This window comes from Salvia splendens, chromosome 3, assembly GCF_004379255.2.
Source record: "Salvia splendens isolate huo1 chromosome 3, SspV2, whole genome shotgun sequence".
Lineage (NCBI taxonomy): Eukaryota > Viridiplantae > Streptophyta > Magnoliopsida > Lamiales > Lamiaceae > Salvia > Salvia splendens.
The window spans coordinates 5,832,153-5,976,331 of NC_056034.1; the positions used below are offsets into that span (position 1 = coordinate 5,832,153).

At 37.8% G+C, this 144,179-nt stretch overlaps 10 protein-coding genes across 16 annotated transcripts; 4 read left to right on the forward strand and 6 right to left on the reverse strand.

Annotated features, from left to right (window-relative positions):
• Window positions 1-25,567: 25,567 nt before the first annotated feature.
• LOC121794041 (glutaredoxin-C5-like) lies at window positions 25,568-26,278 on the forward strand. Its single transcript, XM_042192050.1, has one exon. It carries the CDS (start codon window positions 25,658-25,660, stop codon window positions 26,012-26,014), a length of 357 nt encoding a protein of 118 aa, XP_042047984.1. The 5' UTR covers window positions 25,568-25,657; the 3' UTR covers window positions 26,015-26,278.
• Window positions 26,279-32,930: 6,652 nt separating this feature from the next.
• LOC121796471 (auxin-responsive protein SAUR50-like) lies at window positions 32,931-33,332 on the forward strand. Its single transcript, XM_042195315.1, has one exon. The coding sequence runs from the start codon at window positions 32,931-32,933 to the stop codon at window positions 33,330-33,332; it is 402 nt and encodes a 133-aa protein (XP_042051249.1).
• Window positions 33,333-41,466: 8,134 nt separating this feature from the next.
• LOC121794569 (protein ESSENTIAL FOR POTEXVIRUS ACCUMULATION 1-like) lies at window positions 41,467-49,625 on the forward strand. Of its 7 annotated transcripts, none has more exons than XM_042192782.1 (13): window positions 41,467-41,833; window positions 42,306-42,362; window positions 42,473-42,543; window positions 43,151-43,984; window positions 44,101-44,194; window positions 44,350-44,499; window positions 44,595-44,720; window positions 44,832-45,341; window positions 45,431-47,409; window positions 47,509-47,623; window positions 47,720-47,780; window positions 48,572-48,720; window positions 49,084-49,625. In XM_042192782.1, exons 1-13 carry the CDS (start codon window positions 41,758-41,760, stop codon window positions 49,407-49,409), a joined length of 4,548 nt encoding a protein of 1,515 aa, XP_042048716.1. In that variant the 5' UTR covers window positions 41,467-41,757; the 3' UTR covers window positions 49,410-49,625. The 7 variants fall into 7 exon arrangements, with proteins under 7 accessions (XP_042048716.1, XP_042048717.1, XP_042048718.1 ...); XM_042192783.1 differs by having other exon boundaries at window positions 44,607-44,720; XM_042192784.1 differs by having other exon boundaries at window positions 44,634-44,720.
• Window positions 49,626-61,338: 11,713 nt separating this feature from the next.
• Window positions 61,339-64,033, reverse strand: LOC121793702 (ACT domain-containing protein ACR4-like). The gene is made up of 7 exons (XM_042191744.1): window positions 63,783-64,033; window positions 63,627-63,672; window positions 63,448-63,562; window positions 63,288-63,355; window positions 62,278-62,874; window positions 62,036-62,140; window positions 61,339-61,945 (listed from the first exon to the last, which is right to left on the reverse strand). Exons 1-7 carry the CDS (start codon window positions 63,854-63,856, stop codon window positions 61,601-61,603), a joined length of 1,350 nt encoding a protein of 449 aa, XP_042047678.1. The 5' UTR covers window positions 63,857-64,033; the 3' UTR covers window positions 61,339-61,600.
• Window positions 64,034-77,256: 13,223 nt separating this feature from the next.
• On the reverse strand, window positions 77,257-78,528 carry LOC121793529 (transcription factor TCP20-like). The gene is made up of 2 exons (XM_042191553.1): window positions 77,596-78,528; window positions 77,257-77,517 (listed from the first exon to the last, which is right to left on the reverse strand). Exon 1 carries the CDS (start codon window positions 78,417-78,419, stop codon window positions 77,730-77,732), a length of 690 nt encoding a protein of 229 aa, XP_042047487.1. The 5' UTR covers window positions 78,420-78,528; the 3' UTR covers window positions 77,257-77,517; window positions 77,596-77,729.
• A 19,908-nt stretch (window positions 78,529-98,436) lies between these two features.
• LOC121796473 (golgin subfamily A member 6-like protein 1) lies at window positions 98,437-99,591 on the reverse strand. The gene has a single exon (XM_042195316.1). The coding sequence runs from the start codon at window positions 99,589-99,591 to the stop codon at window positions 98,437-98,439; it is 1,155 nt and encodes a 384-aa protein (XP_042051250.1).
• Window positions 99,592-102,917: 3,326 nt separating this feature from the next.
• On the reverse strand, window positions 102,918-104,645 carry LOC121793542. The gene is made up of 3 exons (XM_042191566.1): window positions 103,965-104,645; window positions 103,262-103,502; window positions 102,918-103,200 (listed from the first exon to the last, which is right to left on the reverse strand). Exons 1-3 carry the CDS (start codon window positions 104,504-104,506, stop codon window positions 102,991-102,993), a joined length of 993 nt encoding a protein of 330 aa, XP_042047500.1. The 5' UTR covers window positions 104,507-104,645; the 3' UTR covers window positions 102,918-102,990.
• A 7,332-nt stretch (window positions 104,646-111,977) lies between these two features.
• Window positions 111,978-112,652, reverse strand: LOC121796431 (heavy metal-associated isoprenylated plant protein 8-like). The gene is made up of 3 exons (XM_042195296.1): window positions 112,599-112,652; window positions 112,432-112,522; window positions 111,978-112,367 (listed from the first exon to the last, which is right to left on the reverse strand). Exons 1-3 carry the CDS (start codon window positions 112,605-112,607, stop codon window positions 112,120-112,122), a joined length of 348 nt encoding a protein of 115 aa, XP_042051230.1. The 5' UTR covers window positions 112,608-112,652; the 3' UTR covers window positions 111,978-112,119.
• A 9,934-nt stretch (window positions 112,653-122,586) lies between these two features.
• On the reverse strand, window positions 122,587-125,553 carry LOC121796474. The gene has a single exon (XM_042195318.1). It carries the CDS (start codon window positions 125,551-125,553, stop codon window positions 122,587-122,589), a length of 2,967 nt encoding a protein of 988 aa, XP_042051252.1.
• A 4,536-nt stretch (window positions 125,554-130,089) lies between these two features.
• On the forward strand, window positions 130,090-130,614 carry LOC121796475. The gene has a single exon (XM_042195319.1). The coding sequence runs from the start codon at window positions 130,090-130,092 to the stop codon at window positions 130,612-130,614; it is 525 nt and encodes a 174-aa protein (XP_042051253.1).
• Window positions 130,615-144,179: the final 13,565 nt, after the last annotated feature.

The following is a 144,179-nucleotide window of genomic DNA, read 5'->3' on the forward strand; positions in this document are numbered from 1 at the left end:
TTTTATGAAAACAGATAAGTGGACAAGTCTAAGTTTTTGCATTATACACTGGGTAGTGAAATAGGTCATCATAGTAGATGATTCAAGTAAAATATTGGCTACCAATCGCGAAAGATTGCAATGTTAGTTTGAAAGTTTTCTTGCCTAATGAGGCACTGGTGTAGTATATCACTGAATGGATCCAACAAATAGACAAGCCTTCAATGCTATCTACTGAAATATGTTCTCTCGACTATTTACATTTCTTAATATTTGTATATAACCTTGAACATACAATATTAATTACACACTACTTTGACTTCTTAATATCTTTATATAACCTTGAGCATAAGGTATTAGTTATAATACTATGACTCATGAATAGATGGAAGTTTTTCGCATTCCAAATTAATTATGAATAATAATTAATACTCCATGTGTCTACCAATCTGTGCTCCACTTTGGCCGGCACAAATTTAAGAAATATAATGAAATGTGAGTTGAAAAGGTTAGTGATATATAAGATAGTGGTACACTATCAGAAATAGTAAAAAAGAAGTGGGACAAATAATAATAGATGGACCAAAATGAAAAGTTGGGACACATAATGGAGAACAGAGGGGAATATCCGGCAGTGCTAGTGTTGTTATTGCATTAAATTGTGTGCCAAAGGGCGGCCGATTTGAAATATCCTCAAGGGTGTTTGGATAAATATTTTATTATTCAGAAAATTGGGCCGATGAAATGAATAAAAATTTACTAATATTTTTAAACTATACCACTTTTTGGATAATATATTGATTAATTATCAGTTGATGAATGACTGAACTTAATTAATAAATGTTTATATCTTAAATGATTATTTTAAAAAAATGAAAAATATTTGTAGGGTAATTGACTCATTTACTGAGTTTTAATTTATTTTCTCTTATTCTCCGTGTAAATATGCAACACACTGTTCCTATTTTCGCAATATAATGCCACTTTTTTCTTCTTGCGCAATTTATCAATTACACCATGTCCAATTATCCCTAAAAGTATGAGCTCGTAAGCTGTTCAATTATGTAATTGCAATTTGTATGAAGTAACAAAGAATTTAAAAATAAAAAATAAAAATAAAAATTTGAAAGGGAATCTAAGGCTCGGCCTCTGTTGTAGATCTGCAACGCTGTCTCTTATCCGTCTCTTAACCGTCTCATCTCTTCACTATTCATGAGCCCCACTGTACTTTTCATCTCATCTCTTAACTAAGAGACAACACCCGCAACCCTCCATCTCATCCCTTAACTATTCATTCAATTTCATTTTTTATTTTTATTTCCAACAAATTCAATTAATAAAAACACACTTCATTAAATAACATAAAATTACAACTTAAAATTAAAAAAAACACATAATAAAAATCCTAAAAAAATAAAAATTACATAATTTAAAATACAATTTTATAGAAATTATAAAAACTATTCCGCCGGCGAATCATCCCCCGAAGGCGGTGGCAGTGCACTCAAGCTACCTAGAGGCGGGATACCAATTTGTCTTGTCATAAACTCAATTCCGGCAAGATGGGCTTGATATTGGGGAGACATCATGCGGGAAGTGTCAGCCATCGTGGCGATCAAGTACATGGACAATAGGGTGTTCGAGCCCGAGACCGAGCCCAAGCCCGCTTGGCTTGATTCGCCTCGGGCCCTCCTCCCTCTAGCCGCCTTCGCCGCCTTGGTCCCTTGCGGTCGACGGCGCCCACGGGAGGACCCCCTGCATCGGTGGCCGTGCCCTCAACCTCTTGTGAGGAAAACTCTTGTGAGGCGTTGCCTGACCCGCCCTCACTAGACGAGTATTGGCCACCCGCCGTGTGCTTCGTTCGTTTCGAGCTCGAGCTCGAGCCCGTGCTGGACTGGACACCGCCAGCCCACCTTTCAACGTCTCTGACCGCATCCCAAACATCGACATGTTTGAATTCTTTGCAGTTGTCGTCAAAAAAGACTCGCAAAGCCGCTCTCAGAATGTCGACTCCACTGGCTCTGCTTTGGTAATTCGTCACTTCATTCTTGTAGATTCCGCAAAATTTTTTGACATCTCTGTCAACTCGGTCAAAATGACTGCGGAGCATCTTCATGGTGCGGCAGCAGGCCCCCTTCGGCTTGTTCTCGTCAGTGACCTTTTCTTTGCAGTTGTCTGTCAACTCGGTCAAAATGACTGAATTCTTTGCAGTTGTCGTCAGTGACCTTTTCCCAAAAACACTTGCGGGTTTGTTGATTCCCGACGATGGGATCGTACGAGACGCTGACCCAAGCGTTAAACAAAGTCATCGTCTCCTTGCGGCTGTATGGATGACTGCCGATATCCTCCTCCTCCGCGTTCTCCTCCTCCTCTTCCTCTACGACGTCGAATGCGCGACCCCCGGAGCTTCCACCGCCTCGTGCTCCTTTCGGAGTGGGTTCATCCAGAAAATTCTCCCTAATTTGGGATAATCCCTGCGAATACCTCGGGGCGGAGGGACGAGCGTATGCATCCACATCAAAATGGGGTGGTTGGTACGCCGCCGGCGTCGACGAACCGGAACCACCCAAGACATTGTACATGCCCCCAGTCGTCAAACGTGTTCAAGTCATAGCCGCCGGAGCTGCCAGAGTTTCCGTCGCCGGAAATTTTTAGATGAAAATTGGAGAGGAAAGAGAGATGATTTAAGAAGAATAAATGTGTGTTTGTGTGTATAATTAGGATGAAAGAGGAGTATTTATAGAGTAAAAAAATTAAAAATTTTAAAAATTTAAAAAAATACCGTTGAACGGTAAAAAGCTGTAACTTTACCGTTTTAATTTTTTTATTAAAATCGATTTTTTTTAAAAAAATTATTGCGTCAGCGTGACGACGCCCACTCGCCGGCCCGCGAGTGGGCGTCACGCCTAGCGCCAGCGCGCGCCTCGTGGGGCATGGCGAGACGTCTCGCCAGCCATCCTTCGGGACGAGACGCCCGCCGAGACGAGACCGAGATGGAGGGCTGCAACGCCGTCTCGCTGTCGTCTCTTCTCTCCGAGACGAGATAGAGACAGCAACGAGACGCGTTGCGGATGGGCTAAAATTTTTAAGGGATAAGTTGATATGACCTCCCGTTGATATTTGATAGTATTTCGGGAAAAATAGGGACTGATCTAATAATAATTGGATCAAGATTCCAGTGAGCGATAATCCAAGTTAAGAAAATTAGCTGTAAATAAACAAGACATGGAGTATTAGTGTGCACGTCATGATTAAGCAAATTAGAACATTTTCTTGTTTGATAAAACTAATTTTAGTACACAAGCAATTCTTGTTTTTTCGTACAAAATAATACTGGAAAAGGCAATTAGCTTTACCAAGTGGATCCTCTTGATTTGATAATGACAATGAGTTTTAGATTATTCACAAATGGTCTACCAGTATATCTGATCTTTATTTGAATGAAAAGGAAAGAATAGGGGGGTGGTCCTTTATCTTTTTCATATTTTTCTATATTTGTAATTATTGACAATTTGAGTGCACAATTAAATCCAAAAATTAAACATTTATTGATCAATACATTAATTAGAAGCACAAAACACAGTTGGAATTTGGTTGAAGGCAAACACTAAGGCTATATTTGGTTGATGGGAAAGAAAAACTGGCAAGAAAAATGATTCTTGGGAATATGATTCCTAATAACTTTACTTTCCTATGTTTGGAAAATATCATGATTTTAAATTTTATAGTATTTGATTTATAAACCAAACTAAAATATACTTATTATTTTTATTTTATAAAAAAGAATAATAATATAATTTTTTTAATAAATAACAATTAATTATAAAAGATCATAATAATTATATTATTATATTTATTACTACGATGGATAGTTTAAATATGGATTATTTATCATAATTTATAATAATATAATTTTAATTATAGTTACATGGAGTATTATAATTATAAATGATTATACTAATAAAGATAATAATAATAATAATAATAATAATAATAATAATAATAGAAATAATAATAATAATAATAATAATTAGTATTATATTATTTACAGATATTATAATTAATAATTTAAAATTTCACTATGATTTATTAATTAATTCTAAATTTATAAAATAATTATTATTTATTATTATATAATTATATTTTAATTATTTAATAAATTATTAAATATTATTATGATAATAACAATTATATATAAATATTATAATAATATTGTTATAATTATGATAATTTTAATTATAGTTATTTATTATATTGAAATTAAGTATGATTTATAATTTTAAATTATTATTAAAACATAGTAACTAATAATAATAATAATATATTGCATTAAATATGTAAGAATCCTAAAACTAGGAAGAAGAATACCTTAAAATGTTACTCCCTCCGTCCCACTTTAGGAGCCCCGGTTGATCAATTTCGTGTGTCCCGTTTTAGGAGTCCCGGTTGAGGTAAACTAATAAAAAATGCTTACAATTCAATTTAAAAAGTGTTAAAAGTGAGTCCTAATATCCACTACAGCATTTATTTATTACACACTCAAAACTTTCTTAAAACATGTGTCCGACTCAACCGGGACTCCTAAAGCGGGACGGAGGGAGTAATTTGTATTTCTAGATATGCTACTAATGATTTAAAAAGCGTCATCATTCTTAGTGTTCCAATAAAAATTAGGAGGCGTAAATGGAAGTATTCTAAAAATAAAAAAAATTAAAATAATTTATCTTCAACTTAAAATCTTTTTTGAGTCCTAAATTATGATTATTTTTAAAAAATTATTTGAAAAGATAAGTTTTTTATAATAATTAAACTATATAAAAATATTCGTAAAAGTCAATTATATTTCAAAAGGCTATACCCATATATTTAAAATTCTTTTACAGAAAAACTAATCATTTGAAAGAGTTACTGAAAGAGCACTTGACTTTCTCAAGAGTGTTCATAAGATTCAATAAAATATTTATAAATATGTAACAATAAAATATCTAGAAAGAAGTTTTATTTACTTAAGTTAAATTTCATTCGATCTCAACATTTAATTACTAATTAACTAGTGATTACCATTTACCGCAATGAATAATTCAAGAATTAAACTTGCATCATATATAGTACTACCACATTTTTTGTGGACACCAAAAATAAGAAATTTATACTTAGGCATTGATCATGAGTCATGACCACCTAAGTTTTTAAAAGAAAAGTAATTTAAAAGCGATTACAAGATTTATTACATCACCTTAGTCCTTAGACTAGACTAAGCCATGAACATATTTGAGATGGAAGGTTCTTTTAGAATTGTCTGCTTAGAATTGCACTACTACACGCACAAACAGAAGATAAGAGAATAATAATGTAGTCGATTGAGTGAAAGAAAGCAAGATTTTATTTAACAACAATCCACGAGCTACGCCCCATATATATAAACAAAGACGCACAAATTCTTGCTTTTTTCGAAAAAATTGTCCATGTATAGTTCAAACAAAAGAATCAATGATGTCAGAAGAGAGAACTCTCGACGCTCGTCTTATTTTTTCTTTGGAAACTTATCAACATGAATGTTTAAATATTTTTAAAAAAATCATTACTAATTTAAGGGATTACCACTATCTATCTAGTGTGCCAATATTCTTAAAACTGTGCTAGTATTTAAGACACAAACTAACAAAAGTGGCAAAAAATCTTTCGTGTACTAGCAAAGAAATAATAAAATCTGGAGAGACTAAATTAATATAATTGGAGTAACAATTAAGAACTTAAATTGGACCATAAGTTTAGCGTTAGATTTAGTATTAATTAACCGAACTAAGAGACTATATATTCCGGCGCTAATGATGTAATTTGAAGGAATATGTGAACTTATTGATAGCAACCGAATCTATTTGTGTGTAATAAGTTATTGACTCAGTAAATTTAGTAGGTTTTTTAAATATTTTTTGAGAAGTGGTATTGTGTTGAATATTAGGAATTTATAGGGATAATTTTAGAATGGGGAATAATTAATGAGGTTGAATGTAACGTGGGACAGGTTGTCATGTATTCTCAAACATTGACAATTGGAAATTCTTGGTTGCGTAGGAATGAGGGAAATTAATCCTCCGTATTGGAGTAATATTTTCCGGTTATTTATTTTCTTTCGTCGAAAAATAATTTGAATAAAGTTAGCTAAAAAAGGCTTTGATTTTAGTACCACTAAGAGCACCAGCAACACGGGCCGCTGGCGTTCTGCGTGCCGTTCCTCCGGAACGAAAGCGCAGCGGAACGCGTTGCGGCGCATGGTTTTGTCGCGGTGCCGTTCCCATGCCGTGCCGGGTGCCGGCGGCACGACTCGCGGCACGGTCTGTGCCGCCACGCGCTTCGGCGACGTGGCTCTCCCCGCGTCGTGCGTGACGCCCACTCGCCGGCCCGCGAGTGGGCGACGTCACGTGCTGACGCAATAATTATTTTTTTAAAAAAAATCGATTTTATATAAAAAAAAAAATTTAACGGTAATATTACAGTTTTTTAATTTTTTTAAATTTTTATTTTTATTTTCTTATTCTATAAATACTCATAATTCATTCTCATTTCACACACAACTAAACATCTATTCTTCCTAAATCAACTTCATTTCTTCTCCAATTTTCATATTCAATCTCTTCACAAAATATCCGGCGACGGCAACTACGGCGGTGGCGGCTCCGGTGGGTGGGATCTCAACGCGTTCGGCGATTGGGAGACCATGTACAACACACTTGGTGGTTCCGGTTCGTCGACGCCGGGCACCCAGGGGTCGGCGACGCCGGGTGGGTACCAACCACCCACTTTCGATGTGGATGCATACTCTCGACCCTCCGCCTCGCGGCCTTCTCAGGGATTGTCCCAGATTCGGGAGGATATCCCCGTTGAACCCACCCAGGGAGGAGGCCGAGGCGGTGGAAGCTCCAGGGCTGCGTCTGAGGCGGCCGAGGAGGAGGAGGAGGAACCGGAGGATCTGGGCCGGCATCCGTACAGCAACGAAGAAACAAAGGCGGTGTACAACGCCTGGCTCACCGTCTTGTACGATCCCATCGTCGGGAATCAACAAGCCGCTAAGTGCTTCTGGGAAAAGGTCCGTGATGTCTACCACCAGACTAAGCCGAAAGGGGCCCGGAAGCACAAATATACAATGCTCCGTTCTCACTTTGGCCGAGTCGACGTACAGGTCAAAAAATTCTGCGGCATCTACTCGGCCGAAGCGGCGCACTACCAAAGCGGAGCTTCGGGCGCCTTCCACTAGGACACCGGTCTACAGTTCAAATTTGTTGATATTTGGCAGATCGTCAAGGACGAGGAAAGGTGGGCCGGCGGTGTCCGCTCCAGCTCGGGCTCAACCTCAAAGCGCACGAAGCACACGACGAGCGGCAACTACTCGTCTGGTGACACCGGTGAGGCCAGCGAGGGTGAACCGCAGGTGTTTAGGGGTACGGCCGGCGAATACGGGGGATCCAGCCGTGGGCGCCGTCGGCCGCAAGGGACGAAGGCGGCGAAGGCGGCTAGAGCGAGGAAGGGCCGAGACGAATCAAGCCAGCCGGCCTCGGGATCGGGCTCGCGGGGAGGCTCGGACACACTTATGGTGGCGTACATTACCGCCATAATGGCGGACACTTCCCGCTTCTCGCACTCCCAATACGTGGCCTGGTGGAACGGAATTGTGCATATGGCGGCACAACTTGGCCTTCCAACTTCCCCTCCACCTCGACCGCCTTCGGGGGGTGATTCGCCGGCGGAGTAGTTTTTTTATTTTCTCACGTTTAATTGTGTGTTTTTTATTTTTTTAGGATTTTAATTGTGTGTTTTTTATTTTTTTTAAGTTTAAGTTGTAATTTTTTTAATGTTGTGTGTTTTTTAATAAAGTGTGTTTGTTTTAATTAAATTGGGTTGGAAATAAAAATAAGAAATGAAATTGAATGAATAGTAATTTAAGGAACGGATAAGAAACAGAGGGTTACAGGTTCCGTTCCTTAGTTAAGGAATGGAGTAAAAAATTATAGTGGGCCCGTAAATAATAGTTTAAGGAACGGTTTAGGAACGGTATAAGAACAGCGTTGTGGATGGCCTAAAAGCGAGAATCCCACAAGCAACGAGCAGAAAGACAAAAAAGCCCCCACTTGCAAATCGGGAGAGAGAGAATATTGCGGCTGAGGTTGCCCTTTGTCGTAAGTTGTGTCGGATTTCATATATATTTGTTGGTTAGGAGTCAAATGAGTTTGCGTGTAGGAAAAGAGGAACAATTAAACGTCAAATTTCTCTCATTTTTGTCTTTTCAATCTCTCTCCATCATATTAATTACCCCAAAAATTAAATGTATTAATACAAGTTTTGGTGCAGAAATTAATAATCAATCTCTCTCTCTCTCCTATGTATAGGTAGAGGTTCATATTGTGGATACTAGTACATCTTATTTGTTGGATGAATTTTGATTTTTTATTGTGACATTTATGTAGTGCATATATATGTATGTTCTGTTCCATTGTTTTTAGTTAAAGTTATCGCATGCTGCCCCTCATTTTTCAAAGCTTACATGTGTGGCACTCAACTTATTATAATTCCATCTCCTTTCCATTTGTTATGATTACATGGCTGACCTTACCAAGAAAACTGAAACAAGATAAAAATGTCCTCTTCATATGTACTGTCATATTTAAATTGTGATTGTAATACATTTTCACCAGGCTCGAGTACTAGTAAAAACAAACTCTACGTCTCATATGCTCATTCTTTACAGGCATGAGTTTTAATAAAAGTTAGGTATTAAAAATGGAATCGAGAGATGATCTAAGGAGTATGTAGATAAGTGTAAAATTGAGCACCATCTTATGTTGTTAAAGGATAAAGGGTGAGTTATTGTTATTCTAAATTTTAAAAATGTGGTAAAAATAAAACGGTTAGTTTTTAAAAGAGAAATGGATACGCTCTCAATAGATAGATGAGAATAAAAATTGAGCCAACTCGCAAAAACGATGGAAGTATATGATCACAACCAAAATAACTTTAAAACAAGTAATCGATATAGACTGCAATACAGAAGAAAATAGTACTCCGTCTTTACCTAATAGTGGAATCATTGTTCTTTGATCTAACCTAAGTTAGGAACCATTATCCATAAACTCAAGGATGGTTTTAGGTCATGCATATTCGTGTTTATATGACTATGGGTGAGATTTATACTATATTAACTAGAGTATATAATATCTTGGGCGATAGGAGATCGTATATAACTTTGAATTCTTTATTAGATACCAAATTCAGTTTAATTAGGCTAATGATATCTCTATGAGGATAGAGCTCAAAAAAGTCTATCCGCTCTAAATTTTGCAGATTGGTTAAGTTTAACAAAAAATTTAGACGCTTTATTCTTTAGGAGAATGTATATAAAAGCTTTATTAGGTAATTCGTGCTTACTTTGATTCAACTGTTACAATAGTGTAGTTTCAATAAGTTACATTTACATTTTAAACTTCCATTTGTTTCACATCCTTGCTTTCTTATATAATATCCGAAATTGTATGTGTATAGCAATATTAGAACTACTTTATAACCAAATTAATGAGATATTAATGGTGGTCGAATTTAGATGATTATTTTGTAATTAGTGAAAATATAATAACGATAAGTACAAAAATCACAATAAATTTTATTAAAATTTTAGTTGTATGGGAAAGTTAATAAATATAAAAAAATTGTAATTTGATTAGCTACTTTAAAAAATTATGGAGTATGAGATTGACCAAAAATTTGTGTTTTAAATAACAATTTTCTCTTAAAAAGTTCCAATTGCAAGATCGCATAGAATAAATGGGGATATTTTCTTATCAAAGTTCATGTTGACCAACTCACTTTCAAGAATGTTAGTGCTTTAATGGCTTTGTCTTTTTTGCTTACAACTAAATTAATGCGTCATTAATTATTAATCAACAAACCGCGAATCAACTTTCACTAATAAACACGACCTATCAGCATATATTTAATTGAATTACTATAAGTTAAAGTAGAATAGCTCCTAACATAATTTAACTTTCAAATTCATTTGTTCTATAAATTAGTAGAAATAGCTAGTGGGCAACATTCCCGCTCCATGCGCCAAAAATTCTTATTATCTTAATGATGCATTATTTCTAGTAACTATAAACACAAACTGTTGTAGTTCTATCAATCGATGACGACGCTACTAAAAATTCAAAAAATACCAATTATATTATACTGACTTCAATTTTGCACAATACTTATAAAAGGGGTTGTCGAGTCACACTCAACTCATCGCTCTGCGATGATATACAATAGATTTTAGCTACCTAACATCATTTAAGACATCATCATTTACTGTTTTTTAAAGCTTTTTTTTTAAAATTTCATAAATTACTAAGATTTTCAAATCACTTATAATTAGTGTTTTTATTGTTTTGCATTTAGTTTTGATATTATTAAAAAAATTTCAAAATTCACTAATTAGATAGAGTTTCTGAGTTTTCTCCTTCATAGTTGGTCATTCTTATACACATTTAATTTGCATCACAACCCGAATTGAATATAGCTTTTACTTGCATATACTGAAGAGTATTAATCGAAACTGAAACATTGTAGACTCGTAACCATACCTTTCCACCAAGTAAAAGGAAATTTTGCTATGATTAAATAGGACAGCTAAAGCAACGTGAGGTCTCACTTTAATTAATATATTATTATTGCGTGAAATTAAACAAGTAAAAGAGAAAATGATGTCCAACGAATGTCAATCATTCAGGCATAATGCCCTTTTCTTTTGTGTTATGATTACTTGGATTCCAACTTTAATTTGATAATACTCTCTGTCTAGAAAATTGTCCCCGAAAAATATAAATTATTTCTTTATTAGTACATCATAAAAAATACGAAGTATGAATTTTCTAATTTTGAAAAAGTATAATTACTTTATCTCACTCTTCCTTACTTTTGGATGGGAGAGTAATAAAAGTCTAACTTAAAATTGAAATTGAAAATGAGAATGACAATATTTGTTGGTTGTAGTTGTAGCTTAAAAATGCTCTAAGAATGGGCAAACAAAAATATGAAATGCATGCAGAAAAAGAAGGCTCGTGTCCAAGGGCAGTGATCTAACTTTCCACGGTTAAAATAAGTAATAATATAATGATGATGCTATTTTAGAAGTAAGCTCTATTTGGAATAGAAAATCAATTTCACTAGCTTATATTCATTGATCATCATCTAAAGTTGAATACTACTATAAAATAAAGAAAATAACTAAAAGGGATAAGTGGAGGAACAAGCCAAAATAATTATAAACAAGAACAAGTGCTCCACTAAAAAAATGAAATATCTAGAAAGAGGAAACAATGAAATTCAGAAGTCATAATGATGTCTTTATTTGACCAATGGCACCTCGATTTTCTATAGTATTTTTTTAGCATTATGCCATGATAACAATATAATGGCTCGATTATATTTACACTTTTATATATTAATTGTTTGTTGAAACTTTCGTTATTTAAGATAATTAAATTGTTATCATTTAGATTGAGCAACTAATTAGGAATCTAACTAAGACATCTGAGTTGATTATAAGATAGGCTGCTGGTATTTCAATTAGATAAATTATATTTAGAGAAAAGAAAGCACCAAATTGCAAGAAAGTCTCAACAATTAATGTACTTCAGTTGTACTGCTAACATCATAGTGTACCTAAATAATTCATCTGAAGCAACACATTTCTTCTGATTTCAGAAATTCGATTGAAAGAGATTTTGATGCATTCATAAAAGTTGGCTGCTGAAGCAACACATTTCTCTCAACTGCCTTATTATCACAAAAAAGGAAAGAAAAAAAAAGGTTTTGTGGCTAATTTACTGCTGTACATTAGAAAATACTACTACTAATCATTGGTGTTCTGTGATAATAATTCATTTTCACAAGTTTTATTTTGATTGACAATATCTGCTTGTCCAACTACTAAGCAAAAGTTTTGTTAAGTAAATTGTGACATAGCATAACTGTGTATTGAAAGTTGAAATTTAGTTTTAACAATGATTAACAATTACAATTAGGCCTTAATGATACAAAAGGTTTTTAAATTTATGCCAAGGAAGATGTAAAATTTATTGAAAGAACATTCTTTTGTAGGAGTACATTAAATCTTGCAAATTTCGACTAGAATTTGATCGATCAAAAAGTTGATTTTGTGGCAAATTTAACTTGCTGAGCAGTTTACTGAATCCAAAATAAAGCAGTTAACAGAAAAGTTCATTGGGCCTGTAGCTTCCCTTATTGGGCCAACATTGCTCATCCCTCTCAGCCTATCTCACCTTGCCTACTACATACCAAACCACAATTTATCCACTCGAGGGCCCAGAAACAATTCAGCCCATCACTACAGGTCTACAACAAACCAAATAAGCATAATAATCACTACAAATCGTAATAAATCACCATAATACGATATGATATACTATGATGATCAAAATTGAGCTCTATGTCCTTTTATAGTTGAGACTTTCAGAGAGCTCGGGATTGAAAAGGCAACAAATTTGGTATATTTGTTTTTCTAGCGGGTCGTTGGACGTGTTCTAGAGTGACTGCTTCAATTCCAGTGGACCACGGGGTTGGTAGATGCCGGCTCAGCTGACCTAAGAGTGGGTTATGGCAATTGGTGTTCAAATTCGGTGAACCAATTGTTCATTACCCAATTTTTTACATCAAACCAAACTACCTCACTCTCGTACTTCTTCATACTATTTGGGCGAAATTCGGAAACAAGTAGTCGGTTCCACTAAATTTGAATTTATTGGCTTGTATTTAAATTTTTAGGATCCAAATCATTTTTAATTACCTGATTCATTACCCAATTTTTTACATCAAATCAAACTACCTCACTCTCATAGTGAAGAGTATACTTGTGCATATGCTCTAACAACCAACACGTCAAGCTTATTGAGATATATTTTACTTTCAAACAAACTCATGATCGACATACAAGAATGGAAAATATTGTACTTTCAAACTTCATGTTTGTCATTCGAAATTTGAAATGTGGGAAATGGACAAAAATTTGATCAAATTTTATAATTTTAGCAGCAATTTTACTTTTTTCAATGATCCCTAGTTAAAGAATTAGGAGAAATACACTAAAATGTGTATTTTCAAATCGTTAGTACTCAATTAGGAGTATAATTATACACAGTCGTTTATTAGGTTGCTAGGGTTGTTTCTTTCTGATGATGTACTACTATAAAGCATTTAACAGTAAAGTCGAATGAAATATAAAAGGATTAGTGGCAGAGCACATGCATGAAGTGCATGAACAGTGAAAAATAGTACTACTAGAATTACTAATTAGTAAGAGCATCCGCAACGGCGGGCGTTCCGGTGGATGCCAGACTGGCGTGCCGGACGTCCGCCAATAGGCGTAATCCCGGCGGACGCGGACGTCGCTTGCGGACACCGGAGTTCCGCGGCTTTCCAACGACGTCCGCCATTGCAGTGCCACGACGGACGTCCCGGCGGAAGTCTCGATTTTTAATTTTTTAATTTTTTAACGAGTTTCTCTCTCTCTACTTTCATTTCTTTTGAAAATAAATGGAGCACCACGATAGTGATTCCGCCATGAGCGAGTCACAAACGCCGATTTTTCCGTTAGAGTTGGGGGAAATGCCGGCAGAAGTGCACCGATGTCCGGGATGATGCCCGGAATGGCGCCGATGATGCCCCAACCCCAAATGGCGGGGATGATGCCCGAGTACTACAATATGTACCCCGTTGGTGTGCAGGGATGGGTGGGATGATGCCCCAAATGCTCGGGATGAGTGTCGCGATGACGGGGATGATGCCCCAAATGCCCGGGATGATGCAAGGCATGCCTGCCGCTGGGGGGAGTAGGCAAGGGGTCCCCCAATCACCTGGGGACAATGTCTATCGGCCGTACATGGATTTATTGTCTAGTGATTCCCCCCAGATTACTCCTCTGGAGACTCAGTTCACCGGCATTGAGACTTTCTCTTTTGAGGAGTTGGGGCTATCTCCAGTCAGGGAGTCTCCCACTGAGATGCCACCGGCGGCAGGGAGGACGCGGAAGCAAGGAAGAGGGAAGGGCAAGGGCACTACCTCGTCCTCGCTTGCGGGGAACGAGGGTGAGGCGGTGGCCGAGGAGGAAGGGGAGAAAGCCGGCCGGAGAAAGAGGACCATCTGGAACATAGGGGAGTGCGTCGCGCTGGCGAAGGCCTGGATTAGTCGAGGATCTCTACTTGGGGCTAACCAGCATATCGGCAGAATGTGGTGGCGCATTAGCCAAAGCTACCTCTAATTCAAACCTCCAGGTGGGAAGCCTCATGATGGAGAGCAATGCCGGAAACAGTGGGAGCGACTGAGGAGGCAGCTCAGCCGATTTACCGGCATCTACCAAAACAACTTCCGCACGGCAACCAGCGGCATGTCCGCCGATGATGTGAAGCTTCTGTCTCACTAGCAGTTCCCCGACAGTGAATTGGGTTTCGAGGAATTCAAATATGGGGAGGTCTATCTTGTGGTGCAGACTTCCGCCAAGTTTAGTTCGGGTGTTGAAGCTGGCTGGCCGAAGCGGACGAAGATCAACGCCTCCGGGGAGTACAGCAGCAGTGTCGGTTCCTACGAACTCCCTGACGCCGATGTAGAGTTCCCGACCCCTCAATAGTCTTCCCGCCGCCGCCGTCGCCCGGTTGGACAATAGAACACGATGCGGATGGCTAGGGGAAGCGCTAGCGGGTCCCCCGAAGTCCAATCGGCAGCTCCTTCCCAGATCGATCCCGAGCTCCCCTCACTTGCCGCATACATCAGCATGAGAATGAGACCCTGATACACACCATGGAGAAGTGGTATGCAGCGACTGACCCCTTATACAAGTTGATGCTGAAGGATGTCATCGACAGTATGCGGTGCGATTTGGGGATGCCATCCCTGCCCGTGAGTGACGCCGGGACCGGCCATGGGCACAACGGGACTGGCGGTGGGGACGACGAGGAGTGAGACGGGGGCCGCATTTGTCGAAACTTAAGGTTGTTTTTTTTAACTATGTATTTTTTTAATAATTATGTATGTTTTTTGTTTTAAATAAAGTGGTTGCATTTTCTCTGCATTTGTGTCGAAATTTTAATTTCGTAATTTTTTTAATTCCGTAAATTGTTTAATTTGGTGAATTTATGAATTTTTATTATTGTGGATATCCGTCGGGATGTCCTTGAGGATGTCCGCCATTGTGCAGTGGAATGTCCTTATTACGTGGCAGTGCAGTGGGATGTCCTTGTGACGTGGCAGGAGATGTTTTTGGAAAGTCCGTCAAGATATCCATCCCACCGTGGATGCTCTAAGAGCATGAATAACGCGGAGGGCCGGGCCGCAAATCGCGAGTCCCGGCCCGTCCCACGCGTTTATCGGAGGAGAGGCACGGCCTGGGCCGGTCCCAGGGCCGCGTTCCCGGCCTGGTGACCGTCCCGCGGCCTGGCCCAGTGGCGCGATGGAGGGAGAGGGGCCGTGACGGAGGGGGAATTTTTGGCAAAAATTGGAAGAGGAAGAAGAGGGAGGAAGAGGAAGAAGAGGGAGAGGGGTGAGGAAGAAGGGGGAGAAAGATGAAGATCCGGGAGGAAGATGAAGAAGAGGGGGGACGATCCCATTTTCCAATTTTTAAATTTTTTTGCATTTATTTTGCAATTTTTTATGTTATAATAAAAAAGAGGGAGGAAGAGGGAGAGGGGCGAGAACGTTGTTGCATATTTTTAATTTTTTTTTGCAGATTTTTAATATTTTATTTTTTATGTTTTTTAGTTTATAATTTATTATTTTTATATTAAAAATGAATTTCTCGTGTTATAATTTGCGTTGTCTAGGAATTGTAATTTTAATCTCTACTGAACAATGTATTTTCCTGGTTTCAATTGTTCAACGTATTGCATTTACGAGCAAAATAGTCTGAAGTTGTGAATAGTGTCATTTATTAGTTACGGCTCGGGTTGTGGCCTGCAGGGTTAGAGCAGTTGGGGCCTGGGCAACAACTGTAGAGGAATGATGACGTGGAGGGGACTTGGTGCCGGAACTAGGGACGGGGTTATTCATGCCCTAAAGCAACCCCCAAATGTATGCATGCCTCATTACAGTCACACATCTCAAAAGAGGTAAAAAAAAGCGATAAAGTAAAAAATTTGGGGAGACAACAAAGTTAGTTTGATGTCGGCACCACCGCTGCCTGGCCGTCTCCGTACTGACTCCGCCGCCTCGCCTCGCCGACTCAGTGCACGCGCGCCTTGGAATTGCCCCTTTTGTCCTCCCTTTAAGAGGGCAAAATGCAGCAACTCATATCTTTTCTACTCAACTGAATTTTTCATATTTTTTTTCTGGACCCCTTTTTAAAACTCTCACCTGCAAAAGGGTGGGATTTTTCATCTTTTGCCTTTTCTGCTCACCAACATTTTTCCACGTGCCCACTATTATATTTTAGGCAAATACTTCAAAATCATGACGTCATGCAGAGCCACGAGCCTGCATCATTTCCAATGCCTCTTTATGTTTCTTTTCCAATATTTAACTCTTAGTCAAAATTTGACCTCACGAGAATATCAAAGCATCCCAACAAGGAGTGATGATCATCTATGTCATTTCATACTTTATCTCCTACTACGTACATACAAATATGAGTGACGAGACTGGTTGCGAGCCTCCCCTCTCGGTGGATTTCACGCGAAGTGGGGAGGGAGCGCACGGCTTGCCGGGTTAGATCATGACTTTTTTTTGTAGCCGTTTGACTTTTTCTAAATCAAATCATTTCCTTTTTTTTCTTGAGTAACTGCGATAGCGAGAGGAATACTTCCTACCCATGTATGTGCTAAGAGTTACTTTGGCGGATCGCAAATGAGTGAGCGGTCCGTAATGAATACTTTCAATTATGTAAATTTTCGATTTTCAATAAATGTCATTTCTACGATTTTAATACTGTCATGTTTAATTCAAACTAAATTGAATAGGAAAAATAAGATACAAAGTATTCATGAATACTTAGTGGACTGTGGGTCTATATTATAAGAAATATTTATTTATGTAAGGTTAGTGGAGTAGAGTTCAAAGAATTGTAAATTAGGATATATTAATTTTAATGATAAGTATAAATTATGAATATAATAGTGTTTAGGATAATATATTGTTAAAAAAATTCTAAATTAGTGTTGCATAATTTCTAAAGCACTATTTTGAAATGAATGAGAGGTTACATATTATTATATCTCTTTTTCCGTGATGATATGGGAAAAATATTGCTTTGTGGACCAATTCAGTATTTATAACTTTAACTATGTGCTGTGCAAAATTTATTGAATAACAGTTTAAATTGATGCCATGTGGGGCATTTTAATTGCACAGTTTTATTTATTAATTTGCTGACGACTAGTTACTATATGGACTATGTGGCACATTAAATTCTTATATGGGCGATGAATATTATTACTGGGAGGTCAGAAGTGATGAGGAACAACGGTGTTGTATCTATATATTGCATCAACATTTAATTTGTTATGGAAAACTATTGTCCATATCTAGCTTTTCTTTATATCCGCAATTAATACATGAGCCCAAACATTGATCCAATATCCACCCCAATTATGTGAAGGGTCGTAGAACTTATCTTTTTCTCTTTATGATGCTCAAATTCCAATACACATAATAAAATAAGAGTGATGCTAAATAGCCATAATGTGGCCGACCATAAAGAGTTAATTTAGTCCATTTACATGTATAAAAAAATTAGAATTACTGATATAAACTTATATGTGTGTAAATGGACTTGTGAGTTGATACTTATCTTTGAATTCTATTACGTAAAACACATTAATATTACGAATTACTGTATACGTTGAGCAACAATCAAGAAATGACAGTAGTAATAAGTTGAGCAAAAACTACGAAAGAACAACACTAACATGTTGAGCAACATATAATGAAGATGATATAAAAGTAAAATCAAGTAGTATTAAACCAAAAATTTGAAAACAAATCAATTTTTTTTGTTATTTAATTAATTTATGGCTGGCCATAATGTGGCCGCCTGGCATTATTCATAAAATAAATACTCGTTAAATATTTTTTAGATTTACTAGTCTCATGACATGTACCCTATTTAGATCTAAAGGAATTTTTATATCCAGAAAATATCAGCATTGAGTACAGTGCACATACTACACACAACCAAAGGGGATCATAATATTTAGATGACAATCCATGATTAATCTAATTTTGTTTTATTTTTTTAATTTCTCCATATTTTTCTGAAATGCTTAATTCGTTCTCATACTTGAGTAACTATGATCTCATCTAACTGGAGGACGTTCCATTAAAATAATATCTATTTGAAAAAAGAATTTAATTTTGATATACCTTCATTTAATTTGACCATATTTGGTTGCCTAGTTATGACAAAGTGCATTAACATTTAAGATTTGATATGCAAAACATTATTGATGGTAAGCTATGACGACAAAAGCTCTCCGGCATTAAAGTTGCTATAGCAAAATAAGTCAGTACGTTTGTTCCGTTTTAATAATAGCAATTAATAAAGAGGACCGCGATTTATTACGTCATATATATTGCTTGTCTAGCTCAGTTTAATTACTACTAAAAACTAATTTAAAATTTTAGGCTTCACAATAAATGTCAAAACTATTTAATAGCTCACATGCGCCTCAAAATGATAAAAGATTCATCTACGGTTAAGTGACTTAGGTTGACATGACTCGGGTTTAAAGAATTGTAATGAAATATGTGTAGAAAAAGTGACTTAGGTTGACCTGACTCGGGTTTAAAGATTTGTAATGAAATATATGTAGAAAAAGTGAGTGGAAGTGAGGTCAATTACCAAAAATATTAAAAAGTAGTAAACGAGACTGACGAAAATTAAAACTTGAGAAAATTAATAATTGATGGAGGGAGTAAAATATACCTAGCCTATATCTGGTGTTGGGTCAAAATAGTTAGGTCGACAAATCGTGATGATTGAGTTGTTATCGGGTTGATATGATATCGACTCAACCCTTAAGATCAAACTTGGACAAGATTTGTTAAGTAAACCTTCAACACAAACATGAAATTGATATGTCACATTCAAACCCAAACACAATTCGCACAAAACATGAATTCATTAACAACACGATCATATTCGTGTTGACACAACATGAACTCGACTAGACATGAAAATCGCACGATAACGAAACAAAACTATTTATAGGCATGTTGCAAAGATGATATGACCTTCATGGTAACGGTGGTCGTGGAGGTGAAGACAAGGAATGGAAGCGACATATGAAAAGTGAAAAAATTAAAATATAATTCCAATTCGTATGAAGTACTCCCTCCGTCCGCGAATAGGAGTCCCGTTTTTCCATTTTAGTCCGTCTGCAAATAAGAGTCCCGATTCACTTTTACCATATGGTCTCACCTTCTACTAACTCATTCCACTCACATTTCATTTAAAAATAATATATACAAGTGGGACCCCTATTCCACTAACTTTTTTTTAACATTTCTTAAAACATGTGCCGCCCATAAATGAGACTCCTAATGGCAGACGGATGTAGTATAAATAACAAAATAAATTCTAATAATAGAGTTATATGACTCTGACTCAAATCCAACCAGAAATTATCCTTTATAAGAATATAAACATGATAAATCATGAATGATCTAATTTAATAATCCCTCCGTCCGCAAATAGGAGTCCCATTTTTCCATTTTTGTCCATTCGTGAATAGGAGTCCCGGTTCACTTTTGCCATAAATGGTAATAGGGTCCCCACCTTCCACTAACTTATTTCACTCACATTTCATTTAAAACTATTATATACAAGTGAGATCCCTATTGGGCTATTACATTAACTTTTCCCACCCACTTTTCTTAATATTTCTTAAAACCCGTGCCGCCAAGAAATGAGACTCTTAGTGGCGGACGGAGGGAGTACATGTGATGTATTCTTGAGTCGTATTGAAAATTGTCGTCATAGAGACAAATAATCTAGAGTATTTTAAATTGAAATCATGTCAATAATATCAGTAACGTTCATCACTAGCGAACTAAATAATGGATCACTACAAAATCCTAAAATAAATCTATATTCACTAGCGAACTAAATAATGTAACTTAGCACTACTAGTACTAATTTAAACGAATATATACAAGTACTATTTTAAACGAATCTATATTCACTAGCGAACTAAATAATGTAACTTAGTACTACTAGTACTATTTTAAACGAATCTACACGGATGACACTTTTTTATGTACTTTATTCCCTTTATCGTACTTTATTCTTTCCACTTAACACACAAAATAAAGATGCATAAAATTTCGTGCCGTCCAAGGAATGAGTCATCTTACTTGAGACGGAGGGAGTATTATTTGATTGTCTATGACATATTTGGTGTTTATAGCTCTCGCTATAACTGTATGTCTTGGTAAAAAAACCTTCATTTCTCATCACAAACTAGACATACCCAAGATTCTGGAATTGCCGATTACGATTCAATACCGCCGGTTTCAGTTCCGGAAAATCTTGAACAAGAACCGAACCTTGAGCGTATTTCGAGGTTCGGTTTCGGTTTGGTTTCACGATTTTCTAGTTATTTTTCACGATTTCAGTTCGGAACTGCCCGGAACCGGTGGTTTCGTCACGGTTTTGGTTCCGGATTTTTTGAACCTGAACTGGCCCGCTGTTCAATATGTCAAGATTCTTGTTCCATTTTAATTTCACTCTTCTGGTTCAGAACCGTAACTGGCAGTTCCAATTTCACGGTTAATCGCCGGTTCACTAAACCGTGGGCATCTCTATCAGAGGCGAACTGTCATAAAATTTTACAAGTAAAAAATGGAAAGTCACAAATCTAGTCTCCTAACTTTGCTTAGTGGAAATGGATTCGGATCGCGAAAATTGTGGTTTAATCCATCTTCATACGTTGGATGGGGGTGGAGGGGCTCAAATGAAGTGTTGGATCGCCCTAATGATGCGACTCCGGGCTTGAGGTGCGTTCCGGCTCCAGACGCGGGGCTCAAAACCGCACCGCAAATTTACATTTATCTAAATGGATAAAATTTTTATTAAAATATTAATATACTAAAATTTCACAATAGCACATATTTAAAATTAAGCATATGAAATGGTCAAGAGTGTATTTTAAAATAGTGAACATAAAAAATGGTCAGTGGACTATTGCATTCTCACTACCACATTCACGGGAAATAAATAATATCGTTAGACATCCCTGAACTATAATATAAACATGTGGGTATAGTTTTGTTGCACTATTTCGGGATAAAAATACCATTTTACATCACACAATGATCCATGAGTATTATGTACTGAAAAAATGACATGTCGTATTAATTAACTGTTATACTATTAAAATTAACTTGTCATAGTTATTATTCAACTATATATATTTTCCCACTGTATCTGTGGCACACAAAAATAATCGTAAGAACTTGTACACACACTTGATCTTGGTCCCAAGCCGTAAAAAGGAAAATTGTAGTTACTCTCTCAGTCTCTCTCTCACACACATACTGTCATACTCTATAAGTTGGAAGTCTGAACAATCTCTGGATCTAAGGTCCCAAGCTGGAAAAGTGAAAACAGTTTATCCGATTCAATTACTAAAATAAAGCAATAATAATAAAGTAAAAAAAAGAAATTAAAGATTCGATGAATAATGGAGGAGTGGCCACATCATAAACAATAGTAATTAATTATTTAGTCCAATATGCATCGTCTCCCAGGTGAAGATTTAAAGCAGTTGGGAAAGTGAGCATTAACTAACACACTAAAAGACCGTTTGAAAAGAAATGTGGGTGTGCCATAGTTAAGAGTGAGCACCAACACATGCACCATTATTCATTAAACACTATACTCACATTCATAAATCCCCGACATCCCACTACCACCTCAGCCGTCTACACATAATTATCTTTCTCTCTCGTTTTCTATTTCTCTTAATAATTATTTACTATTATTATTTTCACCCACTCACCCACGGGAGGAGATCCTCTGCTGTTCCACAAACACAGCATATAATGCTGTGCTATTAAACGCACATCACACTTAATGAAACGCAAGATTAGTTCTTTTCCTTTTCTTTGTATAATATTCTTATTTTGTTTTATAACTATGATTTTTTATTTAAATACTACTAAAATACTCTAAGAAAAGAAAACAAACTCATGATTAACACAGTTCCAATTTATAAATATTCAATGAAAAGCAAATACATTCATGATTAGCATATCAATAATTTCTTGTGCATGTATGTTTATATCTTTTAAGTATTTTGTTTAATATTTAATATTATTAGTTTCTTGTCTATAACAAAATAAAATTACGAAAAAAAATAAAAAATTGGATTGTGTTAATCATGAGTGTGTTTTCTTTTCTTAGAGTATTTTAGTAATATTTAAATAAAAAATCATAGTTATAAAACAAAATAAGAATATTATAAAAAGAAAAGGAAAAGAACTAATCTTGCGTTTCATTAAGTGTGATGTGCGTTTAATAGCACAGCATGATATGCTGTGTTTGTGAAACAGCAGAGGATCTCCTCCCCTCACCCACACTCATTCCATTCATGCCAATAATACAACCCTATTTAATTATTGGCACCCCAATAAATTATAAATCTATCCATTCTTTTATAACAGACGTGCCCAAAAAATTTGGTAGGAAAGGAAACACATTAAATTTTTTAAAGAATTATATTAATAATATAGTAGTATCTAAAGGAGTAAATGTTAAGGTGACTCGCCATCTCACGGAGTACTTAGTTTTGTTAAAAGTCACTATATCCGCAGACATATTAGGCCACCCGCGACGCGTTACGCTGGTGGCCCGAATTTGGTTCCTCTGTGACGAAACGGTGGCGGGACACGTTGCAGCGCCCCGTCCCGTCACCATCCCGCCGGAACGCCCGTCACGCTGAGACGCAGTGCAAGACGTCTCGCCACGCGCTCCCAGGCCATGCGTGACGTCCACTCGCCGGCCCGCGTGTGGGTTTTGTCACGCTGACGCAATAATTCATTTAAAAAAAAAAATCAAATTAAATAAAAAAAATCGAAAAAGGTAATATTACCCTTTTCGACCGTTTTCTTTTTGTTTTTTTACTCTATAAATACTCATATTTCATCCTCATTTCACACACAAACACACATCTAAACCTCTCAAATCCTCTCTCTTTCCTCTCCAATTTTCATCTCAAATCATCTCTTTTATTCCTCCCCCAAATTTAATCGATCTAATGGATCCATATGAGCAAATGCGTCAAATAATGGAAGAATCACTTGAAGAAGATCGATGCCGGGAGGCGGAGGAAGCCGCGCCGCCCCAAAGACGCTCTCGGACTTATATCCATCGTAACCGAGAGGAAGCCGCCGCAAGGTTAGTCTGCGACTACTTCAGTGATAACCCGATGTGGGGAGATACCTACTTCCGTCGTCGTTTCCGCATGCGGCGACCGTTATTTCTCCACATCGCAAATACATTGGCTGCCCGGGAAGAGTTCTTCCAAGAAAGGTTCGACGCCGTCGGCCGTCCCAGCCACACGACGTTGTAAAAATGTACTGCAGCAATCCGTCAGCTTGCGACTGGACAAACGGCGGATGTGTTCGACGAATACCTCCACATTGGAGAAAGCACTGGGAGAATGTGCTTGCTCCAATTCTGCAAAGGCGTCCAGGCAGCCTTCACCGACGAATTTCTCCGGAAGCCAAGCACGACAAATTGCCAGTTCCTGCTCCGCCTTCACGAAGAAGTGCAAGGATTCCTCGGAATGCTTGGCAACGTCGATTGCATGCACTGGCAATGGAAGAATTGCCCGGTGACGTGGAGGGGGTCGTACACGAGCGGCCACAAAGGCACACACCCCACCGTTATACTCGAGGCCGTTGCCGACTACCGGCTATGGATCTGGCATTCGTACTTTGGGGTCCCCGGCTCGAACAACGACATAAACGTGCTCCACCAATCCGACCTCTTCGCCGAAGTTTTGGATGGTAAAGCGTCGGCCATCAACTCCACCACTAACAACCGGCGCTATAAAATGGGGTACTATCTTGCCGACGACATCTACCCGAAGTGGCCAACCTTCGTGAAGACGTGCACCAGGCCTGTGAACACAAAGCAGACGCTTTTTGCGCAGAAGCAGGAGGCTGCTCGGAAGGATGTGGAGCGAGCGTTCGGGGTTCTCCAAGCGCCCTTCAACATTATCAAAGCCCCTGCTCGTACGTGGTTCATGGAGAGCATGGTCGACATCATGTATACGTGCATAATCTTGCACAACATGATTGTCCAAGACGAAGGACCCGAGGCGGGAAATTGGTTCGACCCTGAAGCCCCCGGAAGCTCTACCGCAAGTAGTCTGCCACGCAGTGGAGTGCATCCGTCTATACAAGAACGGTTGTCTATTCGGGCAAGGACACGTGACTCTTCAGCCCACGCCCAACTCTAAGATGATCTAATGGAGCACATTTGGGTAAAATTTGGCGGAGGAGATTATTAAATTATGTATTTTTAATTTTTTAGGAAATTATTAAATTATGTTTTTTTATGAATTTTATGTTGTAAGTTTATTTTATTTAATGAAGTGTGTTTTTATTAATTTAATTTGGTTGGAAATAAAAATAAAAAATGAAATTGAATGAATAGTAATTTAAGGGACGGAGGGTTGCAGGTTCCGTCCTTTAGTTAATGGATGGAGTAAAAAAGTGCAGTGGGGCCCATGAATAGTACTCCCTCCGTCCCGGACTACTCGCACATTTCCTTTTCGGCACGGAGATTAAGGAATGAGTGTATAGCAAAGTCAACAATTGCGGCTGTAGGTGATAATTTTTACTAAAAATGGAAAGAGTGCAAATAACTTGGGACGCCCAGAAAGGAAATAAGTGCAAGTAGTCCGGGACGGAGGGAGTAATTTAAGGGACGGTTAAGAGACGGATAAGTGACAGCGTTGCGGATGGCCTTAACTTGAGACTTAGACTAGAGGTGGCCAAAAATAGTTGTAATCCAATGATCATACCAAATCAAATTTCGGATTGATTTTTTAAACTGAAAATCAAATTTTCCGAATTATTACTACTATATTTTATTCAATTATTTCTATATGGAGTAGTATGATAATCAGAATGTGATTTTGGAAATTTTCGGATATTTCGTTTCATTTCTACCGATCAGTTACAAAAATACCGTAAGTATTAAGAATAAGTAAATTAATAATTAAAATTTTGTGATACTAGTATTTTGTGTATATATGATATGTATAGTAATGCTAGTAAAAATTTAAAATAACTGATGGAGTATTTTTGAAGATATTAGTTTATAGATGAAAATAGAAATAATATTAAATAAAAAATGACATTAATTAGGTGAATTTTGAATACTAAAACGGAAGCCGCCTTAGCGCGCCTTTAGAAGCAATAAAAAAATAGAGAGAGTCCTCGCACGCGTTGCGACAAGAAGAGACAAAGCTATCCACCTCTCCCATCTATATATAACCCCCCTTTGCTTCTCATCATTTTATAACTCACTCACTCACTCACTCGCACATCATCCTCGGACTAGCTAGCACTCTTTCTTTCTAGAAATTGAGTTGGACCAGTCTCATTAATTTAAATTTAAGTCAGCATAAAAATGCAGTACCACCAATCAGAGTCACGCATGTACTACTCGGAGTCTGTGGAGAGGGTGGTGCGGCTGGCCTCCGGCAGCGCGGTGGTGATATTCAGCTTGAGCACGTGCTGCATGTGCCATGCAGTGAAGCGCCTTTTCTGTGGGATGGGAGTCAACCCTACTGTCTATGAGCTTGACCAAGATCCCCGTGGCCAGGACATCGAGATGGCCTTGTCCCACCTTCTTGGCGGCGACTCTGCCGTGCCTGTCGTTTTCATCGGCGGCAAACTCGTCGGTGCCATGGACAGAGTTATGGCCTCACATATCGGAGGCACTTTGGTTCCTCTGCTTAAGGAAGCTGGCGCCCTCTGGCTTTGAGTTCAATATTCTTCGCCGTTCACCATGCTCTCTTTTTTTCTTTTTCTTTTTGGGGTTTTGTGTGTTAATGGTAAACTAAAAAAGGAATTAGTTTTCTTGTGTTAGAAAATTAGTTTGTGGGTGCAAAGGAAAAGAGGCTAATCAATTCGCCCCATTTTCGGATTGGTGACATTAATGCTGCAATTATGTGCGGGGTGTCCTTTGTACAGCTAAATTATTGTACTGTTACTATGTCTTCATATGGACTACATTTTTCTCTCTTCATTTCTTTACTTATTCATTGCGCATCCCATGCATGCAAGTTGAATATGGAGGGACAGTCAAATCAGAATTGGATTACTAAATCTCGTTTTTTAATCCTTAACTACTTTATTTAATAAGAATGCCTAATGTGATTAAAACATAGTTACTCCATTATTAATAACAATAATACTGTAATAATTTGACAAGGGCGGGCGTCTGTGAATTTGAAGATGTGCTGTTTATGACATTACCCACTTCCATGAATGTGTGTAGAGAGAACACAATTGGTTTGGACTTTAATGAGAAGGATAGATTGGAGATCCAATATTAATTCCTCCCGACTCGGCATTCAATGATAAATTCTTATGTTTTTTCACCCAACTGCAAGAAACTCTTCACACTTATCACTTTTTTCGAAATTATTTCTGCATTATTAGTATACTTACATAATGAAATAATGATAGCAATGCCAACACATACTAATTGAGGATTTTGCATTCACTATAAGGGTGGCGCTTGTTTCAAATTCAAATAATCAGAATATCTATAATTGAGATTTATAGAGGCGGTACATGGAATTTCACAAATTGGTACTTTTGATTTACAGAAGTTTGTGTGTTTAGAATTCATTTTTGATGTAGAATTCATCTTCAAGCATACATCAAATTAAACCTTTTTTTGGATTTGTCTACCGATTAACGTCAAATATGGTGTTGTTGCAAAAATTTAAGAGATATTGCAAATCAGTCCATTATTATTTAATTAATTTGAATTAAAACACGACAACAACTTACAATAACAAATGAAGATGCTCGATTTCAAGAATATTTGACTGATATGACGCAATAAGAAATAAAATGCTAATTTAGAACATCGAAATACGCTAGTTGATCATTTATGAGAACAATACACAAATTCCGAGTTTTGAATTTTTGCTATTTTATATGCGTATTGTGGTTTTTTTTTGTAATAGTGAGATTTTGTTATACTATGTTTCGATTTATATTTCAATTTTATTAAAGCATGTGAAGTGTAATTTTTTTGAATATAAAGTATATTTAAGACATATATACAGTATATTAATACTTTAATTGAATATAAAGTTTTATATTTAGATAACAAGCTTTTGAGCCACCAATTCCATCAAGACTTTAATTTGCAATTACTTACATACCCTGAAACTTCTCAATCCTCTTAATAATTTGAAGAGAACTTTTTCTCTTAATCACCTAAGAACTCCACTTTGAGGGACAAGTCACAAATTAATCCCAATCAACATACGATACTTAAATAATTTGAAGGCTAATCAATTCTTTACTGCTGCATTTGGAACATGGAATTAAAGCCTTCAATTTCAAATTCAATATTTGTTACCAAAATATATTTAAATTTAGAATTAAATTGCAATTTCAATATTTCAATTTCACAATTTGAATTTAATATTAAAAGTAGAAAATTGAAATTCCAAATAGTAGTAAAATTAGATAGTTTCACTATATATCCACAACACACATTTCACGCACTACATGCACTACACACATTTCACACGCACTACCGACACTACATAGATTTCACACACACTACACACACATTTCACACACTTTCCACACTACACACATTTCACACACTCCATACACTTCCCACACTTCCCACACTACACATATTTCACACACTAACCCACTTCATACATTTCACACACTACACACATTTCATACACATCACTCACTACACTCACTACACTCGCTAAACACACTACACACTCTAACGCAGTCCACACATTTCACACACTTCACACATTACACACACTTCAAACACTTTCACACACTACACACACCACTCACGTACACTACACACATTTCATACATTTCAAGCATCCAATTTTTGTTTTGTTTTTTTTTCTTCAGTTTTTAGATTTTTTTCCGATCCGAACTGAAATTTGCAAAAAGTTTAAATTGAACCAAGTCGAAAAACTGAAAACCAAACCAAATTTGAAATTTCAGTTTGTGAATAGTGTGTGTATTTTGTGTAGTGTGTATGCACAAATTCTTCAAATTCAATTTCATATCAATTACTCCAATTTACCAAACATAGGGTTTGGAATTGAATTGAAATTCTTTCTAATTCATTTCCTTCCAATTCAATTCCATAGAATTCCAATTCCAATTCGATTCCATTTCCGTGTATCAAACGGAGCATAATCAGTATCTTCAATTTTCTTAAGAAACTGTTGAATAAGAGTTTCAGAATTAAGCATCCTACATCATGACTTTGAAACATATTACTACTACAGAAATATTGAAATAGTAGTACTCCATTAGAAGAAATTAAAAAGTGGATTAGTTATTTAAAGAAGACTGCATCCTTTGAATGGTGACAGTAAAGGACTCACCTGATTTTTGCAGTGACTTATAATAGTCAGACCAATAAGTCTTCGGAAAGCGGACTAGTCTCTGTTTTCAAGCCCTGAGAGTGCGCTCAAATCATGCGATGAAATTAGCTTCCTAATTCATATCATCAACAAACAAATACTATTACTATAATTTAAATCTATGATAAACAGTTGCAACAATGAAGTCATCACTCCCACAGTACCATTGCCGGCATCTAATATAATGTAAATAAAGGTGAAGTAATGAAGCAGCGTTTGCTCTACATTAGGACCTTTTGATGGGTCTGGTATATACACGTGGCATTCTCTGATGTGAAGAAGTGGCTAGAGCTTGAGTATTTGTTTTCCATCTTTTATTTCTCTTCATTTCTTTCATCGCGCCTGCGTTGAATGTCCTGAAGTAGGTATCAATCCAGCAATTCAAATTCAACATACTTGAGCATCCGCAATGGCGGACTTCCGCACGGATGTCAGACCGGCGTGCGTGACGTCCGCGCGGGAAGTCCGCCATTGTGCAACTGTTCAACGGATACGGACGTCCGATACGGACACCGCATGTCCGCGCCTTTTTGCTGACGTCCGTCGGGACGTCCGCCATTGCGTTGACTCCCACGGACGTCGGCGCGGAATTCCCGATTTTTACATTATTTTTTTTAAAAAAAAAATCTATAAATACGTCTCGTTGCACTTCATTTCAATCGCACCACTTGTTTTAATAAATTTCTCTCTCTCTAACACACTTTTCTTTCGAAGAACAATGAAGCACCACGATAGCGATTCCCCCGCTTCGAGCGACTCACCGTCGCCTTTTTTTTCCCATCGGCGGAACGGCGCCGATGCTTGTCGCGATGCCCCAACTGCCTGGGATGATGCCCCAACCTCAAATGCCGGCGGGGATGATGCCCGGGTACTACAACATGTACCCGCAATGGTATGGGATAATGAGCAAAATGTCCCAGATGCCCGGGGGGAGTTCCAAAATGTCCCAGATGCCCGGTATGATGATGCCGGGGATGATGCCGGCCGGTGCGAGGGGGAGTAGGCAGGGGGTCCCCCAATCACCGGTGGGCAACGTCTACCGGCCCTACGTGGATTTACTGTCGCCGGACAACCCGACGAGTACTCCTGTCGAGACCCAGTTTACTGGCCTCGACACGTTATCGCTGGAGGAGTTGGGGCTGTCTCCGATCCGAGATTTTCCCACCGACGCGCCGACGCCCACGGGGAGAAGGGGGAGGGAAAGGGAAGGGGAAAGGGGAGGGGAAGGGGACAGACACTACATCGTCTGCGGCGGTGTACGATGGTGGGTCGGGGGCCGCTGAGGTGGGGGAGGGGTCCAGCGGGAACAAGAGGACCATTTGGAGCATGGAGGAGTGCATTGCGCTGGCGAAGGCGTGGATCAGTGTAGTGGAGGATCCATACGTCGGGGCGAACCAACACATCGACAAGATGTGGTGGCGCATTAGCCAAAGCTACCTCCAGTTCAAACCAGAAGGGGGGAAGCCTCACAACGGCGAACAATGCCGGAAACAATGGGAGCGGCTGAGGAGGCAGCTCAGCCGCTTTGTCGGCCTTTACACGAACTGTCTCCGCATGGCGTCCAGCGGCATGTCCGCCGAGGAAGTGAAGCTTGCCGCGCACCAGCAGTACATCGATCCTTCAAAGGGGTTCGGGGTATTCAAGTATTGGGATGTCTATCTCGTGGTGCAGGATTCGGCCAAGTTCATTGCGGGCGTTGAATCTGGCTAGCCGAAGCGAACGAGGATCAGCGCCTCCGGGGAGTATAGTAGCAGTGCTGGTTCCTACGAGCTCCCCCCGCCGAGGTAGAGTTCCCCACACCCACATCGTCGAACCGCCGCCGTCTCCCGGTTGGGCAAAAGGCCGCAGCGGGGACTCCGGGGGGAAGCGGCAGTGGATCCGCCGAGGCCCAATCGGCAGCACCCACCCAAAACGATCCCAAGAACCCCTCATTCGCCCGCATCGCGGCACATGAAACCTTGTTACGTGCGATGGTTGAATGTAGCCAAGCAACCGACCCCCATTACAAGTGGAAGCTTAAACCCCTCTTCAACAGTATGCGGCGCGATTTGGGGTTCGACGAGATGTCGGATAGCGACGGCGAGGGGGGTGGCGGCGGCGGCGGCAACGACGACGACGAGGGTACTGGCGGTGGGGAATCCGAGGAGTGAGAAGAGGGTTTTTTTTATATTTATGTAATTTTTTATGTATTTTTTTAATTAAGTATGTTTTTTTAAATAAAGTGTTCTCATTTTCTCCATATTTGTGTTGAAATTTTACTTCCGTAAATTGCATAATTTCGTAAATTGTTAAATTGGTGAATTTGAGAATTTTTTTAATATGGAAAGTCCGTCGGGATGTCCTTGGAGATGTCCGCCACTGTGCAGTGGGATGTCCGTATGACGTGACATCCGCAGTGGGAAGTCCGTATGACGTGGCAGGAAGTGTTTTTGGGATGTCCGCCGGGACATCCGCACCACTGCGGATGCCCTTAACATACAAGAAAGGGAGAAAAAGGGCAAGACCTTGTACATATTGATTGGTGTCAAAATCCAACTCCGGTCGTCCTCCCAATCCCTTGCTCACTCATGAAATCAAACCAGACAAGAAACAGTTAACCAAAATTTAGGAAATTCATAGCCAAAATCAAAAGAAAATGAACAGTAACAGTTTCATATGCAGACCACTCAACAATACTCACCATTCTCCTCCCTTCCCCTCCTAATCCATCTTTGCATTCAGTATATAAATTGGCTATTAGAATCTCGTAATTATGTCAAGATGAAGAAAATTGAGTGTGATCGGAGTTCTATTATGTTCTCCACCATATCCACATTGAGATAGGTAGAACCATTGCAACTCTCCCACTATATATCATTTTTCCAATGGCGTAAAAAGAGATAAACACGTTAATTTAAATTGCATGCTCTATTTATTTTGAGGTGTTATTTTTTTTTTTTTTGGAATACACCTATGTTAATGGCACATTTCCTTTAAAAATTCCAATGTGATTGGCCTTTCTGTCAGAAAATAAAAGAAGACTCCCTTTCATGGAATATTTTTTCCATATTCCCCCTAAAATCGAATATATTTGCCTCTTAATTTTGCAGAGGAAATGGATCATGTGAGGGTTAATAAAAAAATTCTTGCATTCCAATAAGCATTGCCTTTGGGTGGAAAAACTACCTTTTCAATCAATATTCGCAATGACTATGCATGGTTGATCTAATAATATAATAGGAGTATATTTTAAATTACATTTACCATCTTTAGCGGTGCTTGTAGACAATGCCTTAAGACGGGGTAGCTGCATGCTTTCAATCTATTAGTAGTACTCCTACAAAACTATTTTTGGAAGTTTTCACCACACGCACTACTATTTCATAAGGGGAGTTTCACTATCTACTCCACACACACTACTATTCATAGGGCAGTTTCACTATCACTAACACTACTTCAATTATTTTTCTCTCTTTCTCTCTCATATTTTATCAATTTTCGTACTCCCTCCGTCACATGTTAATTGCACTTTTCATTTTAGGTCGTAAATTTGAGATTGATTTTTTAGTGCAATTAAACTAGTACTTTAAATGTAATGAGAGATCACTTAATAAGGGAATACATATTAATTAAATACTCTAATTCTTACTTAAAATAGAAACATGTGAGTAGTTTGGGACGAGCCGAAACAGAAATATGCGAGTAACATGAGACAGAGAGACTGTTAAAATTCTTGTCGTCCTAAAAGTTCATATTTTTAGTGAATGGAAAGACTATAGTTCTTACAAATTAATCACTATAAAATCAGGCCATTAATCACAATTAACATTTAATTTTACGCTGACTCGGGTGGCTTTGGATGAATAAGTAATGTGTTACTAATTCTCATCATAAACTGACACACATGATGTAGTTGGAGTAGTAATTAGTGGTGTCAAATCAAAATTTGTATCAATCCCCATTTTCATTTCATGACTTTTAAAGCATTGATAGCTTGTAAAAAGAACCTGGTGGAACAAAACTATAATTTGCATTTATGAGAATCTGACCAATCCAAATTGGCCTAGGCATGACTTAGAATAACATTACCACTTTATCATTATTTATTTGGATAAGTTGGACTTTGTTAGTAACATATATCCTAGAATCCTTCTATAAATAGAGGTCAAGATTTCAGAAAAAAAATAAAACTAAATTTTATCTGAAGAAAAAGTAAAGAAAAGGTTCCTCCCAGCTCTTCTTCTTCTTTTGTATTTAGTTGAAAGCATGGATTCACCAAAGGGAAGAAACAGGAAAGGAGCAATCTCCAAGATGTGGGAGAGGTGCAAATCCTTTAAAAAAGGCGGTGGTATAAAATCATTGCCTCTCAATGTTGAGGTGGCTCCGGTGGGGTGTTTCCCGATCTACGTGGGCCCGGGAAAAGAAAGGTTCGTGATCAAAACCGAGCATGTTAATCACCGGCTATTCAAGATTCTACTAGATGAAGCTGAATCTGAGTACGGATATTGTCACAAGGGCGTCTTGATGCTGCCATGCGAAGTCGATCACTTCGTCGATGTGTTGATGGAGATGGATTGTTACTTTGATCAACAAATCGGCTGCAATTTTGCTGCTAGGAATAATTCCTCTTACCATTTTCTTACCCCACAAAGAGTTATCGCCGTTTAATTAACCTATGTTAATGTATCGTCTGTTACTATCCAATAATCTAGAGTCTTAACTATGTATATATTATATATATATATATGTAATGGTTGTTGAAATCTACATGCGATATGGTTATTAACACAGCTTTCCCTTTTTTATTGTCAATCGCCACACCATGAAAAATGTGAGCCTATAAATGAATTGTGCTTTAGTTCCGTTTAAGAAGGTGCCAAAAATAATCTTACAACTACAACTTTTTGTTTTGTTTTTTTGATATTGTAGGGATCAGACTTATCCGGATTCACTAATTACCGAGACCCCTTTTTCTTGTACAAGATAGCTCAGTCAAACTATCACCCGCGCGACTGATTTTATACAAATGAACTAGCTATTACAACAGATTAGCTAACTAACTCGGACCGCACACTCCTTGACCGGATGCGCTTCTGAGCCTCCGAGAACCTGCACACTTCAAGACCCTAGTTAGTACAATAGGTAGGATCCTCTCGGATCAAGTGCAGTAAGATCAAATAAATAGAGAAGAAGCAACTGGAAACACAATAGATCACAAATATGGCTCAGCCACCCGCCAATATGGCAGATCTATTCTTCCAGAACCAAGATCCAAGGGAGCACCGAAGGTTCCTCAAGTGAATCACCTCACACACCGGAAACCAACCCCAAAACACTCCTCAACACTGGATCTAACCTCTCACCGAACAAACCTCACAGAAAACTCTCAAGATAAGAAACCCTAGTTTCTCCGGAACTCAGGCAAACGAAGCAGTTGCCTTCACCATCACTCACACAAGATCAATCACTCTAAAACCATGAAAGATCACCGTGAAAACCAACTGGAGATCATCACAAAGATGAGAGAGAAGAGAGAATCACAATCGACACACAGAGAGCAGAGAGAGAGTGAGAGAATAAGAATCAAGAGGCGGTGAGAGTGAGGAGAGGGGTGTATATCACCTTGGAAGTGGGCTAGGGCAAGTCACAAGCCCACAGTCATCTAGGTCATTTAATTTCCCAGGCCCGAATAATTGTCCACCATTTAACAGCCCAATACAATCAACACATATTATATAGAAAAAACGGTAATTCCTATCCATGTTTTGCCGTAATAGCCAAATACAAGTTTTGTAATGACTTAATTACGTAAATTAGTACAGCACTACATCAAATCCTTTGAGCTTCTAGGAATCTCTATTACATTATATTATATTATATGTATCCATGTCTTGCATTCAAAATGAATTTCGTTCAACCTTTACTGCTAAGCTATTTTCTTAATTCATGTGAACTGGGCATAAATTTCATATTCTATCCAAATGTAGTTACAATTAACTTGTCTCGAATAAAATTAGGGCGAAGAATAAAGTCTTGAAAAGAGAGACGATTAATTTGTTTTTCGCGTATTTTATTTATGAAACTTGAAATGTTTTTTTTAACTTCTTAAATTTCCACAAATACTATTTCAGTAGAATTTAATACTACTCGGATATTCAAATTTGGCACAACACTTTAAATTGTATCAGCGGATGCGTGAACACTTTACTTGCAACAATATATAGCATTATTTACGTGACAAAAGATCGAAAATATATTCCATAAATTAAATGACAAAAAACATTTTGAGTAATTTGTTACTGATTGCAATCATTCAATCATTTTCGTGGTATACTTTTGTTTTTTTTTTTTTGTGAAATTATTGGTGATTCACTTTTGTTGAGCTATGTACGTCATTGTTTACGCATGATCAATTTGGACAGATAATGAATATCGTTGACATTCATATCGTATGGGTTGGAGTTGGATATTGTGAAACCCCTTTTTCAAGAACATCATTTTCTGATTATTAATCGAGTCGGCTTTAATTTCTAGAATTGTAGATAAGTTGTGATTAGCTTGATGTTCATTGGTGTTTGACTGTTTGTATTTTTATGATTATTATAGCATGCATAGAATGCAAGTCTACGGCAGTTGATTTTGCTTTGCTTTAGTTGCTGGCTGCGCAATAGACAACTCTTTATGTTTATGTTCATGTTCATATTATTGAGCTGATGCTTTCACCAATAAACGTAAGTTTGAAAACATACTATGTTCATATTTATTGCTTTAGCAAAATAAACACAACTAGAACTAGAACATGAATTGTATTATTATTTTTGTTAAACTTGTGTTGGATTAATTTTATATATTAGATATTTATGCATTTTTATAATTTTTACTCCATCCGTCTCAAAGTAGTCGGGGTATTTTTTTGGGCACATGATTTAAGAAATTGATGTGTTAAAGGTAAGTGGAGATAGTAAAGTAAGTGATGAAATAAAGTAAGATAGATGAAGAGAGTAAAGTTTGAGAGATGATGACACAAAAAAATAGTCTTACTTGTGGACAACACGGGTTTTAATGAGAAATTAATAAAGTAAGAGAGAGAAAAAAAAAAGATAAAGTAAAAGAGATAGAAAGAAAAGTAGATAAAAATATGAAAAAGAAACTTTCCATTTTTAGAAATGAGACTAGTGGATATTCCAAAATGATAATATGAGACTAGTTTTCGTGGACGAAAGGGAGTTTGAAAATTTTTAGTGAAGCCTCTGCCAAACTTTATTCCTGCGTCCGCCACTATACCAAAGTCAGATTTCCACGTTCTTTAAGGGCATCTGCAATGGGAGGTCTCCTAGGACTCCTGCTACATCACCATTCTTCTCCTTCGTCTCTGTATCACGCCACAACTCCACACAATGTACTCCCTTTCCTTACGCCTCGGCTAGAATACTCAACTTACGATATTCATGGTTTTTCCTTCTAAAGTTGAAAAACAGGACAATATGTAACACAAAGATACTTCATTAAAACATTAAAAAATAGAAATACTTACAGATAAAATTTAATTACTCCATTTATGCATTAAATAATCATTAATAAAGAAATTCCACCAATTTTTATTGAAATTAATTAAAGAAGTACTATTAATCAAGGAAATCAATTTTCATTAATTAAAGAAACCGTTAACTAAGGAAACCAATTTACATTAATCAAAGAAATTATTAATTAAGGTATACAACTTTTAAAATTAAAAAATTAATTAAAGAAACCCTAAAAATAAAAGATCCCAATTCACGCTACTTTTCTTCTTATTCTTCCACAGAATACTAAAAAAAAAAAATTAAAATCCTACCTTCTAACGCGGTGTCGCGACCCGGACCCACAATGGGAGTCGCTGGGGGGCAGCGCCTCTCCCGGCGCCCCTTGTGCGGCCCAAGACCTGTCGCCGCCCCTCCCCAAGCCTGACCTACAAACTCCCAATGGGGGAGCGGCGCGGCTCCCCCTCCTCTCCATTGTACATGTTCTAATGGATCTTTTTAAGAGTTCAATTGAATGGTTTGTTATTACCTTCCTAGGCCAGAGTAACTAATTAATCCATGCATCCTCGTGTTATTTAACAAAAGTAATCTACTATTGAATGCAACTATGCAAATCAGCAAATGGAATTGACAAGTGTTTCTCAAGAAGTATTACTACTATTTTGTAATGTTATAAATATATTTGAGGTTAATCAAGAAAAAAGTATAAAAAGGTGATAGTGTTGTTTCCTTCCTAAAACGATTCTAGCACTATTTTCTAGTGTTCTTCGGTTCTTCTCATTTGAGCTCAGCGAAAGGTTATTAATTCCCTTATTTTGGTCATACGAATAATTTAAAAAGGTGGGAAATCCAAAAATTAACTAAATCTATATCTATACATATTTAAAAATGGAGTTTTGGAGATAATAATAATAAAAATGTCATTTGAATATTTTATTAAAGTTATAAATTGAAGAGGTTTTTATTGTTTTTATAATAATTGAGCGAAATTGAAGTGGAATTAAAAGTTTTTAGAAAGTAAATTAAATACACATCTCCATATATTTTAGATGAAGGTAATAAACTTGGGAAAATGAAAAGATTATTTTTGTTTTTATGATTAATGAGAGAAGCGAAAAGATTTTAGAAGGGAAGGAAGTGAAAAGTTTTGGAAATACTATAAATATATTATTGCGTAGTTGCTTTAGTTTCAAGTGGAAATTCACTGTTTCCAAGTTTTTTGCATATTCACTCTGTTGTTGTTGTTGATTTCAATCTAGTGTATGACTATCTCTTGATACCACCATACACCGTTAAATAATACTCCCACCGTCCCATAAAAATATATGCACTTTCCATTTTCATCCGTTCCACAAAAATATGTGTAATTTTTGAAAAGTTATACTCCCTCCGTCCGCAAATAGGAGTCTCATTCACTTCCGGCCTTAACCCACTGGCTGCCAGAAGCCCATCTCCCAAGGCCTCACACTTGTGCCTGAGAGATGGAAGCAACTACACGACAACATTGTGATTCGAGCTCAGGCTCATTGCAGCTATATCCATTGCTTATATTTTTATGGAACAGAGGGAATATAGTACTATAAATTAGTTGTTAAACAATGAGAAGTATTATTTCACATAATTGAATAAAGTAAATTAAGTACTCCATTGATTATAAAAAATAATAATAAATTAAATTTAAAGAATTATTCTCAAATATCTAAAATTTCATATGGGCCTTATATTGGCCCATTTAATAAAATTGGGGTATTAGTATGGACAATTTACTTACTTGGGCTTCTGGTAAACCGTGGGCTTTATATTGGTCCATTTCCCACATCTGAAGGTAACTTTTTAAAGTTTATTTAGTGATACTCGGCTAACCAAATAATGAATCGATTATTTGATAAATTGATTTATAAATGCCAAGGGCGTAATTATTTTAAATTTTTGATTCAATTGACTGACATTTTTGTTCGATTATATCCTAACTAACCGAATATCTAGTCATAAACCAAACAATAAATAAAATCCATAAAATTTGCAATCAGCCTGTTCTATTAATAAAATGAGTTTGGATACGAAAATTAAGGCATATACTTATCGTATAAATCAAAGAGACCTCATTCTTAAGACAATTTTTAGGCACTTGTGGATTTATGATAATATAAATAGAACAATTGAAAAGTAATTATTGGGAGATTAATTTTTAGTGACATTTGTGATTTCAAGCGGCAAAGAGACGGATTTCTGGCATAGATGCGGCACCAATTCAAAGTCACAGGCAACCACATCCAATTTTGGAAATTGATTTTGATTAATTTCACATTTAATCTTAATGAACTTTTTTGATTAGTCCAATTTTTGTTATTGTTTTTTATAATATATAACCATTTCTGTTTTGAAGACATTATTATAACTCCTACAAATTGCATCTACGAAATGGTCAAATGGAAACAAAAGAAGGCAAAATTTTGAATATTTAGGCCATCCACACCGTTTTTCCTATACCGTTCCTATACCGTTGCTTAAACCACTATTTGAGGGCCCCACTATACTTTTTTACTTCATTCCTTAACTAAGGAACAAAACCTGCAACCCTTCGTTCCTTAACCGTTCCTTAAATTACTATTCATTCAATTTCATTTTTTTTTATTTCCAACCCAATTCAATTTAAATAAACACACTTTATTAAAAAACAAACACACTTTATTAAAAAACACACAACATTAAAAAAAATTTAAACTTTTAGAAAAATAAAAAGCACACAATTAAAATCCTAAAAAAATAAAAAGTACACAATTAAAATCCTAAAAAAATAAAAGTACACAATTTTAATAATTTCATCCGCCAAAATTTGCCCAAATGTGCTCAGTTAGATCCTGTTGGAGTTGGGTGTGTGCACTAGAGTCGCGTGTCCTTGCACGAATAGATAACCGTTCTTGTATAGACGGATGCGCTCCACTTCGAGGCGGACTACTTGCGGTTGAGCTTCCGGGGGATTCGTCGTCGAACCAATTTCCCGCCTCGGGTCCTTCGTCTTGGACAATCATGTTGTGCAAGATTATGCACGTATACATGATGTCGACCATGTTATCCATGAACCACGTACGAGCCGGGGCTTTGATGATGTTGAAGCGCGCTTGGAGAACCCCGAACGCCCTCTCCACATCCTTGCGAGCAGCCTCCTGCTTCTGCGCAAAAAGAGTCTGCTTTGGGTTCGCAGACCCACTGCACGTCTTCACGAAGGTAGGCCACTTCGGGTAGATGCCATCGGCGAGATAGTACCCCATTTTATAAAGCCGGTTGTTGGCGACGAAGTTGATGGCTGGCGCTTTACCATCTAAAACTTCGGTCAAGAGGTCGGACTGGTGGAGCACGTTTACGTCGTTGTTCGACCCGGGGACCCCGAAGTACGCGTGCCAGATCCAAAGGCGGTAGTCGGCAACGGCCTCAAGTATAACGGTTGGGTGGGTGCCTTTGTGGCCGCTCGTGTAGGACCCCTTCCACGCCACCTGGCAATTCTTCTATTGCCAGTGCATGCAATCGACGCTGCCGAGCATCCCGGGGAATCCGTGCACTGTTTCGTGAAGGTCGAGCAGGAACTGACAATCGGTCGTGCTTGGCCTCCGGAGAAATTCGACGGTGAAGGCTGCCCGGACGCCTTTGCAGAATTTGAGCAAGCACATTCGCCCAGTGCTGTCTCCGATGTGGAGGTATTCGTCGAACATGTCGGCCGTTTGTCCAGTCGCAAGCTGGCGGAATGCTGCAGTACATTTCTGCAGCGTCGTGTGGCTGGGACGGCCGACCGCGTTGTACCCTTCCTGGAAGAACTCTTCCCGGGCTGCCAAAGTATTCGCGATGTGGAGAAATAAAGGTTTCCCCATGCGGAAACGGCGACGGAAGTACGTATCTCCCCAAACCGGGTTATCGCAGAAGTAGTCGCGGCTTTCTCCCGGTTACGATGGATGTACGTACGGGAGCGTCGTTGGGGCGGCGCGGCTTCTTCGGCCTCCCGTCGTCGATCTTCTTCAAGTGATTGTTGCAATATTTGACGCATTTGTTCAAAAGGATCCATTAGTTTGATTAAATTTGGGAGAAAGAAAGCAGAGTTGATTTGAGATGAAAATTGGGGTGGAAATAGAGAGGAATAGATGTGTGTTTGTGATTGAAATGAGTATGAAATAGGAGTATTTATAGAGTAAATAAATAAAAAATAAATAAAAAAAATACAAAACGGATATAAAAAAACGGTCACATTACCGTTGCAATTTTTTTTTTTTTATTATATTCGAATTTTTTTTAAAAAAATTAAATTATTGCGTCACCGGGACGAAGCCCACTCGCGGGGCAGCGAGTGGGCTTCACGCGTCGAATGGGAGGCCGCCACGTCGCCTCGGCGCGTGGCGGAACGTTTCGTTCCGCGTTCCTCCGGAACGCAACGCGGCACGGTATGGGAACGGCATGGGAACTGAATGGCGACGGAACGAGGCCTGCAACGCGTGCCGCCGCGGAACCGTTCCGCCGGAACGGCATAGGAACCGCAACGGCACAGCGTTGCGGGTGCCCTTAGCCTCTATGATCAAATAGTTTGGCAATTTTCAAAAAGCTTCGAGAATATATCGTACTCCATAAGGCTATCCACAGTGGTGATAGCCCAGCAATAGCCAGCCATAGCCTAGCCACAAACTCCTCCTGCCACATCATCAATACTAAAAATCCTCCTGCCACATCAGAAATAGCCTAGCCATAGCCTAGCCATATCATAAATAGCTCAGACACATCAATAGCCACATCACTAATAACACAATATACGGAATTTAATTTACGAGACATATACGGGAAACATTAATAATACTATTTTAATTTTAAAAAAAGTATAATAAATTTAAAAGTACAATAAATTTTAAAAAGTACTAAAATTTTAAAAAAGTACATTAATAATAAAAATGAAGTGCAAATTGCGTATATGTAGTGTCTCGAAAATTTAAAAAAAAAAACAAAAAAACCGCTGGGCGATGCGCTGGGCGATCCCGACGCTGCAATGGCGCCTAGCGGATCGCCCAGCGCCAGTCGACCGCCTAGCGCTAGGCGATTTTTAATTCCGAAAAACCGCTCGGCGGTTTTCGGAAGCTGCAATGGTTCGCCTAGCGACCGCCTAGCGCCGGCGCTCGGCTAGGCAGTGCGCTAGGCGCCATTGTGGATAGCCTAAGGGATCATTTTACAATAGTATTAACGTTTTTTCGATATTATAAAATAAAATAAAATAAAATAATTCCCGATCAGTTGATTTGGCTCTTCTGACCACCCAAACCCTCACCGTCTCTCTCTCTCTGTTTTTCCTCTTCGATCACATTCTCTCTCTAGATTTCCAATTGCTCTCACAAACCCTAATTCTCGCTCTACCTATACATAACACATATGTATTCACCCCTCGATTTGCATCTGGAATTTGTCTCACTCTGATATTTCTGTATCGCCAGTCGCCGGTTCACTTATCTCTCGATCTTGCTCTCACTATTTTTGTGTTTGATTCTCCGTTCGAGGTCTTTTTTATTGTTACCTGAAGCTCTCTTTAATATCATTCTGTTGTGATGGCGGAAAGTAAGCTAGATCTTCCAGAGGATCTCATCGGTTCAAGGCCGTCCGATCAATCGTGGATTTCGAAAGGTAATCTGCGGTTATTTTGAATTCTTATTGATTATTGCCTGTATTGATTTACTTTATTTGTTTGGACATGACTGTATTATGCGGCAACCCCTACTTTGTTATATCGATCCGTTTTTACAATGTAGCTTCCAATCTATATCCTAGGGTTTCAAATCAGATTCTTCACTTCTGTTTAGGTATCAACTTATCGAGTGAGTTCTGAAGATTGATTGGTTCTGTTGGAATTGAGTTTAGTTTAGTCCATGTTGTGGTTGCTTTTAAAAAAAAATATTTTTTTAATTCTGAACTCCGATTGATGTGGATAGATTTCATTGCAATTTCTCTTTGGACTGTGGTTTCGAGTCCTTTTTCTCACTCCCTTCATGTATTAAATGGATGCGTAAGGTTTTAGCTTCTCAGATATGCACCTTTTTTCATGCTTAATTTCCCCCCTATGTAACTGATATTATGGTATTATTTTTGGGCACTGAAGCCTCCACTGGAAATGATGAGGACAAAGGGTTGGTGGGATTACTGGATGAGTCGAAGGGTAACAATTGTTTTCCTTGCTAATTTATTCTATCTGGCGCCTTCTGCTTCAATTTTTTTATCTTCTGCATCCTTAAAACTTATTGCCTTTACTCTATGTGTTTTCTGCAGACCAAGCAGCTTCTGAGAGCATTCCGCTGTCTCCACAGTGGTTGTATGCAAAGCCAAATGAACTAAAAATGGTATATCTACTACACTATACCTGCACGCCAGCCTGATAGCATTTGTCACTTAGATTTCTGAAGTTAACTCATTGATGAACTGTGTTAGAGGATTTAGTTGAATGGTTCATAACTTTTCCTAGTTTTCAGCCTTGATTCATGACTAAATCAATAGATACATTATATATATATATATATATATACATATATATATATATATATTTGTTTGATAAGCTGGATATATATGATTTCACATAATATTCCATCTCTTGATTGTTGAAGGCATTCATGCACTGTATCAATGCTAATGGCTTAGGACTTTGGAGTGACAACCACACACTGATACTCAACATCCTTCAATAATTTTATGTGCATATATATGTAAATCTTGCCATTTGTCTTTTTTGATACCTTTCTTAATGCTTCTGTCTAGTTATTTGTATATTCTTGGTCTGGTCTTCTATTGAGATACTGTTAATTTTTTAACATACACTATGGCTTTGCAAAGTCTGCAAAAAGAAAAGACAACTTAAGTTACTGGTTTCGATCGTGAAGAACTTTACACTGGCTTCTTAGCTACATTTGTAGTTTTTCTGTTGCATTCAAATAATCACATATTTCTTCTCAGCAGGAAGCCCGTGGCCCAAGTTCTCTGTCTCTTGGCAGCTCTGCTGATTTGAACCAAAAAGAGGTTTGGCGCTCAGATACTCCTGAGGACAAAAAAGATTGGAGAAGGATTGCTCCTGAACCCGACAGTGGTCGCCGCTGGCGCGAAGAAGAAAGGGAAACTGGACTGCTTGGGGTTGGGCGAAGGGAGCGCAGGAAGATAGATAGAAGGGCTGACATTGCTCCGGGAAGAGAACCTACTGATAACAGATCTTTGCCTGCAACTGACAGGTGGCATGATGCTAATAATCGCAGTGCTGGCCATGAAACAAGGCGTGATAGCAAATGGTCTTTGAGGTGGGGTCCTGATGACAAAGAAAAGGATTCTCGAGTGGAGAAAAGGATAGATATGGATAAATTAGAGTCCCAGAATGAAAATCAATCATTTGTCTCAAATAGTCGTTCTGGTCCTGAGCGTGAAACAGATTCTCGTGATAAGTGGAGACCTCGGCACAGGATGGAGGGGAATCCTGCTGGATCTGGTCAACGGTCTGCGCCTGGATTTGGACCTGAAAGGGGAAGAGTTGATGGTTCAAATGTGGGCTTTACTGTAGGGCGCGGTAGATCCTCTGCTTCCACTGGAAGACCATCGCCTGCTTCTCCAATTGGTGCTGCTCAGTATGACAAAAATGGAAAATTTGTATACCCTAGAGGCAAACTACTTGACATATATCGTAGGCAAAACCTGGAGACATCTCTTGCCCTTGTGCCGGACAATTTTGAGGAAGTACCCCCAATATCTCAACCAGAGGCTGTGGAACCTTTAGCTTTTGTTGCTCCGGATGCTGAGGAGGAGGTGAGGCATACAATTCCTGATATATTTCTTCATAAGTTTTCTACTGTAACTGAAATGGTTGATACTCTTAGACTGGATGTCTACAGAAATTTGACGAACTATTCTTTTTGTTACAGGCTATATTGAGTGACATATGGAAGGGTAAAATAACTAGCAGTGGAGCCTCATACAGCGCATTTAAGAAAGGCAGCTCTGGTGATATCGTTTCAGGTATTTTAAACATAATCGATGTGCATTCCCTTTTACTATACCTTTTTCACATCCACTTATTTATTTTGGTCATATCACTAATATTTCTAACCTTGTGAGTTTAGTTATCTATTTCTTTTGGTTATATTACTAATATTTCTTCCTGTTTCTTATAGAAGTGGCAGACATTGAATTCTCCAATGGAAGACAGGCTTCCTTCTCTGCTGATGTCACTGAAGATGTACCAGATAACTTTGAGAAAAAATCATCTGACATTCATGAAGCTAGTGCTGACAGCATATTCTTCAGCTCTTCATTGAAAGCAGGTCTGTCAAATGATGAGAACTAGACTGCAGTTTGAATATTATATGAAAGAATCTCCAGTTTTTACTCAGTTAATATTTTTTTAACCTTTATACAGCGAAAACTGCAGATCATGAAAAACAATATATTTTTTCAGAGACTATGAATGGGAAAAAGCTGGATATTGGCCACGTGCAAGCTCAAAATAGTGCTCAATTTGGTGAATTGCAGCTAAAGGTTGCAGGTCAGGCTGTCAACCAGCATCCTTTGTTTGACATTATCCAATCTGCCTCACCGTTTGATGTAAACGATAAACTCCGTGAATCAAACTCCCTTTTGCATGTTCAAACACCAGAGCAGTTCTGGGAGGGCGGGCCGCACCAGACTGGTAGCAGGCCCAATGAGTATCAGCTTGATAGAGGAATCCCTCCAGAGGAATTGAGTTTGTATTACCGGGATCCGCAAGGGGAAATACAGGGACCTTTTCTTGGGGTGGACATAATTTCATGGTATGAGCAAGGGTTTTTTGGGGCTGATTTACCTGTTCGTTTTGAAGATGCACCTGATGAATTGCCCTTCCTGGAATTGGGAGATGTTATGCCTCATTTAAAATTTGGACATGAGTATGGTAGTGGAACTGAATTGGGCTCCAATTTAGAAAAGTCAGCTGTAATGGAGGGTGCATCTGAAACATATGTACAATCTGGTGTTCCAGTTCCTGAATCTATTTCTTCCACTGTATTGGATGCATCCAGCTGGCAGTTACATGATGGACCGTCAAATGTACATGAGAGTCATCGTCATCTGTCACAACACATGTACTCTCAGGGCAAAGATTTCAGTGATTTTTGTGCCCAAGATGAAGGTGGCTTCATTGATACTGTTTCTTATTAGTCTTTCTTAACCAACTAAATTGAATATAGTTCTAATTCTTTTATCCGTGTTTTCAAACAGAAATTGTGTTTCCTGGGAGACCTGGTAGTGGTGGTGGTGCTATAGGGAAGATATCAAGAGGATATGGTGAATCCATGACAAATAGTGGGAACCAGTCTTATCTTCTTAATGAAATGACAGGCTCTGGTGTGTCAAATCAGAATGACAATAAGATGAATCAGTTTAGTTTGTTATGGTCTGAACTTGAAAGTACACAGACAAGGAGTGAACAAGCACCTCCGTTCAGTGGAGGTGTGCAGGAGAAACTTGCAAGTGCAGGACCTGGTAGACTTTCTCCTTTCAGTAGCATAGTTAATCATGCCCCAGAAGCATGGAATGATGCTCATGGCAGCAGCTCACAGTCTAATTTCAACTTGTATCAAGATGTCATGGATGGTCTCCATTCTTCTAGAACGGAGAAAGAATTTAATCAGTTTGATTTAGCAGAGAAGCTATTGCCACAGCATCTTCAGCCACATGGCGTGATGCCTTCACATAATACGCACATGAATGATTTAATGCTAGAAGGGGGCCCAGCTTCTAAGTTGATGCACCAAAAACAGATTGCTAATCAAATGGGTCATGATTTGGAACACATATTGGCCCTTCAGCAGCAGCAGAGGCAGCTCCAACTTCAACAACAGCAGCAGATGCAGCAACAGGAGCACTACCATCAACAGCAAATGTTGTTGAAAGAGCAACAGCAGTCTCAAGCCAGACAGGCTCTTCTTGAACAGTTGCTGCAGAGTCAAATGCGTGAGTCAGGTCGTGGGCAGCCACGTATTGATTCTCTTCGACCCAATGCTGCTCTTGAACAGGCTTTGATGAAGCAGCAGATTCTTAATGATCGGCAACGCTCCCAATTTCCTTCAAGGCATTCAGATCCATCCCTTGAGCAGCTTATTCAAGCAAAATTTGGTCAAGTGTCTCATCAAGGGAATCAAAATGATTTAATGGAGCTTTTGTTACTCGGAAGGCATGGGCAGATTCACCCCCTGGATCAACATATCATTCAGCAAGATCAGCTTCATGGGAGGCAGTTGCCTTTGGGGCTAAGGCAGCGATTGGAAATGGAGGAAAGGACAATCAACCCTGGATGGTCGCTTGATGAAGCTAGTCAGTTCCACAGAATTCCTGCTGCCTCTAATAGAGCTATCACTGCTGGGTTTGGCCCATTGGACTTTTTTTCCCAACAAATTTCTCCTCCCGAGGAGCATCTCAACCTTCTTGACAGGAACCTCTCCGTACAGGAGCGACTCCAACATGGTCTTTATGAACCTGGAATGTTGCCTTTTGAGCGGTCAATGTCATTGCCTCTAGGTCCTGCTGGGGTAAATCGTGATATTGTGAATTCATTGGCTCGTGCCCAAGGCCAAGAAATGCAGGAACAGATTTTACGGATGCAGTCTAATGGTCAAGATGGAGGATTCTCATCTGGCATGTTTTCTCATCATACAAACCACCCATTGCATCCCAATCAATGTCATGATTCACGAATGGATGCAACCGAGGGCCATTGGTCTGAGAATAATGGTCAGTTACCAAATGATTGGATAGAGTCGAGAGTTCAACAACACCTTCATAATGAAAGACAGAGGAGAGAATTAGATGCCAAGAGAAATGCTGATGACCCTAGTTTGTGGATGTCAGCTGGAACAAATGATGACAGTTCAAAGCGATTGCTTATGGAGCTACTACAGCAGAAAACTGGTCAAACATCAAGTGAACACGTTGATATGATTAATGGATTACCAAATGAGCGAAAGCCACCTTCAGATCATCATTCTGGGAGCATGCCAAACCAGTCATTCGTCGCTATTTCAGAACAAGAATCTGGTATTGGTAACTCATTCCCTATTGGTTCTTATGGTTCTGATTCAGGCGTGCCACCCCAGAGTCGACCATCGGAAGGGATAAGCAATGTCCTGGAAATTAATGGATTACCTTATAGATCTAAAGGTGGAGGAATGGTTGCTGCTGCCATTGATGAGAACTCTCAGGTAAGCAGTGAAAATTTTAGTTAAAACATTGTGGCAGTTATATTAGCATTTTCCAATGTAGAAAGAACAAAAGTGCTCATTAATTAAGGCAATGTTCAGGGAATAATTTCCGATGTTCAAGAAGGCATAAGTGAGCAGGCTGGTTTGACATCTGCTGACAGAGTGGAAATGCCAGTCAATTTCCTAAGCAGAAATAAATCACTTGGCTCTGCTGGTAATGTTAGAAGTTATTTTAGTTTTCTGTGTATAGTTTATGTTTCCAACCTCATAACCTTCCATTCAAAAAACTTGATATGGATAAAATGGTCAGGTTTTCAGAACATCAAGATTGGATCAGATGATTCGGTTTCAGAGGATGCTGCTAAGGATAGGTAAGATTGGCTGCTTGCTTTTTTGGGCTGCATTCATAAAGGTTATATTGGTTAATTGGCTTTGCTGCTTTATAGAAATATGCTAGCCTTTCATTTGTTACTCATATTTTAGCTACTATATGTGAGTCAAAAGATTTTATGATGTATGGAAATGTTGCGGAAGCCGGAAGGCTCAAGTGAAGCTGGAGGGATAGGTTAAAGAATATTCTAATCATATTATAGAAGAGGTGTGATTTGAGGTATAGTTGAGTTTAGAGTTGCTTGGTGGGCCTGTAATCATAATTCTTTGAGGCATTTTGGGATAGATGTTGCTAGGGATTAAAGTTGCATTTTTAGTTAGGTTGAAAGGTGATTCGGGGATTTTTTATTCCATTGTGGTAATATCCTTTTGAATTTCCAATGAAGTTAGGAGTAATTTGTTTAAAAGAGCTGAAGGGTTAGGCTAGAAAATCGTCTCCATTGAAGTGGATATTTGCAATTGCATTGATGCTCTCTGGAAATATAACTTCTATTTTATCATTCATATACTTGTATAAAGTAGCCAAGTTTTATATGATATGTAAGTATGGTTTATGTTGGGTTGACAGGCGAAATAGAATTAAGTGATCTCAACTTTATGTAGCTTTTCTTTTCCGGAGATGAGTACTATATCTTGCTTAATGTACATAAGCTTTTAAGTCTTACTGTATTGCTAGAAAATATACGTGCCTATATTTTATGCTATGACTTGCCTGACTTTGCTGCAGGAAACTTTTTAGATCTTCCTTTCTCACGTGTGTAGTTGTGACTAGGTTGCGATCATCCAGTTCTAAAGGACCAGAGAATGTATTGCTGAGGCGTCCACCTGTATCACGAGCTGTATCTTCTCAGGAATCACTGTCAGACCTGAATGTTGACACAGTTAGAGGGAAAAGTCTCTCAAGTACTCTAACTTTGGATGGTAAGATTAAGAGCAACTTTATAGAATTTTTGTGCAAACATTGAGGTGGCTATTTGTGTGATAGTTTAGATAACAATAATGATGGCTAAATCACCACATGCTTTGATTGATAGAAGGATTTAGAGCTTGGTTATCATGTATGCTATCAACTATGCAATCACATGTATTATCAGTCTAATCTATCACTAAAAATGGACGCCCTTTGATGGAACTAATCTCTATGATCTCATCAATTATTGCATCAACTGGTACCTGACTTTTCTGTTCTGCATTTCCCCTTGTTCCTGTTATTGGCCATGAGGAGCATGAATGTGAGTGTTATGGGCCGCCTACTTACTAGTTTCCTTGTCTACTTGGTTGCAGGAGTGAGACGGGAGGCAGGACCTACTACTGTAGGAAATGTAGAGGCGGTTAGCAGAGGAGATGTACAGTTCCGACGAACATCATCCTGTAATGATGCTGATGTATTGGAAACATCATTCAGTGATATGCTTAAAAGCAGTGCTAAGAAGCCAACACCTCATGAAACTCATGCTTCTGCAGCAACTCCAGAGCCCCTAGATGGGGCGTCGGGGGCTCGGAACAAAAAGAAGGGTAAGAAAGGTAGACAGATTGATCCTGCACTCCTTGGTTTCAAAGTCACTAGTAATCGGATCATGATGGGTGAAATTCAGCGGGTAGAAGATTAAATAGAAAATGTGTTGTAATGATCTTGTTCACAATCATTGTACATGATTAGGGTTTGTATAGAGTTTTTATAGAGGTTAATTCTTTATTTTATTTCGGCGGCCTCTTGTAGGTTTGTGTGAAGCTCTTTGCCCTTTTGAGGCCAATTGGAATAGTCGATGATTACACATTTTTCATAATAATGGCAATAATCCATGGATGTATAAAACATTAACAAATGCAGTTTTGTCACCTTATATTCAAATTAGTACTTTTAGCTTACATGTTAATGCATGAATAACATTAATAAGCTAGTAATAAACATATCAAAACATTTCGTTTATAAAAATACAGATAAGTATATTGTATTTTATTCTAATAAACCTTTCATTGACAGATAAAAGTAGGAGTATCTACTACTACTCCATGTATAAAAAGACAATACGATTCCTGGATTGAATACTTAATGTAGGGACAAGAAATTAAAATGTTAAGGAATTTGAGAGTGGGTTGGGAACTTGTGGTGCCGCGACGTGGATAGGGCGGAGCACGATTGTGGTGGCCGGCACCGGGTGGGGGACGGAGGGACGCCGAGGGTGTGGAGGGGTGATGGGCGCCCGTGCGGCGTTGCGTGCGCGGCACGGGTTGTGAGTGCCTAGGATGCGCAGTACCTTTTTTTTTCTTTTAATTCCAATAATTTGTTATAAATATATCTCTTATCACCATTTTTCTTTTATACAACTCCAAACTCTAAATTAATTCCTCTTCAATGGATTTCTTCAACCACGATGAGAGGAGATGGACGAGTTCGTGAGCATGCAAAAATTGCAAATGTCGGCCAACCCAGTTGCTCCTTGCTCCTTGCTCCTAGTCCAGCTACATGTTCTAACACCGGTGAGCAGAACGATTTGTCGCCAGGTGATTATGACATCAGCGAGATGGAGACCACTGACCCTCAGAAGGGCAAGGACAAGAAGGCGGTGACTGATGGCACTAGGTCTCGAATGTATTGTATCGAGGAGACGTTGTTCTTGGCGATGGTCGATATCGATATCTCCGAGAACTAAAAATGGCAGCGTCATATGCATCTCTGGTATGGCAGTGGAGAATTTACATCTGTTGAAGGAACATGAACTGTTAGAATTTCATCGGCCCTGACATTATCCAATTGTTTATATGTTCCTTCTATGTCACATAAACTGTTATCAATCAGCCATATGACGAAAGAATTAAATTGTACTCTGCTGATGCAACCAAACTTCTGTCTTTTGTAGGATATCAGGACAGGGGAAATTATTGGACGTGGCACTGAACGGGACGGGCTGTATTATGTAGAAGAAATAGCACAACAAGGAACCGTTTTGCTGACTCATGGGTCTACTGATAGAGAAGCTTGGCTCTGGCATAGACGTTTGGGACATCGTTCCACGGGTTATCTAAAAATCCTCTTTCCTAAATTTAGTCAAGATATGTATTGCGAAACCTGTGTGTTAGCCAAGAGCCATAGACAGTCTTATAAATCAAATAATACACGTGTTGATTCATGTTTTTCACCGGTCCATTCTGATGTGTTGGGCCCATCTCCAACTGTGGGGGGACAAGGGTTAGAATACTTTCTTCTATTTATAGATGATTGTACTCGTATGACCTGGGTCTACTTTATGAAACACAAAAATGAGATTTTTGAACATTTTAGTCACTTTCACACACTAGTTCAAACCCAATTTCAGAAAAACATAAAGATCCTTCGTTCCGACAATGGGGGAGGGGAATTTGTCAACTCAAAAATGAAAACTTTCTATCACGATAAAGGTCTTGTCCATCAAACTACATGCCCATACACACAGGAACAAAATGAGACATCAGAAAGGAAGAACCGTACTCTCCTAGAAATGGCTCGAGCCATGCTTATTGAATCTAACACCCCTAGACACTTCTGGCCCGAAGCTATCGCCGCGTCTGTCTATTTGTCAAACCGCTTACCCTCTAGGACCCTTGACCTTCAAACACCCCTGGAAGTCCTCTCGACACTAGCCCACATACCATTACCGTTGACTCTACTGCCTCGAGTATTCGGATGCTCAGTTTTTGTCCATATCCCGAAACATGAGCGAACCAAACTCTCTCCATGTGCTACAAAGTGTGTCTTCGTGGGTTATGGGAACTCACAAAAGGGATATAGGTGCTTTGACCCAAAGACCAATCGCATGTTCACTACCATGAACTGCGACTTCCTTGAAACAGAATATTTCTTCAATCACCTTAGTGGTCAGGGGGAGAGTTATAGTGACCCACTAAGCCGGTTACCAGCCACATGCCCTCCAGCAGGCCTCCCAATGCACGGCCCGCCTGAACAAGAGTTTGAAGAAATACAGCCCGCACCAAACAGTGACACCATCCAAGAAGATCCCCTACTGGTATCTGCTGTAAGTGCTCCTGATATGCCTCCTGATAGCCTTATTGATCTGCCTATATTGGGTGAGACTGACTTTGAGACAGATATTGAGCCCGATTCGGACTCGCATAATGAATCAGAAGTTTGTGAGCTATTGGAAGAACAGATTAATGAGGGACTTGGAGGATATAAACTACCACCAAGACCTAATAGAGTGGTCCCACCAAAGAGATATAGTCCTGAGATCATCGTTAGAAAAGCCAAGTACTCCGTTGTGAACCTGGCCAAAGGTCACCTCTCAGAAATGGCGCACGCATTTGAGGCCGCCTTATATGAAGAAGAGAAAATCCCTTGTACTGTGGAAGAAGCTCTGAAACACAAACACTGACGAGAGGCAATGTTGAAAGAAATGAGAGCCTTAGAAAGAAACGGTACATGGGAGAAATGCAAAATACCAGACGGAAAAAGGGCAGTTGGATGCAAGTGGGTGTTCACCATCAAACGAAGGCCAGATGGATCTATAGAGAGGTACAAAGCACGACTAGTTGCCAAAGTCTACACACAGACTTACGGAGTTGATTACGATGAGACTTTCTCATCCGTAGCGAAAATTAACACAATTCGAGTATTACTCTCAGTTGCTACAAACAGGAACTGGCAACTTCACCAATTTGACGTAACAAACACATTTCTGCATGGGGAACTAAAAAGAGAAGTATACATGGAAGCACCCCCTGGATTCTCCAAGGGATTTGAAAAAGGAGAAGGGTGTCGGTTGAAGAAGACTCTCTATGGACTCAAACAGTCACCGAGGGTTTGGTTTGGGAGGTTCAAAGAAGCCATGACCAAGTATGGATTCCGGCAGAGTAACTCAGATCATACGCTGTTCTTGAAAAAGAGAGACGAAAAAATCACATGTATAATCATCTATGTAGATGATATGATCATCACTGGAGACGATACAGAAGAAATAGAGAGGCTAAAAGAGAGCTTATTCCAGGAGTTCGAGATGAAAGACTTGGGGAACCTTAAGTATTTCTTGGGAATAGAAGTGTTACGCTCTGAAGGAGGAATCTTCTTGAGACAGAAGAAGTATACCTTGGACATTCTGGCAGAGACGGGTTTAATTAATTGCAAACCCACCGATACACCAATCCTAGTGAACCACGGGCTGCAGATCTCTGATGGAGCTGAGTTAGAAGATCAAGGCAAGTACCAACGCCTAGTGGGGAAACTCATTTATCTTTCTCACACTAGACCAGACATTGCTTATGCAGTAGGAATAGTAAGTCAATTCATGCATCGACCACAAAAAGATCACTATGAAGCTGCATTGAGGATCGTGCGGTATCTCAAAGAAACGGCCGGACATGGGATAATGTTCAGAAAGAATGAACAATGAGGAATTTATGGGTTCACCGATGCTGATTGGGCAAGTAATCCAGTCGATCGAAAATCAACAGCCGGATACTTCACATTTGTCGAAGGCAATCTGGTAACATGGAGGAGTAAGAAACAAAATGTGGTGGCATTATCAAGTGCTGAAGCTGAATTCCGAGGGATAAGAAGTGGATTAATGGAAATCTTATGGCTTAGAAGGTTGATGGATGAAATCGGGATCACACAAGACAAGATTCAACTATACTGTGACAACAAGGCAACAATCTGTATATCCGAGAATCCGGTCCAACATGATAGAACAAAACATGTTGAAGTCGACAGATACTTCATTAAGGAGAAGTTGGAAAATGGAGTGGTGGAGCTACCGTTTGTCCGTTCCGAAGATCAATTAGCCGATATCCTCACCAAAGCAGTCAACTCAAGAAGTCTCATGAACGTACTTAGCAAGTTGAGCTTTGGAGATCCCACCACTCAACTTGAGGGGGAATGTTAAAAAAGGAAAAGATACCAAAGAATAACTCCAATTATGTTCCACAATTATACTCCAAGAATAGAATAACAAGATTGATATTTGATTGATTATACCATAATTACACATGTATCAACCCTATATAAAGGGATAGTCTCTGCAGTAATGAAATATCATCAAAGTATCAATTTCACAATTCCTCTCATTGTTCTTCTATCCCTAAATTATGCCTAATACACCATTTAAGATTTTCTTAGTGTTTGAATTTGGTTATTGAGGCATTTTTCCAGAGAAGTTCGGGTTTACCTCTACTTCAATATTGTGCTACATTTATTGCACACATACATATTACTTTCTTACTAGTAATCAGGTCAAGTAATGAAACTATAATGCTTTCTAAGTTCTTTTTGACCCTACATACAAGCAATAGGCAACAACCTCCAATCCTTTATGCTGATCACATTCGTTGTCTTATCCCATATGACATTTTGTCATAGCTATTAAGGTTTCATTCTTCATTCATGAAGCTACATTGCAAGCAAAAGTGACAAACAAAGTTTTCCTCGATATAGGCATTGGAAATCCAGTAGGAAAGTCTGTAAGAAGGGTTGTTATAGGCTTGTACGGTGATGATGTGCCACAAACTGCAGAAAATTTCCGTGCTCTATGCACAAGTACCTATGCTAACTCACACTCTAGAGTCTATAACATTTTATTATCTAACTAAATTGATTTTTGCTGTATGCTCTGTGGATTTTTTATTGAATAGGGGAGAAGGGATTTGGTTACAAAGGTTCGTCATTCCACTGTGTTATCAAGGATTTCATGATTTAAGGACAAAGGAAATGTAAGCTGTTATTTATCTGGAACATTTCCTTTTCAGATGTTGCATTCTTTTTGCTACTGTTCTAGAGCCTTCAAAGTTAGAATGCGGTTACATTATATTTGGGATTGGAAGGAAAGTTTAAACACATGTCTAGTGTTTGAAGTAGTCGCAACAAGATATTAGTTCCTAAGCATGCCTTATTTTCTCAATTTTAAATGTCAGAAGTATCTCAAGATATTATGTGAATATGGCATTATGGCAATACTGTAAGGAACTTATGTCTTAACCAGTAGGGTAGGCTTTAATTTCATAACTGGTGCTTCCTGAAATCATCAAACATCGTCCAGTTTTTTCCAATCTTATCGAAGCTAGCTTGTTTCTTCCTCCATATCCTGCTAGCTTTGGCTCTGTTTTCAGTGTTTATTTTTGTTTCTCCTTTCATGTTGAAATAAATTTGTAAGATGCGAAGTCTGGAGTGTTGTATTAATAATGACTGTGTGGTTTATTTATGTATTATGTTCTTAGGGCACTGGTGGAAAGAGCATTTATGGAAAATACTAATATTTGAGATATCTTTACTTTTCAAGCAGACAAGAAAATATACAAGTCCACAAATATATGTGGACGCAAACTACTCTTAACTTAAAATGATATCCCTTACCCGGTTTTTTTAGTCTGATGAAATTTTCTGATCATTTAGTATAAATTCATTAGAGTAGAATCTGCTGAGGATGCTTTACTGTTCCATGACCACATGTGAGATTGTGCCCCTAAACCGTGAGAAATATCATGTAAAACACATTTCCGACCAAAATTATTCCATAATACTCTAATAAATACTGACATACCGGTTCAGTTGATAACAATCTGGTTGTACTTTGTATTTCATCACAGACAGCATGGCTGGACAATAAGCACGTCGTATTTGGACAAGTGTTGGAGGGTATGGATGTTGTTAGGGTGATCGCCCGAGGCTCAGAGTTGTGATAAGTGACTGTGGTAAACTGCCAGTGGCATAAGGTGGAGTAAAGCAATCAAGAGGCTTTTTTACGATAATTGTACTTGCTTTGAGATGGTTGCATGCTGACTTTTACATATAATAAATGAAATTAACAGAATCCATATGCTGCTCTCCTATTTTTTTCGCCTTTATTTGTTACCTTATCTTACTCCACATTTCCCATTAGTGTATAATTTCTCATTTCTTTGATCGTTCCACACTTGATTCAAACTTGGGAAGGTGACGAAACAAGTAGTTGTAAGGGCACCCACAGTGGGGCGGACGATAGGCCGCTCGATACCTCGGGCGCGCCATCGTCCGCCACTGTGGGTGCGCGGACGATGGACGATGCGCCATCCTCGCCCGACAGATAGTCCGCGGAGGAAGCGCGGGCGATAGGGCATCGTCCGCCCACTGTGGGCGCGGACGATGCAACACGTTTTTTTTTAATTCGAAAAATTCATTTATATAAATACCCCCCTACCCCACCTTCATTTGTAACATTTTCATTCGCATTTTCACTCTCAATTTACACTAGAAAATGGATTCCGGTGATTACTCAAGTCCCAATTGTCCGATGTTTAGAGGTGGTGCACGTTGGCCGAGTACACAACCTGACGAATATCGGCCGTTCGACCCCGACATGCAGTACGATCCCAAATTCAGTACGGATTCGTACGGTCTGTCTAACATGGAGTCGTCTCCAACTCGCCACGCCACGCCGCCGCCTCGGCCCCCGCCCCCGCCAGAAAGAAGCGGATCAAGTACCGGGCGTACAAGTTGCCACCTCTGGCAACGAATGAAGGGTACGCCCCCGAGAGGACGAACTACCAACCGGATGAAACCCTCGTCTTGGCGAACGCTATAATGAGGGAAAGCCGCCGAGCGCGTATAAGCGACATAGGGAGCAGCTCCGCAAGCACCGGGATCAGATTAAGAAGCAAGTCAACCTGTTCGCGGCGGAGTACGAGAAGTGCTCGAGGGAACAGGGAAGCGGCGGGAGCTTGAGCGATGTGCGTGATAGAGCGTTGTTGTCGTACCAATCCATGTACGACGACTTCAAGCATTTCAATGTCTGGGCGCTCTTGAAGGACAAGCAGAAGTTCCAAGGCGGGATTCTGCACACCGGTGCGACAAAGAGGACAAAGACCACCGACACTGGTGGTTACACGAGCAACGAAAGTGGCGCATATCCGGCGGACCTCAACTGGACGTACACGGGGGATGAGAGTTCTGGCACACCGATGTCCTCCCAGCGTTCCGTAGGCGTCAAGGCTGTGAAGAACAAGGGGGAGGCGAATGCGACATTCTCCTCGCAAGCCGCCCTCCATCGCCGATCCCGACCCCGACGGCAGTTGACTACGCGAAGTTGGCAACGACCTCGATGGCGCAGACGTTGTTGGACACGCATAACGCCCTCATGAAGTGTACGGACCCGGCCAGAGCAGAATACCTCCAGGGGACAGGGGTTGATCGATGAGCTGCACCGGAAGTTGGGACTTTTGTAGAGTAGTCAACTTTTTTTTATATCTAACTCGTGTAACTTTTTTTTAATCAATGTAGTATTTGTCATTTTTTAGTTAATCGTTGTGTTTTTTAATTAGTTTGTATTTATATATTTGAAAGCATTTAAACTAATTAACAAAACAATAGTAAAAAGGGTGCCCTTAGGGCGCCCCACTGCAGGTGGTAGAGTAGGAGGATAAAATGCTGACGTGGCGGTGCATATGGTGGGCTTTAGGGCACCCCTTAGGGCGCCCCACTGCTGATGCCCTAACTTGCAATGTTTTTGGGTATTGGAATTTGTCGTCTATATTTTCAATATTTTAACAACTAAGAAAGTAATGGTATTATTGCAGCGTATTAAATACCATGTTAAAGAGTACTCCATCCGTCCCTAAAGAGTAAAGTACTCCATCCATCCTCAAAGAGTATGAACATTTGGTTCGGTACGGATTTTAATGCATAACTGGAAAAGTAAGAGAGAGATAAGAAGAAATAGTTTTTAAAGTATTGTTAGTGGAGAATCAGTTTATTTTATTAGAGAGAAAAGGTTTCTAAAATTAGAAAGTTCATATTTTCAGAAACGGACTAAAAAAGAAATAGTTCATACTTAACGGGGATGGAGGGAGTATAAAATTACAAAAACTACTTAATTAATTGACCATCTATACTTTATTTTACTTAAATTATTCATGTTTAGCACTTTATAATTCCTTATTGTAAGATGATTAACCGGAGTGGATGTAGGTATGCATTGTTTTCGTCGTAGTCTACTACTCACTCGTCCTATTTAAACAAAAGAAAATTGCCCATAAGATTTTATATAGTTTTAGTTAATAAGTATGTTATGAAGAAAAAATAAATTACAAGAAATAATAAATTACAGAAATTATTTTTAGAAAAGTATATAAGAAATCTCAAAAGAGATACGTGTCCACTGAGTGGAAAAGACGAAGTATAACTAGTTGTTAAATGGGCTGGGCCTGACATGGGCCATGTGACTTGGGGCCTAGCCTAGTGTAGGCTCATCGGCGAAGTGGGCTTGGCTAGACTGAGTTTCTTTTTATGAAGGACCACCAACGAAGTGGGTTGGGCTGGATTGCGTAAAAAAAATTGTTGTATGTTTTTACGTATTTTTAAGTTTTTTATATTAGATATTATATATAAAAACATTTAGTGTATCAAACTATTTATAAGATTTTTATAGTTACCCTTCCAACATCTCCTCTCAGTTGATGTTCCGATATCTTATTGTCCCCTCCATTTTTAAGAAAAGAGATGCGAAACCCCGAACTGAATTATAATTCACATATATTCATTGGATGATTTTATAAGTACATGAAATATTACATTAATATTTAGTACTCCCTCCGTCCCAAATAATTTATCTCACTTTGACCGGGCACGAGTTTTAAGAAAATGTAATAAAAGGTGAGTTGAAAAAGTTAGTGGAACGTGAGTCCTACTTTTATATTTTAGTTTTATAATAAAATGAGAGTAGGAATGAGTTAGAGCATCCACAATGAGACTGGACTTCACACAGCCTTCACACTGCCACATCATCAGCACTAAAATTCTCCTGCCACATCAGCTTGCCACATCAACTGGACATCAAATAACCCTCACATAACATTCCCACTACCTATCCACATCACTAATAACAATAATATAATTTAATTTACAATTGTATCAACATACGGAATTTAATTTACGAGACAAATACGGGAAATTCGAATAATGCTATTAAAATTTAAAAAGTACATTAATTTTAAAAAAAAAGTACAATAATTTTAAAAAAAGTATAAAAATTAAAAAGTACAATTAAAACAAGTGGCAAGCCACCTCCCCCAGGAGCCGGGGAATTAAAAAGTACAATTAAAAAAAGTACAATAATTTTAAAAAAGGCCAACCACCTCCCCCTAGAGCCGGGGAAGTCTGGGACCATCCCCCGGGAGTCACTGGAGTACCTTCGTAGTTGTTCTTCATTCCTCGTTATTGATCTTGTACAGAAAGAAAGATAGAGAGAGTACTCGTTAAAACAAGTGGTGCTAATGAAAATGACGTTCAAAGCGCGTATATATAGTGTTTTCGAAAAAAAAAATTAAAAATTAAAATCTGACGCCGATCCGGGGCCTACAATGGCGCCGTGAGGATCGGCGTTAGAACCGGTGTCATCACACGAATCGGCATGGCCACGCCGAAGTTGATGCCGATTTCGCCGACGCCGGTCGCAATGGTTTAGCGTCAGAACCGGCGTCGGCGAAAAAATCGGCGTCGCGGTTTTGACGCCTCCATTGCTGATGCTCTTAGTGGAATATGAGGTCCACTACAAAAAATGGTAAAAAGTGAAATGAGACAAATTATGTGGGACAGACCGAAATGGAAAAATGAGACAAATTATCTGGGACGGAGGGAGTATTAAATAAATAGTTAAGATGTAGTCTTTTCTACATTATTCTCTTTCTTATTTTACCATTTCTCCATTTTAACTATTTATTATTCCTAATGGCGGACGGAGAGAGTATATATTATTTACCATTGTTTATTTTTGCTCTAATTAATTAAAACAACCTTCAACTATGTGGGCATGTGGCATAAATAGTGCATGAGATTTGAATTGTGGCACTTACAATACTCGTACATACGTGTAGCTACATTAGAATAACATTGTTCACTTATTATATTATTTTAATGCTAATAGTAAGTGCATTAGAAAACATCATATGTAAATCCTCACAAAGACATTGTTCACTTGTGCATATAGACATGGCGGGAATCCTCATTCAATTTTTGGTCGTTTTATTTGCCTAAACCAAGCTTAAGGGAAACAAAGTCTTTTTTGCATTTTCTACTGCTCAAGGTAAAATTAGAAAATAAGGATCTATTTTGTACTTGTACCGATACTTTTATTATTTTAAAGACCTAAGAGGATCCACATCCATACTCTTCCACAAGAGCTCGGATGTGGACCCGGACCCATCTTTATTCATTTTTAATTTTCTACTATTCTGCAAGAGTAAAACACTCACATCCATGCTCGTTCCCAAGAGCACGGATGTGGACCCGGACCCACCGTTATTCATTTTTAATTCCATACTCTTCTGCAAGAGCACAACACTCACATCCATGCTCTTCCGCAAGAGTATGCTCTTACACTATTCAAGGGTCCCACCATTCTATTATTCAATTTAAATACTTGAATTACTAAAAACATTTTCACAATATTAAAATGCATTCAAAATACCCGAAATATTATTACAAATTACCAAAAAATAAAAAATTACATAATTAAAATCCTAAAAATAAAAAATTACAGAATTAAATTCATAAAATTAGAAAAACCTACTACTCGTGACCGAATTTAGAGAGAGTGTTTGAGTGTGAAAGGAAGATGAAGGTGACTTGTATGAAAAAATATGAGAGAAATATGAATGAGAGATAATTTGATGTAAAAAATGGATGATGAATTTGGTCACGTGGGTATTTATACATGATTTTGGGATAAATGTTTTTTTTAAAAAATCAAAAATTTTGAAAAAAATGGTTGAAAAACGGCTATATTCTTGGGAATCTGAAAATATATATATTTTTTTTATTTTTTGGATAATTTTTTATTTTTTATGAATTAAAAAAAATTAACGAAATAAAAACGAGCTCAATCGCGTATGGGGCGATTGGGCGTCACCGCCCAACCAGAAGCCGCCATGTCGCCTGCTCTTCCGCAAGAGCATGTCCGTGCCGTCGGCAAGAGCATGCTCTTCGGAAAGAGTGCAGTGGTGAGCATGACTCTTGTCGTGCCGTAGGCACAACACCTGCTCTTGCGGAAGAGCACCACTGCAGATGCTCTAAGAAGTTCCAAAGCATTTTCCAATGACTAATTTCGAAGTTCACTTTTAAAAATAGTATTATATTTAAAATATATTTAACTAGTTTAAAAAAATGTTCAGAGAGAGCAATAAATTCCACACTCTTTAGAGACAATTTATTATGACTACACTTTTCAGAATTTGTCTGCGGGACCAGCGCAAGTAGATTACACATTTCCACAAGGCCAAGAAAATAACAAGTGACTGCTCTAAGTTATAAAGCACCATACCTATATGTATACTAAATATACACACACACACATATAATATGGCAATAGTAAATAGGGGTATTTGTATTCCATATTTATGCACAAGTCATCATTTTCAGCATGGTTGGCCTATTTGCATCACATTCCCTGTGGCAACAACAATTCCATACCATCATTCATCCAAATTCAGTGCCTCTTGTTTCTTTATATAGGGATCTAAATCTACATTCATTGATTATCTGTCCAAACATAATAAGTAGTAGTACTTATTATCAGGCAAACATAAATCTTGAACCCCTTTTAAGCTATTTTGCTAAATTTGCAAAATAGGACAAGAATATTAATGTAATTTACAACAAATAAAGGACAAAAACACTGAATTGAAATATACAGTTATAAGCTTTACAGGGTTAGTAATATACTACTGCCACTGCCTTTAGCCCTAACCGAACCGTTTTTTTAGAAGACAACAACCTTGCTAACTCTTCGAGCTGCACTAAGGTATATGTTTAAGCCACCTAATATTTACCACAATGGCTAACTTTTCAGGAGCATGATTTTAGAAGGCCTAAGTTGTAAAGGAATTTTTCAGATCTTGAGCGAAAGATGCTACCTAGAGAGAATCCGCCACCTTGCTGAGGCGGTGAGATGGAGTACGCATCCTCCTTCACGTGCAGTATCGTCAGCCCGATTTCTTTCCTTACTGCCTCAATGGTCTCACTTTTGACAGTGTTTCCGGATGCATCAGTCACGTAGAAAATGTTCACTGCCTGTGTGCCCCTCGTTGTGACCTCAGCTCGGATGACTGAGAGACCATTTTCCCTGAATATACGGGTGCAATCCGACAAAAGGCCAACCCTGTCATCACTGCATAGTTCCAGTTTTATTCCCTGCATTAAACATATGTTAAGTCATGTGGGGCACTTTTACAAAGAGAGCAAGTGAAAATTTTGATGCAAAATTAATTTTTTTAATTGCACCTCAGATGATCTCCTCTTAATTGCTGCTTCGAGGCAATTAATTACGTGCTGTCTTTCCGCTTCTGAATTAATGGGGTATCCGTCTGTATGCCGAATGAAATATTCCTAGCGAAGTGAAGCATATGACAGTAAGACCGACAAGGATGAAAGCCAAGAACCAAATAAAGCTTTGCTGGAGTATTAATTGCATATTCACAAAATTAAATGCATTTGGCTGCTCTGCATATACAGCAAATTGTTACCTGTTGAGCCTCCGGCCCTTCAGCATTTATAGTTCCATGGAAAATCACGTATTGCATATCGGTTATGGTGCATACTGTATCAAAGAGCAACTTAGGTCGATCCGGACAGCTCATGTTCACCACGGTGTACCCCTTTTCTACAAAGTTTTCAACAGCCACGAGGGGCCTGATCCGTTCATCAGTCACGCTACTGACATTTAGATTGTCATAATCACGGTCAGCATACATTATATGATGCAGCCTTCTCTGAGTTTGAGTAGAACCAACGGAGACAGCTGTATTGGCACTTTGCCATTCTTTGCTGCCTTTTAAAACATAGAGAAGAAGCTGCTTGATGTTATTAAGCCGATCAGGATCATCTATTGGCAATCCATTTGCTTCGTCGGTGATGTAAACAACAGAAGCCATTCTCGAGTTGTGTGTCCATACTTCTGCAGCAACTATATTACACTTGCGATCAGCAAGAACAGCAAAGATCTCTGATAGCAATCCTGGCCTGTCTGGACCAGATAACTCAATCATTGTATGCTCTGTAGCGGACTGCACACCAACAGACCTCTCCAGCGCTCGGAAGCTGCACCCTCTTGGTCCCAGGGACTGTAATATAGTAAAACAGTTGTTTCATCATACAATTGAAAATAATCAAGCAGCAAACACGAGTTGCTCAGATCTAATTATGCCACTATCTGTATTGCATCACAGAATCATGTGTTAACTGTTCAGATATAATCATGATTCCATTTTCCTGTGCCATTCATCTTGTGCACGATCTTACTTTTCACCAAATTCTGAACTGATGTACTACTAATTATAAGAACTAACAAGAAAAAACTGTGTTTCTTAAGCATTCAAGAACATACTCTCACTATTGAACAAAAAACTGAATTTAAAGAATAACTGGTTTTCAGCATTCCCTAAAGTCTCACCAACTTAACAATCTATAGTAATTATACAAATGAACGATTTACTTATTTTTTTCAGGAAAAAAGTGGTTATATATATGAGTATACCTGTTGAACTTTCTCAGAAATGTTATCATCATAGACCTTATTTCCAAATTCGTCCGTGACATGAAAAACTGCATTTCAGAATAGTAAAACAAGAAAAATAATCAGATTCCCAATCAACACAAATTGCAAAAAAAAAAAAAGAGGATTGAGGAATAATGACCATCCATAAACCATCCCCCATCAGAAGAAATGTAAGCCCTCTTGATTTGCAGATTCAGATCAGTAAGAACTTGCACCACCTCCAACAGACACCCCCTCTTATTAGCACTGTCAACCTGCAAAATTTCAGCCACAAATCACATCCTAATAAACCTAATTCCTCTCAAATCAAAGAGTTACCTTTATCAGCGTCGCCTTGTCATCAAATGCATTGTCAATAGTTACCCTACACAAGAAAAAGATTCTCGAATCAAGACCCTCCAAATCGAATTTTGATCGAAGCACAAACAGAGAACGCACTCTCCAGCATGCATAATTGCGAATTGTTTATGCTACCTCGGTGGGTTAATTCTAGAAGCAAGCTTCTGGAACTCGTCATCAACTCTGACTGATGAAGACCAGTGATACATTTCTCGAAAAAAGATCAAACTTTTTCTCTGGGGTCAGAATTCACAAGTAAAAAAAATGAAAAGGGTCCTCTCTTTCTTCTTTCCGCGCGAATGAAATCTTGCAGAGAGGAGAAAAAAAGGGTGTCTCTAGGCGTTGGTTGAGAAATGGGGCAGTGGGCTTGTGAGCTGTAATCAAGAGATTTTGGAGGGATTCTCTTTCAACACACTTGTATAATAAATGTAGGTGTCTCTGCTCTTAAACGACATTCCTTCTCGGAGAGTACGGTCACACACAAATTACTGTCAAAATTCTAGGTAATTACTTATTTTTACTTTCATCTAATTTTGCTTATGAGATTGGATTCTACCAAAATAAAATGAGCATGTAGTTAGCTTGGCATAGTTGGATCCAGTGGCATATCCAAGATTTTGAATTTAGAAATACTCATAAATAATTATATCGATTTGAAGTCTAGAAGTCCGAGCAATCGATAGTAGAAAAAGTATAGGATGAAGTTTATGAATAGATACGTAAAGCAAGAGTCGAATGCTCATGCAAAAGAGCGGTTCAAGTCCTCTTCAAGGCATGGTATTAACGATGCTCATTAAAAGGCAATTGACGTGAAACTGTTTAGTACTCCAATATTTAATGATGAGAATATTGTTTATAGTATGCTCTTTTGTGTGAATAGGAAGCTCATAAAATTTAAAATTGTATTCCACTCGTTCCATAAAAGAATATTTATGTAATGACATAAATTTTAATGCATAATTGATAATGTATGAGATGTACAGAAAGAAAAAGTGATTTGAATATTATAGTGGACAATAATACTTATCTTACTATTAGAAAGAGGAAAATTACTATAAATGAAAATAGACTGTTTTTATAAAACATAGTAACAAATTTGAAAAGAGTGTCTACTTTTATTAGAGGGAAGAAGTATAAATTATATAATACAAATTCAGAACTCTACATATTTTATTCATTGGATGATGAAAAAATGACGGTATATTAGACTATGTTTTCACGACATTCCGGACTCAACATGTGAAAAACTCACATGTTGATGGAAGAATGAATGAAACGAAGAAGAGTCCATGCATGCTTTATTTTTTCACTTCTCTGCATTCACCCATTAATAATAGTTTTGGTTGTAATGGGAAGTTGTTGTGCAAATCAACACCATTGGATTAAAAGATCTAACGACCTCCGTTTGGCATTTGTTCTACGTTTAAGAATGGTTCTACGTTTAAGAATGGTTCTATCTTGATCACAATCCTATATATATATATATATATATATATATATATATATATATATAGGGTTTTGATCTATGCAAAACTATATTTAAATACAGAAACGCAGAACAATATCATACGTAGGGCACTTTTAGGTCATAGTTAGTTAATTTTTAGGTCATGCTAATAAAGCATGACCTAAAATGATCTTAGCATGACATTAAACCCAAATATTATAATATGACCTAAAATTGCTTAATTATGACCTTCCGTGTTTTTGGTTAATTATTGACCATTAGATCATCTAATCCTAGGGCCAAGATTTGGGCTGCATTTCTGGATTTAAATGCATTTTTATTTTGATCATCTTCCTATATATATATATATATATATATATATAGGGGAGCGTTATTCTCCTTTTCACATCTTAGATCATTTTTCCTTCTTAATATTACGCGTTAGATCTAAGGCATCAACGGATCAGATTGATTCTATAAAACTGGTTCCGTGTTGCATTATAGAAGGTGGTTGTATGCATTACAGGGTTATTATTGACATTTGACGGAAAAGTAACTGCCACATTTTGGTATCTGCGATGCACCACATGGTCACGAGTAATGCATATAATTGACTATATAATGCACAATATGTGAACTGCAATGCATACGAATAAGATGTACCATGTTATGATGTTTGGACACACGTTTCTTGTTTCCCCTAAGGGTTTAATAAGCTTAGGGGCTAGGGTATAGTACGTAGACACGTATGAAATCTTCACATGGTAACGAGTAATGGATATAATTGACTATATAATGCACAATTTGTGAACTGCAATGCATACGAACAAGATGTGCTGTGTTATGATGTTTGACACACGTTTCTTGTTTCCCCTAAGGGTTTAATAAGCTTAGGGGCTAGGGTATAGTACGTACGCATTAATAACAAATTATAAAACGATACGAATAATTCACCAAATTGTCACGAGTAATGGATGTTATTAACTATATAATGCACAATATGTGAACTGCAATGCATACGAATAAGATGTACCATGTTATGATGTTTGACACACGTTTCTTGTTTCCCCTAAGGGTTTAATAAGCTTAGGGGCTAGGGTATAGTACGTAGACATTACTAACAAATTGTTGTTATTGGAATATACGTATGTGCATTATTTGGTTTAGGTAGTGCATTATGTAGCTGTTAATTGTCATTATCTCAGTATATTATGCATTATTAGAGGTATTGTGTATATGGGTTAATCAACGGATTGAAGATTACATACGTGCATTTAGTAATGTCTACGTACTATACCCTAGCCCCTAAGCTTATTAAACCCTTAGGGGAAACAAGAAACGTGTGTCAAACATCATAACACAGCACATCTTGTTCGTATGCATTGCAGTTCACAAATTGTGTATTATATAGTCAATTATATCTATTACTCGTTACCATGTGAAGATTACATACGTGTCTACGTACTATACCCTAGCCCCTAAGCTTATTAAACCCTTAGGGGAAACAAGAAACGTGTGTCCAAACATCATAACATGGTACATCTTATTCGTATGCATTGCAGTTCACATATTGTGCATTATATAGTCAATTATATGCATTACTCATGACCATGTGGTGCATTATTCGTAGCGGTTTCCAGCCATTATTAGATTACTATTGTACCCTCATAATGCACAAAATAGGACAAATAATGCAACACGGGATTAATTACCCAATGTTGATCTTGACCGTCCATTTCTCTAATCTAATGGCTGATATTAAGAAGGAAAAATGAGGAAATATAGGAAAAGGAAATGAATACATCCATATATATATATATATATATATATATATATATATATATATATATATATATATATATATTCAATAGAGTGGTGTTTAAGAAGTTAAATTGACTGCCAATTATATATATATGTCACTTTAGCTTGGCATGTCGCAATAAAAAAATATACTACGAGAGTATTTGATTTTGCAGTTGCACATTAACTTAAAGTGGCCAAAATTTGGTCAAAGTCCAGCAATTACCATATGTATATTGATATTTTTCATATGCGGTGTGATTGAAAAAAATCCTTCTCCTTTTATTTAAGCTCGCCTGAATAGTACGTGCCTCAATAAAATAAACTTCAGTCAAACAAAAATAAATAAATATACAACAAAGATGTGAAGGTTGGAAGATTTTGATTTTGTAATTAACGACGATAATAGTAGTTATGATTCTAATATTTTTGTGAGAATATGACAATCATTTTTCTAATTATATATAGTACCATCAATAGTGCTGTGTAACACGTAATAAAAGTAAAGTAATATATTTTGTGGGTGAAAAATAGTTTTCTTTTGTAATTTTTTATGTTAGTTAATGCTGGATCATGTTTGGTTTTTCATAAATAGTTGTGCAAAATGAAGCTAAAGTATAGAAGAAAATTAACTAAAAGTGAAAGTTAAGTGTGCACTATTTAGTGGATAGAGTAAAAGGGTAGAGAAAATGCTTCGAAACGATGTTCATACACAATGTATTACGACGCTAAAGTAACCTACCCCGTATTCCCAGGAATGCTCAAACAAACAAAAGGACAATTGTACGAGAAATTGTAAAATGATAAAGCATACACTATTTTATGTCATAGATGGAATATGAATATCATAATTAATGTTTAATTACTTACAAATAAAGTAGAAAAAAAAGAATAATAAAGTATACTTATTCTTGTTGCAAATATTCTAGTGATTTATGGTATTATTGTTATAGTCAATGAAAAATTTCGATGTACAGTATCTTCATAGAGAAACCAGAGATATGCTTCCTAGCATGAAAAGGAACCTCATTCCAACGATTTGATAAGAAATTTTGAATCTCTATGTTTTATGTCGTTACGTGGACCATATAGAACATCCAAAATAAAGCGTTCTTCCAAGAGTTTGAAGCTGATTGGGATATCGAGAGAAACCGTGTTTTTTGGCGACTTGAAACTTGGATTAGAGGATGGTGTCTGAATTTCCATTCACTATGGAGAAAATTGATGACTAGTGGAGTGACATTAGAGCTTGGGCAGATACAAGGAATAAAGAACACAACTAAACTGTTAATTACATGTAGTATCTCTTTTGGTGGTGAGCCCGGACACAACTTTTTGTTGGATCTTGTGTTATTTACCAATTTTTTGGTATTGTTATCTTCTTGTTATACTGTTTGTGGCTACTGACTTGATGTGGTAATGTTTTTCTTCAGTCTGTTTATGTGAATTTCTGCTAAGCATCTTTGGCTTTGAGATTATTGTATTGGCATAAAAACATAGTATACTTATTCTATCGTATGTTTTGCTAATTGAAACTACAACACGTGAATCTGATTTGAACAAAGGTATGTGGAAAATGGTATGTAATATAAAAGATTTACTAATTACTATGCTCACTTTTTTGAATGCATGTCTTCACACATAATTAATTAGTCATTTTTCCCCGTACATTCTTTTCTAATTTCTATTAATATTTTTAATTAGGTGTCATGTCTCATAGTTACCGAAAATGATTGCATATATTCACCGATAGAGTTGATTCATACAAGGAAACTCTTTTGTCTGCTCATTCTGGGTAATGTTTGCATATATTTAATCCAGTTTGCTTTTTTACTAATTTTCTTGTCCCCCAAGAGTTTGCATATATTTAATTCAGTTTCCCTTTTACTAATTTTCTTGTCCCATCTTTGAGCCTGCATAAGTTTGTATCCCCAATTCTAGAAATTAGAGATAAAGTTACACAAACATTTTATCCCTATTCTAATTTTGTGCTCAATATTATAAGGATTTGAACTCTATTATTTCTATGAATCATAGTCGAATATGGTAACTCGTTATAATCGTGAATCTTTTCAGTCTAAAATCATTTTTTGTTGGGTTACAAACCCATCCCACATCGGATGAGGGAAGGAAGTTAGAAGGTGTATATAATTCCTGTCCAACCCCAATTAGTTTGAGGCCTTTTGGGAGTGACCCAAAAACAAATCCGTGCGGGCTTGACCCAAAGCGGACAATATCAAACTAATGTTGCAGTCGACGATCCTAACAAGTGGTATCAGAGCCCAGGTGGCTATGGGTTGTGCCTGGATGAGCCCCTGTTAGGGTCGGGCCCTGAAGGACTCAGAGTTAGAGTCGGGCCCAGGATGACCCAGGGGCCAGGGCTGGAACGACCCATGTTCGTGTCGACTGCGTTCCCGATGTGGTCTCGGTTTGAGGGGAGGTTTGTTGGATTACAAACCCATCCCACATCGGATGAGGGAAGGAAGTTAGAAGGTGTATATAATTCCTGTTCAACCCCAATTAGTTTGAGGCCTTTTGGGAGTGACCCAAAAATAAATCCGTGCGGGCTTGACCCAAAGCGGACAATATCAAACTAATGTTTCAGTCGACGATCCTAACTATTTTGACAAATGATAAAGAGAAAGAAAAACACTACCTTAAAAGGAGAATCTCGTTTGTCGATTTCTTGTCAAGTTGGGCAAACAATGTCTTTTAGTGCATTATTATGAAATTTGATTATTCATCTTAAATATTTTATTGAGGTGGAGAATGTACAATTATGCGATTATGTGACATTACAACTAATTTGGATTGCAACTTCAAGTGTATTGTGTGGGCAAGCAATTGGTAAATAAACAGGATATATATATTTATCATATATGTAAACAAAACTGGAAATATTATTATTGTCTCTGGAAATTACTGTGACATATTTGTAAAAAATCTGTTATAGTCATAAAGCTAACATTCATATATATATATATATAGGGAGATGATCAAAATAAGTATGTGTTTAAATCCAGAAATGCAGACCAAATCTTGGCCCTAGGATTAGATGATCTAATGGTCAATAATTAACCAAAAACACGGAAGGTCATAATTAAGCAATTTTATGTCATATTATAATATTTGGGTTTAATGTCATGCTAAGATCGTTTTAGGTCATGCTTTGTTAGCATGACCTAAAAATTACCTAATTATGACCTAAAAGTGACCTAATTATGATATTGTTCTGCGTTTCTGTATTTAAATCTAGTTTTACATAGATCAAAACCCTATATATATATATATATATATATATATATATATATATATATATATATATATATAATAGAAACTATTTTGGGTGATATGATTCAAATAGGATCCTCCAGAAGCCCACGCCTTAGTGTTGGATTCTGAATAGATACACACATCTATTATATTATCGGATAATAATTCAAAAAGTAGCCAATTATATAGTAGTAATAATTTTGCAAAAGAGACAAATAAGTTACGGTTGGTGCATAAAAAATATACTCTCTTCATCCAAAAAATATATATAGGCATAGAGTATACAATAATAGGTTAAAATGGTGGGTCATTGACAATTATTTTGCAATAAAGAATATTATGTGAATAAGTTACAAGTAAATGTGTCAAAAAAAGAAAATTTGCACTCTTTAACTTGTAATTGTTTAATATAGTAGTATGACACTTGTTGCGTACTTTTTACTAGTGCTATAATTCGTTTCTTCTTCATCTTCAATTTTTTTTTTGTTTACGTACGATAAATAGGAACATGCAAAATTACTTTATGCAAATCTTATCCTAATTTACACAAAAATTTGTTTTTGGTTGTCCACCATATAAAATCAAGCATTTGTATCAAATTTAAAATGGCAAAGCTCAATAGTGACATTGCAAATAGAGCCAACTAACCACTGTCAGGCTAAGTAGCAACACACAAATGGGCTAGCTGTTGAGATAACAAAGGAATTGCCTTTTTATATCCTCTCCATTATTTATATCTACTCATATATATTAGCGGCCAAATATTTGTGTTCGTTGTGGATATGCTTAATATTAAGTAGACAATCCAAATCTTAAGCTACAAAGATTATTAGTTTTGAATTTTAACATTGGATAAATGTCTAATTAAATTCCCATGCAAATTTCGACTGCGATACATATTATTATATGGAATCTAGAACTTTCACATCACACAGTTAGATTAATAGTGTTAGATTTGATCATCATATTCATATTCATGTCATTTATGAATGTGTGGGGGCGGCCCCAACGATAAGAAAGAGGAATGAATATTCTAATTGTATGGGGTCAAAATATAAAATGACAGAATGATTATATCTACCTACCCCCTCATCATCATTGATACTACATTAAATCAATATTCTTAGTGCTAATTAATTAAAGATGGGACAACACATTATTTTTATTCTTTAATTCTTACTCCGTTTTTACATGTGTGCATTTAATAATGTCATAATGTTGCTTATATCGTTCAAATAATTTTCAATCGGTTACTTATGTTTTTAAATAAAGCATATGTAGTAGTATTATAAATTCATTAGTTAACATATTAACAAGTTTAATTTGGAGGATTATGTTAAGATGACAACCCTTTTTAAAGTGACAACGCACCACCAATCTCGTGCTGCCACGTGACACGTTATCCAGCAATATTATGGCATATCCAGCAATATTCATTTAGTATGCGTTTACAGATTGCATGATAGTAATGGGTGGATTGTTGTGTAGATTGTTAAGTATTGTTGTATAGGCATATAATGTTTCAGTTGCAGTATATATATAGACAGATTGTTTTTTATACCGTTATTTTGTTGTATAGCTAATACATCAATACTCAGCACTCCAGACAGCAATCCAAGCAGTACTATCATGCAATTTGTAGAAATCCATCTAAAACACTTACTATGATATTGCTGGATACTTCCCTAATATTGCTACATAACGTGCCACGTGGCAGCACGAGGTTGGTGGTACGTTATCACTCTAACTACGGTGGCACCATAATGCTCCCCTAATTTGCATACACATATTACATATATATTTATTGAGGTTGATCTAATAGGAACAATATTAGTGTAGAAAAATAGATACATATTTATATAAAATGATAATATTTTATCTATAGACATTAATTTTTTCAATAATGGTCAATCTTTAATAATAATAATAAATATAATGATTCTTCTTTTAATGTCAATTGTTGGTCAAACAAATATAATGGTCTAGATCGGTTCACAATTTCTACATCAATGGTCTAGTGGATATTTAAATCGAGTGTAAAAGTGAAATTGAGAATAAAGAAGATAGCAGTAGTAAATAATAGTAGTAAAATAAAGTGGAAATGGACGGATAAGCAGATCAACCACTAATTGACCCATAAAACTACTAGCCACTTGGAGCAAAGTGAATTTCCACATGGTGCCCATACGTTTGTGTGAACAAAAAGTGTTTGAGCTCTGCTGCTTTATATGGAAATATGTGATTTTCCTTTAAGTAGTTTTTTTTTAATTTTTATGCAAAAAAAACACAAAAAAAGGTAACAACAGATGATCAACTATTTTATTTGGAAATGTATTTCCTTTAGAGGTTAAAGTAGGAAGTTTAGCAATATATCCTGACGCCATGTCATGCGCAATGCATGCGAAATCAGCCCAAAGCACTCAACAACTTTTCTTGCACAAAACACTCAACAACTTTTCTTCTAACTCTCTTCACAAAAAAAAATCTTACTTTTCTATTTTCTATTTTGGGAGTACCCATCAAAAATAATCTCATCTAAAAAAATAAAGATCATATTTTACACATTTTTTTATTTTCTTTTAAATCTTTATCATTTTTTCATTAAAACTCATATTGTCCATCTATGAGTTTATTTTTAATTGACTAAGAGAGTATATTATAGCTACTTGAAATAAATTTGCTACTACTACTATTTGTTTTGGAGCAATTCTTTTATGTAAAAGGAAAGCTAGTACTCCTCATTATACTTTCGGTGAAAGCCACTGGCGGATTTAGGGGGTCGAGAAGGGCAGACACCCCCTCCCGACTATCCGAAGACCCTAAAATGTCTCCTAGAGTTGAGCCAAAAATTGCATATCTACTTCCTCCGTGCGTAGAAATTCTGTAGTTCAATGGTTTAATTATTAGTCTTTCAACTTAGAGGTCTATGGTTTGAACATCAATGAGAACATATATTTGTTCCTTTTTTTTGCCCGTTCTTTATTTTATCAATTCATATTTTTTCTTATTATCAATGTAAACCCAAATATTTACAACTACTTATTCCGTTCCATAAAAATATGTGCTCTTTTTTCATTTTTTTCCGTCCCGTAAAAATATGGGTATTTATATTTATGGAAAGTTGTCCCCTACTCATTACCCATATATATATATATATATCAATTTATTTACAACTTATACCACTATGACCCACCATTTCTCACAAAACACTAGTATTTTAATAAATACCCTTCTCCTCCTCCTCTCTCTTACTTTTACTAGTTGTGCATTAATTCTCGTATTATTTCAATTGCACATTTTTTATGGGACGAAGGAAGTATTACTTTTGAATTTTTATAAATTAAAATCAGTTCTATTGATATTTTATGTTTTATTTATTTAAAAATCCTAATTATTTATGTAAGTAAATATAGTTGTTTAAGTTAAAATGTTTCTCTTACTTGTGTCTTTTACGAAACTCAATAATGAAGTAAAAATCTGACTTAGTTTACAATTGTAAAATCTTTAATTTTTTTAATGTAATGATGAGTGATAATTGATTATGTATTTACATATTTTTTAAAATCAGTTAATTATAACAAAATAAATAAATCAATTCATATATACTCCAGTTTTTAGATGAATAAACGTATGTACAAAATAATGTAGTTCATTAAAAATAGAGCAAAATCTTATTTTGTTGAATATATTTTATTTTGAATTGAAATTTAAAAAATATAGTGTGATTTTCATTTTTTTATAGTGTGATTTTCATTTTTTTTACGTGAAATTTTAATATTCTTGTAAACATACTACAAAATTGATTGATTCAACTTTTAAGGGGAAAAGGAAAAAATATACTCCAGTAGATGTTGAAAGCTATGATGAAATACCTACAAATTCTACCAATTCTATTCGGAGTAAAACACAATTATTTATCCTTTCTACCAATTCTATACTTAGTAAAGCACAATAATTTATACTTCTTATATTTAGTGCAGACTTATCTACTCCCTCCTTCCCACTTAAAAACATTTGAAAATTGGCACGAGATTTTATGTAGTGTTGTTTTGTGAGTTAATGAAGAGAGAGTGAAGTAAGATAGATGAAAAAGTAGAGATAGAGTTATTTCTATTTTAGGAAAAATTTCATTTTTAATTGGATAATAAAAAAAAGAAAACGTTTTATTGCAATCTCTAGTAGAGGTTGTCTATCCGCTACCTGACCGTTATAAAGTCAACGTTTCACTTCATGTTTAAAATTGGTTAATATTTTAAATATATTATTTCTCTCCCTAAAAAATAAAAAGTATTTTTATTAATCCGTCTTAAATTTTTTTTTTTGAACTTTCAATTTTAAAAAGTGGACTCTATAATCCACGCATTACTTTTAACCATTTTTTCTCTTTTCTATTTTCTTTTTCTATTTTTTCTTTTTTTATTAATTGGTCTATCTTACTTTATTAATTGTGCATTAAATCTTAGTATATCATTTTCAAGAATGAGGTAGTACTAAACTTATATTCTGTTGATATTTACAACCCAATTCGGGAATTAAATTGAGTTAACTATTTATTTTTATAAAATCAGTCACGACATTCTTTTCGTAGCAACCGACATACCAATACCGCCTAAACGATATAGTTGGGCCCTGTGTTCAATTTCATGATATTAATTTAAAACTGATACAGAAAGTACTATTTGAAGTAAGAACTCTTGACAACATAAATCAGAATTGCTCTTTTAAAAATCATGTTAAAATTACTAATTAGGATGGAAGAAACTACTCAAAGCAATTAACTTAAAGTGTATCGCATTTAAATTATTCTTGCATTCATATATGTACTAATATAAGGTATATGTATAATTTTAGGGATTATTACAATTTACAACATGGTAGAAATCAGTGGCGTATGCACATGGGAACAAGGGGGTACAATTGTACCCCAAAACTTCGTGGTTTAATACTAAATGTAGTACTAATTTAACAAAATCGATATTTGTCCCAGTGGAAAATGCGCCCGTCTTTCATACTAGAGATCCGAGATCGACCCTTTCAACCGCATTCCCTGTTGCTTTTTTATTTCTTCTCAAAATTAACTTTGTTTTAATCCATATGACCTTTTTATCAATTTAATTTTGTTTTTAATCCATATCTCCTTCACAATTCATGTTTAAGTTTCATTATTTATTTTGTTTTTAACAAACATTTATTAGTTTAACCACTAACTTATTATTTTTTAATTTAATTTCATATTCTTTCATATTTAATTTTCATTAATTATTTTTAATAGATACTTATATGACTAATATAGAGTAAAATATTTTACAAACAACTCAGGTTTAATTACTAATTTGAAATAAGTATCATAAAGTAATATTTATAAAATTAACCTCCTCAGTATATTATATATATTAATATAATTAATATTGCTAAGTAACAAAACATGGATACTTGTATTTCATATGCATAATGACTCTCTATGTGACACTGTAAAATAATTTTTTATTTATTTAAAATGAAGTTTTTTGGTAAAAAATAAAGACATATTTCATTTTAAATATTAGACCAATTAAGAAAACATAACAAAGAGAACAAAACTGATTAGTCACATTGTGAAATTTTAACTCGTAATTTTTTTTGCACCCCCATATCGAAAATCTTGGATACGCCACTGGTAGAAATCCTGGAATTCACATTGCCGAGACCATAAACTTTGTTTAATTGTTTTTCCTTACAGCGTATAAAATCGGTTATTCAATGTTTTATAGTAGTACTATATTCGTGGGACTCGTAATAAGTAGTAGTAGTAGTAGTACTAGTACTGAGAAATGAAAATAGCTTACCCGAAAAGGAAAAGGAAACGAAAAAAGAGAGAATAATTTAGTTGGGCCCAGTATCAAAATCCAAATTTATTTATGTTTGTGTGATCAGCCCAATGGGAAACAATTAAGCCAACCCAGATGTAGCCCACCAAAACTCCTCAAAACTTTCTATTTATTCCGAAGTGTTTATAAATTATTGGTAACATGTCCAAATTATGTCAAAAAAAACATTTATTCATGATTTAACACTTCAATATTCAAACTTCAACACAAAATATCTAGAAATTGAAAGCCTAAATAGCTTGGTGTGTAGCAAAAATAAAAAAAATTTAAATAGCTTGGTGTGGAATAGAATCTTAAAAGAATAGAAGTGGAGTAGTAAATATGGTAGTATTATACTTGTACTATATATGCTTGTTCGCCTCATATGATATCACCTCCCCATAAGAGCATCCACAATGGCGCCTAGCGCACCGCCTAGCCAAGCGCCGGCGCTAGGCGGTCAAAATCCGCTGGGCTATGCGCTGGGTGATCCGCTCTGCTCCATTGCAGCGCCCGGATCGCCCAGCGCATAGCCCAACGGATTTTTTATTTTTAATTTTCGAAATTTTTTATGATATTATTAATGTACTGGTCAAAATCATTTTTTTTATTAATGTACTTTTTAAAAATTTTTGTACTTTTTAAATTTATTGTAATTTTTTTTAAAATTAAAATGGTATTATTAATGTTTCCCGTATGTGTCTCGTAAATTAAATTTCGTATATTGTGTTATTAGTGATGTGGCTATTGATGTGGCCGGGCTATTTATGATATGGCTAGGCTATGGCTGAGCTATTTCTGATGTGACAGGAGGATTTTTAGTATTGATGATGTGACAGGAGGAGTTTGTGGCTAGACTATTGCTGGGCTATAACCACTATGGATGCTCTAAGTTTTTTTAGTTTAAAAAGGGGAAATATAGAAAGTGAGGCCTCATATTAAATTTTCCAAAAGTGGTTACAGGATAGCTATTTTTCTACTATATCTGGCATCTGCGGATTCCAAAAGTGATCACTTATACCGGAGTATTACTTAATTACCTAGTGGAGTAATTTTAACGAGAACTACTGTTTACAAATTTGTTAAGAAGAATTCATATAAAGATTCTATGTCTAAGTTAGAATATAAGTAAGATGCAAAAGATTAGGCCATCAAATTCCCCCCGCCCCCCACATTTGAAGATCAAACAAGAAATGAGCAAATACTAGGCAGCAGTAATAAATGTTGATTGTACAAATCTTGATTTGGAGTAATTACTTATAAGAAAAGTAAAAGTGCAATCCCAATTCCCAAACACTAGGGCATACATATATGTGTTACTCATATCTTGTATTTCAAGAAACTTTCCCAACTTGTAACAAACAAGCAAGCCAACGACAACTCATCATCATTGTACTACTAATTAATACAAACCAACATTAATTATGTGACAACACACCTCAAAATTGGATACCACAAACTAAAATCACAACCAATCTTCATTCCACACATACTCTACTCCACACTGCATTGCATGAAGGCACAAAAATATAGTATCAAACAAATCACTTCAAAAAAACAAAGTAAAGAAAGCAAAGTATACCTGTTTGCGTGGGCACTGAATTGAGCTGAGCAGAAAACACAAGTAGCAAGACCATGGATGATCGCAGCTTGCTTCATCTTAAGCAATCGACAGTCAATCATCGTCCTGAATCAATCTAAATCAAACTAGTGGCCTCATCCCTGCGAATTCTCCTTCCCTTGATTCTGATCTCCGCCGCTGCAATCCCCAATATGCTGATAAAAATGGCTAAAAGCTTGCAGATTAAGCCCCATCTGCCCCTCTTGTGAGAGCCCCAGCTCCAGCCCGGGCACGGGGAACTCAAACCCTAGCTTCACACCACGATTGGCGCTTTGAATATTTGCATTCTGGAATATTGCTGATCCAAATCCATTGAAGGAAGGCCAAATCCCTTCATTCATCATCGAAATTGAGCTCGCCCTAATCCCCATCCCACTCTCCACCAGCCGCGAATACACAGAGCTCCCCTGTTCCGAAACAGAGGACCCTGCACCCGCCAAGGCAGACGCCGGAATCGTTCCGGTGCCTGTGGCAGCCACGATCGAAGGCTCGGCCTGCTGCAGCAGCCACTGGATCGTCTCTCCGTCCGTCTTGTGCCCGAGCTCCCGAGTGAGCTGGAAGATTCTAGCAGCGCAGAGGGCAGGAATCCTGATGCGGCGGCCACGGCCCTCAACCTTCTTGTGGCGGTCCTTGTTGGAGGTACGCTTGGGAGCAAGCTGCTTCTTCTTGGCGTCGTCGTCGATGATGGCTAGCGCCATGTTTGGTTGGGGATTTGGGTTTGAGGGTTTGTGTTCCATGACAAGAGGCGAGAAATGGGGCCTTTTGATTGATGAAGAAGGGGACATGTAAAAAAAAGTTCCTATATTTTCATCTTATTTTTTCTTCTCCTTTTACTGTACTGCCTTATCTTCTCTCTCTCGCACATGAGTCGTTGTCACTCTTGCTACAGTGTTTGTAATCATGCAGATGATAGATAGATAAATAAATAAATAAATATAACTTTTTTAAAAAAAAATTTAAATGTTGGGATGTTTTAAGATTGTTAGTAATTAATAGTGAGAGCGAAGCAAAAGGGGTTTTTTGTTAGTCATATGATCAGTTAGTTGTAATTATTGCACTGTTTATTTAATCACAGCAATTATGGGTTTGGACAAGTTTGCGTTAAAAATGATGGGTGTTTAATGGATTTAAGGGAGGTAGTTGATCTTGTCATGATTTTCCAAATCCATATGTTTTTGGATTTTTGTTGCTCATCAATTCAATTTCATATATGGGTAGGTGCGTCCCAATTCCTAATTTTAAATAAGTGGAGTAATTTAAGTAGGGAAGAATCTTGAATTTGAAGAAAGGACCCCTCGAAATATGATTGAGTTGTTTGATCATCAACCTCAACCACGAACAACCATATTTTATTTTATTTTATTTTCGAGAAAATTAACTTTGTGCATTTTTGAAAACACACATTTTACTTTCCGTCAATCACTCGATTCGCCGTTCCGTATCTTCTTCTCCAATACCGATTGATGAAACAGTCAAATAAAATACAATAAATAATAGCAGTACTTCTTGTCGCAACGTTATAACTCAAATAATAGTAGTAATAGATACCCCTTCGTCTAATTAAAGTACTATGAACATTTATTAAATTAAGGATTAATTAGCTTAATCTTTTACTTTTTGAGGAGGTTTCCATTTTCGTCTTCTAATTTTAGTTGTGACTCAAATAATAATGATACTTTTTGAAGCGTTGGTGGCATATTTAAAAACTGACGTCCTTAATTTCATTAAAATATGTCCTTTAACGGTTTTTTTTGTTGTTGTAGTGATTGTTGATACACAAAATTATATTGGACGCACGACTTTATACGGAATTAATGTATCGCCAAAGTCGGAATATGTAAAGAAGGTTTAAATTGTCAAAATGAATTTCTAGACTTGCGTATTTACTTACATCGGGTTTATAAAAAGAAAAAGATTTTATGTTCTCAATTTTATATGATGAAAAATTATTATTGAAATTTTTTATTTACTTGCTCATCAGCTTGTGTGGCGGGTTTAGAGTTGACTGGAGAGCGTGAACATCATGCTACACCAATTGGCAAGTGATGGACATGGAGTTGTATTATGATTTGAGAAGTTGTTCCATGTGGTGGACACAACATAAGGTTTGAGATGAACGAGTATGCCTTGGTGTTTAGATTGATGTTTGCCCATGTAACTTCGAATAGAACGAGGTGCACTCAATCTCTGGTCGATCATATATTTTACAACTCTTAAAGGATGGAGAACAAATATGAATTCATCAACAAACGCTTGTAGGTGACAATTCATCACCGGCGCTGGGATGACCATCCATCAATTCTTACAGATTTGGTCGAACTGAATGGGGTTATTAACATATATGTGCGGGTGCTCAGACACTAACCTAAATTATCCAGATACTTTATGTGTCAGAACGCTTATTTTATAGACGAGGAGGTAGCTTTATTTAATTATACATATTCATATATTTGGGTTGATTGATTATGTTATTGACTAAACTTTTATTTTGCAACCCAATTTAGATTTGAAATTGAATATGTATTGTGAACAAAATTGGAGAAATTGATGAGGAGAGGAGAGGAGAATGAAGCCAAAAAATGGAGCGGCCTACAATTTTCCCTTTTTCTTATGCCTTTGATTGATTTCTTCAATACTAAAGTGCGGATACACTACGGTTGTACTTGTTCATGTCTTAGTATACTAGTAGTTCATACTACAATAGCATTATCTCTTTGGATGAAATATATAAGTAGAACTATATATATATATAGAGAGAGAGAGATGCAATCATAAGATGTGCTGGTGCCCCGCCCCTATCGAAGAGACGAATATTGAATGAGGGATGTGGACATGAGCGTAGCCACTACTCCATTCCACTCCTATATAATTGAAGAAGAAGAAGAAAAACACTCAATTCTATACATATTTGCGGCGCCTTCTTTTCAATTTAAATTCATATTTATTACATGTATGCTGATATGTATGTGAGTTTTTTTTCTTAAAATGTAGTTAAACATAATTTACAATTAAAACTTGACTATGATGAACAAAAATAATAATTTATATGTTTATTATGGAGTAATTAATTATTACTCATACAAAATACTTATAAAATAGACTTGACCTCAACCTAGCTTGTAGATGGAGTATATAAATGAGTAGGAGTAGTAGATAATTAGATGTTCTAGCTCGTTTCGTCTTTATGCAATTTTAAATTTCAACATTTATATTGTGAAATCGATCGATGTATACTTCCTAGATGCATGACTGATTGATATTCCTATATTATAGGGTTTACTTGTACGTAAGCTCTAAAGTAGAGCCTAGCTATATTATTCCATACAATTATATATCCGATTAGTTTATGGAGTATATGTTAGAGATATTTTAAGGTGTTAATTTATTACTATTACACAATAACTGAGTGAGAGTGTGATAAGAATCGGTAGGTAGGCGTGATGATCGGTTTATGTTTATGTGTCTGATTGTGTGAAATGTTGCCTAGCTTTAAGACATATGGGGTCGCTTTTTTTAAAGCAAAGTTGTTGACATATCATTTCCTCACTTCAATTCAAAGTCTCTTTTTTTTCTACTCATCTCATTAAAAACAACGAAATTGAGTTGCACAAAATACAAAATATGCATATATACATATATAGGAGTATATTTTACTTTAAGTAATTAAATAGTTTTGTGTTTAAAAAAGTATAATCATCACTCATCAGTAGCAATTATTTTTATTCATGAATATTATAGGATTTTTTCGTCGCACAACATAATATATATCCTTTTTCTTCTTCTGACCAATTAACCTCATCAATGCATTGATATATAGTTACAATATCTGCGTCGAGCTTTACCATCTCTAAATTGGGAGTGAGAAAGGTTGAAAAGCACACACATGATAAATGGAGCCAATAATGCTAACTTTTTGTGTGGCTCTTTAAAATTCTAGAAAATATTTATAGTTGGCTAAAATAGCGAATCATAATGATTAGTAATAGTCATTAAAGGATTAATTATTTAATGATGTTTTTAGATTTGATCTGATAGAATAGAACAGCTACAAAGAGCATTTTGAATTTTGATGGGACTCAATTATGTACTATGAGTATCTGAAATCACAGTTTACCAATTATAAAAGGATTGATTATTATTATTAATTAGTGCACGATTTTTATCTATTTTGAAATTTAACATAATTTTTGAAATATTATAAATATGTAATGATATCGTCATCTTTCAGTTTAACACTGCATTTTTCGAACCAAATCGAAATTGAAATACCGAGACTATACATATGCATGCTACAAATTAAAGTTAAATACAACGGCATCATTATACCATTTCAAGATAATGATAAAATTTCATACTTATTTTATATGAATTGACAAATATTCAAATACAATATCGTCAAAAATTGACGAAGTGCTATGCTACACGTTGTAGTAAATGTGAACTGGAATTGTCGAAAGTCCTGAAATTAATTAGGTAGGTGGAAGGCGGCAATGAATGAAGCCTAGCTATGACAAACCAATTCTAGGGCTAAATTAATTAATTAATTAATTATATTTATTTCCCACCAAATCCCCATATTTCACTTCAAAATATATATGAACATGCTACAATTATAGAAATTTAGATTATTCCGGAACCCATAAGTAATGGTAGGCTGGTAGTCATCATAAAGTATGCCTTATTTCATGTAGTATTTGATTATACTTGTGTGTTATAAATTGCTTATGACAGATGGTATTGCGTTAACGAACCCTAGTCAATGAAGTAAGTATATTACTATGGTACATAATTAATTTATTACTTCTACATGTCAAATAAGAAAATCGAACCGATGTGCATGTGATGATTAAACACATGTACAGGACTAGATAATTTAGTTAATAGAAAAATATAATTTCTGGCAGTGTCAGAATTATTTGAAATTCCATATCATGGTAAATCATTCGAAACCGTTATACAAGTAAGGAGTAGCCAGCAGCATTCAGATACGGTTATACACAGCCGACAACATATTTATATGTACTTTCACGAGGGACTATTCATTATCTTTATATTGCACCCTCGTTGGGAGTGTTATATTACTAACTCAACGAGGAGTGTTATATTACTAACTCAATACTTAATTGCTAACTATAATTAAATAATAGTCATTAAATATTCAAATCAAGAGCCTAGATCATCAACCTCGAAATGTTAATACGATCAACAAAAAAACGTCAATAAGGGTATTAAGGTCAATTCACAACTAATTAGTTGTAACTAACTTCTGAAAAATATCTCATAACTTTAAAACGCATATAACTTTCTCGATTTAAATTATTTTTCGCACAACATATACCAAATTAAAGATAATTTCTGTAAGGATTCTAACGAGATCTCACTTGCATATGTTCCGATGTCAAAATTTGAAACACATTTCAAAAATTTTCATAAATTCCGTTAACAGCTTTATATCAATACACGACACATAATATATCAATACAATGCTTGTACAATGTCAATATGAAATTGTATTGACATTGTCATGTCTTTGTGTTGATGTATTTCATACACTGTATTGACATTGTGTTTCTAAACCCTAAATTTGATAGTTGTTATTATCTTTTTAATATTAAAAAATGAAAAACGAAAAAAGTTGTAGTTAGCAATTAAATGATGAGTTAACAATTGATCACTCCCCAATGTTCGCAAAAAATAGACTAGTTTTACCATTTTATATCATCCCTAAAATTAGAAAGAGTTTAAATATAAAAAAAATTAACAAATAATAATCATACACATCATTTATAACGTGGAACTCACAATCCACTAACACTTATTTTACTACCTTTTTCCTCTCTCTTTTACTTTTCTCGTCTTTATCTTATTTTACCAATTGCACATTAAAACCCGTGACATTTACAAGTTTGTCAATTTTTTTGGATAGAATTTGATACTCCATCCATTTACTAAGAATAAGAACTTTGGAAATGACATGAGTTTTAATGCAAAATTGGCATAATTAATCTTAAATATATTTCTCATTTCAGTTTTTTCTCTTTAAATGACTCAAAGCAAACTACAAGAATAGCATAAATTAAAGGGATATTGGTCCCTATAATCATAAATTTTAGTCAAAACTTGGTATTTCTCACAAACTTTGCACTTTGTTTGGTATTTCACACGATATGTCTATCACTATATTAGACTAAGAGCATCCACAATGGATGCCCTAGTGGGCACCCTAGTGGTTGCCACATCAGCATTTCTTAGTCCATCCCTTCTTTCTGCAATGGTTTCGTCCTAGTGTCCGCCCTATCAATTATCCATTTTTCATTTCAATTTTATTTTTTTTTATTTTTTAAATTAGATATTAAATTAAAGAACTAGCAAAACATACATTACTTAATTAAAAAAAATTTACAACGGAAAATACTTTAAAAAAGGTACAATTTCAACGAACCCTACGTGCCCAAACTTCTTAAACCATGTCATTCATGAGTTGAAGATGGGCTTGCCGGTTGCACATGTTCTCCCCTGCTTGTAATCTCTCACTGAGTCCATAAGGTAAACCTCGAATCACCGGCGGGGTTGAATGACCTGCGCTCGATTCAGCTTAATCGTCGGACCAATAGCCAGCTCTTGTACCTCATCGTGAATAATCATGTTGTGCAAGATGGTGTACGCGTACATGACACGCGTACATGACATTGGCGATATGGTGCATGTACCAGGAACGAGCTGGGCCTTTCACTATTGGCCAACGCGCTTGAAGCACACTGAATCCTCGTTCCATGTCCTTCCGTGCAGACTCTTGCCACTGTGAAAAAAAGGCTTTCTTCGGATCCGTTGGGCAGGAGATCGTCTTCAAGAAGACTGGCCATCTCGGGTATATGACATCGGCTAAGTATTACCCCATATGATGCTGCCGTCCGTTGGCAGTGAACTCGATAACCGGACCGTTGTCATTGTATTGCTCGGTGAAGAGACTCGATGTGTTCAGCACGTTGATATTGTTGTTGGACCCCGCCACGCCAAAGCGAGCATTCATGATCCAAAGACGGTGGTCAACGATGGCTTCAAGGATCATCGTCGGGTGGGTACCCTTATACCGTGAATTGGCCTCTCCACGGTGCCGGACAATTCTTCCACGCCCAGTGTATGCAATCAATGCTCCCTAACATTCCAGGAAAGCCGTGCACCTTATCATGCATCCCCGTCAGGAACTGGCAATCTTCGGCATTCGGCTTACGCAAATATGTGGCGCCGAAGGAGTCAACCACGCCCTCACAAAATTTTTCCAGACACCCTCGGCCAGTTGTATCCCCGACGTGAATATACTCGTTGAACATGTCCGCCATGGTGCCGTTGGCCAACTGACGAAGCGCAATTGTGCACTTCGTAAGCGGGCATAGACCGATTCTATTGGCCGCATCTTGCCGGTGTTGGAAGTACTCGTCGCGCGCCTCCATCGCGCGAACAATGCAGAGAAACAGTTCTCACTGCATCCTAAACCGTCGGCGAAAAACCGTCTGTCCCCACTATGGCTCATCGGCGAAGTAGTCTTCGAACAAACGTGATGAGCTAGGTCATGCTCTCGACGGACGGATGTCCGGTGGAGGATGGACCTCGGGACCTGCTCTTCGGCCTGCTCTTGCTCTTGTATTGCACGAATACCTGCGAGAATCTGGTCCCCTAAATCAAGCATTACGCGTTCCATAGCCCGATTTATATCTTCTCAGGGAAATATTTTGGAAAAGTGAGTTAAAGAGAGATGTTTGATTTGAGAGCTATTGTGTGAGGGTTGAGAGATGTGTGAGAGATGTGTGAGAAATGAGTGAAAATAAGGTAGATTTATAGATAGAAATTTTTTAAAAAAATGAAAACGCGTCACTCGTCCTCGGGCTCGATCAGGAGACGCATTGCAATGGGCGCACGATGCATCGGGCGCCTGCAATGGACGTCCGATCTCGCTCGAGGACGATAACTCCCGATCGTCCGCCCGATTTTGCAACCATTGTGGATGCTCTAATTTACGAGACATTTTTTTTATGGTTGACACAATTAAATCAATGTGGTTTTCTACATGACTTTTTATCCTACTTGTAATGAACTTAAAAAGTGGTTTAAAATATCATAAAACGTATCATGGTTGCCCACGTAAAATAAGATTTTGATGAAAATATTTTATGTAGGTCAGTTGGGGAAATACCAAACAAAGTGCAAAGTTTGTGATATTCTGGACCAATTTTAAATTTTGGCTAAAATTTATGATTTTAGGGACCAATATCCCTAAATTAAAAAGATAGTGAAGCAAATCCTAGTCGTTGGGCCTTTACTTGGCTGAAATGATGGTATAAGCATTTCCTTAGTAGTTGGGCCTTTACTTGAAATGAAGGTAAATAAAATACTAGTACTAATTAGTTTTAACTGAGAGGAAGGGAATTTTCTTCTTTTTTTTAAAGGAACGGAATTTTCTTCTTCTTTTTTTTGTTCTATTGGTTTTTATTTGTTTATTTTTGAAATTTTGAATTACAATGTAAACATCAAAATAAATAAGATGGTGGATCTGAGAAAAGAAATCTGGACCAGATTGGCCCACCAATTGGGACAAACCAATTGTTGTATAACATGTTTGGGCTTTGTTTTCCAAGAATCTGGACCTTGCCTTTACTGCTGAACATAACATGTTTTGCGATGATTCCGAACCTATGAACCAAAAATCTATAGATCTTTTTTGATTTATTAAAAATAAAACAATTGATGAAAATTTATGAAAATTTATGAAATGGTTTAAGAAACTATCAAAGTCTAATCAAATTCTAAAAAATAGTATTTAACCAGACAAGAGATTAACGGCTCTCAAACAAAACAATAAACAAGTATAGTTAATTTCATTATGCTTTTTTCAAGTTAAAAGAACCATTTGAAGTAATGGCGGATCCGGAATCGATAAATGGGAGGCGGAAGAAACAATTTATATCGCCTATATGAACTTCGAATTTTCAAGACCCTTTTCTACGGTAAGAAAAACACATCTTAAATAACTCCAAAGTCCTTGACTGGTACGTGCAAAACAAATAAGGTCACAATTTTTTTTTCTCTAGCTATTTAGTGTGTATAGGTAATAGGTGCATAATCCTCCATTTCTTTTGTATACTAATTGGTATTTGGTAGCTAGGGCCACATTAGTACGTGTAGGCAGATATTTTCTATTAGAACCCATAATTATAGACCTAAATCAGTTAAAACATATTTTTTCTAACTGAAATTCCCTAATATGCGAAACAATGAAAAACAACATACTATTCTCACCAATTAAACCATGAATGCACAAAATTGTGTGATCACTACCCACTCAAAATTATTTGGGAGCCTTAAACTCTTGAAAGTATTTGATAAAATAAGATTTTAAACCAGTTATATAAGTTGTAAAAACAAATTAAGCTTTCCATAAAAGTTATTCAACCTCATTTTTTTCATAAGCATATAAGCAATTTTTTACCGAAATAAATCTGGTCATTGCGCGAAATGCCCAACCTCACTTTAATATTTCTTCCACTCTCTTCTCATTAACTATGATTTTATCTCTTATATTTTTCTCTCTGGCTTATAAGTTCGATTATATAAAATTTTCATATACAATAAATTCCCCTCAACTTTTGCGTTAGATATGTTGGGTCGTGATACCGCCGATCTCACACGCGCACGAACGAAAGAATAAAGCACACAACGATGTAACGTGGTTCGGTGATAAACCACCTACGTCCACGGAGAAGATGACCGGAATCTTATTGATGAACAACTCTCAAATACAATGAACTCACACTCACAATTCAATCACTCCAAACTAATCGCAAGCTAGAGCAATAATCTCCTAATTGTGTATGTGTATTGTGTATTCTTTCTTCTATATTCCTTTCAACTGGAAACTATCGAGCTATATATGCGAAGAACAAGAAATAACCCATCAACTGATTTCACACAAAACAGTTATAACCGCTGATTCCCAACGGCTAGTTTCAGCTCACCAAACCGAGCTCCTTTCTTGATCTCTTCCTCGAGCTCCAACGGCTCTATCACTTAATCAAATCAGCAGCTTGACGTGAATGAGTTGCTCAAGAATGATAGTTTCCTTGCGCAAGAATGATAGTCCGCCAGTGTAAGAATGATAACTTGCGGCAGCAAGAATGATAACTTGCGGCTGCAAGAATGATACTTTGCTTATGCAAGAATGATACTTTGCATGATTTGCATGGACACACATCCACAAATCTCCACCTTGTCCTTGCAAAGCTCCATCAATATCTAGATTCCCTTCTCAATCCTTGTTACAAATCTCAACACTCCACAATTTCAACCAACTTCAAACAATGTTTGAATTTCGAAGTTGGCAGAGATTTTGTCAACATATCTGATGCATTTTCTTCGGTAGGAACTTTCACCACATTGATCTTTCCACTTTGAATCTCATCTCTGATGAAGTGTCTCCTCACATCTATATGCTTCGACCTCTCATGGAACATTTGGTGTTTGGCTAAACATATTGCTGAGTTACTGTCACAGTTAATCTTTACTGCTCCCAACTCCATTCCCAGATCTTGCATGATCCCTTGCAGCCTTTGCAGCCTCTGTTAATGCAATATACTCAGCCTCGGTTGTGGATAACGCAACCACAGACTGTAGATTCGACTTCCAGCTGACTGTTGTTCCAAATAAGGTGAATATGTAGCCACTTTGGGATTTTCTGTTGTCCAAGTTGGCTGCATAATCCGAATCACAAAATCCCTCAAGAACTTCATCCTTTTCAGACCAAGCTTCACTGCCAAACTTCAAACCAATCATTGCAGATCCTTTTAGGTACTTCAGAATCCATTTCAGAGCAGCCCAGTGCTCTCTACCCGGATCAGCCATGTACCTACTAGCCACACTTATAGCATGAGCTACATCCGGTCTTGTGCATATCATCAAATACATCACACTGCCCACTATATTCGCATATGGTATCAGGCTCATTTCTCTCCTAGCATCCTCTGTTCTTGGCATTTGTTCTTTGCTAAGTCTGAAATGACCTGCCAGTGGAGTGGAAACAGGCTTTGCATCTTTCACTTGATACTTCTCCACCACCTTTCTGATGTAGTCAGCCTGGAACAACTTCAATTCCTTCTTCCTTCTGTTTCTGACAATATCCATACCCAGGATCCTCTTGGCTTCTCCAAGATCCTTCATCTCAAACTTCTGCCTCAGCTCCTCTTTCACAGTTTGCAGCTCATTCTTGTTTGAACCTGCCAGTAGAATATCATCTACATACAGCAACAGGTAGGCAATTATCAGATCTCCCTTCTTCTTGATGTACACACAACTATCAAAGCTTGACCTTTCAAAATTCATCAACTCCATTTGCTCATGAAATTTCTTATTCCACTGCCTACTACTTTGCTTGAGGCCATATAAGCTCTTTTTCAGCAAGCACACTTTCTTTTCCTCTCCAGGCTTCTCAAAGCCTTTAGGCTGCACCATGTAGATTGTTTCTTCCAAATCTCCATGTAAAAAAGCTGTCTTCACATCAAGTTGATGCAGCTCCCAATCAAAATGAGCTGTCAAGGCCAACAAGATCCGAATAGATGTGTGTTTCACCACTGGAGAGAACACCTCAGTGTAGTCAATACCCTCCACTTGTGTGAACCCTCTAGCAACCAGCCTTACCTTAAACCGTATGCTTTCAACTTCCCCCACCTCTACCTTCTTCTTAAATAGCCATTTGCAACTTATCAGCTTCTGAGTCCCTGGATCAGTTACCAAAATCCAAGTCCCATTTCTCAGCAAGGATTCTATTTCTTCTTCCATGGCTCTGACCCATTTCTGACTTTCTTTGCAACTTATGGCTTCCTCATAGGTTGAGGGTTCTGAAAACATGAGCACCTCAGCCACACAAAGAGCAAAGAAACTCATATCATAATCTGAAAATCTGCTAGGCAATCCTGCATTTCTTCTGGGATTTCTTCTAACTCTTTGACTTGCATCAGTTTGCTGTTCTGATGATTGTTGGCTATTAGTGTCATGAGCTGGTTGATGGTTAGATGCTCCACCTTCTTCCTGGTTCTCTGTGATCTCAGAATCTTCATCACCATCTGATCTGTGGTATTCTTTGTCAAACTCGAAATTCTGCACTCTTGAGCTGCTGCTCTCACCATCAGATACTGCTTTCTTCTTCTTGAATGGCATCTCTTCTTCATTAAATGTCACATCTCTGCTCTCTCTTCTTCATTAAATGTCACATCTCTGCTCACAATGATATTTTGGCCTGCTCTATCCAAGTTCCATAATCTGTACCCCTTCACTCCATCTTGGTACCCCAGCATTACACATTTTCTTGCCCTCGGTTCCAGTTTATCTTGCTTGACATGTGCATAGGCACCACATCCAAACACCCTCAGAGTGGAGTAATCACCAAGGCTTCCATACCATCTCTGATCTGGAGTTTCATTTGATATTGCTGAGGAGGGGCATTTGTTAATCAGATTAGCTGCAGTAGACATAGCTTCTGCCCAGAATTTCTTTGGCATCCCAGAGTAGAACAACATGCATCTCACTCTTTCTAGCAATGTCCTATTCATTCTCTCTGCCAATCCATTTTGCTGAGGGGTCCTAGGCACTGTCCTATGCCTTCTTATTCCCTTCATTTTACAGAAATCATCAAACTCAGCAGATAGAAATTCCATCCCATTGTCAGTCCGCAGATACTTCAAGACAGATCCTCTTTCATTCTCATATCTTGTATGCCATTCTTTGAATCTTTCAAATGCTTGAGACTTTTCTTTCAGAATATAAATCCACACTTTCCTAGAGTAATCATCTATGATGGAGATAAAATACTTACCTCCACCTATGGATTCTGTTGGAGATGGCCCCCATAGGTCACTGTGGGCATACACAAAAGGTCTTGTAGATGTGTGCTTTCCTCCAGTGAATGGCAACCTTTTGGCCTTCCCAAGCATACAGGACTCACATTTGCTCAACTTCTCTGTTGCACCCAGCTTCATAACCCCATGCTTAGCAAGTTCTCTGATGCCCTTCTCACCCACATGCCCCAACCTGGCATGCCAAAGATTCAAGTTCTCTGACTGAGCAGTATTGACAGAATCCACCACTGTCTCACCAACCAAGTAATATAGGCTGTTCTTTCTTTGAGCTTCCATCACAATTCTGGAGCCTTTAGTTACTCTAAGAACCCCATTACCAGAATCAAACCTGCACCCCTTTGATTCCAACATTCCAAGAGATATCAAATTTCTCTTAATTTGAGGTATAAATCTGACCTCTGTGAGAGTTTTCACACTCTCATCCTTCATTCTCAGTCTGATATTCCCAATGCCCTTGACATTACACATTTGATCATTCCCTAGTATCACTGATCCTTCCCAATCTGATAATTCTTGGAACCAAGACTTGTGGGAACAAATGTGAAAGGAGCAACCTGAATCCATGATCCAGCATTCTTCAATCTTGGCCCCTGAGTGGATATTCAAAGCCTCATTATCTTCAACATCCTGAGCCAGATCAGCGGTCTCTGCATTCCCAGCCCTTTCTTGCTCTTGTTTTTTCTTCCAAGCAAAACAATGTTTCTTTAAATGGCCGGGTTTTTACAGTAGTGACAGCTCCTTTTCTCCTTCCACCCCCCACCTTCTTCCTTCTTCTGGAACTTCTTCTTGGAACCCTTCTTATTCTGATTGTTCTTCACATGCAGGCTCTCAGCCACTGGATCAGGTTGTTTAGCATCAGCCTTCCGCGATTCCTTCAGCTTCAATGCAGAATGTATCTCTTCATATGTAACCTTGGCCTCTCTACCAAGAAGCACTGCATCCTTGAAGTGCTCATAACTCTTGGGCAGGGAATTGAGCAACATTAAAGCCTTATCTTCATCCTTAATCACCTCATCAATGTTTTCAAGATCATCTATGCATTTCCCAAACTCCTCAAGCTGTTCAGAAATGCTCTTTCCATCTGAAAACTTGAAAGCAAGAAGTTTCTGCTTCAAATGCAAACGATTTGCAAGAGACTTGGTCATATACAATGACTCAAGTTTTGTCCAAACGCCCGCAGCCGTCTCCTCTTTGGAAACTTCCCTCAGCACCCTATCTGTCAAGTTCAAGATCAGGGTGCTGTAAGCCTTATATTGCATATCTTGAAGCCTTCCTTTTTCTTTCTCATCGGCCTCAGGCTTTTCTTTAGCCTCGGTGCCATCCTTCAAGATATCCCATAGGCCTTGCTGCATCAAGATAGCCTTCATCTTCAACCTCCACAGCCCAAAGTCGTTTCTGCCGGTGAACTTCTCCACCTCAAACTTGGCCGTGGACATTTCTTCGAACAGACGGTGGACAATCGTCAAGATCGGCTTAGACACCAGAGCTTCTGGACCCTAACTCACCCAGAAAAACAATCAACAAGAAAACCTCTGGGATCTTCCCACAGACGGCGCCACTTGTTGGGTCGTGATACCGCCGATCTCACACGCGCACGAACGAAAGAATAAAGCACACAACGATGTAACGTGGTTCGGTGATAAACCACCTACGTCCACGGAGAAGATGATCGGAATCTTATTGATGAACAACTCTCAAATACAATGAACTCACACTCACAATTCAATCACTCCAAACTAATCGCAAGCTAGAGCAATAATCTCCTAATTGTGTATGTGTATTGTGTATTCTTTCTTCTATATTCCTTTCAACTGGAAACTATCGAGCTATATATGCGAAGAACAAGAAATAACCCATCAACTGATTTCACACAAAACAGTTATAACCGCTGATTCCCAACGGCTAGTTTCAGCTCACCAAACCGAGCTCCTTTCTTGATCTCTTCCTCGAGCTCCAACGGCTCTATCACTTAATCAAATCAGCAGCTTGACGTGAATGAGTTGCTCAAGAATGATAGTTTCCTTGCGCAAGAATGATAGTTTCCTTGCGCAAGAATGATAGTCCGCCAGTGTAAGAATGATAACTTGCGGCAGCAAGAATGATAACTTGCGGCTGCAAGAATGATACTTTGCTTATGCAAGAATGATACTTTGCATGATTTGCATGGACACACATCCACAAGATACATGGGTGAAATGAACCGATTATTTGAAATACAGTCTTTTATCAATTTATGGATCCTACCTTATTAGCGTGAAATGTTAGCATCGATTACTAAATTGTATACATAAAATTGATTAAATGGAAACAAATTATCGGATAAATGGAAACAAATCATTTTTAATTATCATTTAATGAAACATCCCAACCGTGACTCCTAAAGTGGGACGCGCGAAAATGCCCAACCGGGACTGCTAAAGCGGGACGGATGGAGTATATGAGTGGCCATTAATTTAACCTTGAGGCACATGTTGGGATTTTGGTCTATTAATAGTTGAAACGTGATGAAGCTTCCTTGCATCCACAAACACTCGTATAATGTCGATTGGCAAATTCTTGGTGGCTATGGACAAAAGGCATGGTGGGTATATCTAATTATTCGGAGTTTAGTACTTCAAGCAGACACTATAATATTATTGTTATAGAAATTAGGAGTGACACTACACTATATAATTAGGATGTCCAAACTTGTCGTCTTCTAATTTTATATTTCAATTTTATAGTTGGATATTAATAAAGGTGTAAACTGTATAGGAAGTACTACAAGCTAATAAAGGAGTATTGTACTAACACACTTTATAATCTAATTTGTGTTCTCTTTCGTATTGTTCCGTTCAAATCTAAAACTATGCAAAGTTATTTGACATAACACCCTCCCAACAAACGACGTGGTCCATGATTCTAAAAATTTAAAAACCAAGATTAGAATTTCACCAATCGTCTTCTAAATGCAATTTTGTTTACAGAAGTTGAAAGAGACAAGACCATAAATGGAAGCTATAAGATGATGCAATCTAGCTAGGTCATCCCATCCAATAGTCACCATTGGTTTTATACGGAATAATATTTCAATGTATACACTTATAGGAGTACTTTTTTATTATACGGAACAATTCTTATTATGTACTGTTGGAAATCAACGTGTACTGTATGTATACAATACTAACACTGCTGCGTGCTAACACTGCTGCGTGCTACTCTCTTTTCAATTCCGGCTAAGATGACACATTTCTTGGCCGGCACGAGATTTTAAGAGTTATTAATTAATGTGTTTAATGGAGAGAGAAAAGGTGGGCGTAAGTATTAAAATAGAGAGAGAAAGAGAGATGCATATTTTAATTGTAGTGAGATAAAGTGATTGGGTGTATTAATTGAAAAGAGAAAGTTTCCTAAAATGGAAATGTGTCATCTTATTTGAGACAAACTAAAAAGGAAAACGTGTCATATTCAGTGGGGCAGAGGGAGTACTACTTTAATGATAATACTATTCTTTTTATGAATATATACTTACTGGGTTTTGATCCATACAAAACTGTATCTAAATACAAAAACGCAGAACAAAATTGTAGGGAGGAGACTTTTAGGTCACTGTTAGTTTATTTTTTAGGTCATTTTAATAAATGATGATCTAAAATGATCTAACAATGACATCAAACCCAGATTTTATAAAATGACCTAAAACTGATTAATAATAACCTTCCATATTTTTGGTTAATTACTGACCATCAGATCGCCTAATCTTATAGCCACAATTTAGCCTGCATTTTTATATTAAGATGTATTTTTGTTTTGATCATTTTCATGTACTCATATATAGGGATGTAGGGATGTATTCATTTCCTTTTTGTATCTTTTGTTCTTTGTTCTTTTTAATCTCAGTCCCACGATTTTGTCATCCGACGGTTAGATTGGTGCCACGTGTCATTTAATAATGCAGATTTTCAGTTGAATAATGCACACTGACTAATAATGCATCATTATAGTGTAATAATGCAGATTTTCAATTGAATAATGCACACCGACTAATAATGCATCATTATAGTGTAATAATGCAGATCATCTGAACCGTTGATGAATGAGATCTAACGGCCCATATTAAGAAGAATAAATGATCTACGGGATGAATAGGAGAATAACGCCCCTATATATATATATATATATAGGGGAGCGTTATTCTCCTTTTCACATCTTAGATCATTTTTCCTTCTTAATATTACGCGTTAGATCTAAGGCATCAACGGATCAGATTGATTCTATAAAACTGGTTCCGTGTTGCATTATAGAAGGTGGTTGTATGCATTACAGGGTTATTATTGACATTTGGCGGAAAAGTAACTGCCACATTTTGGTATCTGCGAATAATGCACCACATGGTCACGAGTAATGCATATAATTGACTATATAATGCACAATATGTGAACTGCAATGCATACGAATAAGATGTACCATGTTATGATGTTTGGACACACGTTTCTTGTTTCCCCTAAGGGTTTAATAAGCTTAGGGGCTAGGGTATAGTACGTAGACACGTATGTAATCTTCACATGGTAACGAGTAATGGATATAATTGACTATATAATGCACAATTTGTGAACTGCAATGCATACGAACAAGATGTGCTGTGTTATGATGTTTGACACACGTTTCTTGTTTCCCCTAAGGGTTTAATAAGCTTAGGGGCTAGGGTATAGTACGTACGCATTAATAATAAATTATAAAACGATACGAATAATTCACCAAATTGTCACGAGTAATGGATATTATTAACTATATAATGCACAATATGTGAACTGCAATGCATACGAATAAGATGTACCATGTTATGATGTTTGACACACGTTTCTTGTTTCCCCTAAGGGTTTAATAAGCTTAGGGGCTAGGGTATAGTACGTAGACATTACTAACAAATTGTTGTTATTGGAATATACGTATGTGCATTATTTGGTTTAGGTAGTGCATTATGTAGCTCTTAATTGTCATTATCTCAGTATATTATGCATTATTAGAGGTATTGTGTATATGGGTTAATCAACGGATTGAAGATTACATACGTGCATTTAGTAATGTCTACGTACTATACCCTAGCCCCTAAGCTTATTAAATCCTTAGGGGAAACAAGAAACGTGTGTCAAACATCATAACATGGTACATCTTATTCGTATGCATTGCAGTTCACATATTGTGCATTATATAGTTAATAACATCCATTACTCGTGACAATTTGGTGAATTATTCGTATCATTTTATAATTTATTATTAATGCGTACGTACTATACCCTAGCCCCTAAGCTTATTAAACCCTTAGGGGAAACAAGAAACGTGTGTCAAACATCATAACACAGCACATCTTGTTCGTATGCATTGCAGTTCACAAATTGTGCATTATATAGTCAAATATATCCATTACTCGTTACCATGTGAAGATTACATACATGTCTACGTACTATACCCTAGCCCCTAAGCTTATTAAACCCTTAGGGGAAACAAGAAACGTGTGTCAAACATCATAACACAACACATCTTGTTCGTATGCATTGCAGTTCACATATTGTGCATTATATAGGCAATTATATGCATTACTCGTGACCATGTGGTGCATTATTCGTAGCGGTTTCCAGCCATTATTAGATTACTATTGTACCCTCATAATGCACAAAATAGGACAAATAATGCAACACGGGATTAATTATCCAATGTTGATCTTGACCGTCCATTTCTCTAATCTAATGGCTGATATTAAGAAGGAAAAAGGAGGAAATATAGGAAAAGGAAATGAATACATCCCTATATATATATATATATATATATATATATATATATATAGGTGTGATCAAATACAAACTCTCTAAAATACAAACTATACTATGTCACCGGAGTGTACAAATTCTGTCACCGGAGTGTACAAATTATGTCAACGGACTGTACAAATTCTGTCACCGGGGGTCGATGTCAACGAAATGTACAAATTATGTCACTGGGGGGATGTACGGAGTGTACAAATTCTGTCGACGGGGGTGTCCAAATTCTGATTTTTCGATGTCAAAATGTTGACATTAGAAAAATCTCTTATATTAACCGTTGATTAATTGTATTAAGTGAGTATGATTAAAGTTTGTATAGTTTGTATTTTAGAGAGTTTGTATTTTATCACACCCCTATATATATATATATATATATATATAAGTCTCATTTTTATATTGGTTTTATAATAAAATGTGAGGTGGAGTGAGTTAGTGGAATGTGGGGCATACTACCATTTATGGTAAAAATGAAGAGAGACTCTTAATGGGGGACGACCCAAAATGGATATTAGCGACTCTTATTCGGGGACGGAGAGAGTAATATATAAGGTGGATGACTCCGTCAAAGTGTCCAAGTCCGATGTGATACTTATATATATAAAAACGATCTAGTCTTCTTTATTTAAGTAAATAACACTACTTCAAGTCTTCAAGTATAATACTGGAGTCTGGAGACCAAGTAACTAACAATTATTTATTGCATACAATCAGAATTACAATTACTGAACTAGCTAATCTAAAATGTAACAATGATGAGTTTCAAACTTTCATTAATAATATTCCATCTGTTCGTCAAAGTAAACTGTTAGGTAGTGTCTGAAAAGAAAATTGACATATTTTTTGTTGCTTGAATTATTGAATTACTATTAATTAAAAAAATTGATATTGAATTGAAGAAGAAGAGTTTACATAGCTATAGAAATCGCTATTGGGTATTGACTTATGTGTTGATTTTAATTATTCGGACATGTATGAATTGATCATATTTCACAATGTTAAATGATGAAATAACTATAAAGTAGATTAAATAATTCACTTTCAATATATTAACATTTTTTCGCTCTTGTTTTACTGTGTGGTTAGGTCTTGGAATGTGACATGTCTTTCAAAAAAAATTCGATGTGCGTGTCTTCGCTACTAAGCAAAGATTTTAAAGAAACGCATTATTTATTGTATATATCTTTCACATGATTGATCCACTTGTAGCTCAACTTTCAACAATCTAACTCCAGTGAAACACTAACAGCCAAACCCCATTATCCCTACATAAGTCTATGTTTCTTCAAAAAGGACAGATTTTTTAACTAAGATTGTCATAAATATCGTTTTAGAGATCAAAATAAAGGTACTAATAAAATGGTCCATTTAAAATTTAATAACTTTACATTAATACAAATACACAAAAAGATTAATTAATTAATTAAACTGTTTTGTAGCCCATCAATATTGGAGATCGATTAATTATTCTTGATCATTCCATCTTAATTTAGATTGAAAACAAAATTTAATAAATTAAAATTGTAGTGCATGCTTTATTTCATCATTCAAATAAGTGAAATCCAAATCAGACTTGCAACATGCACGCCCAATATTACACGCCTTCAACTGACGCCCCATCGTTTATATATTGTCACGTCTATTTCCACTTTGTTTTTAATTTGATTAAAGATGAAAATGTAATATTCTCGAATTTTCGAAATTGACAGCAATATCAGTTAACTAACTATCCTGGTATGATTAATTATTAATAATATCAAATCACACTTTTAAATCCGAGGCCTAAGTCGTTGAGGTGGCAAAGATGATCTCCAAATTTCTTCCAAAAGAGATAAGTACTACTTAAGAATCAAGATAGATACTTAAGAATCAAGATCTCAATCAAACTATTTGTGGGTACATAATTAATTAAGAATTAAGGATCACTAGGATAATTTCAGAATTTGCACATTACATGCATATTTATTCATATATACGTTGGAACTCGTTTTTTCTTTTTATTAGGACTATAACATTTGGGGAAGAACTTAAGGTTGTACAAATATAAATACTACTATAACTCTAAATTACAAAAAAGAAGAGAAACTAAAGCTGAATTAGGTTCAAACAATTAATCTTTGCTTGTTAACTCTTGCGATGAAATCTTCAACCCTTTTGTTCAACATATTAATCTGTTGCTCCTCTTCTTCTTTGGCCGCTATTTTCCCCAATCTCACAATCTCACCTTCACTCCATATTTCACTTCTGCAACTCCTCATCCCCATCCCCTTCTTCTTCTCTTCACCATCATCATTCTTAATTTCCTCCACTTTTTTAGCCTTGCACCAAACTGCACTTCTGCAACTCCTCATCCCCATTTTCTTCTCTTCATCCTTCACACTTGGCTGGCTAAACTCTTCCTCTTTTTCACCATTATTTGTTTCCCTATCAACAATCTCACTTTCAACCAAAACTATTTCCTCCTTCACAATTTTCTCCTCTTTTTTACCCTTCGCTTTCTCCATTTTCACCGCCTCACTTTCTCCCCAAACTGCACTCTTGCTACTCCTCATTTCTGTTTTCAACGCCTCCTCTTTTTTACCCTTTGCTTTCTCCATTTTCACCATCCCACCTTCACCCCAAACCGCGCTTTTGCTACTCCTCATCGTTCCCACTTTCCCGCCCTTTTTTTTACCCTTGATAATTTTTTCACTCTTCACCATCCCGTTTTCACCCCAAACCACGCTTTTGCTACTCCTCAATCCCACTTTGATCTTCTCCCCATCGTGAAGCTGCTCCTCTTTCTTAATCCTAGGTTTTTCAGTTTCACCCCAAACTTGGCTTTTGCAGCTCCTCATCACGACCACCCCATTCTTCTTTTCCTCGTGACGAAGATGGATCTTCTCTCCAACAACTAGGGTTTTCTCAGATCCATTTACCGTCTTATGGTGGGAGCTGCTTCGACTCCTTGCAACGTACTCCTCGTAGATATCTTTCGATGAAGAAGGTTGCTTTAGTTTGGACTCGACAATGAGGATGAAGACGATGAGATTTCCTACGATGAAGAAGCATTTAGCATTGAAGCAAAGCATAACTTTGTCTAGAATTGAGGAGAATATGAGTTGTGTGGAGATGGAAGGGAACCAAAAGGGAGAGGAAAAGAAGAAGCAAGTGATGATAGATGTGAGTGTGTAGAGAACTAGATTGTAAACAATCTTGGCCCTCTTGTAGCTTTTCATGGCTTGGATTTTTTGGTTCTTGATTGAACAAGGCTCCATTGATGAATTCAGCATGAGAAGGAGAGAGTGGATTTTTGGTGTGGAAGATTAATTTGTAGCTTATTCCCACATGTTTGAAAAATGGAAAGAGAGGAGAGGGGTATTTATATAGGAATTCTATGTGTGAAGTGTGATATTCAAATGATAGACACATGCTTTTTTTGCATGAATTATTTTAAGAAAAGTTGGTGCCTAAAAAGACTGCTTTATTAAAAAGCAGTTTATAACATCAATTGTGGGATTGTACAGTGCATAATGATGAATTTAGGTGCCTGCCCAATGTCTTTGCCGCGTGTGGTTTTGCAATTACTTTTCTTATTACCTATCTTTTGTATGTCACATTAATTTTATTTTGTACGTGTTTCGAAATCATCATACATGCTATTCGAATATTAGTGATTTCATGGTACGTACGTTAATTTTTCCAAGATACCTTGATTAGTTTTTTTTAGGAAAATGACTATGATCAATGTGGGAAAAGCAATGGCGGAGTTCATTTTCAGGTTAAAGATAATTTTAGGGCCTTCTATTTTGCTACGAATAAAAAAAAGCATCATTATTAAAATTATTTATAAAAGCTGTTTTAAGTTAAAATATGAGTTAGTTTTTCAATTAATTAACCATAAAATACCAAAAACTATCAGGCCACTTTTGGGGCGATTGTCCGATATGATTAGTTGATTACAAGTTAATAAATGAAATGGAATTTATATATAACAGCTTAGATCGCCAAATAAATAGATGGATCGCATAAAATCTTATGTATAAATGAAATCATGCATCTTCATGGGTATGTCCCTCAGAGTTGTTCTTCTCGTAACAAGCTAGAATTGTCTCCAACAACTACTTATTACAGTAGTTACATTACATATAGTAAATGCTGTATAGTTTGGGTTGGTAGACGTGACCAAAGAAAAGAAGAAGACAAGTGTTTTAAAAATCGGTATGATTTGAGTGTTAGTATAAATTATAGTATCGTTTAGACTTGCGTGCGTCACTTTTAATAGTACTCACGCACTGCTAATTTAATCTTTTCAATGGCTAAATTTAATTTAATTTAATTATAAATCAATAATTCAAAATGTCGTTTGCATTGATTAATAAACCGTTAATGAATTGAAAATTTAATTAAATAAGTCTCCCTGAATATGTAACCCAGAAACTGTCAAAGATAACACTATAATAGATTAACTAGAGCAAATTCATATTTATTCACCCTGTAATACTAGTTTCCTAACAAAATATTGATAAGTTTCAACTATGATTTTGATATTATAGATATTGTGATATATGATTTTTATTGTAATTAATAATGCACATAAATAAAAACTAAAAATAGATAAATTAAGTAAAACTGTAGTCGTAGCTAGCTAGATTCCATTGTGGGGGTATTGAAAAGTAGAAAGTCGAAGGCTTTAGATGGTGGAACCGGGGACGAGTAGAGAAACCATTAACTATGCCCATAGAGTTAAAGAGCTTTGAATTTGGTGGTAAAGAGAAAGTAGAACATTACAAGTTAGTAAAATGAATTAACTACAATGGAAATTCAATTATCTTTGATCAATGAAGTTTCGAGGAAGGAGGAGATATAGTATAGGCATGTATAGTACTTTATTCTTAGGTCACAACTTTATATTTTCGGCATGTACTTTATTTGATTTCTTGATGCTATTAAATGTTTGAAACTTTATAAGAAGTGAGGGAGAGGAGAAGTACAAGGTTTAGGTTTACTTTTTTAGTAATAATGGATTTTCCAGATAAGAAGAGGCGTATTATATGACGTTTAGGGTTTAGGGTACCATTATGCAAATATAGTCGCAATTAACACTTTACATAAGTATTTTTATTTTAACTTTTGAAATAAGTAAATTTTAGAAATGAATTTTGTCGATTTAAACCAAGTCTGCTACCCAATGTTGAAGCCTAGCTTGTTACACTCTGCAAAATTGATTGTTTCAAATTAATTGCTATTTAAGAAACATTTACACGTATGTATATGTAAAGCTTAAAATTTACATTACGTACTCAATGAAATGTGATTTCGAAGTTGCAATCAAGATTACATCTCTAGGTGACACCCAAATTTGTGTACAATCTTTTGTTGTCGATTTTGTCGTTGCCAATTTGGCATACTTTCATATTGAAAATTAGTTAGTACATACATCGTTAATTTGGCATATTATATCTATTTGTTCTAGCACGGATTGACATGTAGGCGAATAAAATAAGAGTACATATTAAATGATAAAATACATACTAAATGAATAGATAAACAATCTTTGAAGCTAATTTACAACGTTTTAAAATAATAAAAAAGTAGTATCAAATCATAGGGATGAGTGAAAATCCACAAGACAAGCGTCCCATGATAAAAACCAAAATAGAGTAAAATTAAATAAAAATAATAGCTAGCCTCTAACTCATAAACTTAAATTAATTAGAGAAAGAAGTCACAAAACAAAGGGACAAGAAGCAGAGCATCACTTGGAAAAATAGTAAACAAATCCAAGCAAAACATGTAGTATCTTACCCTCTGGTCCAACTTCAATGTTGGTGAAGGACTCTGTTGGAATGGTGAATCTTGGATGCATGATCTAAGATGAAGTCTACATGAGACTCTAATTCCAAACCCCCCCCCCCCCCCCCCATCCAGGGTGGGTCTCTGACTCTTCTTTGCATAAAACACACTTATCATCCAATCCTTGGAGCACCAAATCTGTGAACACCAAAATTTAATTAAATTCAACTAAATTTAAGGATATTACGTACATGTACAATTTTTATGTACATTTATCTTTTCTCAATCTTTTTATACAAATTTTAGGTCTCTTGGAAGAATGAACAAAGTTTACAGTCCAGAGAAAAAAAATATAATCTATTGTGAAATGCAGCGATTTTAATTAGAAATTTTACACTTACCTTTAATTATAGCGCTAAGACAGATTTACATTGAGATAAGTACTTCCTTGTAGGCCAATGGAAGATCTTAAATGTTCCCTCTCAGACCTTCCCATTCCATAAAATAAAACAAGAATCTAATTTGACGATATATCATAAATAAGAGATAGTAGTAAAAGGGTGAAAATGGTGAATAGATAGAACTCTAGAGATGTCATTTCCATCCCAAGCAATTGGAACACGTACGTACAACACACGATGGCGTTCCGATTCTGAACCCAACACCATACAAATATAAACAACAACAACAACAACAATAAATTTTATAAAAAAAAAAAAAAAAAAACTACCCTCACAATAAGCTACATAAAAAAAAGCCGCCCTAATTTAAAAAACTACAAAAAATCATAAATCTTGTCAACCAAAAATTGAATAACTAGAAAAGAATAGAGATATATCACAATCTCCCCAACAGCCTACAAAAATGAATTCACAAACATTCTAAAGCACCAAAGCTACTTTCTCTGGGGAGCTAAGCACTGAGCGGTGAGCCACCAAAGGCTCATAATGATCTGCTCCAGCCCCGCACCATCCCGTTCCTTTCATGAACAAAAAGAACGGTGGCTTGCATATCTCACTCCTTGGCCGATGAGGCAAGAAGAATACACAGTTGTCCTCATCAACCATCGCATCCGATCCGTGCGCTTGCAGCTGTAGATAGCACACCATTACTCAACAATCTCAATGGACAATAAAAGAAATGTATTCTCACCACAAAGATTTCTCTTTTGAACTCGGTGGCAAGACATTCTATTGCTATGTCATCTCCAAAGGCAGCCGCATGGCCGTCTCTGTTTTCATCCACTATCAATAAACCCTCCTCAGAGTATTGCAGATTGATGATATCGTATTTGTCATCCCCGGAGCCTGATATGGACATGTACTTGGACCAACTCAGTCCATCATCCACAGCTACACATCTTTCTTTGAAAATAGACTCAGCAGCCATTTCTCTACATTAAATTTCATATCACCAAAATATATTACCATTAGAAGATTTATGAGAAGCATATTTCTGCTATAGTTGCTGAAAGATCTCAAGAGATGGCAACATTTCATATACAATTATACAAATGCTGATTCAACAAAAAGACACAATATTGCAGGCATAGTCGAGATTTACAAGAATATTCTCAAAATATAACAACTTATTTCTGAAATGGGTGGCAACTTCTGCATCTTTTTTTCAGAATAAAGTTCATAATTCAAAAAATTTAGTAATTTTTAAGTGTAGATTTCTTTCTATCTATTTTTCCCAACAACTAGCAGAGGTATTGACAAATAAATAAAAGCCGAATCAATTTTAATCGCATATCAGAAAAATGAAGGAAAGGAATATTCCGTCTTCAAACAAAACGAGATCTAAAATTAAAAAACAAAAAAATGAACAGATCGGAAAAAATTGGTGGACATACCTCTGCATACCGAGCTGCACAAGCTCATCAATGGCGGAATCCAAACCCACCCGATCTTCCTTTTTGGCCAACAGCTTAACCTCCTGGACCACATGGATCCCCCAACCTGACTTCAGATCTGGCGTGTACATGTGCCTAATCGCTGATTCGATGAACCTCCTCGTCTCCTCGTCCACCGATCCGAGATCCTCGACGAAGCGTTTCACCGTCTTCAGGCGGAGATCACGCGCCGCCGCCTCGACGCCCATGGACTTACGCGCCGCCGTGAAAAGGCAGTTACCGTCCGCCTCGACCTCTCCGCCGTGGGCGAGCCTGAACACAATGTTGAGGTTCTTATCCTCTGGGTGCTTCCAGAGGACCCCCTTGTTGTAGAGGCGCGTGAGATGCCTCTTCTGCTGGTCCTCCAGACCCGGCACGCTCTCCCATGCGATCTCCGGCTGCGGTGGCGGAACCGACGCCTGATCGGAGGACGGGGTGGTCGTCGGATCGCGCCACGGGATGACCGGGGACGACGCCGTCGAGTCACAGATTAGCTTCCCCATTGTTATCTCCTTTTTCTCTGATTTTTTTTTATTTTTTTTATTTTTTGTGTTGGAGAAGAGACGTTGGGGAGAAAGAAGGGGAGAGGAGGAGAGGGATACTAGGGTATAGATTCTTTGGTACACGTGTGAAAATCGCAGTGGCTATTTACCTGTGCGGGCTACAGACCAGACAGCTATATTTCGACACATTTCTTAATATCATTGGCCAGATATTGTAACGGTTTTCGAGGTAGTAGTTGACTAGTTGGTCTCGTCTCGCGGCGGGAACCCAAAAACTTCCGCGATTTTGGGTTCTTTTATATGTTCAATAAATTTAAATGAAATTAAAAAATAGTTTTGAAATAGTAAAGCTTCCACAATCACGTGGACATCCCCTAGTATGGCACTAGGACATACCAAAAACACCTTCTGTCACGTCACTAGGATATTCCACTGTACTGCCACATCACTAGGACATACCAAAAACACCTTCTGTCATGCCACTAGCACTAGGAAATCCTAATAGTGTAGCACAATAATAAACAATAAAACAAATTCACAAATACGCAGTTACGGAATTAAAATTTCGACATGAATACGAACGGAGAAAGTGCAATAATAGTTTCATTAAATAAATCTTTTTTAACATAGTACAATTTAAAAAAACGATTCAAACAAAGTACATGTTAGTATGCCTTGAATCTGTATAGTTTGCCGCTAGTCGAACGAGGTCTCGCTGTGATATTTTTTTTGTTTTAGGCCATCATTTTCGATGATTATGTTGTGCATGATAATACATGTGTTAGCCGGTCGCTCGTCCGTGGTGCAAATGATAATACATGCGTTAGCTGGTCGCTTCTCCGTGGTGCAAATGAAATAAAGTGCAACGACCCGTATATATGGAGTTTTGAAAAAAAATTAAAAAAATAAAAAAATGCTCTCATCCGCCGGGACGTCCGTCACATGACCACAATAGCGAACGCGAGGACGGACGTCCGCGCATGACCACGGACAACCTCTCGTCCGTTCTGGATGTCCGTCAGCCGCTCGTCCACCCCAATCCAATAGTGGATGCCCCCGACGGACGAGCCGTTCGCCAGTCGGACGTCCGCCGGAGCGTTAGCTATTGTGGATGCTCTTAGCGGTTAGTGCATTTTCCATAATCCATAACCCGAGGGAGAAATTAACCTTAAGTGGAGTACAATTTTGTAGTCTAGTTTCATCAATTAAAATTAGTTACATTCAACCTATTCTATCTCAACTTATTCACTATAAATATGTCTCTCAATTCTCAAAGAGGCACCAATTGCTCATCGTCTTCATAGCTGATGTAATTGTTCAATCTGTTGTCTTTACTTGGGAAACTCCAATTTATTTGGTTGTAAATGTTGCGATGAGATTGCGACGGATATGCTTATATAGTTATATTTTTGGCATAGCAGATTGGAACTTGCAGAATGAGAATTTCTTTGGCAGTAACTTATTGTCAAGAAATTTGTTGACAAAATCTAATTTTGCATAATGTTGAAATTGGAAGAGGCTGAAAATTGGGGGAAAAATAAGTTATTTAGAGCATCTCCAATGGAAGAGGTATATGGAGAGGTAAAGAGAAATAACTAGCATATTTACCTCTTTTATATAAAATTTCATTCTCCAAGGGAAATGGTATCCGAGAAGGTATTTTACATTCTTTTATTTTGAGAAGGTATCTTTACCTCTTCTTGGAACAAAGGATAAAAAGTTAGTTATTTTTATTTGATTTTTTCATTTACCTTCTTCCATTGAAGTCCATTACTTTTTGAGAGGATATAATTATTTTTTTGAGAAGGTAAATGAAAAATATACATTCTCAATTTACCTTTTCCCCTTGGAAATGCTCTTATAAAATACTAATTTTTATTTTGAATTTAAATTTAAAGTAATGAAAATATTTAAATAATCCACCTATCATACCATGTTGGGGACTTTGTTTAAAAATGGCCTGTATTTAGAAATTGGCTCAATCTTCAAATTTATACTATTAAGATCACTTTTAAAGCTGATAAAAAATACTACTACAAGAATTCGTCCAATATATTTTTTTTTATTTTTTAAGGCTAATATCTCTTGTTAATAAATGTCCATAATTCATTTTGGCTAATTAACATAGGGAACGAAAGGTGTATAATTGTATTAATTATAGACTTGAGTTGTCGATATATTTAAACGAGAGCATCGAGAATAATACTAGAAAACTAAAATGATATTCTTCAAATTACCGAAGATGTGAGAGAATTATATTCTACCAAATATAGAAGATACCAAATCAATGTAATTAATTGTCTTCTTCCTTGTATAGTCTACCATAATCCTATATATTAGTGCCTAATGTAAAATACACATATGAATGAATAAAGAGAATTCACTTTTACCGATTTCTTCTACTTTACCGATCCCTTTTAACATGGCATCAGAGCAGGCTGCCTTTCGGCTCAGAAAATCATCATCATAGCCGGAGAATACCAATCCCGACCTTTCCTTAGTCAAGAACCAGAATAACCAACCCTACATCAAAATGTCAGATACGGAGGATAACAAAACCGATCCAGGACAGCAATCAAAACTGAAAAATAGCAAAAATGTCACAGTGGCATTTAAGCTCAACGGGAAAAACTACCCGTTGTGGTCTCGACTTATGGAAGTCAAGATTGGAGGCAAGGGCGCCTACTCGCACATCCGGGAAGAGCCCCCAGGACCCGGAAGCCGAGGATATATCGATTGAGAAGAGGACGACTTGGTGGTGTTCTCATGGATCGTCGACAACATTGAGAACGAAATCATCACTGATTTCGCCCATCACCAAACATCAAAAGCACTATGGGATAGTCTCGCTGAGACATTCGAGAACAAGGTGAACAAGTATCTCATCTACGACCTGGAGGAGAAAATAATCACGATCAAACAGGAGAGTATGGACTTGGAAACATATTACCGGAGGATCCACGGGATGTGGATCAATGTCGACCGATGTCAGAAGCAGCCAATCACGTGCTGCGACAAGGTAGTCAATCAATACCGAACCCATTCAAACGAGAAGCGGCTATTCAAATTCTTGGCCGGATTGAATCCTGAATATGATTCAATCAAACGGGACATCCTCAAGGAGGAACCCTACCCATCAGTCGAATCAGCCTACGGGTGGGTGAAGACTAGGGGTGAGCAAAAAAACCGGAAACCGAATATCCGAACCGAACCAAACCGAAATTTTGAAATTCGGTTCGGTTATTTCGGTTTTTCGGTTCGGTTCGGTTTTGAAAATACAAAAATTTCGGTTTTTCGGTTCGGTTCGGTTCGGGCGAAGAAAAAAATCAAAAAACCGAATAACCGAATTATATATATATATTCTATTAATTTAATATATTATATTATATATAATATATAGTATATTCTTTTAATAAATTCTACTATATTATATATATTATATGTATTATTAATTTTATATTATATATAAATATTCTATTAGTATATATAAAATAAAATAAATTAAACACACATATATATATTAATATTATATTTATTTTTTCGGGTTTTTCGGTTTTGTTCGGGTTTTTCGGTTTTTTAAGTTTGGTTTTCAGTTTTTCGGTTTCGGTTTTTCGGTTTTTCGAGTTCGGTTCGGTTTGGATTTTGAACTAAATTCGGTTTTTCGGTTTTGGTTCGGTTTTGACAAAAAACCGAACCGAAACCCGAATGCACACCCCTAGTGAAGACGAAGGCGGCTCGACGTCAAATCATGCCACCGGCATAGTCATCCCCCACCCGCGAAGCCATCGGCGGAGATGCCGACAATACATCATCTGGGGACGGCATCGGAAGTGGATTCGTTGCCCAGAATCAGCGCCCACCATACCGGAACGGAGGACCACCTCGCTCCACCGTCGCTACCAACCGGTCGGGAGGACGACCGGACAAATCTGGTCCGTGGTGTACCCACTGCCAAAAACTCAAGCACACATACGAGACGTGCTTCAAACGACTCAGGTACCCGAAGTGGTGGGGGAAGAGACAAAGGACGAGGGCGGCGCAGCCGCAAGCAAAAATGGCCGTCGGAGTCACCGAGGAGGGTCAACCACGAAATCAAATTGGAAACCGTGGGGGGATGACCAGTTGCGGACCAGCTGAGAACTCGGAGGGCCCAACCGACGGTGGCAACTTCAAGGGAGCGGGCAATTTCACCGGGAGGGAAGGAGCGGTGCCGACGTGTAGAGGTAACGGGTTTGGTTCAAAACCAAACACTAGCCCTTTGTTTAAATCACGCCACTCCTCACTTAAGTGTTCAAAATTAAAATTTCAATCCCCTGTTTTGCAAAAAGGTCCCTGAGAATATTCGAAATTGCATGTTGACCCCATTGTGATAAAAATTCTAATATTAGCCACCATATACGTGTTTTTGAGTCGGAAAATCCTTTTGCTCCTCTAGAAAAAATTTCCGCAGCATTTCATGTAAATAAACTGGCAAATATGATGAAGGGTTGAATTTTTTATTGTGGGGCAACAGATACTATGACCCCAGACATGAATGACTTTATTAATATGAGTAAGATTATCAAGACTTATATTAAAACAGCTAGTGGGGAATTGATCACTGTTGAAGGATCTGGCACTGTTGAAATATCTCCTACTTTGCGTCTCGAGAACTGTTTATATGTTCCGACCTTATCTTAGCGATTGTTGTCTATCAGTCATGTAACGAGAGAATTGAATTGTACATGTACTCTTTTGATGCACCCAAATTTCTACATTTTACAGGATATTCAGACGAAGAGGATACTTGGGCGTGGCACTGAGAATTGTGGACTCTACTGCGTGGACGAGATAGCTCAAACTGGTAGTGCGTTGATGGCTCACGGGTCCACGAAACAAGAAATTTGGCTGTGGCACCGAAGACTAAGACATCCTTCCCCTAGTTACTTTAAACTGATTTCCACTGACAGTCGTTTAAACTCTCAAACCCTCGTGTGCAATCTATTTTTTCTTTGGTACATTCCGATGTGTGGGGTCCTGCACCTTTTACTGGGGGAATGGTTTTCGATACTTCATTATATTTGTTGATGATTGCAGTAGGATGACTTGGATTTGCCGCCGAGCATGTCTCACCAAGCGAGTCTTCTCAACCGCGATTCCAAGCTCCTTCTCCGCCGAATCCGAGGTAATTACTGCACTGAATGTCCATACGGTTGATACTGACCCAATAAATGCAGAAATATTGGAAGAAGACAACACAGTTGACAGTGACACTGGGAGATATGTTCTTCCTCCGCTTAGCACGAGAGGAATTCCCCCAAAAGAGATATTCCTCTGAGAAGATTGGGAAGAAAAGCAGATACGGAGTGGCAAATTTTGTACAAGGAAATCTAGCAAAAATGGCAAGAGCATTCGAGGCTGCCCTATATGACGAAGAAGAGATTCCACAGTCAGCCGATGAGGCAATAAAGCATAAACACTGGAGAGAGGCCATGCTTACCGAGATGAAGGCACTAAAGAGGAACAATACGTGGGTCAAAGATAAGTTGCCTGAAGGAGTCAGAACTGTTGGTTGTAGATGGGTGTTCACAATAAAGAGGAGGCCAGACAGCACAATAGAGAGATATAAAGCCAGACTCGTGGCAAAGGGATACACCCAAACCTACCTACGCTGAAACCTTTTCACTCGTGGCAAAAATTAACACTGTAAGGGTTCTATTCTCGATCGCTGCCAACAAGGATTGGCCACTTCATCAATTTGATGTGACAAATGCATTCCTACATGGGGAATTACCAAAACCAGTCTTTATGGAGCCCCCGCCTGGGTTCACTGACGAGTTTTAGGGAGGAGAAGTGTGTAGACTGCAGAAGACTCTATATGGGCTGAAACAGTCCCCGAGAGCCTGGTTTGGCAGGTTCACAGAGGTAATGAAAAAGTATGGGTACAAGCAAAGCAATTCCGACCACACGCTGTTTACCAAGCGAAGAGAGGATAAAATCACGTGTCTGATCATATATGTGGATGACATGATTCTTACCGGGGATGACACCGAAGAAATGGCGGAGTTAAGGAAAAATCTATTCAGTGAATTTGCGATGAAAGATTTGGGGCTGTTGAAGTATTTTCTAGGAATAGAAGTAATGCGATCGAGGAAGGGAATCTTTATCAATCAGAAGAAATATGTGCTGGATTTACTTGCTGAAGTTGGGATGATAGATTGTAAACCCGCAGATACTCCAATGGTTCAAAACCACGGACTACAGATAAAGGAAGGGGCAAAGCAGACCGACAGAGGAAGATACCAACGATTGGTCGGGAAGTTAATTTATCTATCGCGGACAAGGCCAGATATTGCGTATGCTGTGGGTGGTGTAAGCCAATTCATGCACGCACCCCAAGAGGAGCACTGGGATGCAGTTTTACTGATTATTCGGTATTTGAAGGGGACAGTTGAACATGTGATTCTTTTTTAGAAGCATGGGCACCTATAGATACATGGGTTTACTGATGCTGATTGGGCCGGAAACCCAAACGATAGGAAATCTACAACAGGTTACTTTACTTTTGTATGAGGTAACCTTGTGACGTGGAGGAGTAAAAAACAAAAGGTGGTGGCACTTTCTAGCGTAGAAGCAGAATTTCGAGGTATTAAGAGTGGATTGACCGAGCTACTATGGCTTCGGAAGCTTATGAAGGAGTTGGAACTTTTTTCATCCCAAACATGCAAGTTGTTCTGTGATAATAAGGCGGCAATAAGCATTTCGGAAAATCCAGTTCAATATGATCGTACGAAACATGTGGAAGTTGATAGGCACTTCATAAAGGACAACATTGAAGCTAAGATCGTTGAGATGCCTTATGTCAAATCCGAAGATCAGCTGGCGGACATATTGACAAAGACAGTGAATTCATGTCCTTTCGAGAAGTATTGTGCAAGTTAAGTATCAGGAATCCCATTACTTAACTTGAGGGGAGTGTTGGAGAAGATCACGAAGATCACGGAGGATATTCTCCAAATTACCGAAGATGTGGGAGAATTATATTCTACCAAATATAGAAGATATCAAATCAATGTAATTAATTGTCTTCTTCCTTATATAGTCTACCCTAATCCTATATATGAGTGCCTAATGTAAAATACACATATGAATGAATAAAGAGAATTCCCTTTTACCGATTTATTCTTCTTTACCGATCCCTTCTAACAAAAACTATAGATTAAAAAAAAGTTAATATAAGTCCATATAAATGACATTCCAGAATTGATATCAACTGTAATAATTAGGGAGAAAGCAATCACAATCTATACATCCCAAATAGAAACCCTGTGATCATGTTATTTATCTGAACTCGTGATTTTATAACGAGTGAAAATGAATTTCTCGGCTAAAAATGTAACACTGCCACATGATTAAATCATTAATCACATGAAGGTCAGAAGGAAGCCATACATCAATTTCTTTACCCCAAATAGTCATAAAAATGAAATTCATTGCTAACCATTTTAAGTTGATGTAAGTTTACAGATGCACCAATATTACCTCAATTAACCATCCCATCTGTCACAAAGATCACACCATTTCAGTGATCAAATATTTACTTACCGATTTGTGAGGTGATGATAGCATCTTCTTCACATGACAGAGCAAGCATTGGGATTCTCATCACTGAAAATCTGGGGGGCATACACAGCTTGTTGTGAAGCATAGCAATTGCAAGAACAGTCCACTCTCTCTCCTTCGGCATTAGTCAAATCCGGTTGCACAATTTCTGCACTTCTTCCACCTCTCTTGCTGATAAACTCCACAACTTTATTAGGATCCATGTTTCCCTTCACTCTCACCACATTCTTCTCCACATCAACATCAACTCTTTCCACCCCTTCAAAAATTTTGTATTAAAATTTCAATCAAGCCATATTTTTTTGCAAGAAAAAACGCGCTACCTTCCATGTCGTAGATGCAGCATTTGACCTCTTTTGCGCAGCCATCGCAATGCATGTTGATTTTCAAAACAGCCTCAATCGTCTCAAGAGGCTGAGAAGGAAAAAAAAAAGGCTTAATTATTTCCATCAACGAATATATACAACAAGAGAAGAAAACTGTAGTTTACCTCCTCCATTTTTTCCTTCTCCTTCTCCTTGTCTTGCTTGGGAAGCTTAGGATGAATGAGTTCCACGTGTTTTCCAGTTTTCTTCCTTAATCTCTGAGCTAATTTGATGGGATCGGCCTTTTCTCCCTTTATGATCACTTTCTGATTCTTTGCATCAATCTCAACCCCCTCAACACCTACAAACACACACAAGAGTAATCAACAAAAGAAACAACAGACATATATATTGTATGATTACTACAAACCTTGGTATCCACGAAGACATTTGAATACTTCATTTCCACAGCCCTCACAATGAATATAAACGCGCAAAATGATCACACCATTTGGATGGTCGTGGTCATTGTGTTCCATCTCCACTTTTTGGTGCTCAAAGCTCATCAAATTGACAACTGTGTTGTAATGAAAAGATGATCATGTAAAAGCCTTGGTTGAAAAAAAAGAAAAAGAAAACTGTAAAATCGTACGTATACCTTGGTTTGCAATAGCTTCTAAGATAATGATTTTCACATGGAAACATGTTGAGAGAGATACATATATAAGGATTTTCACAGGGAAAATTGCATCCAATTTTTACCCAAAATGTATGCGTGACCGATTCATACAAAATTCAATTCCCATTTGTAGCCTTCCATTCTATATGCAGTACGATCTAGGTGCTTATGATATTTATTTTGGTGGAAAAAAAATCAGACATATATATTAGCATGTGATTTCCTGCCTGGGCACAGTCAAATAATGACTTTGAAGCCATAATTTCATATTAAAAATATGACTGCGACTGTGTAAAAGAAAATAGTGTAAAAACAATTAAAGAAATATTCAGACGAGAGTGTCTTATGTTATGCGGAAGTAATTGCATGAAGGAGGCAGGGAATTGCTCATCAATCCGGGGAGCTCATAGAATATATGCTCGTCGTATATGAACTTATCATACACCGGCATCGACAATATAGTGTTGTTACTATTCTTCTGCGGTTCAGCCGCATCAGACGATGTGAAGATTGAATCATAGTCGAAATCGCTCTACTTGTTCATGCTGTTGGCAATTGAAACTAAAAATATAACATATAACTGTCTCACATCGGTGTCAAGATAAAACTGAAACTAATATATAAGTCTCATGTACCCCTCCTCCTATGACCAATTGGTTTTAGGATGGAACCCATGGATTTCTATCATGGTATCAAAGCGGGTCGCCGACTGTGGGTCATATTTAACTGACCCAGCAGTATATCTGGGTTTAAACCGAAAAAAATGACTGACCCAGCAGTATAATTGGGTTGAAAATTTGGGCCAAGTGGTCCCAACCGATCGAAAAAAAATTGGACCGATTGTCCAATCGATTAGAAAAAAAGTCAAAATTGGACCGATTGTCCAATCGATTAGAAAAAAAGTCCAACCCCTCCAAGGTTCACCTTGAAGGGTTGAAGGGTTTGAGGGAGGGTGTTGGCAATTGAAACTAAAAATATAACATATAACTGTCTCACATCGGTGTCAAGATAAAACTGAAACTAATATATAAGTCTCATGGGCCCCTCCTCCTATGACCAATTGGTTTTAGGATGGAACCCATGGATTTCTATCACATGCCACCAAAGTTTGAGCTGGACTTTGGCTGGCCACCGCAGACGTTGCTGAATAACAGATAATCCATCGAAAGACGCTCCGGCGCATTAGACCTCATCGAGTTGGATTTGCCCCGACGCTCCTCCAGTCTCGCCAATCGTTGCTGGAGGTCTCAAACTTGTTGTCTCAAATCAGCGTTCTCGATGTCGCACATATCACGCTGTCGTGCAGCCTCTTTGTTTGGGAGATCTCCACGCCCCCCACCACAACCGACCGCCGCCATGGGCATCGCCACGTCCACCACCATGTTTACATTCAACCATTGATAATCAACCTGGATCGTGATACCAATCGATGCAGAAACGTATAGAAATTGAGAACTCTGGAGTATAGAAACTCAAAGTAAAATCAATATTCAAATATCTTTATATATGCAAAGGAAAATCTTGAACTTATGGAAAAATAAAACTTAAAGGAAATAAAAAAACCCTAATTTAGTTGAAGGAAAAATAATTAATACTTTTCCATCTAGTAATTCTGTTCACTAGGAAATAAATAAAATTCAAAAAATGATTTACTTAGCCTCAAATTTTGTATTCTATTAACTAGAAAATAAAAAAATCCAAAAATAATTTACTTAGACTCAAGTTTTGTATGTTGGAACTGAATCATAATGTGCCAAATTTAATTTATATTTGTAAAATTCCCAAAGAAAAGGGTTGTGTTTTGGCCTTTGGGGTTGAAACGGATATATGAATGTTAATTATGTTATAAAGGGGAAAGTAGATTAATGTATGTCAAAGGGAAAAGGCCCAACAATCTCTCTGAATCGAAGAGGCCCAATCCCTGAAAACAAATTAACTTATGAACAACCCTTTCTTTAACGGCCACATTCACCAATTTTCATGTCTCTATTACATTACTCATCAGTAATCTCAACCATGCTAGTTTTCTTTCACCCCAAATATAGTGGCCCCCCATCCATGAATGTACATTAATTCAAAAAGTATGAATTGATATATAAGTTGAAAAGTTAGTACTACAATATTAGTTAAATATGTTCGATTTCAAAATTATAAAATGAGTTAGTGAAATATGTGATCTATTTTCATTTATAATCAAAGTGAAATGAGCTTTTTATTAAATATGTTGATTTCAAAATTATAAAATGAGTTAGTGAAATATGTGATCTATTTTTTATTTATAATCAAAGTGAAATGAGTTTTTTATTGGTTAATAGACGACTAAATTTAACCTAAGAACAATAATGACAGCAAAAAAAAAAAGAAAATGCTAGTCTCAAAATTAAGTAGACCATGATGCTGGAAGATAAGGATATACTATAGGTGATCACTTTCGCTTCTACATAAGAGTGTCCAAAGTGGTGCCGCCCCAGCGGCGGCGGCACCGTGGCGGACCACTAAATAGTGAATGGTCTTATCAATTTACAAATGTATAACTCCTCGGGAATTTCAATTGCGCTCATATTCATCACTGTAGGAATTGGGTTCAAGCTTAATAAGAATAACATAGAAATAATGCATCATAATGTAAATAGAGTTCGGGTTCGAATTCCATAGAATATTTTATATAATATAGATGGGATTGTCTATAATAATAGACAAATGAAAAACTTTCTCTAGTAGGTCCTTGAGCAGATCCTACATTAGCCCCAAGACGTTGATCTCTAACTAGGAAAGTAAATGCTTGAGCCTGAGAAGCTTCTGGTCCAGTAGGTCCGTAAAACTCGCTAGGGCAGACATATATTTGTATCTGCTGACAAAGCAAGAAGAGTCATTGAGCCGCATTTGCGGAGTGGAAGGGGCGGTCCCGGCGGAGATCCGGCGACAGCCGGCGCGGCGGTGATTTAATTTTTTTTCCTTATTTTTTTTAAGTACACCTCCTTCTCTCATTTTTATTCCAATCCAATTAAAATATATCAATAATTGATTAAATAATGTGATCTGTGGTTGTGGCGTGGTTGTTATTGGACTGGACAAGTTTTTGTCGCTGTGGTAGTGTGTTTGTGGTTGTGGACAAAGTTGGACAAGTTTTTGTGATTATGGCATGGCTGTTTCGTGTGGACACTCTAAAACCTTTTAAAGAGTAATGGACCTTACCTTACTTATTTTAATAAATGATCAATGTTTTGAGTTCACAAACTTTTAGGTAAAAAGGTGCAATTAATCGATTACCAACACCGATCACTCTTAAGTTTCCTTAAGCGAAAGATGGCTTTTTCATGGGTATTGGAGTGGTTCTATCTCACCTAACTAATTATCAACATAATTTTTAACGAAAGCGCGCCATTATCTTAATTAATTAACCTGGTCTTGTTTTCTGATAACTTGGATTCTACTTACCAAACATACTATAATTGCGAAATAAGTAACATATGTTGGTATTAATGTCAATCCAACAATTGATCTCAATCTAAATAATTCTTAATATCAAAACGAATACTCCAGTACTTGAATAATAAAAATAGCCATGAGTAGGTTAGCAAAAGTGTGGGGTAGGTGAATGTTAATATGCTCCTGTAATTGAAGCTGGGTAGTAGTAGCCGATATTAATATGTTTACATTATTCAATTGCCAAACTAATCCAAATGATTGATTACTAGTATTAGTATATATAGTACCATCCTAATTGCAATATTTATAATAACACACGTCCTGCACATACTAACGAATTAAAAATTATTGAGTAAATTAATGTATGTGTAGTCTCATTTACAATTGTGTCATTAATAAAAAAATAGCAGTGTATTAAATTTTTATATCAAAACTAAGGTCTAAAACTCTTAAATTAGAGTGATCAACAGCCTAGTAACATATTTTGAAGATTTATTTTATACTATAGTGATAAATTAGGAAATCGATATTTTTGTAATTATGTAATAATTGATGATATTGTAGATGCATCTATACATATATAAAAGGCGAGTTTTTGTCTTATTTTAAAATATTTATAAGTTTTTGGTAACATTTTAAAATTTAGGAGTTTTGTAATTGCTCAATAATGCAAATCAGCACAATACTAAAATCACATAATGGTTTTCAATTGAAACGTTTTATCAATTGAAATTGTATAATGGTATTCAATTGAAACGTTTTATCCAACACATAAATGATAATTGGAATTAATGTATTTAATTTAAATTGAAGGTCAAATTGAAATTAATGTCAAATTTTTTAAAATGGACATTTAAATTGTATTCCCTCCGTCCCAAAAGAATATGAACTATTTCCTTTTTTCGTCCGTCCCTAAAGAGTATGAACTTTCAAATTTTGAAAAATTCAAACAACATACTACCCATACACATCATTTTATTTACAACTTATACCATTACCATTAACACTTATACCAGTATAATAATGTGGACCCCACTCTCTACTAACATTATTTCCACTACTCTCTCTCTATCCCTCTCTCTCATTTTTCCTCTTATTTATTAAAATACGTGCTGAACCCAATAATCATACTCTTTGGAGACGGAAGGAGTATGAGAATAGTAGAAATATGGTCACGCCATTAAATAGGATTTTTTAGTGGAGCAAGTGAAAGGTTTAAAAATTAGATCCTCATTATTTTTTGTGGACTATAAATATATGATGTGTGGTAGCTATATAGCCATTCTCTCACTATGTTATTTTTCTATTTCTATTCCATGTGTCACTGAATTTCCGATACACTTTATTATTTGGTTTCTTCTCCCGATGAAACTTTATTCTACAGTCTTCTGCAAGCGTGTTTTTATAGATTTTATTAACTCTCGTTGGTTATGTAATTGCAGGAATTATATACACTACGGGAATTGTGGTGTTGGAGGCAATTGTTTACGCATAAAATTTAAAACTATTTCATGTAAGCATGAGATTTGTAGTTTATTTCGAGAATTGATATTGAGCTGTCAACATTTTCTTCATTTCATTTATAGATCTAATAACTAAAATCATATGTCTTACAAGATAATGAAATTTGATGTCGAATCGTCAGTTGATCGAGAATTAAGGAGGAAATAGGGTTGAGCGGTAAGCTGCGGTAGAAGTAGATTGCAGAAGAAATGTTCAGATGAGTGGAAAAGAAAATGTAAATCACGGAATGTTGTATTTATGTTTAGTTAAGGTGTTCTTTTATTTATTTCATTTGTAACTATTTTTAGGATTGAGCTTAGAGTTTTAATTGTTGCGCTTGACTTTGGAAATATTTTTCATGCACAATTATTAGAAGCAATATATATAGCTCACTTGATTTATTTTGTGTTCATAAAAGACTGTTACTTTCCTCAAAATCATCTAGATTTATGTAATTACTTTTCCGTTTCCCCCTTTCTCATATGTGACAACTTTTTTTTGGTGGGGAGGCTTGGTTGCTGAGAACTATTTAATCCATCACTTCTCTAAGAGATTGATTGATAGCGCGATAACTGCAACACATTTTTGCTTGGTTTATTATTAGTACAAATCTATCACAAAAAGGTTACTATATTTCCTTAATAAAAAGTTCTCAAAAACTTATAAACTAATAGGATGTGGTCATCGTATATAAACTTTTTTATGTCATACATACTTATCCACTCTATCTCTATATTTTAATGACTCTTTAGTATTGATTATTATTGTTATGTATTAATTATTTTTATGTGAATGGTATCAAAGTGTTTATGTTGATGTAAATAGTATCGAATGGTGTAATATAAAATTACGATTGTTGTTTTGTGGTAGAAATAATTAAGTGGTTATCGGAAACTTTGAATAATTTTTAAATAATGCAAATTCCATACATTTATCTTAAATATGAGTATGCGTTCGGTTGGTTTCTAAAGTTGATTAATTTCATGTTTTTGGATTGTACATTTAAATTGTTTTTTACTTTTGTGTTTTTTAACTTTTAGATACTATAGTTGTATCTGATTTTAAGTAATTCATTATAAATTTACTGTGATGCTATTAAATCGATAATACTACTGGTTTGAATAATTTCTTAGTGCAATATAGATAATGAACCTAAAGCGTTGTTATAATATTATACTCCTATATTTTTGAAATTTTTAATGAGACATGCCACTTTGATAATTGAAAATCCTTAAATATCTTTATATAACTATAAATAGAATAATAATTCTTCATGCTATGAAACCACTATCATCTATCACAATATTATTTTCTAAAAGTATTTCAATCACTTTATCTAATTTTATAATTATACAAGTACTACTATAGTAGTAGTAGTAGAAAATAGTAGTGAAGTACTAATATGAAAAGTAGAATATGCACTCATTAGTACAGTTTGTTGCACTCATTAGTACAGTTTGTTGCAAAAGTGAATATTAATAAGAGTAAAGGCCAAAATTGGTCCTGAACATATAGTCATTTTACGATTTTGGTCATAAACATTATCTTTTGGATTTTTTGGTCCTGCACATATGGACATTTGATCATTTTGGTCCTGCACATATGGAAATTTGATCATTTTGGTCCCCCGTCAACATTTTCGTTAAAAACTAACGGTCAACATTATCTTTTGGATTTTTTGGTCCTGCACATATGGATATTTGATCATTTTGGTCCTGCACATATGGAATTTTGATCATTTTGGTCCTCCGTCAACATTTTCGTTAAAAACTAACGGTCAACGACCGATTTTTGACTAAAACAATGGGTTGGGTCGGGTCGTGTTTGGGTCGGGTTTGGGTTACACGTTAAGAAAAAAAAATAATTATTTTTTATTAATTACAAAATTATAAAACTTTAATTTTTAGTTATTTTTGTTGATTAAAAATATTATAACGACTAAAACATGATGTTATTATACGATTTAAACATTGATATTACACAATAAAATAAAAAATTACCAAATTAAAATAATCATTTTTTAATCAAAATAATAAAATTAAAGTATATTAATATTAAATCTATATAATAAAATTAAATAATTAAAAAATTATTTTTAATAAAATCTAAGCATAATATTTTCTTCAAATTCATGAAAAAATTAATTAAAAATACTATACTTTAATTTTATTAATTAAAAAATATTAATTAATTTTTTAAGAATATTATGCTTAGATTTTAACGAAAATATTATGCTTAGATTTTAAGAAAATATTATTTTTTTCTTAACGTATAACCCAAACCCGACCCAAACACGACCCGACCCAACCCATTGTTTTAGTCAAAAATCGGCCGTTGACCGTTAGTTTTTAACGAAAATGTTGACGGAGGACCAAAATGATCAAAATTCCATATGTGCAGGACCAAAATGATCAAATGTCCATATGTGCAGGACCAAAAAATCCAAAAGATAATGTTGACCGTTAGTTTTTAACGGAAATATTGACGGAGGACCAAAATGATCAAATGTCCATATGTGCAGGACCAAAAAATTCAAAAGATAATGTTTAGGACCAAAATCGTAAAATGGCTATATGTTCAGGACCAATTTTGGCCTTTACTCTATTAATAATCATGAATGAATTCAGCACTAACAAATGACGGCAGCTTGCCCAAAATGAAAAGGTCTACCTCAAACGACCATTCGAAAATGAGCTTAAGTCATAAATGAATCTCAATTAATCCATTATTATAATTCAATATGAGACCCTGTTAAGGGTATTGATCCCTCAACAAGAATCTACGATAGAAGAAGTCGCGAGGACGTGTAACCTCGACGATCAACCGGCGAAGGAGATAACTTGAACGAAAAGAAAGCAAGACAAATTAAGGCAAATTGGTTATTTCATAAAACTGCAAAAGCGAAATAACAAGCCTTTTTATACTAAGGACCCTAGGGTTGATTCGACCAACGATTCGGGAAAGAATCAACAAAGAAAACCCGAAAAGGAGCTTATAATTATGCTCGACCCAAAATAATCGTTAATTACCTAAACAAATTAATTCTAATTGCAAAAGGAAATAAAAACGTGATTTAATTAACTAAACAAAATCAGCAAGGAAATCTGGCTTCTTCCGTAGACGTCGGGGCCGCGAAGGTCTTTCCTTCGCGGGCTGTTCCTAGATCTCGGGCTCTCGGGTGTCGAACGATCCCACTCCCTCCTTCTCTAGTTCCGACGGCTCGTCTAACTCTGCAGGTGTCGTGGATCGCGTATCAACTCCCCCCCCCCATAAGACGCTCCTTGCCCCCAAGGAGGTATGGAAAACGCCTCGTGATCACCCCCATAGGCTCCCACGTTGGATTCTCCCCATTGTCATCAGCCCACTGCAACAATCCTTCTCGTATCGCCTCCCCATCACGCCATACGATGCGTTGATCCAGCAAGCGTTCCGGCCTGGCCACCGGTCTGCCCCTTGCAAAAATCGCCGGCAGCTCCATCCCCACGAAGTTAGTGTCCTCCACATAATTCCGCAGCAAACTAACGTGAAAAACATTGTGGATTCTACTCCCCACCGGTAACGATAGTCGGTATGCCACCTGGCCAATTCGTTCCAGAATCTCAAACGGGCCGTAGTATCTTCGTGCCAATTTAGAAGAGAGTGGCTTAGCAACCGAAAACTGGCGGTACAGTTGCAGCTTCAGCAAGACCCTCTCGCCAACTTCGAACTCCACATCCCTGCGATGCTTATTCGCTGATGCTCGCATACGTTGCTGCGCCTTTTCTAAATTCTTCCGCAACACCACCAACAGCTCTCCCCGTTGTCGAATACTAATAGCCACATCCGGCGGGGTCCGCGCCGACGGCGGAGCTGCAATCAAGGCTGGCGGTTCACGCCCATACAAGGCCATGAAGGGGGACATTCCCAACCCTTCGTGGTGGAAGCAATTGAGGGCCAATTCCGCCCACGGCAAAAAGTTTGCCCACTTATTGGGGCGATCAGCAGTAAACGCCCTTAGATATTGCTCTAATCCCCTATTTCGGACCTCCGTTTGCCCATCCGATTGGGGGTGATAGGCCGTCGTGAAGTGAAGTTTGGTGCCGCTCAACCGTAACATATCCTCCCAAACATCATTCAGAAACACGGAGTCACGATCAGAAACCAACGTCTTGGGAAACCCATGATGCTTCACGACAGTATCAATAAACAAGTTCGCCACCCTCAAGGCGTTGAAGCTCGTTGGAAGAGGCGCGAAATGGGCATACTTCGATAGACGGTCTACAACAACCATAATAGTAGTGAAGCCACGAGATTGGGGAAGACCCACAACAAAGTCCATAGAAACGTCCTCCCAAACCTGCGACGGAATCGGTAAGGGTTGCAACAATCCCGCCGGCTTTTGTGTGGAATATTTAGTCGTTTGGCATACAAAACACGCTTCTACAAATAACTTCACATCCTTTCTCATCCCTTTCCAATAGAAAGCCGCTGCCAAACGACGGAACATTCGCTCTACACCAGGATGACCTGCCGATGGACTACTATGATGTTCCCATAACAAAGCCGCTCGAATTTTACGGTCCTCACCCACAAGGATACGGCGCTGAAAATAAATCAGCCCCGTTAGCCAATGTATAACGTTTATCCGCCGTGCCGGCCAAAATCCGCTCCTTGAGCTCCGTCAAATCCGACGCCGCGTCGGTGTCGACCCGCAGTAAGTCGAGGATGTCGGGCATGGGGTGGCAGAGCGTCAGTAAGCGCGCCGTGTCCGCCGCGGCCGCTGCCGGGTCCACCAACGCCTCTGGGTTTTCGAAAACTGGTGGCGCACCGTCACCCTCCATGTCCCGGCGCGACAAGGCATCGGCGACCCGGTTAGACGCACCGGTCTTGTATTCGATCCGAAACTTGTTTCCCATTAACTTTCGGACATATAATTGTTGGTCAGGAGTCTGAATGACTTGTTGCAGAAGCTCTTTAAGAATTTTCTGGTCACTCCGGATGACGAACTCCCGGCCCAAAAGGTATTGTCGCCATTTCTGAACCGCTTCCACTATCGCATAAAGTTCCTTATGATACGTCGAAGTCACACGCCGACGCGGTCCCAATTTCTTACTAAAAAATGCCATAGGGTGGTTATCCTGTAATAGTACCGCGCCCACCCCAAAATCAGAGGCGTCCGTTTCAAGATAAAAAGTCTTAGTAAAGTCGGGCAACCGCAATACCGGGGCGGAAACCATTGCTGTCTTGAGGCGGTTGAAACTCTCGGTTGCTGCCTCCGACCAGGCAAAAGAATCTTTCTTCAAAAGGTCGGTCAAAGGGCTCGCGATGATGGCGTAATGAGCGATAAACCTACGGTAGTACCCTGTGAGACCCAGAAATCCACGCAACTGTTTGACAGTCGTCGGCGTGGGCCAATCTACCATGGCCTCAATTTTACTCGGGTCTGCCCTCAGTTTCCCGTCAGATATCAAGTGCCCTAGATAATCGACTGTAGAGCTGCAAAACGTACACTTGGACAACTTAACAAAGAACTGGTGAGTATGCAAGATAGATAATACCTCGCGCAAGTGCTGAGCGTGTGACTCCAGACAGGGGCTGTAAATCAGTATATCGTCAAAGAAAACAATGACGAACTTGCGCAAGATCGGGCGGAAAATAGCATTCATTGCTGACTGAAAGGTCGAAGGCGCGTTTGTCAACCCAAACGGCATCACCAAGAACTCAAAGTGTTCATCATGAGTACGGAAAGCCGTCTTGTAAACGTCGTTGGTATGCATTCGAATCTGATGGTACCCCGAACGTAAATCCAATTTTGTAAAACAACGCGCCGCCCCTAACTCATCAAATAATTCGTCCGCCGTTGGAATTGGGAAATGAACGGGTACAGTTGCAGTGTTCAGAGCACGGTAGTCTATACAGAAGCGAAAGGACCCATCCTTCTTCCGTATCAATAATACTGGCGAGGAAAAAGAACTCTGGCTCGGTCGGATAATGCCGGAGTTTAACATCTCGTGAACCTGGCGCTCGATCTCGTTCTTTTGGAAGTAAGGGTACCGATATGGCCGCACATTAACCGGTTTTGAATCAGCACGGAGGTGGATCCTGTGGTCACAGAACCGCGGGGGCGGCATCCCCGAAGGCAGGGAGAAAACCGAGGTGTGGGCCTCCAATACCGCGTGGATGGAATCTGGCAACTCCGCCGGAAAAGCTGGCGGGTCAGCCCCCCCTGGTCGGTCGGATCCCGGAGGAACCCCCACTACCTCGAAGAGGTCAGCTTCCCCATGTAAATGCATCAGAGCAGCAAAAGTCCGAACGGACACCTCGCGAGGCATCTGCGAATCAATCTTGAGGCAAACCTGTTTCCCATCCCGGACAAACTCGAGCGTTCCTTGTTCAAAATCATTCGTCACCCGTCGCAGGGACTTCAACCAAGCCATCCCTAAAATCACATCCGGCCCATGCACCGGCAAAATGTGTAAATCCACCAAGAACACCTGATTCTGTATGACCAGCCGGGTGCTAATGCTCGCGTGGGAACAAATGATCGACTGTCCACTGCCTACATAAACCCTGAACGGCCGAATCTGTTGCAGAGGTAACGCCAATTTTTCCGCAATTCGGGGGTGCAAAAAGTCGTGGGTGCTCCCTGTGTCAACCAAGACTAACACCGGCGACGCCCCAATGGAACCCTGTAGTTCAATAGACTCGGCACGGTATTTACCGTCTAACGCATAAATATGGGAGATATCGGCGGTGATGATATCTGCTGTCTCGGGCGGCTCAGGCTGGCCGTCCTCCTCATTCTCCGAATCCTCATCGACCCCCATGTATGCCAAAAAGGTTTTGTTGCACACGTGAGACGGGGTATACTTCTCTGGGCAGTACCAACATAGGTTTTTCTTAGTGCGATCGGCTTTCTCCGCCGCAGACAGACGTATCACCGGAAGGCGTGAGTACGGCGAGGACTTCAACTGATTCGGTCTCGCTGTACTGGATGTATCGGGCTGGGCCCCCGGCGTACTGCCGGTCGTAAGACGTTGCTCCCGCGGAATCCACTGGCGGCGCTGAAATCCGGGCGAAGGCGTCGGACGGTCAATACAACCATCATACTCCACCGCCAAGGCCATCGCCGACGCCACCGAGGACGGGTACTGATGCTTGACTTGGTTCTTAACTGGCTGCTGCAAGCCCTCTACATAAATAGGTACGAGGGTCGATTCCGGCACCCCGCGCACGCGGTTCAACATGCTCTCAAACTGATTGTTGTAGTCCGCCAGTGACCCAGTCTGAGTCAACTTCGCAATTAACCCAATGAAGTTCTGAAAGCATAGCGGGTCGAAGCGACGACGAACATCTTCCAGGAAATCAGGCCACAACACACAATGATTATTCGCCTGATAATTGAAGATCCAATCCGCGGCGGGGGGGTCAAAGAGCATCACTACATAATGCAAGCGTTGATCAACGGGGAGCATCAAGTGGTCAAAGTAGAACTGGACTCGAGAAATCCAGCTAGGTGCGTCCATCCCATTAAAACGCGGGGGTTTCATCTTTATCGCGCGGCTCGGGTCAGTTGCCGACGACCCCTGGTTCTGGCGCGTAGCCGGGTTGGACCAGCAAGAAGGCATAGTGGCCTGGGCCATCTGCTGTTGAAACAACGGCTGCTGAGGCTGCGGGTTGGGAAGGTCCCAACACGATGATTGTCCGAATTGCGCTGAGGGCTGTTGTGGAACAAAAATCTCCGGCAAGGTAGGTTGGGTCGCTGGTGATGACGTGAGCATTTTGGGGAGGGTCGGTTCCCACGGCCGGCGCGGTTGCTGCGGCGCGGTGAACCCTGGTGGTTGGGGCAACGCTAGTTGCTGCGAAAACCCTAGGGGTTGAGAAAACCCTAGCGGCTGGGATGCTGGGGCTGCGCGGTAACCAGGTGGTGCTGGGGGCTCCCGACAGTGGCGTGTGGCCACCCTGTGAGTACTCCGGTCGCCCATACGGCGGCGCGGCATCAGGCCACAGCGGCGGTCCTTGCGGCGTCACCGCGTTGACCACCATATTCAGGCTCGTCTCAACCCGGCCCATCATGACGATCATATGTTCCATGGCGATTGCCATAGGGTCCAGCGGTTCCTGCCTAGGCTGCGTGGGCGACGGCATCGTCTGCGTTGGCAGCGGCGGCGAGACAGGGACTCCCTCTGATCGAGCCACAAATCCTGAAGTAGACATGAGTTCAGATGGAAGCACCAGTTGTTAAGGGTATTGATCCCTAAACAAGAATCTACGATAGAAGAAGTCGCGAGGACGTGTAACCTCGACGATCAACCGGCGAAGGAGATAACTTGAACGAAGAGAAAGCAAGACAAATTAAGGCAAATTGGTTATTTCATAAAACTGCAAAAGCGAAATAACAAGCTTTTTTATACTAAGGACCCTAGGGTTGATTCGACCAACGATTCGGGAAAGAATCAACAAAGAAAACCCGAAAAGGAGCTTATAATTATGCTCGACCCAAAATAATCGTTAATTACCTAAACAAATTAATTCTAATTGCAAAAGGAAATAAAAACGTGATTTAATTAACTAAACAAAATCAGCAAGGAAATCTGGCTTCTTCCGTAGACGTCGGGGCCGCGAAGGTCTTTCCTTCGCGGGCTGTTCCTGGATCTCGGGCTCTCGGGTGTCGAACGATCCCACTCCCTCCTTCTCTAGTTCCGACGGCTCGTCTAACTCTGCAGGTGTCGTGGATCGCGTATCAGACCCATGCTAGAAATTACACAAGGATAGCATCCGTTTTTGTTCGTTATAAATTAGAAATATCCACACTTGTATTTTATTTTTACATAAATGTACAAGTGTAATAAACAAGAATAGGAAAGTTTGGTGCAATTGGCCATACAGGACGAATGGTCACAATCTCATTATTTCGAGTTCAATAAATATGAACTTATAAAATGAGTTATTGTAGCTTGTAGATAGAGTAGACAAACAATCTTTAAGAGCATCCGCAATTGCGGACTTTCCGCCGAACGTTGGACCGGCGTGCCGGATGTCCGCGCGGGACGTACGCCATTGGGTCGGGAGAGGCGGACGTCTCCGGCGGAAGTGAGGTATCCGTGGCCTTCCGGCGACGTCAATCATGACGTCCGCCATTGCGGTGCCACGACGGACGTCCCAATTTTTTATTTTTTTTAAAACTCTATATATACGGCTCGTTGAACTTCATTTCATTCGCACCAATTGTTTTAACGAGTTTCTCTCTCTCTTTACTTTCATTTCTTTTGAAGATAAATGGAGCACGACAGTGATTCTCCTGTCACGAGCAAGTCACAAACGCAGATGTTTCCCGTTGGAGGTGGGGGAAACGCCGACGGAACTGCAGGGATGTCCGGGATGATGCCCGGAATGGCGCCGATGATGCCCCAGATGGCGGGGATGATGCCCGGGTACTACAATATGCACTCTTGGAAGGGTGGGATGGTGCCACAGATGCCCGGGGTGAGTGGAGGGATGACGGGGATGGCGCCCGGGATGATGGGGGAATGATGCCGGAATGGCGGCGGGGATGGGGTGAATGATGCCCGGGATGAGCGGGATGAGCAGGATGATGATGTTTGGTATGATGCAAGGCATGCCTGCCGCTGCAGGGGGTAGCAGGCTGGGGGTCCCCCAATCACCTATGGACAATGTCTATCGCCCCTACATGGATTTATTGTCTAGCGATTCCCAGAGTACTCCTCTGGGGACTCAGTTCACCGGCATTGAGACTTTCTCTTTTGAGGAGTTGTGGATATCTCCGGCCAGGGAGTCTCCCACTGAGATACCACCGGCGGTAGGGAGGTCGAAGAAGAAGGGCAAAGGGAAGGGTAAGGACAAGGGCACTACCTCGTCCTCGCGTGCGGGAGACGAGGGTGGGGCGGGGACTGAGGGGGGGAGGCCGGCGAGGGAAAGAGGACCATCTGGAGCGTGGCAGAGTGCGTCGCGCTGGCTCAGGCCTGGGTCGGTATAGTCGAGGATCCCTACATCGGGGCTAACCAGCATATCGACAGAATGTGGTGGCGCATTAGCCAAATATACCTCAAATTCAAACTGCTAGGTGGGAAGCCTCACGATGGAGAGCAATGCCGGAAACAGTGGGAGCGGCTGAGGAGGCAGCTCAGCCGATTTGCCGGCATATACCAAAACAACCTCCGCACGGCAACCAGCGGCATGTCCATGGAGGATATGAAGACTTTATCCATGCAGCAGTACCCAACAAGGAGATGAAGTTCAGCGTCTTCAATTATTGGGAGGTCTATCTTGTGGTGCAGAATTCCTCCAAGTTTTGTGCGGGTGTTGAAGCTGGCTGGCCGAAGCGAACGAAGATCAACGCCTCCGGCGAGTACAGCAGCAGTGCCAGTTCACGACCTCCCGACGCCGAGGCAGAGATCCCGACCCCTCAATCGTCTTCCCGCCGCCGTCGCCCGGTTGGGCAAAAGACCGCGATGCGGATGGCTAGGGGAAGCGCCAGCGGGTCCCACGAGGTCCAATCGGCAGCTTCTTCCTATCTCAATCCCGAGCTCACCCAACTCGCCCGTATGCAGCAGTAACAGAGCCTGCTAGATAGCATGGAAAAGTGGCAGGCTGCGACTGACCCCTTATACAAGTTGATGCTGAAGGATGTCATCGACAGTATAAGGTGCGATTTGGGGATGCCACCCCTGCCCGGGAGTGACGCCGGGACTGGCCACGGGGACGACGAGAAGTGAGACGGGGGCCGCGTTTGTCGAAGCTTTGGGTTGTATTTTTTTAACTATGTATTTTTTTAAAAAAATAATTATGTATCTTTTTTACTATTTTAAATAAAATCGATGCATTTTTCCCGTATTCGTGTCGAAATTTTAATTCTGTAAATTGTTTAATTTGGTGAATTTGTGAATTTTTATTATTGTGGATGTCTGCCGGGATGTCCTTGGGGATGTCCGCTATTGTACAGTGGGATGTCCTTATGACGTGGCAGAAGGTGTTTTTTGGTGTCCGCCGGGACATCCGTCGCCATTGTGGATGTTCTAACGGGACTTCAAATTGGGAGTTATTGCTTGCCGATAAATGAATATCAGCATTTACATTATTTATCTTTTTTTGTTATTCAGAAAACAATCTTACGAGTGTACAAAGTTAAGAAGGAAAAATATCAGCCGAAACCTAATAAAATTGAAATAACAATATGCACGCCGATGCATAATTGAATTAGTTTGTTTATTTAAAATTGGTAATGTTGAGCTCAGCAATCAGGGTGGGTTCCGTCGCGGAAATTCTCCATCGAGTGTATAAGGATTTATGAAATAAAGCTTGTAAATTGCAGAAAAGTAAGAGATCAAAATTGAATATGTCAAAGTAGAATATTGTATTTTTTAAATTTAATTTATTACAAATTATAAAATATTCCACATCATATTGATATGTTAGATACCTTATGTGAGCACCACGCTCGTTTAAGACACATTTAGCGTCATTTATTTTGTTTTATACATTTTGTTAGATATTAATATATTAAAAAATTATTATTGAATTTACAATTTTCATAATAATTAAAACTTGATTTGTTTGTTTTCTCAATAATTTCAAATAAATAAATAAAATGAAAAATCAAGTTTTAATTTTTAATATACGCAAATCAAATCTTAACAACTAAGTAAATAAATTATGAAAATACTTTCAAATTAATATTTCCGACCGTCCATATCTTAGATACCTCACCACAGTACCACACCCATAGACCATCGCCATAGGCCACCAAACCGACCCGCCTCAAAAATCCAATTTCTTATTTTTATTTTAACTTTGCCCTTTTTTTAATTTCCAAACAAATATTTAGCTTAAACTTGAATTCGTATTACCCCTTTCCGACTCCATTTTCTCCCCAAAAAAAAAACTCAACCATGAAGATGAGAAACAAAGGCAAGGTCCACCCCTTCACTTCATCTTCTTCCCCTTCCCCTTCCCCTTCCTCTCCCACCAACACAGAAGACACCTTCCCTCTCCTCAAACTCCTCCCCGCCGCCATTCTCACTCTAGTATCCTTTCTCTCACTAGAAGAAATAGAGGTCCTGGCCTACATGCTCACCAGATCCCTCCAATCAACCAATCCCTCCTTCCTCCCCCCCAACAAGAACTCCCCCTCCAAGAAGCAGTGCCGCCACAATTCCCCGCCCCTCTTCGACTGCGACTGCTTCCACTGCTACACCAGCTTCTGGTTCCGCTGGGACTCCTCCCCCAACCGCGAGCTCATCCACCAAGCCATCGAAGCCTTCGAGGACCACTTGAACTCCGGCGACTCTCTCAACAACTCCCCCAAGACCAAGCGCAGGGACAAATTGGCCCGCCGCAACAAACCCCCAATTTCCTCCCCGCCGGAAAATCAAGAAATTCCCATCTCCTCCGCCGCGCCACCGCCACCGCCACCGCCGCCGCTCGATGCTGATGAATTAGCCCCGGGAGTGAGTGGGGAGAAGGAGATGGAGGACGACTGTGTGGCAGCGCCGCCGGCGAGGACGCATAAAGGTTTGGCTAGGAAAGTGTTGCCGGACGTCATGGGTATATTCAGTTCGCGTTTATGGAGTCTTTGGAGTCCGAATGTGTGAGTAAAAAAAATTTAAAATAAATTGAAATGGGAATTAGAATTTCAAAGGGAAAAAAATATAGTTTTATCTTTTCTTTTTTCTTTTTTTCTTCTGGTGGTAGGTTATATTCGAACTCGAATATGCAGCTCTTTTAAAATGTTTCGTGGCCCATCTCTCTCCTCTGAATTATTGCAATTTGTTTATTTTTCTTATATGTTTCCATTTTCGAATCTTCTTTGTTTATTATGTATATCAGCCATTATAAATGGCATTTTTCGGTGATGAACAATTCCTCCTGTTTTTATTTATCTGCTAAAATAGAGTAATCGCATGATTGTTGGGTGCATTAACTTTGAAAGTGATATGAGTTCATTATTGCTTTTTAAAGTGTTAATTAATTTTTTTTTATTAGTGAGTGGCTAACGATGATGAGTTGGTGAGATATTTTGTCACATACTTATATCTAATATGTAATGCATATAGTAGTTATTTATTTGCGAATGCGATACTTTAGGATGAATGTACCAATTGTGACCAAGACAAATTCAGTGCAGGAAAAAAAAATAATGAATGGGATTCTTGTTGTATGTTGTAATAGTAGTAATACTAATTAATATGTTCGATGGTGATGCGCTAAAGATGTTTAATGAATAATGCACTTGCAGTTGCTATATATATACATATATATGCACAATAAAGATGCCCTGATGAATTTCTGATAATATAAAGTAACAATTTATGGCGAAAAACTAAAGTAGCTTTTAATATATATTAAAATGGATTAGTTTGAGTAGGTGTTGAATTATTGGGATTTAGCTTGCCGAATGTCAAGTTTATCATGCGACTTTTTTCTATGCTTTGTTCTGATTCCTGTCTACTTGGAATCACTTTGGCCAATCTTATTCCTTTTTCTTATAATTAAATAACGATCCTTAATAATAAATGATTTTATCAGTTATTTGAGTATTTTTACTATCTGATTTAATTAAAATTTCCAACAATATCCTTCATAACAAAAAAATCACATGTTTGGTACCTAGGGTTATTTTTGTCATGGGGTACCAAAAATGATATAAAATAAAGATAAAGTACCATTTATGTGCGAAAGTGAAAGATCATGTACCATTTATTTAGTTTGTTCTTTAATTAAAAGCATGTTTGTTAGGGTAGGGTTCATAACTTATCTAATGATGAAATTTTATGAATAAAGATTTTCATCCCTAGATGAATTATCTATCCTATCAAACCCGTGCTAAAAGATATTAATACAAATTGTGATGTTTATAAGTATAGGTTGTTTTATTTGAGCATTTCATTTCATCTAATAAGATTTTTCTTATGATCTACATTTGAGTAGAATTAATTTTTTTAAAAAAAACAATTCTTTTAGTCTTGTGAATTTAGTGTATGCCAATCTTATGAAGTAGAGTACTATGGAGTACAATTTATTCTACCTCGTGATTGCCTTACTTTTTTATCTGTATTTTTGGATTTGTATTTTTTTTATAAGAGAGAAAAGACTCAAACCGCCTAGAGATCGGTGAGCATAGCAATCAAAGTTCAGGATCAATAAGCTAGTAAAAAAAAATAAGTAAAAAAAACCTCAAACAAAAAAGAGCAAGTCAAGCAAAGGAAAAGCACCCTCCAAGTAGAACAATGAAAACAAAAACTAAACACACATCAACCAAAGCCACCAAGCAAAAACTGACTAGGAAGCAGGGCGAGCTACATTGCACCTTTATGTTTATCAGAGTTGCTTTTGTGATCATGCTCCGTCCATCTTCTAGATTTAAGTAAGTCCTCACACATTTGACCTAGTGAAAAAGGAAAATCCGGACAACACATTTCGGATTTGTATTCTTGTTTAAATACTAAAACTACAGAGCTACAATGAATGCATGAATCAGAAGTTCTTAATATAACAATAACCAGAAGTTTTATATGGTATTGGTTTTTCATTTATTCGTTTTGATCATATAAAATTAGTCATAATTAAAACACTCCCTAAAAAAAAAAAACTGGACATTTTTTATTCATAGGGACTTAACTATGAATACTTGAACTCCTATTCACAAACTACTATCCCGTCAAAATAATGGGCCCACTGCCAAAAACTTTTAGTTAAAATACAATCCACAAATACCCACGCATACCAATATTAGTTATTCAAATTATGACTTAATTGGCCAAAGCAAACCCTACTAATTAAATGTAGGACCGATAACTATTTAGTACTCATGTGATCATGTACATCCTATTATAAGTTGAGGTCTTTTTTGAGTTTGTGTATAGTTGGAGTATAATTATTATTTGATATGATATTTATTAAAAATATGTTTGAATTTAGTGTGAATGGTTGAATATGGCATAATTAAAGATGTGACCAAATAAGATATAGATTAAATATGTTATTTTTGTCAAAAATTAAATGATTTAACTATTATAAAATAATAAAAAAACGAAATAACAATTCAATTATAGTGAGTGAGACAGAGGGACTTACATCTTTTCAAAATAGTTAGCAAAATTATGATATCTTTTCAAAATAGTTTGCATTCTCATTGGAGACACGACATTGCAACACTTAATTGAATGAAAAGGGAATTCACATATTGACATAGCAATTAAAATCTCGGAAATAATGTGTTTCTGAGCAGATGAATGGGCAGCAGATAAAATGAAATCGTCCCTTCACTTCTGCAACCAAATTTACATTATGGTTGCAACAATAATTTTATACACTGTGTAACTGTGCTTTATCTGTGGGGGCCAACCATAATTAAAGTATTTCATGCTTATCTATTCATCGATCCTCTCTCTTTAGTCAATAATAATTAGACTTATTTGAAATTATATTTTTTTTTATTTCACTTAGAACTACTCTAGTCTTGATCATAAAATATCATTAAACCGTCACGGAAAAATTCATGTGCGAAGACTGAATGCATCTGAATAGTGATCAATGAAAATACAAATTGGTCTTTACAATTAAATAAATTATCAAATGCTACTATATTTGTTTTTTATCTGCACTGATTATGATTGTTTGAATAATTTTTTGTGGTAGTTAAAGATTTTTTGTCAAAACTATTAGTTTGGAATTTTGATTTAAACTCGATTCCGTCTACTCTGATTGGGACTAATTCATAAAAATAAACCAACAACGATTTAGTTGTAATCAAGTCCAACCATAATCAAGTCCAACCAAATAGTGACATGATTTAATTAATAAACTAACATAAAAAGGAATGTTTTTGCATGCAAGAAACAGCAGGATTGATTTACCACTTTTTTGAATATTACTCCACCATTATTTTTCTATAGGTGAAATGAATTGTAAGTAGCTCCAAAAATCAGCATCACAACAACAAAAAAGGGGCTCAAGAACCACGTAAATTTGTCGCAATATATTTAGCTATCACAAAAGAACGTTGAAGTAATTTAATTATTTATTAGAGTTTATAAATGTAAGTAATATTAAGACATTTACCTCTTATTACGGAGAAATTATTGAAATCTTGATTCGATGTAATATTAATTGCGTGATCAAATTACTTTCTCTAATCTTAATTAGTTCCCGATTGCTTATTTCATTCCAATTTATGTATTCATGTGTTTAATCGGGTTTTAACTCGATAGGTGGCCAATATTTGACATTAATTTTTAGGATAGCGTATGCCAATCAAAATAAGAAAAATGTACGAATCTGCATAATTTACATGTGTTGAGGAAATAAATAAATTAGATTGAACAAACTCACATACGTGTTCCCTCTGTTTTTAATACGGAGGGAGTACTTACTATCAAAGCACTAAACCCGCCTATTTGCTCTATTATAAATCTTGCTAACAAAATATAGTTTGGGGGTGTTCGGTTGGCAAGATTAAATCTCATAATTAAATATGTATCATTTTTTGTTCATAAGATTGAACCCTTCAACTTAATCCTAAATAGATAGTCTCATGATAATTAGTCATAGCCTCCCTCTTCTAACTAAAATAATCTCATAACTTAATTGTCACGACCGCCCATACTAGGGGTGTTACAAACGAGGCGATCGTGACCTAGGGTCAAAAATTTAAGTATAGCATTTAAGGATAACAGTTCATAAGAAATGCTCAATTAGCTTAAAAGAATAGTATTTTAGTTCAAAAATATATATAGCAGCGGAAATAAGGTTTCAAAGAGAGTCAAGGATGACGCCTATGTATGAAGACACAACGCATCCAAATTCCCTATGCCGACTCAACATCCACCGCAACATCCCGCTCAACCTGCACATAGGGAAAACACATGCAGGGCTGAGTACTTGTTGTACTCAATGGGCTCATGCCGAAAACATTTTCATAAAAACAGTTATGTCATCCATACCAGTGATCTCGAGTTTTTTATGTAGTTAAGAAATATCACGAGAACACAAAAATATTTCAAAGTCTGGCCAGACAATCAATCTCCCCACTTTCTCATCAATCATTCAATCACATTCTCTTTCCATAGTGCGACGAAAGTGTGGCCACACTATTCGCCCACGAGACCGGCCGACTAGCAAGGACGGCTCACGATCCCACCTGTGTACACTAGCCTGATAGGGTTTGCGGCCCTACTCAGACCCGAATTCGTTTCATTCATAGCCCTATAGCCTAATGGAGCGCACTCACAAACTAGGCATCAGGCACAATCTCATCATCAAAACAAACATGGCATGACATAACACTTTAAACCACCCTTATTACATCATAATCATACTTTTGAAAGCGTAAAAGAGCTTAGTAAAAGAAAGCCCACCTCGTTCTCTTAGCAATTCACACCCCAACTTAGCAACTCTCGATCCTCGAGTTCACGAGTACACAACACCCTTGTCAATGACAACACAAGTCAGCCTCACACAGCATCATCTTACTATGCATGTCCTATCGCTTCTCTCTCGTCGTTTTCCTCAATTTCCCAAACCCAGCATACGTCACATAGGTGTAAGACACGCGTAACACATTTCAACTGATCACAAGTGATTTCAACATTTAAACACCTTTCTTGGACATACATGCATCATATAACACTTTTAAATCTTGAAACTAGGTGTCATTGTAATAAGGCAGAAAACTGGCAGAATTGCGCGACCGTTTTGTAAAAATTACTATAAAATCACCCAACCTCAAAAGATGCTAAATTTTGGTCACAATATAGAGGACACATTCAAGTTCATCCATGAAAATTTTCATATCGAAATAACGCCATTTAGTCAGTCATTTCACATATTGAACTCTCTGGTCATAACATATAATTTCTGACAGTATTGCGCAGTAAACTTCAAAAATTCACCAAAAATTCATCCTTCCTCATATGACACTAAAATTTGGTCACAACACATTAGACACATTCAAGTTCACCCAGTTAAAATTTCACACTGAAATCATATCATTTGGTCAGTCAAAACATTTATGCAACTCTCTGATCGGAACATAAAATTCTAGCAGCACTGCGCAGTTCATTTGAAAAATTCACCGTAAATTCATACGATGTCCAATAAGGCTGAAATTTTCACAAGACTCAGAAGACACTTCAAGTTTTCATCTAGTTCAAGAATCACATCGATCGGAGGTCATTTGGTTGGTCAAACAGATTTCGAAACATTCTGGCCGAGAACACACGTTACTGGCAGAATTGCGCAGTCAACTTCAAACATTTTTCAAAAATTCATTTTTCGAAAAAAAGGGCTGAAATTTATACGAGACACAGAAAACAACTTGAAGTTTACTCAGTAAAAATTTCATAGAAAAATTCGTTCGTTTGATGGGTCAAATACAGATCATAAGTCACTGGTCATGCATCACAGATTTCTGGTTCAAGTTCGAAAATTTTTAAAACTTCCACAACACAAACACCTATTTTTCATGCTCGATAACACATAATCATGCTTACACGTTCCTCATACACATATTTGCACATAAACTCATATTATTCACCAAATATTTCAATCCAACACACATGATTTCAATCAACAGCGCAAAATCAAACAAGTTCTTACGAAACACACTTTCCCTCCCGTTAAACTTGCGATCTATCAAACCTACACCCTCTACATGCATGTAGGACTCAAGAACATGGTCAAAACGGGTAGGATGATAGAAAGTGAACAATATACCTTCTTTGACACAAAACGAATCGGTAGAACAAACGTTGACACGATTCGTCCCTCTCCCTTCACCGCTGCCGCCGCTGCCACGAATCCGCCATCGCGGATCCGCCACCATCGGCTCCTCCCTCTCTCTTCTCTCTCTCGGGTTCTCGATTCGTTCGTAGAAGTAAAAGAAATGAAAGAGGAGGGAGGTCATATTTATAGAAAAAAAAATTCATAAAAGACAAAAATTCACGTCTTTTCGTTTTGATGTGACGAGTAATTAATGCGGCGTTGAAAAACGTGCCTGATGCGACGTAGTTCTTATCCACTTGGAAAACGTGCCTGATGTGACGCGATTCTTATCCAACTTTTCGTCTCGATTTGTTGTCGAAAGTGTATTTGATACGTGGTTTATTCTTTCGTGTAGGTAACGATTTAACGGGTCGTTACATTCTACCCACCTTAACAGAAATTTCGTCCCGAAATTTGATCGTCTTACATAAACAACTCGGGGTACTTTTCTTTAATTTCATCTTCTAACTCCCACGTGGCTTCCTTGGAACCATGGTGTTTCCAACACTTTCACGAATGCTATCGACTTGTATCGCAACTCTTGTATCTTTCGATCTAGGATTGCCTCTGGCCTTTCCTCGTAGCTCATGTCGGGGTTTAGGATCACTTTTTCTTGACGAATCACATGCTTGGGGTCAAACACGTACTTGCGCAACTGCGACACATGGAACACGTTGTGCACATTCCCAAAACTGGGAGGTAACGCCAAACGATACTCTACAGGACCTACTTCATCGATAAACTCGTACGGTCCTACAAAGCGCGATTTCAACTTGCCCTTCATTCCAAACCTCACAACTTCTTTCGTCGGGGATACTTTTAAGAACACTTTGTCACCAACGTTGAATTTGATTTCCGTTCGACGCACGTCAGCATACGACTTTTGCCTATCTTGAGCTTCCTTGATCCTTGCGCGGATTTGATGCACAATTTCGGTCATTTCCTTTATAGCGTTGGGTCTTAACATCTTCCTCTCGCCAACTTCATCCCAATATAGTGGGGATTGACACTTCCTGCCATATAAAGCTTCATACGGAGCCATATCGATCGTCGCTTGGTAGCTATTGTTGTAGGCGAATTCAACCAACGGCAGAACAGTTTCCCAACTTTCCCCTCAATCTAAGACATCGGCTCGTAGCATATCTTCAAGCTTTTGAATCGTCCTCTCTGACTGTCCATCCGATTGCGGGTGATAAGCAGTTCTGAAGTTCAATTTCGTGCCCAAATCTCGTTGCAAACTCATCCAAAACTTTGATGTGAACTTCGTATCGCGGTCGGACACAAAAGTCTTTGGCACTCCATGCAAACGTACAATCTCACTCACGTAGATCTTAGCTAATTTGTCCGATCCATAGGAAATCTTTAATCGGTAAGAAGTGCGCGCTTTTAGTCAGTCGATCGATAATCACCAAAATCGAAGTGTTGCCCTTATGTGACTTTGGCAAACTCATCACGAAGTCCATAGCTATATGCTCCCACTTCCATTCGGGAATTTCGAGTGGTTGCAACTTCCCATATGGCCGCTGGTGTAAGGCATTCACTTGTTGGCACGCTAGACATCATTCCACATGTGACGCTACGTCCCCTTTCATCCCATTCCACCAAAAATGTTGCTTCAAATCTCGATACATCTTCGTACTTCCGGGGTGAGCAGTATAAAGCGTGTCGTGCGCTTCACTTAAAATCTCATCTTTTAGCGCCTCATCGCTCGGTACACCCAATCATCCATCGTACGTCAAAACATTATCCGCCTCCGCACGATAATGATCGAGCTTCTCGGCTCTCACCTTCACACGTAATTCTTCCAACTTCTCATCACGTCGTTGGGCTTCTATGAGCTTGGTTATCAAGTCTGGCTCGATCACTAGCATCGTTATTCTTTCTCCTACTGTCTCGGGCTCTCTTACTATTTCCAATCTCATTCTATCGAATTCGTGAATCAACGCTTCCTCTTGCGTTAGGAAATAAGCTATTTGCGGTTGGTTCTTCCTACTCAAAGCATCGGCTACTGCGTTCGCCGTGCCCGGATGATAGTGAATACCACAGTCATAGTCTTTCACGACTTCTAACCAACGTCATTGTCGCATGTTTAGCTCCTTCTGCTCGAGTACTTGAGACTCTTATGATCCGTATAAATCTCACATCATACTCCATAGAGATGGTGTCTCCAAATTTTCAGTGCGTGCACTACTGCTGCTAGTTCCAAATCATGAGTCAGAAAATCCAGCTCATTCGGTCTCAACTGTCGGGAAGCATATGCTATCACCTTCCCATCTTGCAGTAACACGCATCCAAGTCCTACTTTTGATGTATCAGTAGAGACGGCGAAGTCCTTGTTGGCTGCCGGCACCGTTAGAACAAGTGCTGTGGTCAACTTTTATTTCAATCGTTGGAAACTCGCCTCGCATTCCGGCGTCCAAACCTCTTTGATTCCTTTCTTCAACAATTGTGTCATTGGTCTCGCGATTTTAGAGAATCCCTCGACGAAGCATCGGTAGTATCCCGACAATCCCAAGAAACTGCGGATTTCACTCGGCGTTTTCTGCGATTTCAAATTTTGCACAGTCTAAACCTTTGCGGGGTCTACTTGAATCTCATTTGCCGTCACGATATGACCAAGAAAGTTCACTCGAGTCAACTAAAATTCATATTTACTAAACTTGGCATAAAGCTTCTCCCTTCGTAACGTTTCCAACACAGTTTGCAGATGCCCTCCATGTTCCTCCTCGTTCTTCGAGTATACTAAAACATCGTCGAAGAAGACTAACACGAACTTGTCAAGATACTCGTGGAAAACTCGGTTCATCAAGTCCATGAAGACGGCCGGGGCGTTGGTCAGCCTAAATGGCATCACTACGAATTCATAATGGCCATAACGAGTGCGAAAAGCAGTCTTAAGTACATCCTCTCATCGGACCTTTAGTTGATGATATCCCGACCTCAAGTCCATTTTTTTTTTTTGAAAATATGCCCGCTCCTCGAAGTTGGTCAAACAAATCATCAATCCTCGGCAGTGGGTACTTATTCTTCAGGTCATCTTGTCGAGCTCACGGTAATCGATGCACATTCTCACCGTTTCATCCTTTTTTCTTTACGAACAACACCGGCGCTCCCCACGGTGTCACACTAGGTCGGATAAAACCCAAGTCTAACAATTCTTGCAACTGAATCTTCAACTCTGCCAACTCTTTAGGGGCCATTCGGTATGGCGCCTTCGATACTGGCGCAGGCCCTGGTTCCAAATCAATAGTGAACTCTAATTGTCTGTCGGTTGGCGGTCCAGACAAAGCTTCTGTAAAACACATCGAGAAAATCTAGTACTACTGCCACTTCTTCCACTCTCAATTCCTTCCTTTCCTCTCCGTTCAAGTACACAAGATACGCCGGACGCCCTTTCCTTATCATCATGGTTGCTTGCAATGCGGAGATTATAGAGGTTTGTCGATTTAAAGAAATCCCTTACAAAAAAAATAGTCGGCTCGTCGCCAGGGGTTTGAAAAGAAATTTGCCTCTAGCTGGTGCATCACTTTTACGCATGTCTGAGTATAGAAACTTATTCCCCCGTGTGCATTCGAAAAGCTCAACCCCTCCCTTTTCTCCAAGTCTAGTATCAAAAACTCGAAAATTGATCATGCAGTCTTACTTGGATATGAAATGAATTCAAAATTGTAGCAACACTGCTGAAGGTGTCTTAATCAGAAAGGTTGCAGAATTAATCAAGAAACAAGAACAACACTTCTAGTTTGACTCTTTTAGATCTCATCACCAACTTGCAGAAATTGGTTCGAAAAAAAAATATGGCAGGGTCTAAGTTTCATTGATCTTGATCATGTTCATTCTGGAAATTAAGGTTTCAAATAAACTCATAAAGATTGAGACTTTACTTCTGACGAGAGCTCGAAAGAATATGAGATAGGCCTTGAAAACAGGATGAAACTGAATCAGGTCTCAAATTCCATAGTAGGCTGCCAATTAAGATATTTCAATTGTCAAATCAAATTTGCAAAATTTTGGCATCAATGAATGATGGTTCAGACATGTCATTACATGAGATGGTCAATCGTGTAAGGATTTAGAAGCATAGACAATGTCATGAGGTAGCACTGATCATGGTTCGACGACATCATGTTATTGAATAATGATGTCACATCAATGGATTCACAGGGTTGCAACCAACGTGAAGTGAACTTTTTTTAGGAAGATCGGCTAAATCAACCACATTAAGGAAAAAGAGACACAATAGTCTTAACTTGGTGTTGCAGAAAGAAAATCATTAAGCATGAAACAATATGTGTAGTGAAACTGAGCTAAAAATTTCACTTCTGCAAGGAAGAACTTGCCGCATGAATAGTTACGAAATAAAAAGGTGTACAAAAGTTCCAAGAAGAATATTCTATCCTTTGAAGAAACATGTTTGGGAATGTGATCGTACTGAAGGTCATAACTGCAAACAACTTTTAGAAATGAAGTTCAAAGGCGGAAGTTCATAAATTCAAAATATTGTCCTTACGAAAGATGAATCAAAGAAGACTACTAATCAAGATGTCCAAAAATGACGAAGGCAAACACAAATTTTCAAGAACTGAAAGTGAGTCATGATTCGATATAGGAAAAGAAATAACGTGCAATAATTGCGAATTGTGAGTCAAACAAGGTCGTAAATAGACAAGGGCTCACCGTTAATTGAAAGATTCCAAAACGAATTTCTTATAATCCAAGTAAGTACTGTTGATTAAAATCATTCATTCTAGCCACGAGGGTCACACTCTCTCGTTCATCTTTTTGAGGCCGAACATGGTAACATCGTTCTACGAAACTGCGGATTCCAAGTTGAGATTCATCGTGTCGTTACAACTAATAACAGTAGTCGAAAGCCATATCTTCATATATTCCTTGCACGTGATAATCGTCATTTTCTTAAAACGTTGTAGTTATACTCGCGCTCTCAACATGATATAACGGTCGTTTTCGCCGCATCGCCACTTTTGACCGAAGATCGGATTTATCTACTAGATCGCAAGTATGATCTCTACATCCGTTGTAGGATTACATCATTTCGCATCTCTTCTTGCCTCGAACATTTTCTCGTTTGGAACATCTCTTCAATTTGCACTTCTTCTTTTCTTAAACTCTTTATCATATGCTACGTCTTTTCGCATTCTCCTTGTTCTCGTCATTCAGAAAAAAAATTCTGAATTTGTAATCATTCGATAAAGTTCGAGTTCACACCACATTTTTCCATTTGTCCTATCACTCGGAAAAGTGATATTGCAGTTGTCAAAAACTAAATTCGATATCATTTAATCTAACATACTTCTTAGGCACTCTATGTTAGCATACAAAGTTCATAGCGTCATTCCAAGAAATAGAAAAAGTTTCATGGTCCACCGGTCTCCATCCTCTATCTCGATAATTTAGAAATTTCTCCCCACTTTCCATTCTCATTCGTTTGCATCGCTCGGGAAAGCAATAGGTGAGTTTTCAATTTAGAACTACAGTCCGCGTGGTCAACTAGTCTACATCTTCGGCACTCTAAGTTCACGACACATTTCATCATCTCGTAGAGAACAAAATATCACAACAAGTACTATAACACACAACATTTTCACATATCAAAGCAAAACACTTTCACACTTCACATTATCATTCAAAACTTTTGAAATAAAATTTTCTTTAGACTCTCACACTTTCCTCTAAATTTTCACATTTCAATTTCAACTTTAGAGTAAAAGTTTTTTTTTTTTTGACTCAAAACTCAAAACATACTTTCACATCAACTTTCATCACTCGTATAAAACACTCCATAGAATAACGCTTCATACTTCGCACCCCATAACATATATAACATCACACTTCCATGGCTAAATTTTCCAATCGAAAAGGTTTTTTTTTTTAAACATAATATTTTCCATTGATCAATTAATTTTTCCCAAAAGAAAGAACTAACATGTTTTCATTTAAAGTTTTTTTTTTTTTCAACAACCTTCCACAACATAAACATTTTTCCTCAATCAAACTCCACTAGAACAACGAGCCATTAATGTTACAAAACATCATAACACATTTGTATTCCAAACAAAACACTCATGCACTTCACATATATGTTTGAAACAACATTCTTAAATTACTCATTTATTTTCTAAAAAAAAAATTTTAACATTCTCAAAACAACTCATCAACTTTCGTCCTTCATGTAAAACACTCCATCATCCTATGTTCACATGCTCACGTCGTAGTACTTTCACACATATAAAACATACTTAGTCATCATACTAGTCTTGCTCATGCTCCATATAATCACATCATAACAATATCATGATCAACATACCACACGTGCTTAGATCATCTTGTCAATCATGCGCATACTTCACATATATAACACGTGCTTACATTTTCATGTCAATCGTACTCATATTCCACATAATCATATCATCAAAATTCATCTTCACGTATAACATTCATTCACATGCGTACACTTGCCAAAACATCCTCATCATATCATCATCAATTTCATACATCGATCTCACATTCTTTCAACAACTTAAAACATACCTCACTTTCTTTGGTTGAGCGTGATGCTTTGGATGTTGAGCCTTCGTGACACTTCCAGTTTAAGGTTTACTATTCTAGACTTAAGGTGAAAGAAGACTCTCGGACCAGAGCAAAAGAACCTGGCTCTGATACCACTCTGTCACGACCGCCCATACTAGGGGTGTTACAAACGAGGCGATCGTGACCTAGGGTCAAACATTTAAGTATAGCATTTAAGGATAACAGTTCATAAGAAATGCTCAATTAGCTTAAAAGAATAGTATTTTAGTTCAAAAATATATATAGCAGCGGAAATAAGGTTTCAAAGAGAGTCAAGGATGACGCCTATGTATGAAGACACAACGCATCCAAATTCCCTATGCCGACTCAACATCCACCGCAACATCCCGCTCAACCTGCACATAGGGAAAACACATGCAGGGCTGAGTACTTGTTGTACTCAATGGGCTCATGCCGAAAACATTTTCATAAAAACAGTTGTCATCCATACCAGTGATCTCGAGTTTTTTATGTAGTTAAGAAATATCACGAGAACACAAAAATATTTCAAAGTCTGGCCAGACAATCAATCTCCCCACTTTCTCATCAATCATTCAATCACATTCTCTTTCCATAGTGCGACGAAAGTGTGGCCACACTATTCGCCCACGAGACCGGCCGACTAGCAAGGACGGCTCACGATCCCACCTGTGTACACTAGCCTGATAGGGTTTGCGGCCCTACTCAGACCCGAATTCGTTTCATTCATAGCCCTATAGCCTAATGGAGCGCACTCACAAACTAGGCATCAGGCACAATCTCATCATCAAAACAAACATGGCATGACATAACACTTTAAACCACC

What these genes read in the sequence shown, in the direction of transcription:
- LOC121793702 (XM_042191744.1), bottom strand. Translation starts at nt 63,856, where the DNA reads ATGTATCACTGGTCTTCATCAGTCAGAGTTGATGACGAGTTCCAGAAG. An exon ending in ACAAGGCGACGCTGATAAAG is followed by an intron (nt 63,563 to 63,626) that starts GTAACTCTTTGA and finishes GAAATTTTGCAG; the next exon opens with GTTGACAGTGCTAATAAGAG. An exon ending in AAGGGCCGGAGGCTCAACAG is followed by an intron (nt 62,141 to 62,277) that starts GTAACAATTTGC and finishes TCACTTCGCTAG; the next exon opens with GAATATTTCATTCGGCATAC.
- LOC121796431 (XM_042195296.1), bottom strand. An exon ending in CTGCATCTACGACATGGAAG is followed by an intron (nt 112,368 to 112,431) that starts GTAGCGCGTTTT and finishes AAATTTTTGAAG; the next exon opens with GGGTGGAAAGAGTTGATGTT.
- LOC121796475 (XM_042195319.1), top strand. Translation starts at nt 130,090, where the DNA reads ATGCTCACCAGATCCCTCCAATCAACCAATCCCTCCTTCCTCCCCCCC.
- LOC121794569 (XM_042192777.1), top strand. Translation starts at nt 41,758, where the DNA reads ATGGCGGAAAGTAAGCTAGATCTTCCAGAGGATCTCATCGGTTCAAGG. An exon ending in TCAATCGTGGATTTCGAAAG is followed by an intron (nt 41,834 to 42,305) that starts GTAATCTGCGGT and finishes TGGGCACTGAAG; the next exon opens with CCTCCACTGGAAATGATGAG. An exon ending in TTTTTGTGCCCAAGATGAAG is followed by an intron (nt 45,342 to 45,430) that starts GTGGCTTCATTG and finishes GTTTTCAAACAG; the next exon opens with AAATTGTGTTTCCTGGGAGA.
- LOC121796471 (XM_042195315.1), top strand. Translation starts at nt 32,931, where the DNA reads ATGGATTCACCAAAGGGAAGAAACAGGAAAGGAGCAATCTCCAAGATG.
- LOC121794041 (XM_042192050.1), top strand. Translation starts at nt 25,658, where the DNA reads ATGCAGTACCACCAATCAGAGTCACGCATGTACTACTCGGAGTCTGTG.
- LOC121793529 (XM_042191553.1), bottom strand. Translation starts at nt 78,419, where the DNA reads ATGTCCCCTTCTTCATCAATCAAAAGGCCCCATTTCTCGCCTCTTGTC.
- LOC121793542 (XM_042191566.1), bottom strand. Translation starts at nt 104,506, where the DNA reads ATGGGGAAGCTAATCTGTGACTCGACGGCGTCGTCCCCGGTCATCCCG. An exon ending in GTGCAGCTCGGTATGCAGAG is followed by an intron (nt 103,503 to 103,964) that starts GTATGTCCACCA and finishes AATTTAATGTAG; the next exon opens with AGAAATGGCTGCTGAGTCTA. An exon ending in TCAAAAGAGAAATCTTTGTG is followed by an intron (nt 103,201 to 103,261) that starts GTGAGAATACAT and finishes TGCTATCTACAG; the next exon opens with CTGCAAGCGCACGGATCGGA.
- LOC121796473 (XM_042195316.1), bottom strand. Translation starts at nt 99,591, where the DNA reads ATGGAGCCTTGTTCAATCAAGAACCAAAAAATCCAAGCCATGAAAAGC.
- LOC121796474 (XM_042195318.1), bottom strand. Translation starts at nt 125,553, where the DNA reads ATGAAACCCCCGCGTTTTAATGGGATGGACGCACCTAGCTGGATTTCT.